This window comes from Benincasa hispida, chromosome 1 (assembly GCF_027475165.1).
Source record: "Benincasa hispida cultivar pf3 chromosome 1, pf3_genome.v1.1, whole genome shotgun sequence".
Lineage (NCBI taxonomy): Eukaryota > Viridiplantae > Streptophyta > Magnoliopsida > Cucurbitales > Cucurbitaceae > Benincasa > Benincasa hispida.
Genome location: NC_143478.1, coordinates 36499105 through 36643283, shown reverse-complemented (window position 1 = coordinate 36643283; position 144179 = coordinate 36499105). Strand labels below are relative to the sequence as shown.

Genomic DNA, 144179 nt, shown 5'->3' with positions numbered 1-144179 from the left:
CCGTTCCATGACAGGATACTCACCCCAAAATAGTTTGAAGTTGGCCAGAAATTTTTGCCGTCTGATTCTCATCTCAAGCTTATGCTAGGTAAGCTTCGCTTTCGTTGGCTTGGTCATTTCGGAGTTACTAAATTTTATCCTTATGGTGCAGTGGAGGTGACCAACAATGAGACAGGAAAGATGTTCAAAGTAGATGGTGTTGGATTGTATGTCTTAAAACTCACAATTTGTAAAGTTAAACATTTTCTATTATCAATAAAAATGTTATTCAATATTTATTCAATAAAGTTGTTATTGAATTTGTAAATTGCACTTTTAAAGACTAAATTCAATAAACTAAGATTCGTGGCTATTATATGAATACTTGAACTATGTGGAGACATAAAAATGAATCAAGTTTGAATGAATAGCTAAAAACGGTCTATAGTATACGAATAAAGTTGGGTGTCTTATTCTGGTAACACTATCGGATGCGGCCACTCTGTAGTTGTTACAATTTGTTGTAAGGTGCTACAAACGAAGTAATCCTGATTTGTTCATGTATTAATATGAGAAGTGGGGGCATCCTATGCGATGAGTTTGCATAAGATCGGACCAAAAAATAAGTCAATCTTACTTTATAATGATATTTACTGTTTAGGGTTCACTATTTCGCTTAAATGACCTAGGTAACTCGATCTTAATCCTGAGCTGATTATGAACTCCTGTTTATTCAGGATTATTCTTAGATTTGCATAGGTGAGGGTTGGCTCAATAACGCCGGCTTAATAAGTCTCCCATTTCAGGGGTAAGACTGGGTAGATAGCTGGGGACATAGGGTGTAAGGAATTCATGTCTACCCAATTTAGGGATAAAAGGAAGGTTGTTAATTTAAGTGTTGAATCTAGGTCTTGACAAGGAGCCCCACCCTCTCATCGGCTGGAGAGGGATTTGGTTTAGTGATTGGATCACAAACTAATTGTTCATTTAGAGGATAAGTGGAACTTAAGGAGCAAGATGTAACTTTGGGGGTAAAACAACATTTGACCCTGCCGTTATTACGAATAACTTGTAAATGATCGATTTACTGATTATGGTTAAATTAGGTAGACACAAATATATCTACAGTGAGAAGAGTGCAACTATCGAGCTATAGTGGTGTAACTTGGTAGTTAACGAATATTGATTCATTCGGTTTAAAATGTTTTAGTCAATTAATCTCAAATTGTTGGAGTTCATGATTTGTAGGTCCATAAGATCCATCTACTAACTTTTAAAATATGAACACCTTGAATCAGTAAATTGAGTGAATTTGAAATGATTTCAATTTGAAGCATTCAAATTGAACTTAGGGTTTCAATTTGAAATGTTTAAATTATAAATTAGGGTTTGAATTTGAATTGTTCAATTTCAAATTAAGATTTGTATATTATATTCGATATAATTAACATTTAATTTATCAAAATTAAACGAAATTGGAGAGTTTATAATATTTAAATATTGATTTAAATATTAATTACATGAATAGGATTCACGTATAAATTAGTTGTTTGATTAATTTAATATTTAATATTAAATTATTATTTAATTAATTAAAAATCAAATTAATTTCCAATTTTTTATTCAATTTGAGAAATTGAATTTTTATTTTTAAAATTAATTATTTTTTGGATTAAATAAAATCAAAATGGAAATTGGAAGATAGGATTGAGTTAGTTTATTTTTCCACAATTTTGGATTATGAGTTGTCACCTTCTCAATCCAAACATCTAGGCCATTAATTTATTGCAATTGAAGTGTCAATTGCAGTCCCCATTAGGGATAAAACTCTCTAGTTGACTTGAATTTGGGGGCTGGTTTTTCTGAAAATTGTTTTCAGCAGAAAACTTTTTCCCTCTCTTCAAACCCACTCCAATTCTTATCAAATTCACTTCAATCTTGAGTTCTACCACTCAAATTCAAGCCTGAGAATATTAGAGAAGATCTCTTGGTGGTTCATTGAATATTTGGAGCTGAGATTTCGTGAGGAGCAATTTTGATTGGAGGAATTCATCAAAGGTATGTGTTTTATGAAACCCTCTTATGATAAATATGTTTTGCATGCTTTTAAAACTCAAATTAAATGTAACTAGAAAGTTTATCGATTCTGAGTGCTTCCGTTGCGTGATTATACATTTTATCAAATGGGCATCAGTTGAAAGTTTTCCACAAGGGTGATTCCATCTAGTACTTTGAAAACACTTATAGGATGGAGCAATCCGTTTATGAGTGATTGTACCGACCATCGTTGAGCAATCGATGTTAAACATTTGTGCTTATTGGAGGTAATCAAGCGTCAAACATTTACTTACTTTCATAGTTTTAGTTTAGTTTTGTTTGTTTTTATTTTACTTGAGCTTGATCCTTTCTATCACTCTATATTCCTATGATTTTGAGGCCTAGAGTCGAACATGAGGGAGAATCAACAAGGAAATCAGACCACGCCGCAACCTATGAACTCTGAAAATTTTAGGGGAGTTCTCTGTTACCTTTTATTTTTATTCCCATGCTTTATCATTTTTGCACACTGAGGACACACAATTTCTAAAAGTTAGAGTTGGTTGGATGTTGTCTGTGATCTTACAAGAGTCCTTGAGCATCTGAGCTCGAACTATATGTATCTGAAATGCATGTTTTCTTAATTGCTTGTTTGTTTTATTAGGACAGTTGATGAGACACTTTCCTTGTGATTGCTTTTGCATGAGATAATATTTAAACAAAATAATCATGATTTTTATCCTTACTAAAAAAAAATCTTAACTCTCATACATGTTTAAGTCCTTTGTTCATCTACATTAGGTATTTTATGCTTAAAGTTGTATTATTTGACCTATATTTTTGTTACATCAAAAGACCTTGGTGATAGATGTTAAGTTATCAGAACACTCAATTTAGTGATACATGTATAGGGCTTTAACTAACCAACCTCCTTATTTATCTAGCTGGAAAACAATGATGAGAAAAAAAAATGAAAGAGAAGAAATAAGTATTTAGGAGAGGATTACTCCTCTTTCTTGAGGATGCAAGTAGCAAGAGACGACTATGACATTCGTAGTTTTCACTATATGAAAGTGCCCTTGAGGAATGAGTAAGCTATGTGCCTTTAAAAGACTTGCTTCCCGTAATTGGATGATTATTTATGTAACCCTTGTAAGCAAGCCAAAACGAAAATGGTATGTCCAAATGAGGTCTCTTCTCCCAAGAAATAAATAAGTATATAAAAAAGAAGAGGATAATGGAAGGATTGAAATAGGTTAAGTTTAGTCATGTCACTGCCACTTTGAGTCTAGAAACCCATCACGCAAGAAGAATGTGTGCGCATATTTAATTTTACACTTTTAAGTGCAATTTTCTACATCGGCAAAATTAATTTTGAATATTCATGTTAAAAGTCATTTTAAAAATGAAAAAAATAATTTTAACTATTTTAAAATTGTTGCTAAACACGCCTGTTCGCCTTGTGATTTTGATTCTAAATGTGCTTAAAATGATGGAGGAGAATTGTGATGAATGAATATGTTGGATGGAGATGGATGAAAGAATGGTTTCTCTATAGGTAAGAGAATCAGGGGATGCATTGGTAGTGGATGCGTACACACCTTGTGAATACATACAAGTTTTCTTAAGTCAAACTCAACTATAAATCTAACGTAAGTTTTCTGGTAAGTCCAGGGTCAAACGTATGGTCTCTAGAATGCTTCAAATGCAGACCTTGTTTTTGGATCTAATAAAAAATTTTCCTAATTAACTTGAGAAATGTTGGTTATTTACACGGAACTAATGACACGCATGCAAGAAGAAATAGGAGTCCAGAAGGAGAAAGGGATTTATGGATGAATAGTTCTAAGTGTAAGTAGTATGCATTGATTTCTTGTTTAGTTTAGCAAATATATATGAATGCAATGAAGATGAGATGAAGATGATAAATATGCTTGTTTACAATCTAAATATATGTTCTATGCATTGGAAATTCTATTCTATAGTTCATGCTAAGTTCAGCATCTCTCGATGTGAAAGCCACATGTAATCCTATCTCTAGGGTGCATACGTTGGTCATAAAGAACACAGGCAAAAGACGTAAGCAACTCTATCTCTAGAATTATGTCGCGCTCTGACTTAATGCGTTCAATAGTTAAATTTCTCTCTCGAGTGACTTAACTTATTAGTTACTTTAATCAACTGATCAGAGATACTTAAGCAACAAATTTCATACTCTCATTAAGCCAGACAATTTCACAAACACATACAATTTCAAAGGTAAATAGATGAAGATGTGATAAATGGTCAAATTTGAGATTGAATTAAAGATAACTAGTGTTTATATATAAAATCTAAGTTTAATGAAATGAAATAGTGAATAGAAATGAATGTGAAAAGTAAAAGTCAAGCCAGAGAGTCTAATCTCTTGTCCTTTTTGGCTTGTTTTTTATGCTTGCTACAATCAATGTGGTAGAGAAGTTGAAGAAGATATCTTTATCAAGCTTCTCTCCAACAATACCTCTTGATCAACGGTTAAATGGTATCTTCACCCCTATTACTTGCTTGCAAACGATAGATGCTATCTACTGGTGCTAAAAAGAAAAGTTTCTAACTGAATGGCTCTAAATTGTCTAACTTTGATTCTGAAGGTGGCTTTTCTATATATAGGCAAACCTCAACAACTTGGTGATTGGACTTGCATTAAATTCCATACCTTGGAGCAGTCGCCTGCCACTTCTCAAATATTCAGACGTCGCCAGTCAGATGCATATGCCTGCAAGTGGCGATTTGACAGAAAATGCACGAGTCAATGTGCCCTTCATGCGTCAAATATTCTCGGATGCATACCCCTTGCATTGGCCTTGGTTGCAACACTTAGTAAATTTCTTTGATTTCTGTATTGAGATGCAATAGTGAAGCAATTTTTTACGTAAAAAAGATACTTTTGTACGAGTTTACTATATGAATGAAATGTCATGTTTCATGATGAGTGCATTTATATCACTAAAGATCCTAACTATTCCAACTTTGAGAGAATAATAACTTGTATTTCTACAAGTTATCACACCCCCAAATTTTGAACAATTCTCGTCCTTGAGTATTCCTAAAATAATTTCTTAACATACTCTTATGATCTAAATGCCTTAGCTCCACCTCTCCATAATATGTTTCATTCAATGAGGTTCTATTCTTATATTTCCAACACCTAACTAAACATGTAAGTTATCAAACATTAATAATATCATTGAGGTATCACAGCTCGACGCAAGGCACAAAAGTAATAAAAGAGGGTATAAGAGGAATACTTAAAGTCAAACGCAAGAATCATAATGATATAAGTTTCATTCATTGATTAAGAAATTTACATAGAATTAAAAAAATGTGTAAATTCATAGAAAAGAAATTAAAATAAAATAAAAAGGCCAACACCCCCAAATTTAATTATGAGGCTGACGCATCATCCCTGCGTTCAAATGCAAGGTCTTCGTCCATGAATCTAAGGGGATTCCTTAAATGTTGAGGTAGAGGAGGAAGGGTAAACATTCCCATCAAGACCTGGTTGATGTACTGCATTATAAAGTCAAATTGGTCATGGCTCCTTTGCGTTTGTTAGCATAGATAATCCCTTTGAACAACATTTTAGTGTTGCAGTACTGCCAGTTGCAAATGAAGTACTTCCATGGATGCAGCCGGGGGTCTTATTTGATCTTGGTTGAATTGTTTGATTTCATCCATATTCCTTAAGTGTTTCATACGTCTCCTCAACTAGGTCGTCAGTGGCTTGAGTTTTTTTGGTTTCTATCCTAATTGGCTTATAGACGATCGTGGGAGGATTAAAGGAAGGAAGTAGGGGTGAGTGGAGAAGAGAAGGCTGAGGGCTTTGCGTTTTGCCATTTGATCCCTGTGTGTTTCATTTTAAGGCGTTGGATCAATTGGGTCATCAACAAGGGTTAAGGTTAAGGTTAAGGAAGGGAGAGATAAGTTGAGGTCCACGATATTGATGTCCTCGTACTCTAATGCCAACTCAGCTTCAGACTCTTGCTTTTCTTGTGAAGCTTCACTCTAGGCTCATTATTGAAAGGCTCGACGCATCTTCTTTACGCTGCACATTTTGAAGGTTGAGGTTTTGATGCCTTAGGTTTAAAAGGTAGAGTTGGTTGGTTAGACGAGCCTCGAAGCATACGCCTGATCAGTTTGATGTCCATTAAACCTTCAACTTCTTTAGAGTCATCATTCTAGAGGGATGCCCGTGCGTTCACACAACGCACATACTAGTCACGAAAAATAAAGTTGCCCGCATGGCTTCCCCTTGATTGCTTTGGTTTGCTCCACCATGATTTTGCTAATGTCGAGGGGGATGCGTTGCATGATGCAGTAGATGGCTAAGATTCGCTCTCTTGAAACAGTCTCATCATGCATTGTAGGCATGGTGTGATTCTTGATAAGATAGAGCCATAAGTTGACGTTTAGGAGAAGATTCCTGGGAGCCATCATCATGATGCCCGTTCGAGATATTTGCCACAAACTCCCATGCTTAACCACCACTCTTACCGCATCCTCTAGTTGGTCTGGATTTGGCTGCTCAAGGATGTGGTTACCCTCTGCGTTAGGGTTTCATCGAGCACTTCGTTGATGATTCTGGAAAAAAAATGAACGACTATGTCCTCCACCAATGCCGCATCTTTCTTCTCATCAAACTCACTTCCGTAGAAGGTGCGGACTAATTGGGGCCAAATTTTAGTTGGGCCTTCACAGAGCTGACACTAGCCCATTGCATCGATCGTGTCAGTGATGTACTCTGGCAATGTGTTGCGTTTAGGAAAGAAGCCCTTTTCGACATCAATGTTGTTAAACTATCATTTTCTTCCTTTGGTTTGTTTTGGTGATGTGGCTGCCACCTTCTTTCTGTTGGTAACCTCCTTATGCCTCCTTACCCCACGTGCCAACGTCTTTGCTTCTTCCTCAAACTCTCTTTGAAGAGTAGTCTTCTTTTGTCCTTGATGCACATGTCTGTATTCTTCTAGCCTGAGTTCCAACTCACTCGAGTTTGAAAAGCTACTTTCCTGCATTGCAACCACAGGTCTAGCTGTAATTTGATTTCTTCTTCTTCATCCTCTTCAATTATAAGACACCTTTTCTTTCATGACACCTGTTCTGATGGCCCTTCATTCACATCAGATATGCGTGGTGCAAATGTGTCAGAGCTTAATTCTCTCATTCTCTCTTCTTCTTCCATTTCCTTTTCCAACATTAGTGCATATCTATCAGCTCCGTCCATCTCTTCCTCCATTAGACTCGAGGCGCTTGCGACCCTTTTCCTGTCAGGCTCTACTTCAATCGATGCATCAACACCTTCTCAATGCATCATTTGGTCCATTTCAGCAATCTCCCTTTGGTCGAGATTGGCTAAAATTGGTCCGAAGACCTCTTACTCATCTCTGCGAGCTAGCTCATTGAGGTCAGGTTATGGGGTTGGTTCCAACACAGGACTATTGGAACTTGAGGGTTCATCAGATGGTAGTGGTGGTGTAGTAGGCGAGATGTTGGAAGGGATATGCGGCGAACCAGGTGAAGAGATAGAGGAAAGCTCAGCCATTTCGATGAGAAAGATAGTGGCCAATGGTTCAATGGCTAGGGGAACTACTGAATGCACGACATGCGATTGAGCGGTTCGAAGGTATTCAGGAATTGGGTCATGCGTCAAAATGTTTGATATGGTGGTTGGGATGGTTGGTGGAGGGGTTGGTTTCTTATAGTGATTTGCAGTAGTGGATTTGGTAGAGCCTTTGGACGTAGGCTGCTGTGTCGTTTTAGAAGGGGTTGAGGATTTAGGCATTTGGGCAAATGAATAGATGGAAGGTTGTGGTTTTGCGAGGGTTTTAGATGGTCGTTGGACAGGCTTCGCTAGAGCTTGTTGGGTGGATGGCCTCGGTTGGGTGGTAGGTTTGGGCTGATGGTGGTTTTTTGGTAGGAGAATGAAGTGGCTGATGGTTTGGATGAAACAATGGGCTTCGATGGAGAGGATGACGGGGGTGAGGGTGATGGTGAAACAGAGGAGGAGATGAAGAAGCTTACCAGTGAGTCATCGATAAAGCTTAGTGAGGCATTCTGACTGTCTGAAGCGTTCGGCATTGTGCTCTAATGAAAAGGCTTGAAAGTTTAGAGAGATGCTCGGTTTAGAGTGGTTGGACGATGAGAAAGCTCGAAAATGTTGAGAAGCTAGGGTTGATAGTCAGAAAGAAAGAAGAAGATGAAGTAGGTTATGAACCCCTTTTATAGCGAAATGCAAGGTAGACAGGAAATAGGGGATAAAGTTGACAGATGTCATTAGCGGGTGACGTTTGGGCTGCACATTAAATGCGAATCTGAAGAGATCACCTTGGGCCACCCAAACATTCAAGTGGTTCAGCTTTTTATAACTTGTTTTACTCTTCCAAAGCATGGGTTTGCATTGGCCTAATTCTAACGCCTCTACGCTAGAACCCCCCTCCCCCCTCCCCCCCAAAAGTTAGAAGTCCACAAGGTTAGTTTTTAAAAAATCATCCAAAAGCATGCAAGTTAAACTATCATGACACAAACTTAAAATCTCAATGCTAAACAAGAATTCAAATAGGTATCAGAAACAAATGCATTGTATCCATAACGTAAAAAAAGTAAAGCAGGAGAGAGGAAGCATCCCTAGAATATATGTCTGTATGCATGTAGGGTCACTTCAACGTGAGCATCAGGCAACCTCGCATAAGTTGATGAATGTCTCGTTGCGATATTTCCTTTAAAATATGGCTTTACCCTCTGCCCATTTACCTTGAAGGCATTAGTGCCACCCTCTTGAGTGAGCTCCACGGCTCTATAAGGAAAGATTGTTTTGATAATAAACAACCCTGACCACCTAGATTTAAACTTTCTTGGAAACAGTCACAAACACGAGTTAAAGAGTAAGACTTTTTTACCAATGAAGAATTTTTTCTTACCGATGCATTAGTCATGCCAACGCTTGGTATTTTCTTTATAAATCTTTACATTTTCGTATGTGTTCAACCACCACTCACCCAGTTCATAAAGCTACAACCTTCCATTTCCCCTGCAACATCTAAGTCTAAGTTCAGCTTTTTCCCTGCCCAAAATGCCTTGTGCTCCAATTCAAAGGTAAATGGCAGGCTTTTCCAAATACTAAGGTATAAGAAGACATACCTATAGGCATTTTGAATGTGGTCCTATATGCCCAAAGCGCTTCATCCAGCTTTTGTGCCTAGTCCCTTTTGTATGCGTCAACAACTTTTTCCAAAATCGATTTGATCTCTCAGCTAGAGACTTCTGCGTGCCCATTCGTAAGTAGGAGTTATGTAGTAGCCACTTTGTGCCTGACATTATATTTGGCAAGTAATTTAGAAATGATACGGTTAATAAAATGTGTATCTTCATCACTTACCAACGCACTTGGTGTCCCAAAACGCATTTAAATGTACTTGGTCAGAAATTTAGAAATAGTTGTCGCATCATTTCTCGCACAAGCCACTGCCTCGACCCGCTTAGACATATAACCCATGTCACACCCCGCTCTAGATTACCCTCTTAATCTGGATGGAGTGGTGACTGCAGCAGTTACCAACCCTTTTGCTAGCACTTATTACCTATTTAACTGGTTAAATTTTGCTCAAGCCTTGAATATGTACATTTCATCAAAATACGAACAAATTAACTCAGAACTTAACACATTTACATTACAGGGTTTTATAGCATTTCATACATGAATATTATAACTTAATGAGCCCCATCTAGGATACTAGTCCCTATCTGATAAACACATGTGTACTAACTAATACAAGTCTTCAATTATGCTTCCTTCAACCTGACTCTTTAAGTGGCAGAGCAATAGCAGAGAAATCTTTTGAGAACTGACCGCTACCTGAAAAGAAAACATTTGAAAACATGAGCTAAAAGCCCAGTGAGTGACTAACATTTAAGACATAATTTTCACACATAAATTTGATATTACGACTGAAAGCTTTAACTGAAAACATAAACTTGGCAACTTTATTCATGTCATCATCAACATCACATAGTACTTTTCTTAACTTTGCTAGACTATACCTTAGTCTATTTGTCTAGAGTGGCCCTTTTGCTCACTCCTTATCATTCTTTATCGCATTACTACTTAACTGGGAAGGAACCCTTTTTGTTCACTTCCTACAATCATAACTTGCATCCTTAGTTGAGAGAGAACCTTTACTCAATTTCTCAATTTCAATCCATAGTTAATGTGGAGTGATCTTGACACTACCAATAACAACTTTTCTTACATTCATGTGATTCTAGTTTAAGTACCGTCATACCTTGGGTACTACTGCTCGGCTACCTTCTCTGTGTACTTCAGTATCGAACTTCTTGGATACCTTCTCCGTGTACTTCAGTATCGAGCTATACACATTCTAAGACAAAGCTTCAGTACCTTCTCCGTGTACTTCAGTACTGAGCTATTCACATTCTAAGACAAAGCTTCAGTACCTTCTCCGTGTACTAGTACCAAGCTATTCACATTCTAAGACAAAGCTTCAATACCTTCTTCGTGTACTTCAGTACTGAGCTTCAGTACCTTCTCCGTGTACTTCAGTACTGAGCTACTCATACTCAACTTACATATTCTTATCTCTTATTGACTTAGTTGCCCAAAAACATTCTATACTAACACATCCTCATGGTCATTGTTTGGTAACTATTTGAGAATAGTTGTCATAATTAGCTTTCAGTAAACATGCATTGCTAAACATTCATAAGCATTAGCAATTTACTTAAAACATTTAAGGCATTTAGAGTCACTCACAGTCTTTGGCAATCCTCTTCATGTATATGCTTACTGTGCGTTGAACATTTAGCCAAATTCTTAGGCCTTAACTTGACTAGGCATCAACTTCATTACCGTGCGTCCATGCCTTGCGTTAGGCATTCAAGCCTCCTATGCGACCAAGTCTTCAGCTCATGCCTATTGCCCATCGCATAGAAACCTTTGCGCCCGTCTTGTGGCACATCAACACATGCCCCATGCGTTTGTCTGATTGTGCCCATCGTTCCGCTCATGCGCATGTCCTATGGCAAATCAACGCATGCCCCATGCATTCGTTTGGTTGCGCCCATAAACTCCAACGCAACCTTGCGCTTACGGCTTCAATATGCATTGCATAGTCTAATGCTTCTTAGCGCGTCCTTGCACCAATTCAACCTCCAACGCATGCGCTCAACATCATCGTCAAGCCCTTGAAGCTGCTTGCTTGTTCAACCCAAGCAGCTGCCTGCTTGCTCAAGATTCCAGATAATTTTCAATTTTAATAACTAATTTTTCAGGCCTTTTCTCAAGAAATTTCTTTCTACAAACATTCTCTAAAATGTCTTAGCAAGCTTAACTTAAAATTTCAGCTCAGGATTCCTCGTGGTTGTGTCGGAATCCTCAAATTATTAAGACTGGCCCAACTTACTCGAGAATTCGACCTCCAGCCGGATTCTTCATACTCCAGCTCGATTCTACTAGAATGTCCCTCCAATATTTCAACCTCAGCAACTAGACATACTCAGGGTTTGAATGGCTTTGGAATTACTTCATTTTCACGAGCGAACTTCTCCCAACCTCTGTTTGAAGTTGAGCTTCCCCTTTTTAAACTAATAGCTGTATGTTCTCCTTTTAACATCAAGCTGCCACCTCATTCTTAAAGGATAATATCAAACCTGAGTATGACAACTGGCTTAGCTGATCAATCACCAAGATGATCTTTCCCTCTTGGTTATCGATGCAAGGGAAAGCTCCCAAGCCAACGCTTGCAACCACATGGCCGCATACCTCCCCAATGCATCACCCAACCTGGCTAACGCATAGCTTACTTAGAGGCTATTGCATACCTTCTTTGGTCACATACTTCTAAGCCAATGCATGTCCTAGCCCACGCATAGCTGTCTTATCATATCAACCATGCGTTAAGCCTTCCTCGTTTCATAGCATAACTTTAACGTGCATCACATACTCCATTGTTGAGCTCATCGTCTAGTACTGCTGCCACGTAGCACCATCGCATAGTGTTGCCACATAGCACCATCGCATAGCGTTGCCGCATACCATCGGATAGCATTGCCGCATACCATCTGGTAGCATTGCTACATACCATTGGGTAGCATCTCCATATAGCATTTGGTAGCATCGTCGAATAGCATCGGGTAGCATCGTCGCATACCATGGGGTAGCATTGCTGCATACCATCGCATAACATTGTTCCTTTTACTACCTGATCAACCAGCGTGCGCAACTCCAATGCCTAACGCTTATGTCCACGCAACTTGAGGTTGCCATACGCTTTGCCAACCTCTCACGACATAGACTGTCGCATGCCTTATCAACGCATCATGCTTTTCAACTCATACGTTCATCCTTAGTACCAACAAATAGTTTTTCCTTGCCTTCAACACTTAGCCTCTACAAGCCTTGGTTGCTACACACGCAACCTTATGCGTCCACACTTCTCCATCAACACATTCTTACACTTTGCTTCCATACTTAGCTAGTTTTCACTTGTTATATTATCTAAAACTCACCCAACTAAGTATTTCTAATACTTAAAATTTTACTCCTCCATCTTCCTACTTTCTTTACCTCCTTTCATAATTTTACTTAACACGCTTGTTACTCACTTTTGTAGGAAAAATGGAGTACGGTGTTTATAACTCACTACTACTAAGATGTACTACTGGCCACAAGATGGAGGAAAAGGCCCATGAAGTTAATGCCCAAAACATCGAAAAGTTCAACTTCGAGTATTTTGTTGAGTGGCATTGCGTCCCTTGCTGAGGTGTTGTCCATGTGTTGGCATGGGTCACATTTAAGAACATATTCCTTTGTGTCTTTAAATAGAGTGGGCAAAAAATAACCACTTTGGAGGACTTTTGCAGCTGTCCTCTATACTCTGAAGTGAACTCCGTAAGAAGAATTATAACAATCAGATAAGATGCATTGTACTTCAACCTCGGGGACACACCAACGTATAATGGAATCTGTCTTTGCTTGTAGAGACACGGTTCATCCCAAAAGTAGAACTTGCAATCATGCACAAGTTGTTTCCTTTGCTGGGCTTTGAAGTCTTCTGAAAATTGACAATGTTGGCATACCATGACTTCTTATCTTCAACCTTGAGCAGGCGTTCATCAGGGAATGTGTCTTTAATTTCAGCCTGGCCCAACTGCATCTCTTTATTCTCCAATCTCGATAGGTAGTCAGCCACCTAATTTTCAGTACCTTTTCTATCTTTGGTTTCTAAATCAAATTCCTATAGCAGCAACTCTCAACAATGAGCTTGGGTTTCGCATCCTTTTTCTCCATAAAAAACTTTATAGCAAAGTGATTAATGTAAATGGTTTGCTGACACACCCACCAAGTAAGCTCTAAACTTCTCAATAGAAAACACTACCACTAATATTTCTTTTTCAGTAGTTGTGTGTTCTTGGGATTCTGTAACTGTCTTTGACGCATAGGAAATAGAATGTATCACGTTTCCCTTATTTTGACCTAACATAGCTCCAACAGCTACATTGCTTGTATCACACGTTAATATAAAGGGTTGCGTTCAGTCTAGTGCTATCAATACCGGCGTTATTGTTAACGCATACCTTAAAGTTTCAAATGCTCGGTGGCAATCTTCATTAAATATGTAAGGCCTATTCAACTCCAACAATGTGCTCAGTGGGCACAAAATTTAGGAAAATCCTTTTCCAAATCTTCTACAGAAGCCTGCATGGCCTAGAAAACTCCTCAGGGCCTTGACGTTCGCAGGCACGGGTAATTTTGCAATGACATCACTTTTGGCTTCATCCACCTCAACCCTGCTTTGGAAACCTTGTGCCCAAGAACCATGCCTTCTGCCACCATAAAGTGACACTTTTTCCAGTTAAGTATCAAGTTTGTTTTCTCGCATCTAGCAAGGATGACTTCTAGGTTGCTATGGCAGGAAAGGTAGGAATCTCCAAAAACTAAAAAGTCATCCATAAAAACTTTGATAGAGTGTTCAAAAAAGTCAGAAAATATATCCATCATGCATCTTTGAAATGTTCCAGGTGCGTTGCATAGCCCAAAGTGCTTGCATCAAAAGCAAATGTTCCAAAGGGACATGTAAAAGTAGTTTTCTCTTGGTCCTCAGGGTCGATTATGATTTGATTATAACAAGAATACTTGTCTAATAAACAATATAATTGTTTTTCGGCTAATCTAACAAGCATCTGATTAATAAAGAAAAGCGGGAAGTGGTATTTCTTTGCCGACACGTTCAACTTCCTATAGTCCATACAAGTACGCCACTTAATAACAGTTCTGGATGGGATTAATACGTTGTTATTGTTGACTACTACAATTTTGCCACCTTTCTTTGGCACGCATTGAACTGGACTCACCCAATTGCTGTAAAAAATATGGTAAATCACCCCTACATTGAGCCATTTAATGATATCCTTCTTTAACACTTCTTTCATTATGGGGTTGAGCCTGCGTTGAGGCTCAATCGATCCAGTCTTCCCGTCCTCTAATCTGATTTTATGCATACAATAAGTTGGGCTGATTCCTTGGATATCAACCAACGTCCATCCAATTTCTTGTGTATGCTTTTTCAATATCTGCAGAAGAAATTGTTCGTTAGATTGAGAAATTGTAGCTGAAATTATGATAGGTAAAATATTATTGTTTCCAAGAAAAACATATTTTAAGTGATTTGGAAGAGGTTTAAGCTTAACTGTTGGCGGCTCCTCCATATATAGAAGTGTTGATTTGGTCTGCCGCTCATCCAAACTTAACGGCTCGAACATCCGTGTATTTTGCTCAACACATGGACCTCACAGACTTGGTCCACTTTTTGTTCCTCTTCCTTGGGCAGTTGAATTGAATCAATAGGTTGACAGGGTTCTGTGTCATCTAGGAACTTCAATGCATTCAACACGTTGAGTTTGACTTCTTGATTGTCCGCACGCATCATGAGTTCCACCTTTTACACATAATCAAAACCTTTCCTGTGGCTCGGACATCCAAGAATGATGGGGACATCCATATCTCTAAAATAATATCTGTCGAAAATATGAACTTGTCAACCTTCACTAATACATCCTCAATTTTTCATTTTGGATACGTGATTGATCTATCAACAAGTTGAAGCATTACTGTGGTAGGTCTAGCTTCACCGATTCTAAGTTCCTTAAAAATAGAGAGGGGCATGAGATTGATACTGGCTTCTAAATCACACAAGGCGCGCTCCATGTCTATTCCACTTATCGAGCAAGGGACGGTGAAATTGCCTGGATCTCTCTGTTTTTCAAGAATTTTATTGTGGATCAATGCATCACATTCTTGTGTTAACGTCACAGTTTCAAGCTCACTAATCTTTCTCTTCTTTGTCAAAACATCCTTCAAGAACTCTACATAACTAGGCATTTGCTCCAATGCTTCAATGGGAGTATGCAATTGTTTATGAACCTCAATAAAGTATTTGAATTGTTTCTCGTCATTCTTTTTTTGCAGGTGACGGGGAAATGGTGCATTCAGATGCATCTTCAGTTCTCCTACATTAGAAGTGCTTGGTTGAGAATGATTGACACAGTCAGGTACTTTTTCTTGTTGCTCACTCTTAAATGTCGTAGTTGTTTGTATTGTGGTTTTAGATGTTGAAGGATTAAGGTGTTTTCTTGGGTTTCTCTTCTCTTCCATTAAAGGTCTACAACTGCCAATGGCACCACGTGACATTTCTTCTTGCCATTATTACTTCCTGGTGCTTCAGTATTACTAGGCAATACTCCATGCGCCGATTCTTTAGCTCGTTAGTAATTTGCCCAACTTACATCTCGAAGTTCCTGATTGATGACGCTTGGCTTTTAAACAACACATCATTTTGAACTATATATTATTTCAATAGGTTTTCAAGTGGAGATGATGAGCTCGATGCGTTGCCCCTTCTGTTAAAAGTTTGATGCTGAGGCTGCTGTTGTGTAGGTTGTAATCCAGGTGGTGACCCTTGCCTATGCTGCTGATGTGTTCCAGTATGATGTTGATCTTGCTGGTGACTTCCCAAGAAAAACTAGGATGGTTTTTCCATCTAGGATTATAAGTGTTTGAAAAAGGGTTATTCTTTATGAAGAAAATCGACTGTGGATTCTGTGGTAGTCATTGTAGGAGTGTGGCTGTCCACAACCCACACAGCTGGCCATGGTTTGTGTGAATGCGTCTACCTGTTGCACACTCTATGTTTTTGTTGCATTACTCGTTAGATTTTTTAACATGTTAATCATCGCAGTTACTTATGCTGACAGAGTGGCTATTGCGTTGTGTCAATAACACTCTGAGAATGCCTCCTACTGTTTGTTCTGGAGTCGTAGGCATCATCAACCCATTCCATGTTATGCTTGGCAATCCGATCTAAAATTTCCTTGGCTTCATTATATTATTTATCCCTAATGCTACCTACGACAACTGCATCTACTACCATTTGGGAAGGTCTGTTTAATCCTCCATAGAAAGTTTTCATTTGTACAGTCAGAGGTAGTCCATGACTAGGACAATTTTTGACCAACCGTTTAAATCTCTCCCATATAGTGCTAAGTGTTTCAAACTCTCTTTATTCGAAATTCATGATCTCTAGACGCCTCCTTGCATTTACAGTGGGAGGAAAATATTTCTGCATGAATGTGTCCACCAACTTATCCCATATTGTTATCTCACTTGGCTTTAAAGAGCCTGGCCATTGTTTGGAATCATCACAAAGTGAGTAGGGGAACAAAAATAGTCTGATAGCTTCTGGCGTAATTCTAGGAATCATGAATGAGTTGTAGGTTTCTAAGAAGCGTTCCATATGGGTGTGGGGATCCTCGCTGCAGGTACCTCCAAATTGCCCTATTGTTTGCAGCATCGATGGAATACACAAGCATGCAACAGAAGCAAACAAAATCAATAAGCACTCTAATTACATTTCATTTGAGTTCTAAAGCATGCATTTTTAGAAAATAACAAGTGGGTTTCATGTTACATACCACTTGATGAATTCTTCAAATTCCAAGTCGTTCTTCACTCCAATTCAGCTCTAAATCAATCGTGAACCATCAAGAGATCTTCTCTACTATTCTCAGCCTTGAATTTGAGTGGTGGAACTCAGATTTGAGTGAACTTTTAAAGGTATTTTATGGGTTTGAAGAGCAAGAAAATTAATTAGCAAAAACCAATTTTCAACTCACTCAATTAATTCATTTCTTCTTCAATTCAAGAACTTTTAATATTCCTCAGCATGCAACCACTGAAGCTCTTCATCAAGGTCAGCAATTAGTTAAGAATTGAAGTGGATTTAGGTGGGATTTGTGTGAATTTATGGGTAGGACACATCTTACTTGCTTCAAATGGGGAAAACCCCACTTTGAAGTTTTAATTTTAAAAATTCCCAATTTCTTTTAATTAATTCTGAAATTAATCAAAATTTGATTTAATTAATTCTCAATTAATCAAATCTAAAATTGCAAAATCCGATTTCTCAAGTTGAATTTAAAAATGGAAATTAATTTGATTTTTAATTAAATAATTAATTTAATATCAAATATCAAATTAATCACATTCTAAATTTAAACATGAATCCTATTCATGTAGTTGATATTTAAATCAACATTTAAATATTATTAACTCTCCAATTTCATCTAATTTCAACAAATTAAACAATAATTATGTTGAATAGAATTAAGTAAACCCTAATTTGATTTTGAACTAATTCAAACTCAAAAACCCTAATTTCATTTTGAACATTTTCAAATTAAAATTCAATTTGATATCATTTCAAATTCACTCAATTTAATAATTCAAGGTGTTCATGTTTTACGAGCTAGTAGAGGGACCTTATGGACCTACAGATCATGAGCTCCAATGATTAAGATTAATTGGCTAAACTCTTTAGACCGAATTAGTCAGTATTCATTAACTATCGAGTCACACCACTATAGCTCGATAATTGTACTCTTCTCACTATAGATATATTTGTGTCCACACGATATAACCATAACTAGTAAGTCAACCCTTCACAGGTTGTTCGTAATACTGACTAGGTCATTGTGCTGTTTTATCCTCGATATTATGTCTCGTTCTTTAAGTTCCTATCCCTAAATCGGGTAGGCATGAATTTCGTCTTGCACCCTATGTCCCCAGCTATCTACCCAGTCTTACCCTTGAAATGGGAGGCTTGAGCCGGCACTATTGAGCCAACCCTCACCTATGAAAATCTAAGGATAATCTCGAATAAACAGGAGTTCATAGTTAGCTCAAGATTAAGATCGAGTTACCTAGATCATCTAAGTGAAATAGTCAGAGTTAAATAGTAAACAACATTATAAAGTAATAGTGACTTATTTCTTGGTCCGATCTTATGTAAACTCATTGCATAGGACGTCCCTACTCCTTATGTTAATACATGAACGAATCTGGATCACTTCGTTTGTAGTATCTTTACAACAACTTGTAACAGCTACAGAGTAGGCCACATCCAATAGTGTTACCAGAATAAGGTACTCAACCTTAAACATGTACTATAGACCGTTTTGGCTATTTACTCGAACTTGATCCATCTTTGTGTCTCTACATAAAGTTCAAGTATTCATGTAATAGCCATGGATATTAGTTTATTGGATTTAGACTCTATGAATGCAATTAATAGATTCAATACCTTTATTGAAGAAATGTTAAATAACATCTTTTATTGATAATATAATATGTTTAACTTTTACAAACTGCGAGTTTTAGGATATAAAATCCAACAATACTCCCACTTGGACTAAAACTCCAGTGGATCAATATATATAAATATATACGATATTGAGTTATATTGAGAGAATAAAAAGTATAAATACAATAGACTAGGGCATTAAATACCCATATATTCTCCCACTTGCTCAAGTAATAAATATCTCATAGACCTAGTCCTACTAGGTGACCCTCGAACACTTTAGCCGAGAGGGCTTTCGTAAATGGATCAGCTAAATTGTCTTATGAGGCTATCTGTGTGACAATCACGTCTCTTTTATGTACAATCTCCCTAATGAGATGGTACTTTCGATTGAAGTGCTTTCCTCGTTTATGGATTCGAGGTTCCTTTGAATTTGCAACTGCTCCACAGTTGTCACAATAGAGGGTGACAGGCAGGTGTATATTAGAAACTACTTCCAGGTCAGTCAGGAATTTTATGAGTCATACTGCTTCTTTTACTGCTTCACTTGTAGCTACATCCTTAGCTTTCATTGTGGAGTCTGCAATACAACTTTGCTTGATGCTTCTCCACACAACAACTCCTCCATTCATAGTGAACACTGACCTCGAGGTTGATTTCCTAGAATCAATATCGGTTTGGAAGTCAGAATTAGTGTATTTAGTAAGGATCAGATCCTTAGTATCATACATGAGCATGTAATTTCTCATTCTCTTTAGTACCATACTTAAGAATGTTCTTATTGGCAGTCCAATGATCATATTCAGGATTGGACTGAAATGTAACGACCCAAATTTCTAGTTGTTTCTAGGACACTATTTTATAGATGTATAGACTTGGCAATACATTTTCTTGAAGAATAATTAAATAAAGAGATAAAATTTTTATTTCACTAAATAATGCTCAAATAAGTAAAGAAGAGAAAGCCTAAAAATACCATTTGGGGTACTCTTAACCCAACTTTAAAAATAAGTAACAATTAAATAAATCAATAAATGAATCAAGGAATACTTCATAAGATTTTAAAACGTATGACTTCTAAACCAGACATTAGTACATGAAACCTAAATACGGAAGCAATAATTCGTCCAAATGGCCAGGTCACGGATTTCTCTTGTCATGCACCAGTTTATCTTTACCCTTACCTTAAAAACATGAAAGGAAAAGGATGAGTATAAAAGTATACTTAGTAAGCGACCGACTACTGGGCCCACTCAGTGATCTGTTAGCCTTCCCATTGCACAAGTGCACAAGGGCATCGTAGGCGTAGGCATAGGCATTGACATAAGAAGCGAACTCGAAGGCATGCTTTCATAAGTAGTGACCCCAGAGGGCACAATCATAAACATAAGTGGTGGTCCCAAAAGGACACTGTACATAAGCATAGGGTGTGGGCCCGAAGGCTCAATACATGCGATGTGCATAGCTCAATGGCAACACTAACAGTCATTGTAATCTTATACAGACATAAGCATTCATCCAACATCATACATCTTGCAAAGGCTACATAACCGTTCACAATTCATCCATCCATATATAGACATATCAAGATATTTCATTCCAAATAGAACCAGTGGTAAGCATGCTTAAGTTCGAGGGCAAACCGTTAGTAAACAGCTTATTTTGGGTTTAGGCCCATGCAAAAGAAAACGAATACTTGAAACTCCCTCTTAAATTAGCAAAGGCTTGAGTCAAAGCCCCTGACACCAACCACAAACACACAGTTCAATTTGTGGGGCGAATCCCCAAAATCTAAACAAATTAATTCAACAATCCTCACATAACTTACCCCCAAACTTGCCAAAAAACCAATGAAGGCTTTGGTGGCTGCTACAGCGCCTTAGAACCTCCACTTTAGTCTCCTGATTCAACATTGGACCAAACGTCAAGCCAAGATTTCACTAAATAGCCAAGATCTTTCAAGAAACCTCAAAAGAACTAACAAAAACAACCAAGTTCTTACCCTACAGTACGTAAGCAGAGGCCACACGAGCAAGTCGACGTTGTAGGGACGACGACGCTAGGACACAGCTGAGGTCGGCTGTAGTCAGTGTGGCTCGCATCTTGACGGTGAGCAAATGACTGCGGTTTACGGAGGTAGTCGCGTAGCACATCTGGAACGGTGAACTCAACAGGGACGCATGGCATTGGGCGGCGACTGGACGAACGAGGCTTTAGGTTGTCGATGAACTCGGGTCAATGGCACCAGAAACCAACGAAACTGATGCGATGATGCGGCTTCGCGTGGCATGGAAGGAAGAAGAAGAAGAAGACCAACTGGAGAAGAAGACTCACGCGACTGGGAGAAGAAGAAGAAGATTTCCCTGTTTTTTTCTTTACTTCACGCATTCCGATGTCCTCTTTTTAAATAACCAAACCCTTAACCCTAATTCTTTTAGGAAAAGGCCAACAAAACAAAAAGAAGTAAAAATAAAATAAATAAATAAATATAACAACCCTAATTTCCCTTTTCCCAAAAAACTTAAACCACCAATAAATTATTTAATTTCCTAAACTTTGGCCTTGAATTAAAAGAAACGATTAATTGCATGAATTAATTTAAATCTTATCTAGATTCTGGGATGTTACATGAAATCTACTGACTATTCCAACGGTATAGCATATATCTGGATGAGTACACAGCATTTCATACATTAAACTCCCTACTGCTGATGCATATGGAATTCATTTCATATCCTCAACCTCTTGAGGTGACTTAGAACTTTGTTCCTTAGACAGATGAATTCCATGTCTGAAAGGCAACGTTCCTTTCTTAGAATTTTACATTTTATATCTAGACAATATCTTGTCTATATAAGATGCTTGAGATAACGCTAATATTCTATTCTTGCGATTCTGAACTATTTGGATCCCAAGAAGATACTGTGCTTCTCCAAAATCTTTCATTTGGAATCGCATAGCCAGCCATTTCTTAACATCAGCTAGAAATTCTACGTCATTCCCAATGACTAGAATATCATCAACATACAACACCAGAAAAGTGACAATTTTGTTAACGATTTTCTTGTAAACATAAGGTTCGTCAACGATTTTGTTTAAAACCATAAGATTTTATCGCAGTGTCAAATGTCATATTCCAGGATCTAGATGCTTGTTTCAACCCATAAATAGATCGATTAAAATTTGCAAACTTTTTGCTCTTGACCTTGTTCAATAAACCCTTATGGTTGAGACATATAGATACTCGCTTCAAGATAGCGATTCAAAAAGGCTGTCTTGACATCCATTTGCCATATTTCATAAGCATAAAATGTAGCTATGGACAAGAGTATTCTAATTTACTTTATCATGGCAACTGGAGAGAAGGTTTCTTCATAATCTACCCCCTCTCTTTGGATAATCCCTTTTGTCACAAATCTTGCTTTGTAGGTCTGTACCTTACCAGCTTGGTCTCATTTTGTCTTGTAGATCCATTTACAACCAATGGGTTTTACCCCTTTAGGTTGATCTATAGAATCCCAGACAAAATTGAAGTACATAGATTCCATTTCAAGGTCCATGACTTTAATCCATTGGTTTTTATCTACATCATTCATTGCTTGTTTGAAAGTCAATGGATCCTCTAAACCATCATCTGATATGATGACTTGAGTTTCAGTTAAACCCATGTACTAGTCAAGATGTTGCATAACCCTCCCACTACGACGAGGCATTCTCAACTCTTGAGAATGATGTGAAATACCAGTATCATCAACAACTCTTGTCCTGGAAGAGCTCTGAATGCAGTGTTCTCATCTCGTCCTCTCGCTCCCAAGTTGCTTCCTTAAACTGATGATTCTTCCACAGAACCTTTACCAGTGGCTCCTCCCTGTTGCGCAACACTTTCACCTCCCTGGCCACAATTTGTGCAGGATTCTCTTCGTAGCTTAAGTTTTCATTTAGTATCAAGGGCTCAAAGTCCACCACATGAGACGGGTCTGTTAAATACTTCCTAGCATGGAGACATGAAAAATATTATGAACTGCGGAGAGAGGTGCTGGTAAAGCCAAATGGTAAGCCCTAGGGGCGACTCGCTCTAAGATCTCAAATGGCCTTACAAAACGCGAACTTAGCTTACCCTTCTTTCGAAATCTTAAGACACCCTTCATTGGCGCCACTTTCAAGAACACTTTGTCACCTGCCTCGAACTCAAGGTCTTTATGCCTAACATTAGTGTAACTTTTCTGTCTACTCTGCGCTGCTAGCATTCGAGCCCTGATCTTCTGCATGGCTTCACTTGTTAACTCCACTAACTCAGTTCCCATCAGTTTCCTCCCCGCAATCTCACCCCAGCAAATAGAAGACCTGCAACCTCTACCATAAAGAGCTTTAAATGATGACATGTTAATGGTAGCCTGATAGCTATTATTATAAGCAAACTCTGCCAAATGCAAGTGGGAGTCCGAACTTCCTGAGAGCTCCAATGCACAAGTGCGCAACATGTCTTCCAACGTTTGATTCAAGCGTTCTGTTTGCCCATCTGTCTGGGGGTGGAAGGCTATACTAAAGTTTAATCGCATCCCTAAGGCTGTCTGGAGGCTCTTCCAAAAACTGGTGGTGAAACGAGGGTCCCTGTCGGACACAATGGACACTAGCACACCATGCAATTTTACTATCTCCTTCATATATAGCTGAATTCACTTACTTACCGCATAGTGAACTTCCCTAGAATAAAATGCGCCACCTTGGTGAGTCTGTCTATCACAACCCAAATAACTGAGAAGCCCTTCGCTGACCTGGGTAAACCCGTAATGAAATCCATGAACACGCTCTCCCACTTCTATTCTGGCACATCCAATTGCTATAGCAAGCCTGCTATCTTTTGCCTTAGGGCCTTCACTTATTGACAGACTAAACATCTGCTCACATAGTTAACTATCTCCTTTTTCATATTGGGCCACCAGTAATACCTTTTAAATCCTGGTACATTTTGGTACTACTTGGATGCATCGAGAATGGAATGTTGTGAGCTTCTATCAACAATTTCCCCTTCAGGCCATCATCTGCAGGTACGCATAACCGCCCCTGATACAGAAGGACCTGGTCCATCAATACGAAAAATTCACTGGCTTGGCCTGACCTTACCTGAAGACATTTCTGAAAAGGTCCGGATCACCCTGCTGTGCCACAATAATCCTTTGCCTCAAGATTGGTCATACTGTCAACTGGGCTAGCTGCGAAATGACTTCCCCCACTGCCACCGTAATCTTTACGTGCTTCAGATCCTTACACAACTAAGCCTGCCTAGTGATTAAGGCACCCGAATGAGTGGTCTTTCAACTAAGGGCATCAACCACCACATTTACCTTACCTGGGTGGTAGAGGATCTTGCAGTCGTAATTCTTTAACAACTCAAGCCACCTCCGCTACCTCAAGTTAAACTCTTTCTAGGTGAAGAAGTGTTTCAGACTCTTGTGGTCGGTGAAAACTTGGATCCTTTCCCCATACAAGCAGTGCCTCTAGATCTTCAGGGCAAACACCATCGCTGCCAGTTCCAGGTCGTGAGTAGGATAGTTTCGCTCATGGTTTTTCAATTGGTGGGAGGCATAGGCGACCACTCTACCATGCTATATAAGCACACAACCTAAACTCTTCTTAGAAGTATCACTATAGATCACGAAATTCCCGAAGCCATCTGGTATGGTGAGAACTGGTGCTGAAACCAACCTCTGCTTGAGGTCCTGAAAATTGTCCTCATAAGCTTTTCTCCAAAAAAAAAAAGCTCCCTTCCGGGTTAGCTGAGTCAACGGTGTGGCCATGCTAGAGAAATTCTCTACAAACCTACGATAGTACCCACCCAACCCCAGGAAATTGCGCACCTCGTTGACTGTTATAGGGTGGGGCCAATTTGTAACAGCCTTAATCTTAGCTGGATCCACTGAAACCCCATCCTTCGACACCACGTGCTCAAGAAAGAACACCTTTCATAGCCAGAACTCACATTAGAAAACCTTACATACAGTTTTTTTTCCCTCAGCGTTCCTAGGACTTTCTGAAGATGTTCCTCGTGTTCCACCTCTGTCTTGGAATAGACCAAGATGTCATCAATGAAAAAAATTACAAATGTGTCCACGAAATCCCTGAACACCCTGTTCATCAAATCAATGAATACCGTTGGAGCATTCGTCAGACTAAAAGACATTACAATGAACTCGTAATGTCCGTATCTGGATTGGAGCGCAGTCTTCAGGATATCACTATCCTTTATCCTCAGTTGGTGGTAACCTGACCATAGGTCAATCTTGGAAAATACGGTAGCACCCTGTGGCTGGTCAAACAGATCATCGATCCTAGGAAGCGGGTACTTGATCTTGATGGTGGATTCAACTCTCTATAGTCTATGCATAAGCGTAACAATCCATCCTTTTTCTTCACAAGCAACATTGATGCACCCCACGAAGAAACACTGGGTCATATGAACCCTTTATCAAGTAGTTCCTACAACTGGACCTTCAGTTCTTTCAATTCGGCCATAGCCATTCTGTATGAAGCTTTGGATATAGGAATAGTGCCCGACCGAAGCCGTTTTGGCAGTTCTTTTGGAAACACATCGGGATAATCTCTCACAACTGGCTCAGAGGTTAGAGCAATCTCGGTTTCTTTTGTGTCAACTACGCTAGCCAAGATACTCCAGACACCTTGGTTAATCAACCTCTTGGCCTTTACAGCTAAAATCACCTTGGGGAAAACTACCGTCTCGGCCCCCTTGAACTTAAAATTGGCTTCCCTAAGTGATTTAAAAGTCACCTTCTTACGAGAACAGTCTATGCTAGCATGGTTGGTAGCCAACCAATCCATGCCCAGAATTACATCAAAGTCACGCATGTCTAACACTATTAGAGTCACATCAATGTTGAGATTCGCTATTTCTAACTAACACGCTTTTATCTTTTCACTTGCTATCATAATTTCTTCTGACGGTGTAGATACCGATAAAACATAACCCAAGGGTTCTGCAATTAGCATAGCATGCTTTATGAACAACGATGAAATGAAAGAGTGAGATGAGCTAGAGTCAAATAATGCTAAGGCATAGTGCCCCAAGATTACGAACGTACCTGTCACTACTGTTCTCGAATGCTCAGCTTCCCGATGGCTGGTGACATAGACTCAACCCTGCTGCTGCTATTGGTTTGAACTACCCTGATGCAAACTCGGGGGCTGACCCCCTGCACTTTCAAAACCACTACTAGGGCTTTGGTCCACCATATGCCCTACCCACTTACATCTGAAACAAGTCCCCATGCCAATCAGACAGCATCCCTAATGACGCTTTCTGCACGACTTGCATACTGGTCTTTCCCTCAAAACTCCTCTTGAAGTAGTAGCTTGCCATTAGGCGTGCCCTAGCAACCTGTCTGTACTCTAAACCTTCTACGAAGGTCTCGGAGATTTCTGCTCAGCTTTCCTCTTTTTGGCTTAGGGCAGGTTCCTCCGTCAAGGAATTCAAGAACTCTATCCCTGAAGAACAACCCACATGTGCTGCCGCTCGGAATGCTGCGGCATAGGTGGGAGGCTCCAGAACTTGCACAATACCTCGCACCCCATCCTGAAGTCCTTGCATAAATCTTTTAGCCCTCTTTGCTTCAGTAGATACCAGATCAAGGGCGAAGCAAGACAGCCTATCAAACTCGTCTTCATACTCCTCTACTATCATGGTCCTTTGCTTTAGATTCATAAACTCGGCCTGCTTGTTGTACCTCACGTGAGTAGAGCAGTACTTCTCGTATAACCGCTCTTTGAATTGGTCCCTGATAACGGGCAGAAGTGCACGTTATTTTAGCACAAAGATGTAAAACAATATAGGTATGCGACGATTAAAATATACAAAATCATGTTCAAAAGCATTAAACTAAGAATATTGTAATCGCATACACCCATCGCATAAAAACAACTAATTTACTTATTTTGTGTAGGAAAAATGCGTTGGCACAAAGCAAAATGTGATCTAAGGAATTCTGCGATCGCGTGCATTAAAAGATTGTAACCGTAAAGCCCTGCGATCGTATGCACTCGCGAAGATTTGCTCAAGAAGGTGGTCATATAAAGACGGTGCATCAAGGTGAAAGCATAATAAATCATGATGGGACGGAAAGCTGATGACGATCGAATTCGAATTTAGTTGACAAGCCGTTAATGACACACTGTAGCAAGTATATTCAACGTTTCAGTGACCATTAATCGGCGCATCAGACAGAAGATTTAATGACATCCCATCATTGCAATCATTTGAGAGAAAACCTCTTCACCTTGAGCTTTATAAATACAGAAGGTCATCACCATTAACGGAGTTTGGAGTTCTGGTTCGAATTCTACACAATTCGCCATATACGTAGAAGATAAAATATAAATTAGTTAGTCGTTAGTCTGTAGTTGTTCACATACTTAGAGGTGGAGGCGAGTGAAGAGAAGAAGATGCCTAGAGATCACACTTGGATCGCTCGAAAGACTGCTGGGAGGTGCTACAATCGGAGGGAGGGCCGACACTTGTGAAAGCAAGGATATTCTTCTGGACAGAGTAGAGTAAAAACACAGTGTAAAAGCCTCGGGAAGCAAGACATTGCTACCGAGCTTCTTATCCTTACTTTCTATTGTTGTTTTGTATTCTGACTTTATTTATAAAATGTAATTTACATCTCCATATCTATTCAATCTCTTCACATTTCGCATGAGTAGCTAAATTTCCAAATGGGTTGAGAAGCACTTGGCTAGCATGACCTAAGATCTTCACTTTATGCGATCATCTTGTCTTATGTATGCGTCCTTCACCCTCTAGAGATACTTGAGAGAGTAGTCTAAAGAAAGAACCTAGACTTGAGAGAGTTAGGTTAGAATCTAGGCTTGAAAGAATCAGATTAGAACTGCATAAGCAAGAGATAGAAACTTAGAGATAAGTTATGTTTGCTATTATGCATCGCATGCACCCTAGAAATAGGACATGATAGTATGCGGTCACTTTGTGTATGTGTGTAGCATTCATCATCGCATAGACAAGAATAGAGGCTTAGACATAAGTCCTATCGACACTATCGTATACATCGCATGCGTCCTAGAAGTAGGAACTATGGCATTTGCATTGAGAGATGACATGCTATTGTATGTGTGTAGCATGATCGCAGAACTTGAACGCAATCTTAGAAGGTGTTAGCTAAATCCCTTCTCAACCTGTTCCCCGCATACTCATTGTAACTTTTGTTGTCATCAACTCATTACTCAATTCTGCCGCATAGAATTTATACCTAAATAAAACACCAACCAAACTCATTTATTTTTGCCACTGCAAAGGAATCAAATTTTACTAATGCATAGTATCTCAGTAGTCCGTGTGTTCGACCCTGGACTTACTAAGAAACCTAGTAGGATTTATACTTGGATTTTACTAGAAAAACTTGCATGTGCAACGCATAATTCACCACCACAATTTCTTACAATTATTTTATCACATTCACAACGTATCAGTCCCACGTGGCTTGTCCTCTACTGGCTTCTATCATTCTTTCAACTGAGCATCACCAACACTTGGCATTATCGATGAGAACAAAAGCGGCACACTGCAACTTTTGCTCCTCTAGACACCTCATGTACTAAAAAATCCCTTCCACTGTGGACAACCACAACTCTGCATTTGTGGGGTCTTTTAGGGACCTGTTAAACATCGGGGGATCATATTTCTTGAAGTCTCATAGATATCCAGCCTCCAAGGAAAGGCCTGCCATAGTCTGGTTCGAGGCCCTATCTTGATTCTGAAGTTGTGGTATCGGATCAACGAGGATGGCGCCTGCTGCGACTGTGCGTGCTGAGCTATCTGCTCGGCCACTATATCCCTTAGCTACCTTACTACGGCCTATGTGACGACATTCCCAATAGCTACAACCATGGTCGTATACTCTACTGGAATTTCTGAGGACGACGGTCCTGGCAGGGGCACAGTCGAAGTTCGAGGCCCGCTTCTTGGCCTAACTCTTTGCTAGGTTGTCTCGAAAGGGTGACGAGGTGACGGGTCCCACACTTCTTGGCTCTGCACCTCAGATTCTTGGATGTCAAGGTCCTGCTCCCCAACTACTTTCTTACCTCGACTGCCCCTTCCTCTAGTTCGTGGTGCCATACCTGATAACCACACGTAACGCTTTAATAAACGCTGGTAGGGTAAACCATCAAACGACTGCACAACAGGTAAGACTACATATATATTTCCCTAAAGAATTTTAAACAACATACCTGGCGATGACGAGAGATACATTTGTGGCCATAGGAAACAGTTTGGACTCATGATGTAAGTCAGTCTACAAAACCTGGAACTTAGGCTCTGATACCAATTGTAACGACCCAAATTACTAGTATGTTTCTAGGACACTACATTATGCATGCATAGGCTTGGCAATACATTTTCTCGAAGAATAATTAAATAAAAGAGATCCATTTCATTAAATAATGCTCAAATAAGTAGAGAAAAGAAAACCTAAAAATACTGTTCGGGGTACCCTTAACCCAACTTTAAAAATAAATAACAATTAAATAAATCAATAAATGAAATCAAGGAATACTTCATAAGATTTTAAAATGTCCGACTCCTAAACCAGACACTAGTACATGAAACCTAAGTGCAGAAACAATAATTCGTCCAAATAGCCAGATCACGGATCTCTCTTGTCATGCGTCGATTTATCTTTACCCTTACCTGAAAAACATGAAAGGAAAAGGATGAGTATAAAAGTATACTCAGTAAGCGACCGACTACTGGGCCCACTCAGTGATCTGTTAGCCTTCCCATTGGGACACAAGTGCACAAGGGCATCGTACGTAGGCATAGGCATTGACATAAGGAGTGAACTCGAAGGCATGCTTTCATAAGTAGTGACCCTAGAGGGCACAATCATAAACATAAGTGGTGGTCCCAAAAGGACACTGTACATAAGCATAGGGTGTGGGCCCGAAGGCTCACAACATGCGATGTGCATAGCTCAATGGCAACATTAACAGTCATTGTAATCTTATGCAGACATAAGCATTCATCTAACATCATACATCATGCTAAGACTACATAACCGTTCACAATTCATCCATCCATATATAGACATATCAAGATATTTCATTCCAAATAGAACCAGTGGTAAGCATGCTTAAGTTCGAGGGCAAATTGTTAGTAAACCGCTTACCTTGGGTTTAGGCCCACGCAAAAGAAAACGAATAGCTGAAACTCCCTCCTAAATATGCAAAGGCTTGAGTCAAAGCCCCTGACACCAACCTCAAACACACAGTTCAATTTGTGGGGCAAATCCGCAAAATCTAAACAAATTAATTCAACAATCCATGTCTGAAAGGCAACATTCTTTTCTTGGAACTTTGCATTTTATATCTAGAAAATATCTTGTCTATATAAGATGCTTGAGATAATACTAATGTTTTGTTCTTTCAATTCTGAACTATTTGGATCCCAAGAAGATATTGTGCTTCTCCCAAATATTTTATTTGGAATTGCGTAGCCAGCCATCTCTTAACGTCAACTAGAAATTCTACTTCATTCCCAATGACTAGAATAACATCAACATACAACACCAGAAAAGTGACAGTTTTGTTAACGATTTTCTTGTAAACATAAGGTTCGTCAACGATTTTGTTTAAAACCATAAGATTTTATCGCAGTTTCAAATCTCATATTCTAGGATCTAGATGCTTGTTTCAACCCATAAATAGATCGATTAAAATTTGCAAACCTTTTGCTCTTGACCCTGTTCAATAAACCCTTATGGTTGAGACATATAGATACTCGCTTCAAGATAGCGATTCAAAAAGGCTGTCTTGACATCCATTTGCCATATTTCATAAGCATAAAATGTAGCTATGGACAAGAGTATTCTAATTTACTTTATCATGGCAACTGGAGAGAAGGTTTCTTCATAATCTACCCCCTCTCTTTGGGTAATCCCTTTTGTCACAAATCTTGCTTTGTAGGTTTGTAACTTAACCAACTTGGTCTCGTTTTTTCTTGTAGATTCATTTGTAACCGATGGGTTTTATCCTTTTAGGTTGATCTACAAGATCTCAGGTAGAATTGAAATACATAGATCCATTTCAAGGTCCATGACTTTAATCCATTGGTTTTTATCTACATCATTCATTGCTTGTTTGGAAGTCAATGGATCCTCTAAGCCATCATCTGGTATGATGACTTGAATTTCAGTTAAACCCATGTACCGATCAGGTTGTTGCACAACTCTCCCACTATGACGAGGCATTCTTAACACAACTCTCCCACTATGACGAGGCATTCTTAACTCTTGAGAATGATGTGAAATACCAGTATCATCAACAACTCTTGTTGATGGACCTGCTCTGTCAACAACTCTTGTTGATATATTTGTTGTTTCTCTTGACATTTCTTCTATTACTAGTTTATTGCGAGGTTGATGATTCTTCATGTGTTCTTCCTCCAGGAAGGTTGCATTTGTCAATACGAATACCTAGTCTTCCTGAGGATTATAAAAGAAACCACCTTTCGTTTCTTTTAGGTAGCCTACAAATAGGCAAACTTTTGAACGACATTCTAACTTTTTAGGATTTTTCACCAGCACATGTGCTTGACAACCCCAAATTCTGAAGTAATGTAAATTTCTTTTACGTCCTCTCCAGAGCTCATAAGGTGTTTCAGAAACACTTTTCGAGGAAACCATATTCAGAATATACACTACAGTCTTAACTGCATAACCCCAAAAAGAACTTGGTAACCGGGCATAACTCATCATGGAACGAGCCATGTCCAATAAGGTTTTGTTTCTCCTTTCTACCACACAATTTTGCTGAGGTGTGCTAGGGGCTGTGAGTTGAGACTGGATTCCATGTTCTATCAAATAGTTATGGAATTCCATGTCCATATATTCACCACCTCGATCTGATCGATGTGTTTTAAGATATTTACTTAATTGATTTTCAACCTGAGCCTTATATTCTTTGAACTTTTGAAATGTTTTAGCCTTTTGGTGTATTAGGTAAATAGGCCCATACCTAGAATAGTCATCGATAAAGCTAATGAAATAATTCATACCCTCCTCTAGCTCTAACATTCATCGGACCACAAAGGTCAGAATGTACGATCTCTAAGGGTTCTTTGGCTCTAAGACCTTTTCCAGAAAAAAAATCTTTTAGTCATCTTACCCTTAGGATAGCATTCACATGGCAGTAGTAATGAACTGTCTTCTAACTTATTTAGATGTCCGTTCTTAACCAGTCTCTCAATCCTATTGAGATTTATGTGACCCAGTCTCAAGTGCCAAAGATAGAAATTTGGAAAGACTTTCCTTTTCTTATGAGTCTTAGCAGTTTTAAACATCTCTATGTTCAAAAGGACCTTTATCTCAGTTGGTTTTAACAAATATAAGTTATTTTCCAATTTTGCAGAACAAATATTGTTATTTCTTGAATTGATGAACACTTCATCATTTTCGAAAGAAACTCTATAATTTTGTTCTAGCAAACAAGAGACAGATATTAGATTCCTTTTCATAGAATGAATGTAATAAGCATTTTTAAGATAAATGTATCTATCTTCTAAAAATAACTTCATATCTCCCACTGCTTTAGTTGAAACAACCTCTCTGGTCCCTACCTTAAAGATTCTTTCACCTTTTGTCTTGTTTCTTGAGATAGAGTACAGACATGATTAGCGGCACCTGAATCAATTATCGAGGTCTTATTGTTTTCCATTAGACATGCTTCGATAACAAGTAAATCATATTCATCTTGTTTTTCGAAGTTTGCATTCTCATCTATATAGTTCAAAACATGAGATGAATTGGGAGATCGAGGAAAATCCTCTATTAAAACGCTTTTAGAACCATTAACCGCAAGTAATTTATATGTCGTTTCGATTTTACCGTTAACTAATTCGGAAGCAAGTATTCTAGAAGATTTCGACATGCTGAAAATTTAAAAAAAATTCTAATTAGCAAATTGCAACTAAATCCAAAATCAAATTTTTGGCAAAACAAGTAATAATGTGTCACACCCCCTCCTTAGCCTTAGCCCGCAAGACTTGGAAGGGAGCGTGAGGGTACACCAGTAGTATTCCAAGACAACATTTAAATTTAACATCTCCCCTTTATCTATTAAAGATTTCAACATGTTTATGACACTCTATCTAACTTTCATACACATAGTTCAATTTTCTATATTCTTTATTACATGATCTGATTTGTGCCCTGAGAATTTACCAAGTCTTGGTGTGTTGGTGGTTAGTAGACTACTTCCTGAACACTCTGTTTTGCTATTGGGGGGGGGGGGATATAAGAAAAAATTTGGAAGAGTGTGAGCTACTAAGCCCAGTGAGTGGTGCTTTTAAAATAATGATCAACGCATAAAACTAAGTAAACACTCACCGTAAGCAAGTTTTCCACTAAAATCACCTTGAGAATACCTCCTTGAGAATTCCTCCACATCAATGGAAATTCCTCAATTAATACTTTTTATATCCATAAATAATGTCAAAATAGCCAAAATATCATTATATAATAAAAATACCAGCTTATCCTACTCCAATTTAGCCAAAATCCTAAAATTAGCCTCTTTAGAGGTTATTTGGACCATGGTAGGCAGCTGGGCATTAAGCGATGCGTCGCACGGAGGGAGGTAGCTGCGCTGAGATAGCACGCCGGATGCGTCGAGCGAGGCGCGCGGACGGGCGGACGTAGCGCTGCAAGGCGTGCACGCAGGGTGTGGGTTGGCTGTGCGTCTGGCAGACTTCAATGTCTCACCAACGCAACCTTTGTTTCTTTTGATCTCCAATCAACTTAGCAGCCTAATAACTCAAACGTAACTCTCTAAATATGCTCTCAACACAAGATTTAGGTGATGGTATGAATAAATTCCTCTTGCCCAACCCCTCTATTTATAGCCATTCCAAACTCACCCCATGGTGACAACTTAACTCCCATTTGTCTCACTTTGGAGCTGTCTACACTTAGCCTACCCAGCCTAGCCTTGAGTTGTTCTCATTTCAGCTTTCTAGCCAAAATCTCCTTTTTTGCATGAAATCTCTTTCATACACCTCCTGCTTGGGGTGATAAAACTTCAATTGCATGAAATCTCCTTTGTCCACCTCCTACTAGAACTTTGTGTGATCCTCCTTTTGCCACCTAAATCACTTAAATACTTAACATATTTCTCTACTTAAATTGTTTAGGACTTAAGCTTGTATACCATTGGCATCTTCCCTTGAAGTTTTCCATCAATTAGCCTTACCTTTTATCCTTAATGCATAACAACTCACCTTTCCTTCATCAAAGTCCTACTTAGCCATCGCATGTGTCGGCCATCATCAACGCATAGGGTGGCCGCTCACCTTCGACGCATGGCTTGCTAGGTGTGCTTGCTTAGCCTATTAATCATGAACGCACGGTGCTGACCATCGACACATGGGCATGTTGCCTAGGCGCTTGCGCGCTTGGCCGCATAAGCGCGCTCGGCCACATAGGCACTCTTGGCCGCGTGGGCGTGCCTCGCTGCATGGCCGTGCGCTTAGCATAGCGCATCAACGCATGGCTGCTTGACAGCGCTTCGACGCATATGATGGCTTGCCCGCTTGCTCGTTTGACGCATAGGCAGGGTGCTCGGTATACACCATTGATGCATGGGCTGCGCGCTTGACACACGGCCTGTGTGCTTGTCCTTGACGCATGGGCTGCGCGTCTAGCATGCTCACTTGGATGCATGCTTCCTGCCTGTGCCCGCATGGCTCATGTATGCCTTTGCGTTGGTTGTATGCAACCCTTAGCCATTTTTCAAATCTTCTTGCTTCTATCTTCCATGCATTCTTGCATGCAACATGTTTTAGGCCCTTCTTAGGCGTTTGGACTTTTGGTCACCTTTTTGGATAATTTTAATGTTTTCCACCCTTTGTTCCAATATTCTTACTTAGGATTTTTCTTCTTTATTTAACCTCTCACTTTAGATTTAGTGTTAGGGTCTTACATAATGTACCCATAACCATTATTTATTTGCAACGATACTATAGTGAGTTAGAATACATGCGACCGAGGGGCAGTCAGATACTCCTTTACTAAAGCAAACAATTTTGACCAAATACTATCTCTAGAATAACTCTTATTCCTATAGTCGTTTAGTTACCATTTTCGGTTTGAAATTACTAACACTTTAGTAATTTTGTAAGTGTAACCTTCCATTTTCAGACATCAGAGGTCGGCCCCAACTATGCTACCGTAATGGAGAGTCAAGGTTGGGAATGGACCTAAGAAATCCTATCCATTTCTGGAGTTTAAGTTGTTCCAAATCCTATGTTACAACCCCTGAGGGGATAACCGTTGTTATACGACTAGCAAGGGCCGCCTAAAGCAAACCAGCAAGCACAACATAGGAATCTCACGTTCTAAACTAACGGAAGAGACCGCAGGATATGTTGACACATATCCTTCACCCACTTACTATGAACTACTTCCCCTGTTTACCTTGTTCTTGACCACTACAAAACACTTTTCGAATGGAGAAATCGAGGTATAATCGACACGAAGCATTGTATGAATCTCACGGTGTGAATTTTGTAGGGATGTGGAAGTTGAAATCAAATGTATCATATACTTGATTTTTATATTTGAATGATTTCCTTTATTTACCGAAATCTGGATTTATGCAAATACTTTTTGAATGGAACAGTCGAGGTATAATCGATAGTTGCACTCTCCTCACTGTAGATATATTTGTTTCCACGCGATATAATCATAACTAGTAAGTCGACCCTTCACAGGTTGTTCGTAATACCGACTAGGTCAATGTGCTATTTTACCCTCGATATTATGTCTCATTCCTTAAGTTTCAGTTGATCCTCTAATGAACAATTGGTTTATGATCCAATCACTAAACCAGATCCTTCTCGAGCCAGTGAGAGGGTGGGGCCTCTTGTTCAAGACCTAGATTCGGTACTTAGAGAACAACCTTTCTCCTATCCCTAAATTGGGTAGGCATGAATTTCGTCTTGCACTCTATATCCCCAGCTATCTACCCAGTTTTACCCTTGAAATGGGAGGCTTATTGAGCCGGCGCTGTTGATCCAACCCTCACCTATGTAAATCTAAGGATAATCCCAAATAAACAGGAGTTTATAGTTATCTCAGGATTAAGATCAAGTTACCTAGATCATCTAAGCGAAATAGTTAGTCTTAAACAGTAAACAACGTTATAAAGTAAGAGTGACTTATTTCTTGGTCCGATCTTATGAAAACTCATTGCATAGGACGTCCACACTCCTTATGTCAATACATGAACAAATTTGGATCACTTCATTTGTAGTATCTTTCCAATTTGTAACAGTTACAGAGTATGCTGCATTCAATAGTGTTACTAGAATAAGGTACCAAACCTTAATCATGTACTATAGACCGTTTTGGTTATTTACTTGAACTTGATCCATCTTTATGTCTCTACATAAAGTTCAAGTATTCATGTAATATCCATGGATCTTAGTTTATTGGATTTAGACTCTATGAATGTAATTAATAGATTCAATACCTTTATTGAAAAAATGTCAAATAACATCTTTTATTGATAATAGAATATTTTGACTTTTACAAACTGCGAGTTTTAGGACATAAAACCCAACAAGCATTTGGAGGATAACTTATTTCATTCTGAACCTCGTCCCATCAAGTTTTGGGTAGATGATCCCTGGCGAAAAGTCATATAGTACTGGTGACGCATACTCACGCATTGGATGCGTACTATTGTTCGCCATTAGGATCAAATTTAGAGCAACATTTGCTAGCTGTTGAGTCAAGTTCTGATTCATCTGGTCATATGTCATCTATTATTGTTGTCTCTATTGTTATCGCCTTAACCTTCAATGGAGATTCAATATGTTTCTTCGTCTAAAGGGTCTTTCAATTTCAGGGTCGTATATAAGTTTAGGAGTACTCTCCTTACTCATAAAACATTCACAAGTTCAGGCTTAACTTGTAATACTCCTTTGATGAAAGTTTCTTCAAAAGATACAAAAGCCAAATGGTTAGCTTAATTGTTTGAATCCCCAACAATGACGCCAAAAAAAACTTGTTCGCCTCGTGATTTTGATTCTAAACATGCTTAAAATGATGGAGGAGAATGGTGATAAATGAATATGATGGATGGAGATGGTTGAAAGAGTGATTTCTTTCTAGGTAAAAGAATCAAGGGATGCATTGGTAGTGGATGCGTGCACACCTTGTGAATCCATACAAGTTCTCTCAAGTCAGACCCAAGTATAAATCTAATCCAATTTCTTAGTCAATCCAGGGTCCAACGCAGGGATTCTAGAATGCTTCTAACGCAGACCTTGTTTTTGGATCTAATATAGATTTTTTCTAATTAGCTTGAGAAATGTTGGTTATTTTCACTGAGCTAATGACACACATGCAAGAAGAAATAGGAGTTTAGAAGGAGAAAGGGATTTATGGATGAATTGTTCTAAGTGTAAATGGTATGCATTGATTTCCTGGTAAATTTAGCAAGCCTATGTGAGCGCAATGAAGATGAGATGAAGATGATACAGATGCTTGTTTACAATCTAAATGTATATGCTATGTGTTGGAAATTCTATTCTCTAGTTCATGCTAAGTTTAGCATCTCTCGATGCGAAAGCCACATGTAATCCTATCTCTAGGGTGCATACATTAGTCATAAAGAACAGACAAAAGACATGAGCAACTCTATCTCTAGACTTATTTCATGCCCTGACTTAATGCGTTCAATAGTTAAATTACTCTCTATGACCTAACTACTTAGTTACTTTAATCAACTTATTAGGGAGACTTAAACAAAAAATTTCATGCTCTCATTAAGTCAGATAATTTCATAAACACATAAAATTTTGAAGGTAAACAGATGGAGAAGTGATAAATGGTCAAATTTAAGATTGAATTAAAGATAACCAGTATTTATACAAACAATCTCAGCTTAATGAAATGAAATAGTGAATGGAAGTGAAGTGTGAAAAGTAGAAATCAAGCCAGAGAGTTCAATCTATTATCCTCTTTGGCTTGTTTTTTTATGCTTGCTAGAACCAACATGGTAGATGAGTTGAAAAAGATATCTCTCTCAAGTTTCTCTCCAACGACACCTCTTGATCAACGGTTAAATGGTATCTTCCTCCCTATTACTTGCTTGGCTGGCTCTAAATTGTCTAACTCTGATTCTGAAGGTGGCTTCTCCTTATAGGCAAATCTCGACAATTTGGTGATTGGACATGCATTAAATTTCATACCTTGGAGTAGCTACCTGCCACTTCTGAAATGTTCAAACGCCGCTAGTCAGATGTCCATGTTTGCAAGTGGTGATTTGACAAGAAATGCACGAGCCAATATACCCTTCATGCGTCGAATATTCTCGAACGCATACCCCTTGCATTGACCTTGGCTGCAATACTTAGTAAATTTCTTTGATTCATGTGTTGAAATGCGTTAATGAAGTAGTTTTTTACTTAAAAAAGATATTTTTTTTATGAGTTTACTACATGAATGAAATTTCATGCGTTTTCTTTCATGATGAGTGCATTTATATCACTAAAGATCCTAATTATTCCAACTTTGAGAGAACAATAACTTGTATTTCTACAAGTTATCAATGCTCCTTGCTATTTGTGGTGCATTTGGTGCGCAAAGTTGGTAATAACTATTTTGTTTTTCTTTTCTCCTTTACTTTTTGTTTCACTATTCAACAAAACACTTACTTCCCAAATTTTTACTCATTTGAGATGTGAATTCAATAAATAAAAATAAAGAACAATGATTAGGTGTAGCCTAGGCTAAGATGCACCTAATCCCCTATATTTCCCCTTTCCCATACACACACAAAAAAAAAAAAAAAAAAAACATTTTTAATCAATTTTTTTAAAAAATAAAAAATTGCCACGTGACATTTTTTATTGGGTACAGGTTTGTGCAAATGCAATAGATGGGTGCAACCCGACTTCACCTAAGTATTATTCAGAAATAAATATCACGATTTTTTTTATGTAACTATTGTACTTGATGTAGATAAAATATTATTATTTATATAATTAACAATTCTACAACATACTTTAACGGTCATGGAATGTATGAGTTGAACATGATCAAGAAGGTTTTCATCTGTGGTCTATTTACATGTCCACAAAATAAATATAAACATGGCTAATAATGAGTCAATTTCATGCATATATATACAATATATATATATATATATATATATATTATTCATTAAGATGGTCAAGCTAATCAATCCGACCAAATAGACACAAATAATACCTCTTCCTAGAATGCGGTGAGACTGTCAAAAAGTTGTCGGTCTTCTAGATGTCTTAGGTTTATAAGGATGATCTGATCATCTTCGGATAATCCCTCGATGTCAAATTACTATAAAATACGACTATTAAATACCATAAAGTGATAATTTTAAACTTGTATTTAAAAACATTTTCACTTTGCCAGTTGGATTTTTTTTCTTCAAGTATATAGGATCGATCGAGTTGGTCGTTAGAATTAGTCGTTGGAGATGAACGAAGGAGTTGGTGGTTGAAGTTGTGTGCCTGAGGTAATCACCAAAGGTGGTTTTTCATCGAAGGTGGCCACCGAAGATAAACATCGGTGTTGGTCGTCAAAGGTAATTGCATTGGAGTTGATCATCGAAGACAGTTTTCATTGGAGTCTCAAGTTGGCCGTACAAATGTGATCATCAGAGTTGGTTGTTAGAGGGTGGTATGGTAGTTATTGACGGTATCCAATGAGTAGAATCATTGAAAAAGAGATAGTTGAAGTGAATTAAGGTGAGTGAGTAAAAATAAACTAGTTGGTTGGCGAATTGTTAATTTTAACAAACGTCAATCATTTCCTCGTGATCCTAAAGATGAAATCCAATATCTCCACTAATCTTTATGCTTATCAAATCCATTGCCAAGTTACCAACTACTTCCCCTTTTCACTTTCCACGAAGGACCATGAAAATGGATGAAGACGACGAAAAAATTCCACCTTTCCAGCCACCACTACCACCAAATACAAAAGAGAGAGACCAAAAAACCAGAAAAATGGTGGAAAATTCTTTCGACACTTCAAAGAACAACCACCGGATTTCTCTTTTCTAATACTTTTTTTTGGGAACACATCTCAATTTCAGTATACCCAGTAAAGAATTCGATGCAAAAAGGGGAAACGATGAAGATTTTCAGTAGCTTCCTTCTTTGTTTATTCTCTGTAATAACTGTAACTTCAGCAGCCACTCCAATCGTAAACCCCATCTGCCCAATGGACCTCAACTATGTCCTCAGAATCCCTTGGAATGCGACTGCTTGCCGGAACCCTTTCTTCCAGACCACTGCCAAATCCGCCATGAATGATACCTCCAAAATCCCTTGTTGTCAAACCCTTTTGTCCTTGTTTGGAATTGCTTTGGCCCAACACCTCAAAGAGACTTCTCTTTTCAACCTCCCAGACCTCGAAACCTCCAATTCCTGCCTTCGCGATTACCAATCGAAGCTCTCCTCGCTCTCCCTTCCCGGCGACCTTGTTACCCATTGCTTTAATCCTTTGCAATTTGTGATCTCTGCTAATGTCTGTGCTGGGATTCAAACGACTCGAGATTGGGTCTCGAAAGTTGGCCAGAACTCGCCGCTCGATTCTGGTTGTCGGTCGGAACTTGTTGGTCCTGGCTGTGATGCTTGTCTCGCTGCTGGTTTGAAAGTTCAAGCTATTTTGACTGGAATTGATGGTAATAAATCTCATTCTATGGATTGCTTTTACTTTGCTGTTCTTTATGCTGCTGGTATTGTGAATGAATCTGGCCCTGAAGGCGACAGTGCGTTAGATTGCATACTTAATTTGCCATTGAGTATTGAAAAGGATTCCAAAAGTAACCATTCTGCTCTAGTTTATGGCCTTACTGCTGCTGCTGTTGGAATTTTGGTCCTTTTTGTTCTGTTAGGAATAGGATTTTGGTTTTACAAATGGAAAAAATTGGCTGATAAGTCTAGTTTAGAGTTTGATGTTGAGCTGGATGAACAAGGGTCTAGGCCACATGCCAGGCCAAACACTGGATCAATTTGGTTCAAGATTCAGGAGCTTGAGAAAGCAACTGATAACTTTTCTTCAAAAAACTTCATCGGGAGAGGTGGGTTTGGTTTGGTTTACAAAGGGACATTACCTGATGGAAGTATGGTGGCAGTCAAGAAAGTAATTGAATCAGATTTTCAAGGCAATGCAGAGTTCTGCAATGAGGTTGAAATAATCAGTAATCTGAAGCACAGGAATCTTGTTCCACTTAGAGGTTGTTGTGTGATCGATGGGGATGGTGGTCATGATGAGGGAGCAAGTGAGCGATACCTTGTTTATGATTACATGCCAAATGGAAATCTTGATGACTATTTGTTCCCTATACTATTTGATCAAGTTGGAACTGTAAAAAAATCATTGACATGGCCTCAAAGGAAGAATATTATCTTGGATGTGGCAAAAGGCTTAGCTTATCTGCACTACGGAGTGAAACCTGCCATATATCACAGAGATATCAAGGCGACGAACATATTGCTAGATGCAGACATGAGAGCAAGAGTGGCAGATTTCGGGCTCGCCAAACAGAGCAGGGAAGGACAGTCTCATCTAACAACTCGAGTTGCAGGAACTCATGGGTATTTAGCACCTGAATACGCACTTTATGGACAACTAACAGAGAAGAGTGATGTTTATAGCTTTGGAGTAGTTGTTTTGGAGATCATGTGTGGGAGAAAAGCTCTTGATTTCTCTTTGTCGTCATCTCCGCGTGCATTCTTGATCACAGATTGGGCTTGGTCCTTGGTGAAAGCTGGAAAAATAGGAGAAACTTTAGATCCTGCTCTAATGAAAGATGGAGATTCTTCTAATTCAAATCCAAAAGCGATAATGGAGAGGTTCATTGCTGTTGGAATTTTATGTTCTCATGTGATGGTGGCTTTGAGGCCCACCATTATGGAAGCTCTGAAAATGTTGGAAGGTGACGTTGAAGTTCCCCAGATTTCTGATCGGCCAGTGCCTTATGGCCATCCTTCATTTGTTGGTGACGGCAGCAACTTCAGTATATCACCAACATTAAGCGGACTTGAATTGCATAACGGTGACATGCTCAGATGAACAAGAAGACCAATCACATTCAGTATCAAACTCAGAAGATATCTTGATTTTTTGGTTAGGCGAAAATGCTTCAAGAGTTTGTTATATCTCTTATGTAGCAACTCAAATGAAGGCTGCCATTCGCTGCCATTCGAGATTATCCAATGCAGTCTGGATGTCGTTTTCTGAGCCTGCGATGAAATGATATCTACTACAGAATGGGAGTCTTGGAGAGGGAGGTTTAACTGGAGAATCTGAGAAGTTGAAACTGGTGAGACCAAAAACCTCCAACCTCCATCATAATCAGTTAACCAAACATTTGATCATTGAGAGCTTTAGAATTGGAATTAATTAGGATTAGCAGATGCTTTGGAATTAAAATTTTCTCTTGTAATGTAAATTTTACTCGAGTCTGTAAAGATGTCATCAAGTATAGCTTTAGTTCTTATATCTCACTGATTTATAGCAAGTATAAAGATGTACATTTTTCTTGTCCATCTCTTTTTTCTTCTATAGAAACTTTTCTATCCTTTTTGTTGAACAAACAAATTTTTCATTTCACAAATAAATCAATGGCAGGAGAAACAGACTTTGGCATCCTTTTGCAATAGTAAAAGGAAATTTGAATGTGGAGTTCATCATGATATATAATTTCCCACTCACAATCCTGATGGGAGTATGCAGGTTTTCAATGAAACTGTGATGGAAATGTAACCGAGAAGCTTGCTGTAGTGTCTTCACTCTAAACAGCAACTGAATATCTCTTCAATATGTCGGTTGTTTTCTTAGTTTCGTCTGAGTAACAGGTGGTCTCTATAGTTTATAGAGGCAATAGAAGCAATTAGGGGGTGTATATTAGGGTGTGTTTGGTCCAAGGAGTTGAGAAGTAGGAGTTGCGAACTCCGCTCCTTGTGTGATTCAAAAGAGTTTGTGGATCCTACTACTGCCTTATCAATTCTTTACACTGTAGCTTCAAAGAGTTCATGACTCCCTAAACTTCATAATTCTTTAGAGTAGTCCCAAATACCTCTTGAGAGACGTTGAGATATCGAGAGGAGGGACCAAAAAGGTGTTGGGGGAGTTTAGGAGTTGGTGGAATTTTAATACTTGTTTTGATGTTGATCATTCGACCTTTTGTAATCATGACATTGACCTTATTCTTTAACATGGGAGTCTTTGTCGTAGTTGCTAGTGTTTGACTTTTAAAAGTTTGGGAACAACCATAATGGACGACCATTTTCAAGGGATGATTTGAGATCTTCTCAAATTTATGAACTGAAGCTCCTTTTTGCAACTCATATCTAATTATTGATTATTTATTCTTTTTTTATTCCTTTTTTTTAAAGGACAGACTTTACTTTTGAGTGAGCTGTTCTGAGTCCTTTGGAATTTCGTATGAATTGCCATTAATTTTGGTGCGCCAGCAAAGAATGAAGCTCCACCATCAAGGAAAGCAAAAAGAACTTTAAGACTTTCAACAATATGCACTATCAATTGGCATTTGCAAATGAGAAATTTGAGCAGTAGTTCTCATCTAATATAACTTGTAAACAACCAAAACCTTCCAAAGCCTCAATAACAATTATGGAATCAACCTAAATTTGGATTAAGATGTTGATCTAATATCTCAAAGGCAAGAAAACTTGTTCCTTGCCTGAGATCCAAATCATTCTGTAAAGCCTTTTTCCATGTAACCCAAAATATATAGAATTGCAAAATACAAGCACTTAGTTGTGTTTGACTTGACTTTGAAAGTGTAGACGTGTGTTGACTTGGAATAGCTTCTAGATTCATATAATGATCAGAAGAGGTACACTATTCAAGCACTTCTAACATAAATGAAGAATTTCCATAATTTCAGTCACATTTTGGTAATATGAAATATTGCTAGCAGCATAACAATAAGTTTCCTAATGGGAATAATGAGAAGAAAATTCTTCCTAAACTTCACTAAATTACAAAATCAGCTGTTACTATACATGTCTTTATCAAAATTGCCAACTTTTTTCAATAAGTTATTAATATTCAAAATATTAGAGAAGGTGGGGAAAACGGATAAAATAACTCTTCCATGAAATCTTCACTGCAATATCAGCCTACAGAGGCATGTGTCCATCTGGCTTCCAAGTTATTTCTAAGAAGGCTACCTTATGGTAGAAGTAGGAGATGTTGAATTGAGAAGCAGAATCCTCCCATTAGTCTAATTTAGTAGAACTTAAATGATCTCATTATAACTCTGCCTTTGATTCTACATCTTCATTAATAGGCTTCTTACTTGCAGGATTGTCGGCTTGATCTGGCAATAAAACAGGTGTTTGAGGGTTGACATCACCTAATATTTTAGCTGTGAATATTCTGGCCTCCAAATCAAGATCTGGCCATTCGGGAACAATTCTTCTAGCACCCTGATAAATGCAACTAATTTTAATAAATGGCAAAGATGAAAAAGCATACAATATAAACGTTATTATGCTTCTAAAGATAGAAAATGATATGAAGAAACAACAGTCGGACCTGAAGCTTCGGTTCTTTGGTCATGGGGTTGTTACAGAGATCAATGGTTTTCGCCTTGGATTTTGTGGCATTACCACACCACGACTCACACCAGAGCCATTCTTGTGGTAGAGAGAAAATGGGCACAGTGTGCTGAGCGTAGTTGGGAAGATCCTGAAAAGAACGCAGAATATAACTAGAAATAAATACCATGAACATTATCTCCATTTACCATATGGAAGTGCACCATAGAATGGGGACAAAATAAAATATCAGGTGATGTAAATTTTACTTGACAAACATTATCTCAATGCTAATGAAGTATCACTTGATATGCTATTACTAATGAGGCGATAAACGATGTAAAATTTACTTGCCTGATCCAAATTGGATAAACTATTTGGATCCTTGCTTAGAGATTCATAGAAAACTCTTAGATTATCTCCAGCTGCCGTTTCTCGGAATTTCTTTAAATCAACAACATATAATGCACTGTAGGAAACGGAAAGAAAAACATTAATGCATCATATTATTAGTTACTGCAAGGTATTTGATAATTTCCAGAGATAGGGGAAGTGGTGTTCAAAAACAGATGGAGATTTGACTTTTTACTTCGTTAAAGACTACATCCACAGACTTTTTACACATTCTTTTTCTGAAGAAACAGACTTTTTACAGTCAATTACGGAATTCTAGTTGACTCTACTGAACAACCAATGAAATATAGGAGACAATATAAGATTTCTTGATGGCATTTTTCTCGGAGGAATGAGAACTTTACGACCCATTATGAAGTTGGAATTTGAAATATCAGTGGAATTAATGAATGAGCATGCATCTCAATGGAGTTCAATCAATACATTACAGCAGTCTCTACCTTATATGGTATGGTTTCCCACGTAGGTGTTCTTTCCAGAAGCCCTGTCCATTAAAGGAAATAGTGAGGACAGGGTGATATTGAAAAATACTTATTGATAACAATTAACAGGGAAGGAGATTGATATGTACTTGTCTCCAAAACCTATATCCATCCATATCCTTATTATTGTCACAAAAGGGCGTATATGCTAGTGGTTTTCCCTTGATATCCATGTCATAGAGTTCCCCCATATCTGTCCGGACAATCTGATCAGCATCAACAAAAATGACCTGCAGGTAACAAACGAACAATTTCTTTTAGATGAGTAAATAAACATGCAACAGATGATCAAGTTATGAATAAGTTAAGCTAACATTTTGATATTCGTTTCTTTTTAAAAATAAGCTACGAGAAATCATGGAAGTTTGGAGCATAATGGACATGGTACCTTTTCCAACGAAAGAGGGAAGATAACATCAAGAAATAGAATCTTATATGCCCAAATAATCCTCTGTTTTTCTTTCTGCTTATGCAGCCACGTAGGCCATTTGTAAGTAATTAGTTCAAAATCAAAACCATATTCTTCAGCCATGAGTGGAATTACATCCTGCTTAAGTCACCAGAGAGCGCAGGTATTAGGTATCTAAACAAAATGTTCTTCAGAAAACAAAAACAAAAACCAAAACAAAAACAGAAAAAAAAAGAAAGAAAGAAAGAAAGGGAGCATGAGTGGCTATGTTAACCTTAAACTGAGGGGATAGATAATTCTTTATAAACCAGAATTTCACAGGCCGACGTGTATTCTTTAGGACACTCAAGATCATGATTTTGAGAAAGCGTTCATATCTGCCAAGAAATATCATTAGAAAGTGGACCATTTTACAGATTCATAGACTGCATAAAGTAATATCCATTGACAAAGTTCACTGCCAAAAAGAAATTATCTATATATATATATATATTTTTTTTTTAACAAGAAACAAGCCACTTCATTAAGATTATGAAAGCTGATACAAGTGAAAGAAAGGAAACAAATGATAAAGCAAAGCACTAAAACATAACATAACATGATCTATATTTTTTTAAAGATGATAATAATAGCTACCTCATATATTCATGCACATTACAAGCATCTATATGTTCAAATTGCATATTAATTTTAATTTGTCTCTGTGATTAGAAATTGTGGTGCAACGACTCGATTATTGCAAATTTCCATTGTTGATTTGTCCTGCTGAATTTTTCAGAACATCATTAACACAAAGCACTAGAAAGAAACTATTTGTTAGAACTCAAAGTGAATGGAGACAGACTAGGGGACCAGGTCAGGTCACTTAAAAATCATGGGTACTTCACTATGTTGGCGATATCCATAAGACACGTAAAAACCTTTACTATTATGTGAGATACTATTATAGTCACTCAACCAAGCTTGTATCAACTTGACTCTAAGAAACAAACAAACAAATCTTTAAGAAAGCTTGAAGCCAGCACTGGATAATGAATACGTATAAGTTCCTTTTGTGCTCGGCTCTTTTCTTCTGTATTGTCTGTTTATAATCTTTCAATGAACTTAAGGAAAGAAGGAAATCATTCTGCAATTCTATGTTATAATTATATCTTCTATCGATACTGGTCAATGTATATGAAGTTCAATGTTGGGTATAGACCACTACAGAAATGTAACTTGCACTACCGAAAGAAACTGATCATATAGTAACGTTACACTTACAGGTGTCCAGATGCAATGGAGAAAATGTTTATTGTCTTTCCATGGCGCCCTCCTTTTCCTTGCTCCTACAGAGAATGAGTAAAGATTAGAATTAAAGAACATCTAAAATAGGAGCATAAACAAGAATTTCCCCGCATACGGTGTTTTGTTGATTCTACCTGTTAAATGCATAGCTAGATCAAATAAAACACCAAGTATCATCTGAATCGTAGCCTTTTGGCCAAGTTATCCTCGAAACAGCAATCCATTGATATGATGAAATAGGATACAAAAGAAGCTCGTAATTATTGTTCTTTGCCTATGAGGAAAATCTGAACTCATTTGAGGAGCCAAATTTTGTTTATGTAAATTTTATTTGTAAGTGTAATCACCAAATGAGTAACTTTTATGTTTTAATGCTAAATCACTACTAAACCCAAAAACTTAGAGTTGAGACAGTAGGTGGTATATTTAACCATATTCTTCATATTCGTGCTACTAGTAGCTTGAAAAATAGCACGATGTCCAATGAATGATCATTACTATTATAAAATTGAAGAGTGGATTAATGAGGGAAACTAGAACTTGATGTTCACAACGGCCTTCTTGATTATAAAATTGAAGAGTGGATTTCATTCCAGTATTCAATTCAAAATTATGCATCGAATCAGCCATTTGATTTTCTTTTAAAGATGGGTTTTGGAAAGTTCAGGCCCTATTTTTATCTTTATTCTTCTAGATCTCCACATGTTTTACATCAGAGAATTTCCTCCCCAAGGCTATTTGCGGAAGAAAATAAAAAGATCTTCCAAGAAAAAAAAACCCATTGGATTTTTTAAAATGAGGCTAGAAGACCTGGAAGATGTTCAAAATTTGCTGGATTTTTTGGCATCATTGGTGGGATCTTTCAAAGTATTTTGTGATAATAGTTTCATTTTAATTAAATGCCAGTTGGCGTTTTCCTTTTCTTCACACAAACCTTTGGTAATATGGGTGGTAGCTATCCATCTTTGTACTAAATTTTCATGAATCAAATGTCATGTCGTATCTAAAAAATTAAATGAATGAAAGGCCAAATATCACCATTTAAAGTTAAGGAATTGGTCTGATGCAAAATACAATCAATCATATTTTTAGAACAAAATTTCCATAACAAGACTGCCATATGCTTTAGAACACCAGAGACTACAGTTCTTATAAATGTAATATTCACAATAATGAGATTAAATATAAGAGTAGAATCCAGGAGGGGAAAGATGAGAAGAGAACAATTTTTCATATGAAAACAAAATTTTGATTCAAGTGGATTGGCTTGGAGAAAAGGTTGTAACACTGCTAAACGACCATTAGAATAATTTACCGAATCAGAAATGTAAGAACTACAAACAGATCCGCCTGATTATCAATAATAATAATTTTTAAAAAGCCTACAAGGGGAAGATTAGGCATCCCTTCCAAGAAAGAGATATTCTATTGGCACTAAACAAAAAATAGATATAAAAAATAGAGAGGGATCCAAAAATAAAGGTTCATCTAAAACTTTACATCTAGGAAGCACACACACAGATATCAATACGATAGGGTACGACGATACGTCAATTTTTAAAAAAATTAAGATACAGATAAGTCGGTTATATATATATATATATATATATATATGATATTGTCCAATTAATTGTTATAATACTATTTTGAAGTTAAATTAAAGTAGATTTGAGAAGAGTGAAAAAATATTAAGATAAAATTTAAAAACCCAATGGCATCGTAACTGGCGCCAACGAGGCCAAATGATGGTTTGAAGATAGGTGTAGGGCTGACAGCAGAGAGAAGTAGAAAATGAAGATTGAAGAATGAATTTGAAGATAAAGGGAGAGGGGGCTGTGAATCGTGATTCAGATAGTGAGAGAAGAACGAAGATTTAAATGCCTTTAGGGTTTTTTCCTTATACTTCTTTCTGCATTTTTGTTTTTTATTTCCAATTTTTTTTGTTTGGGACTGCCAAATTTAAGTAGACTTTTAAATAAAATGGGTTGTAGCCTTGTAGGTTGGGCTTTTAAGTGGATGGTATTAAATATGAAAAAAAAAAAAAAAAAAAAAGACCCAAAGTATCCACTTCACGTTTCTGTAAGGGGTTACTGTATCTGAAAATTTGAAAAAAAGAAATCAAATACTTCAAATCACGTCTTAAACACGTATCTAGACGTATCGATATCAGATATTTATATGATACAGATTCTTTACACAATTAGAAGTATTTGTGCTTCTTAGTTCTACATCAATAGCTCCAAGGGTATTATTAAAATGTATGGCCAAAGTCTGAATCATAATTTACATCAATACAAGAAGATGGCAAAGAGATAAGTTGAGAACTCACCACAGACGTGCTTTTAGTCTTTTTTGATTGATCATTGCTTCCAATTAAACCAGAGGCCCATTTCAAAAAATTAGAGTTCCAATTATTATGCCCTTCCTGCAAAAAAGAATAATAATAATAATAAGTTAATTAATTAAAGAGAAAAAGAGCCACAATTCCACCAACGAATCTATCATGCACCAGAAATGTAATTCACCAACATTGGAATAAAAAAGGTTAAATAAGATATAGTTTTTAAGCTTGTGTCTAATAGTTTCTTGAACGTAGAAATTATCTACCAAATCCTTGAACATTCAATTTTGTGTCTAATAGGTCTATGAAAAATTCAAATTTCTAAAAAGACTAATTAATCTGAATTTTATATCTAAAAGAACCCTAAATTTTTTTCAATTTTGCATCTCGTGGGTCAATAAATTAAAAATAAAAAATAAAAAAAAAAATCCGAAATAAGTTAAAGATCTATCGACATAAAATTGAAAATTCAAAGATTTATTGGCCACAAATTTGAAATTTGAAGAGACCTATTACCCACTTTTTAAAGTTTAGGGACCTATTGAATACAAAATCGAAATTTGAAATTTGAAATTTTTTTTTTTTTGGGTGAAAAATAAATATGAAAGTTCAATGATCTACTAGATACTCTTTAAAGTTTAACAAAAAAAAATAGACACACACCTAAATGTCAAGGACTAAACTTGTAAATTAACTGATAAAAGACGAGATTAATTCTTAATAATGATCACCCACTTTCTTATTCCCCAGCAAGTCATCACCACCATCAGGAACCAACAACTTTTCGTGCTCTTTTCCCTTTTTCTTCTCTACCTCCATGTGAACAACTTTACCCCGCAGATCATCAATAATGATACGTTTTGACAATGTTTTCTCCCGACTTTTACCCCCACCTTGCTTCAGAAGATAAAGTTCAGAACTTCTACCAGGAGCAAGTTGCAGGTACCAAACTCCAGGAGAAACTTTCATTTGCCAATAACCCAGATTTGCCATTACAAGAGTATCAACCAAATGTGGTGTGCTCTTTGTACCAAGAATTAACTGGAGTCCTCGGGGAGGTTCTTGATTATTCTCTGAACAATGGCCTGAAAATGAAGTAGTACATGTCGCAATACAGTCACTGAACCTTGTTTTTTAAGATTTCGTTACATCTATGTTCCACCTTATATGTAAATATGATGCACTGCTTACCAGTAAGAACAAGAGCTTCAAGTTCAAACACCGCTTGCAACGTCCTTGTGTCCCCAATATTCTCGAGTAAAATATTGTCCAGATCATGACTGAAATTTGCAACGTGATGCAAGAAACATACGAAGTTGAAATCAAACGGGATATGGTATTGTTCAAAGAAAACAAACCATTCGAACTTATATGATTACAAATCGAGAATATATGGTTAGTGGATAAACATACACAGCAATAACAGGCTCAACAAGCCATGGCTCTGGAACATCAAGATTCATCGTTAACGTCTTGGACAATGGCATATTTGCAAAGAATGCTTTAGGCCCATTTATGGTTGCATCCGTACTGCTGAAATCATCCTGAAATTGTCATGAACAACTCAGACACCATTTATGGGGAAAAACTTAATTTCATATAAACCAAAGGCCTTCATGAATAATTACCAGTGAAGGCAGAACATAGCGGTAGTAATTCTTCAGAGGTAGATCAACAAGCGAACTCTGCCATGGAGAAGACATGACAAGGTTAATTCCTCAAGAAATTAATAATTATCAAAGAATTATCATTTGAATTTGATAGAATAGGCACGCTCGACACCCTTGGGATGTTAATGTACAAGGTTTAGAACATCTTACCATTGGATTTAATATGATCCTCATGCTAGGTTGTATGTATTTTGACAGAACACGAAGAATTGATGATAGCTTCTGGCCAGATGGACTTAGTGGATCAATAACAGCATCAATATGGATGCTAGAACTTTCATAATCTACTACAACGGCACTGTATAAAGTAAAAATAAAGAGAAGGGTGAGGGAGGCCAAAGAATTGGAATTTTGAAGTGTACCGCACGGCCACTGATGACAATTTTTTTTTCTTAATGAAACGGAAACTAGACTTTTCATTGAAGTAATGAAATGAGTCTAATACTCAAATTAGAAGAAAGTTAATCACAATGCTGAGATTTTCAATAAATTTTGATATATCATTACAAGGATTACTATTCTGTATTAATACTGATGAAGTTCAAAGGAAAGAATAATTTATACATTAAGATTGAAATCTTTACCTATATTCTGCATTCAAAACCTCAAAGCGTGCACTTTCGAAACTTCGCTCCCGCTGAGCCATTGAGGATGAAACAAACATAATAACATCACTGAGGAAGTTGCTGCAGTAGTGTGGGATATCATGAACAGTTAATACAAATCAAACGGGTAAACACTAAATACTACAAGTACTAAAAATATGACCAATGAATTGCATGTGGAATAATATGAAATCCTAAATGTTGCTGGGCTTTTTTTTTTTGGGTTCTTTTTCTTATATGAAGCAAACCACTTTCAGTGAAAAAAAAAATGAAAGAATAACAGGACATACAAAAAACTAAGCCCACAAAAAAGGACCCCACTAAAAAAAGATGGAACCAATCAAGCAAAACAATGCCTATAGGATAGTTACAAAAATACTTTGGAGTCAAAGCATAGAGAGAAATATGGAAACTAATAAGGGTAGGGCACAAACATTGCTAGACTCTCTATCCAACCCTTTAAACACTCACAGAAAGGCGGATGGAAACGCTCCAAACAATCCCCAAAGATTCCATATGATAGCATACACATCTGCCAAACATAAGGAACAAAACTTCTCACGGAAAGGCAGATGGAGGAGGAACTCCCTGATCACATCTCTGGTGCCCATATGATGGGCAAGCATCAAACCAAACGTTTGGAAGAACAAGTTCCAAATGGAAGGCACAAACTTGCATGTCCAAAGAATGTGATTTAGGTCTTCCTGTGCCTTCCGATAGAAAATACAATAAAATGGGCCCACTAACAACGCATCCTCCTCGAGAGTGGATCCCAAGTGTCGCACGTCCTGTAAAGCTTATCAAATAAAGAATCTCGCCTTCTTAGGAATCTTAATTCTCTAGAGGACAGAGAAAACAAACTCGCCAGACGGAGAGGGATCACCTAGAGAGTTAGGATCTCAGACAGACAAATTCCTTCCCCCCACACCTAGGGGGACAAAGAGCAAAGAGGCTTATTTATTTTATACCCTTGTATATACTTCCATTTTTCCAGTGAAAGCTCATTTTCTTACAACAAAATATATGTGCATGTGTATAGATATATGTGTATGTATGTATATGTATATGTGTGTATGTACATACGTGTGTGTGCATTGATATATGTGCATGTATATACATGTGTGTGTGTATAAATGTGTGTATGTATAAATAAAATAATAATAATATAAGGCCTTGTTTGATGATGACTCAATTTTATTTTTAAGTTTTTGAAAACCATGTTGGTCTCCTCACATTTTTTTACTAGAGTTTCCAAAATTTCCAAAATGAAAATTTTATAGTATTTCTAGTTTTCAAAACTTGACTTAAATTTTGAGAGCATTTTTTGAAAGTAGATAAAAAAAATTTTAAAAAATTAAAAAAGGAAAAAAACACTATTAGGTGGAATTAGTAGTGTTTATAAGCTCAAATTTTGAAAATCGGATGGGGCTTACATTAAATGTGTAAAGTACAAAAGATAAGGAACGAAACAGAGTTAACTATGTCAAAATCACTCGAGGATAGTTAAAAATTGTACTACTTTTGATCAACGAACAGTTATTTATTATTTCCATACATGCATTTTATGATATCTCTAGCAGTAGTTTAAACTTTCAATATTGCCTTATCCACTTAATACCTCGTAATTTCTCCATTTATTAAGCACAAAAAGAATAAAAAATGAAAAGAAACTTAAAGAACTTTTTTTTTTTTTTTTTGCTTCCTTTAGGGGGAAAACCAAGCTGTGAAATACTTGGGGGAAACATATATACAAAAAATAATATAAATATATTCCTAACTGAGGATGCAATGATTAAAAATCAAGATAATAAAGAGTGTTACGTTATAAAATAGTTATGTGGGGAAAAATGGAAACAAGGGGACAAATTAGATGGTACATCCATTATTTCCTACCACAGGCCATCCTCTAAGAAAGGTGAGCTAGTAGGAGCCATGCTAGCATTCCCATGTTAATTTCTCTCCATGGCAGATATCACGAAAATAAAAGAGCAAAGAGATTGAAGGTAGATAGCCATTGAGGTTTGAGGAAAGGAAAAACAAGTTTCAATCAAGTTTAAACAAATTCAATAAAAGAGAAATAAGATCACCACCACCACCCCCCCACAAAAAAATAAATAAATAAATAAATAAAAGAACCAAAAAAGTACTTAAACCTGTAAAAAACAAAGGCATATTATTTCATGGCTCTTTTTTTTACAATAAATACATAAATAAGGGGCAAGCACTGAGGAAGTGGGGAAGTAAACCTTGTTAATCTGTCAGGATCAAAGTCATCCCATTTCACTTCTTCAATAATTTCCACAATATGTTTTATTCTCCGCTTAAACTCTACTGCTTCCAGTAGATGTAAGTCGTGACTCAAAAATGAGCTCTCATCAGTAACAGGTGTAACCTATGAGTGAATGAAATGTAAATTAAAAATGTTCTACAATATGAAGCCATATATTTCTGGAAAATCATAGTCAAATTTACAAAACTTAAAACCAAAGGTGAAAAGGACTCACTCTTCCATTGGTGATAACTGCATTAACAATAGATTCAAGGCCAAGCTGCCCCGACAAAAGATGTTCCACCTGAAAACCATTATGCATGCAAAATATAACATAATACTATAGAGCAGAGTGAAGATTTTGAGATGGAGCAAATAAGTTGATAGGAAATACATAGATTAAACACACAAGGTAAGCACGGACATGGATACAGGACACTAGTCACATTACACGAACACAGCGACACACCAATTTCTAAAAATGAAACATACGGACACATACATATTGGGGACACTTTTTTAGGTAGAATTAAAAAAAAAAAACAAAATACTTTTTTTTTTACTAATTATTAAAAGTAATTATAAAAAATGTGTGTTAAAAAAAGAGGCTAAAATATAGAGAGTACCCTTAAACTTTGTAGTTTGAGTAAAAAATACCTAACTTTTGAAGTTTCAGAATTGCCCTTAAACCTTCGAAAGGAGTTCAAAAATACCTTTACCGTATTTGATGGTAACTGTTAGTTTTTTTTTTTTTTTCAGAAATACTCTAAACTTTCAAAAGTTTCAAAAATACCCTCAAATTTAAAAAAACAAAAAATAAAATCAAAATCCAAAAACAAAAAACAAAAAACAAAAAACAAAAAATACTCTTACTCTTAGTATATAAACAAAAATTGTCGATACCTTATCTAAAAAATATCCTTGAACTTTCAAAAGTTTCATTAATACTCTTAGCCTTTAAAAAAATAAAAAATTAAAATGCTCCTATCGCTAGTATAGTGATCAATTTCTTTTAAATTTTCTTGAGTTCAAAACAAATCAATTTCAAAAAAAATTATATAAATATCAATTGGAAAAACTACCCTTTTGGTCCCTGAGTTTTTAAGAATGTGTGCATTTAGCCCTTCATGTTTCAAATTGGCCATTTTAGTCCCCAAGTTTTTAAGAATAGGTTTAAAAGGTACCTCTACTAAAGACTTCACTAAATTGAAACAAAAAAAAAATGACTAGATAGGTGACAAGGCTTGATGACTAAGAAAATTTTATATTTTAATATTTCTCTCTCCTCTCTCCCTCTCCTCCTCCCTCTCTCTCTCGTTCTCTCTCCTCTCCTCCCCTCTCTTCTCTCTTAATCATGAGAGAGAGAGTGGGAAAGAAAAACCTCTCTTTTCATCCTAATAATTGGCTCTATGGGAGTGTTAATGAAAAAAAAAAAAACCCTCAACATCCTCACATTTTTCATTGAGCCTATCAAAACCATCCAACAAGCCCCCAAATAAATCCCAATTAAAACCCCTAGATTCACCCTTCTATTTAACAATCCAAAGTCAATTAAAACCCCCTAAACTCCTCCCCTCTTTGGTTCAATTCTTCATCTGTCTTCTTTGAAAACTTATTTTCTTCTAATTCCTTTGCTTCATACTTTACACTTTCCGATCTCTTCCCCATCATTTTCTTGCTCTCCTTTGATACAATTCTTTTGGCTTTCTTTAGCTTCCTCCACAAATAAGTTATTGCCAATGGAGAATCGAATAGTCGACATTAAATCACAATTTCCAATTTCTCATCTGGGGTTTCTTTCTTTTCATCAAAATACTAACAATGAAGAGCTTTGAAAAATAAGCTAACTTTGGGTTTGGTGATGAGTAATCTTCATAAAGATGTAAACTTTTGTGTTGGGAGAGAGACAACACCTAAACAACAACAATGACAAAGATGAGATTGTTGGAAATAAAAAACCAGAAAATGGTGTTGTTGAAGAGAGATAAAAAAGAGAGGGTCTCTAATGTGGTAGGATTAGAGTAAATTAGGATATCTTCATTAAATCCTCAATTGGTTAGGATTAGGATTAGTTTTCTTGATTGATTAGGATTATAATTAGTTCCTTTGGTTTATTAGGTTAGGATTAGTTTCTTTAATTAATTAGGATTAGGAATAGTTTGCTTTCCAATTCCTTATAAATAGAGAGATTATCTTCTTGTATGGGCAACTTTTGATTCATAATATAGACTTTGATTTTATTATCGGAGATTTCTCTCCTTTTATCTCTTAGGCTACATCAATTTGGTATTAGAGCAACCGTCTGGGCCAAAGTTGACTGCCGCCGTTGGAAGACCGGGAAACTCTTGGCAACGTCGATCGCAAGAGGGAGCTTTGTGAGCTATACTCGTTGTTGAACAGTCCACATCTATATAGGGGGAACCCTTCAAATTATAGGAAAGAAAGAAGATACTGATTTTTTTTTCAAGATTTTGCAAGAATGGACTATTACCGATCAAGGAAAACGCTAAAGAAAAAGTATAGAAGCTGATATAGGCAAGAAGGTCAAATTTACTCCCAAAAGCAGTGTTGGGATTCTGACTCAAGTGATTCAGAAGAAGAATTCCGATATAATAACTTTGCTCGTGCTCAATTTTCTCAAAGAACCTATCATTACCCACATTTGAAATTTGATTATAGTAATTCTAGCGATTTCAATGAAGATTCTAATGTTGTTTGGAACTGAATAACACGGCGACATTATCAATAAAGAGCAAGATGATCCAATCAAACTGGTTTCTCAAGAAATCGACATAAGAATTGGGAGTTAGATGATTCAGAAAATGATTCAGAGTGTGAAAGAAATTATTATGACCAACATCAAAGAACACCAATAAATCATTCCAACACCAATACGGAGGCCGAAACATTTTCAAGAAAACATAAATATTCAAATACAAGCATCTATCAAGAAGACTTTCAGAAGGGAATGGATGAAATTTGGGGTCTTTTGAAAAAAATTCAAGAAAGGCATAATTATAATCTTCAAGATTTTTCAAGAAATCATCCAGAATTACATTTACTCACTCAAGAAGAACAAGAACTCATCCAAATGGGCTGTGAAATTGTGCAAAAAACAAATAGAGTAGAAAAAATTTAAAAAAATAAATAATTGAAGATGAGTTGAATAAGGCAAGTAGAAAGATCGAAGAGGAGCTTGCGTTGGAAGAAGAAAAAATCAATGGAACTAACACAGAGTTTGCTCAATTCGAACCATATGATGAGGAACAATTAATCGATGAAATCAACGATGAAGTTGTTGAAGAAGATGAAGCCACTGCAAAGAATGTGTCTATTTGGTTAAATCAATTAACCGAGGCACACAACCAACTACAACTACCTCCACCACGAGAGAATAAAGCAAAAATTAGTCTTGGCCACCAAGAAGGACAACAAGAGAATCAACAACACCAATGGTATACAAGAAATGTCCAAGATCTACCAAGAATCATTCAAGAACAACCAAGATCAAGGTTATATTTGAGGAAATATTGGGAGTATGTGAATTCTTCAAGTGTGGATGAAAATGATACTCATGGGCAACCTAATTTGAAGATAATTGAAAATCATTTTCCTCGATTCTTTGAAAAGTCTGTATACATTTTAGCAACAAAGGATTTTTTGAACAACTTAATTCTTGGGTTCATTGTTGATAGTATTGGTGGAAATAATTTTCCCTTTCAAGAATCAAATATCCAATATATTGACGTGGGTCGTGAAAATTGGTTGTTATTGATGCCTGGTGTTCATAGATGTGTCCGTTTGAGTGTCTTACTTTTTTATTTTTACCTTCATTTTCGTTTTAAAACTTGAGCACAGGTTTTTTTTTAAGGAGGGATAGAATGATGTGGTAAGATTATAGTAAGTTAGGATATCTTGGTTAAATCCTTAATTGGTTAGGATTAGGATTAGTTTTCTTAATTGATTAGGATTATGATTAGTTCCCTTAATTTATTAGGATTGGGATTAGGATTAGGTTCTTTAATTAATTAGGATTAGGATTAGTTTGCTTTTCAATTCTCTATAAATAGAGAGATTATCTTCTTGTATGGACAACTTTTTGATTCATAATAAAGAATTTGATTTTATTATTAGAGATTTCTCTCTTTTTATTTCTTAGGCTACATCAGTCTTTTTTCTCTCTCCCACGATTAAGAGAGAACAAAAGGAGGGGAGGAGAGGGAGAGACTAGAGTGGAGAGGGTGAGATTTGAACTCGTGCGCTCATGGTTATTAAATATAAAATTTTCCAAGTCATCAAGCCGCATCACCCATCTAGTCAAGTTTTTTGTTTAAATTTATTGGAGTTTTAATAGAGGGACCTTTTAAACATATTCTTAAAAACTTGGGGACTAAAATGGCCAATCTGGAATATGAGGGACTAAATGCACACATTCTTAAAAACCAGGGACTAAAAGGGTAATTTTCCCATATCAATTTTTTCAATATAGATACTCTCATTTTTCTCCCATTTGTGCAATTCTTGCAACAATTTTTTCAACAACAAAATACAAACCAAAACTTCAAAGTTAAAGCATAAAATCCCACAAAATTCTAAAATCAAGATCTCCCCTTAAAGCTTACAATTTAACACACACCCAACTACAAACGTACTATCTTGTAACAACATTCAAGGGGAGTTAAGAGGTTATTGAAGAAGAGAGGAGAAAAAAGAGGGAAAGTAGAGAAGTATCAGGTCATAGATTGAAATGGGAGACGGAAAAGAAATAGGAGAGGGAGGTTTTGGAGTGTAGATAAACAATAAGAGGATTTTAAACTATTTTTTGAAAGGTAAAGGTACTAAAGCACCTTTTGAAAGTTTAAAGGTATTTTTGCAATGAGGTATTACAGTTTCGGTTCGTATACTTATAGTAAGGGTATAACTTTTTTAAAAAAGTTTTAAGGATATTTTTTTAACTTTTGAAAGGTTTGGAGTACTTTTTAAAAAAAAAAACACTATTGATTTTCATCCAAAACTAACAGTAAGGATATTTTTTTTTTAACTCTTTTTTGAAAGATTAAGGGTCTTTTTGAAACTTATGAAAGTTCAGAAAAATTTTTAACACAAAGAAAATACAAAGTTCAAAGACATTTTTTATAATTTAGCCAAAAGAACAATTATCATAGAAAATTTGTGAATGAAGATTCAAATGATGCATAAAACCCTAGTCATATGGATATATGTGGTGTTTTGAACTTGAAAAGTCTGCCTTGTGGAGAAATGTGATTAAAAGCAAGTACGGGGAGGATTTTGTAAGGGAAGGGCTTGCTTATAAAAAAATGAAAAGGTTTCCTTGGTCCTTGGAAGGACATAGCCAAAGCTTTCTCCTTTTTCTAGAATAATTGTAGTTTTAAAGTGGGCCGTTGTGAGGGTATGCTGCTTTGGGATGATAAATGGCTGATCAGCCTTTGAAGATCCTCTTCCCCAATATTTTCACAATATCAAAGGCCAAGACTATTAGTGTTAAAGATATGTGGTCTAGTAACGGGTGGGACTTGAGGCTGAGAGGAGGGCTTTTTGACAAAGACGACTCCCAAGCTTGAGTATCTCCTAACATTTGTGTGATGTGGTGCAAAAGTGATGTCTATCATCCACCTGCTTTTTCATTGTGACTTCTCTGCTGATATGTGGAATTTCTTTAGACAATTTTTGGCCTTCAGAGTTGTAAGCCGAGTTCCCTCCGATTGTGACTGGTTGGTTCAGAGTGTTTTGGAACTGTGTTGCTAGGGCTATCCAATGGCTCCTTTGGAAAGAGAGAATGTGCAGGTCTTCCTAGATCAGTCGTTTCTTCCCTCTTTTTTTTTTGTTCAGTTTATGGCGTAGTTGTAGTGGTCAACGCAAGTCATTTTGTAACTACACTTTAGACATCATTCACTTAGAGTGGAAGGTCTGTTATTAATCTTGTTTCTTATAAAGATAAAAATAAAATTTTAATTAAAAAGAGAAAAATGAAAAAAAAAAAGAAAAAGAAGGGAAAAAAAATCCTTCCTTTACAAAAGGAGAAGCCCGATCCCCTTCGGAAGCTTTTGCATTTTAATAATATTCTTTTTTTTAAAAGGAAATAAGACTTTTCATTGAATTACATTAAATTAATGAAAAGAGACTGATGCTCAAAATATAAAGAAACGAAACAAAACAAAACTTGCCAAGTACACTCGGGATAATAATATAATATAGCGAACAAAACAAAATAACTAAGCTGGTAAAATAAATGCATTCCAGTTTAAGCATAAGTCTTGAACAGAATAGTCTCCAAGAGGTTTGAAAAGAGAACACAAAGATGAAGCTTAAACTCAGGCAGCTTCACAACCATCAAACCAAGGTAAAGGCTTGTCTTGAAAAATACGTTGGTTACTTTCAAACCAAATTTCAGAGAGAATAGCTTTCACTGCATTAGACCATAAAATCTGGGACTGAGGCTTCAGGGAAGGACCAACCAGAATCTAAATAACATTATTCTTGAACACATCACAGACCACCCACTGAAGTTTAAACACCGAGAACAACTTCCACCTACATGCCTTGGAAAAAGGGCACTCAAAGAAAAGATGTTCAAGCCCTTCTTTATCCCGCCAAACAAAGAGGACAAATTGAGAGAGACAAACAGTGAGATGGAAGCTTCTTTTGAAGAGTATAAGAACAGTTGAGCACACCAAAAATCATAACCCAAATAATGATGTTAACTCGTCTAGAGTATTTAGATTTCCACAAGATTTTATAGAGACGTTTGTCCATTGGAGAAAAGGCAGCCAAATGCTTATAAGAGGTTAACAGAAAACAGTCCTGAAGACTCCAACCTCCAACTACGTGAATCAGGAAGTCAACCACTCTTTGTCCTCTAATGAACCCAATAAATGCTGAAAATCCACCCCTTCATCATCCTTCAATAACCCTCTAAAAGAGATATACTAGAAAGATTAACTGCATCTCATTGGTCTAAGACCAAACCATTGGGATTGGAAGCAACTCTAAAGAGGCATGGAAAATGTGAACCTAAAGTAGAATAATCTAGCCAAGAATCATGCCAAAAAGAAATCCTGCTGCCCAAGTTCAAACAAAGCAAGAGATTCTACTTTCCGTTTGAATAATATCCCATTAAAAACCCACAAAAATACTTGCTTATTAAAAGGTTTCTCATTTTTTATTTTTTGGATAAGAGACTATTTCATTGATTGAATGAAATACAAAGATGTACAAAAGGAACCCTGATGAAGAGTTAGATTCTTGGAGTAATCTTGGAGAAAGAGTTTTATTCAAAAGTTATGAAAAATGATAACAAGCTCCCTTTAAATAGGCCCAAGAGGAAAGGGCTTGGTCACACCTAACTACTTAATTAATTAACTAATCCTAAACCCCTTTAAGTAGACCCAAAGGGGAAGGGTAGTTTCACACGTAATAAAAAACTAATAAAATGAAACTAATCAAGACAAATGATAAAAAAATACAATCAACTAAACAATTGGAAATTTTCCAAAATATCCCTACATCAGGCCCTATCAAAGGAAGTACAAAAGATGTTTAAAATTTGAAATGAGAAAGGAGAGAGAAACCATGGCTCTCAATCGCTTGTGTATCTTAACACTGAAAGAAAACGTTGAATAAAGCATATTCTAAAACATCCCTAGAAGATTTGGCTTTTTCTTGAAATAATCTTGCAAAGACCTTCCACAAAATCGCCGAAACAATATTTTCCCAAATATGTTCTTTGTTGGGCTTGAAAACATGACCAATAAGCATCAAATTGCGAGAGTCATTGTGGGGACCATGAACCATTGAAAGGCTTCAATCAATTCCGATCAAATATCTGCTATAAAGGGGCAGTTGAGAAAGCGTTTTAGGTTGTTTTAGGTTATTTTAAGATCCCATTTGAGGAGATGTTTTAGGTTGTTCCTGTTTCCAGACCAGAGGAAGTTATGGAAGAGCTTCTCAATGTTTTAGGGTTCTCACTTAAAAATTTAAAAAAAAAAAATGTAACCCCAATGCTTTCAATAGATTTCTGTACATATAGCATGATTAATTCTAAATATTAGTCATTTATCTTAGTTATTTCTTTTGATTTTCTTTCCTTTTCTAATGAGTTCCCTTAGTTCAAATTCCTTTCTCTTATAACTATCCATTATTGGATCTTTTTCATATATGATAATAAAAAATCTCTCTCCATAAATAACACCTTTCCTTCCCCCACAATTATACTTTCCCTCCCTCCCTTCTTTTCCTCCACAACCCTCTTTTATTTGATCTTCCCTTCAACGAACTTCACCCCTGCTTTACCACAGAATGCCTTTGACCAACCAATGTCATTGCTGACTGCCTTTGACCAACCAACACGGTTGCCGACAGCCTTTCTCAAACACAGTCGCAGATTACTTGATAGGTTTGAGTTTTAAATGTATCTATGTGCGTCTATGCGTGTCTATCACGTGTCTATCACGTGTCCAATTTTTTTTTAACAAAAAGGAAATCTAAAAAAAAGGAATGTATTTTCACATAGACAAATGTTTGGAGCTGTATCCAAAACGTGTCAAACATGAACACTTTTATAAGAAAAACAGAACAGGGAGCACTTATTTAGAAAAGTAGTTTATTTTATCAAAAAGCTCTGACTGCAAAAGTTCTGTTTTATTTTATTTTGAGAGAGAAAGAGAGAAGTATCAATTTGAGTCAGTAACATTTTTTTAAAGAAGAAACTCTGATTCAGGAAATAACCGCACAATTTACCAAAAGTTGGTATACCCGATTCAAATACGTTTTTATTTCTGAGTTTGATTCAAGAACATTCTTTTAAGAAGAAAACATTGATGCACCAACTAACCACACACTTAAACAAAAATTGCTATATCTGGCTCAAATACTTTCTTCATTTGATTTAGGAACATTCTTTTAAGAAAAAAACTTTGATTAAGGAACTAACCACACAATTTAACAAAAAGTAGTGTACCTGGCTGAAATACTTTCTCAGTTCATCAAAGAAGGAGTCAGAGAGAGCTATTCTGTATGCATTAGGTGGTAACTCATTAGCTTCAGCAAGCTCACAGGCTTTCTCAATAAACTCTTGAAGGCTATCAACTGCTACTGAAGATTCAGGGATGAACTTTTGACTATATATAGAGCACAGCTGATCTAGAAAATCTAATACTTTCTTTTTGTGGCTGCAAGAATAGGCAAAAAGAAAAATAATTAGTGTTAGACAGCTAACATAAGCATATGCACTGCATAGCCCCAGACACCACCCCAGGAAAAGGAAAAGTGAACCATCACAACAGAAAATTGAACAAACCTGTGCAATGATGCACTAATCTCAAACACCTTCGCTAGAAGTAAACTGGATTCACTGGTATGGTTGCTAGTAGTAAAAAGGAACCCGACACGAGCGCTTTTAGATCCACTCATCTACATCCCAATATTAAAATTTTAATAAAGAGTAAATTTTTCAATTGATAACATCTGTGACAATAAACTAAAGTTCAAGAAAATTCATCACGCAGGTAACAAATGCAATAACCAGATAGTGTAGGCCTTCTTTCAGCAACTTTATTCCTTTCTTTGAAGCAGCATCAATGACCAAGAGATGGGTCACAGGTTTCAAATCGTCCATAGCTGGTAAATAGAAATGGAATCTCATGAATTGGTGTTCTCAAAGTTAAACACTCTAAAATTTAGGGTATGCTTTGTTTATAAGAAACAAGATTTGTCGATAGAAAAAGGAGAACATAATTCTTACTTCCAGGAGAATGCAAATAGTTGAAGTCATTCAATAAAGACTCCCCTCCATGAGTGGATGCAAACATAGAAACAATACGTGGTTTCCCCTCAGCAACAATCTACGTAACAATTGGACATAATGATGCAATAAGATCAATGAAATAGATAAAACACACAAGCTACTTTTTTCCTTTTTTTTTGGAAAAAAAAAACAATCTTGTTGATGTATCAAATTGCATAAAAGCTTCTCGATCAATCAGCACAAAAAAAAGATCCAACAATCATACAGCATTTTGTCGATAGCTAACCTGTGGATTATATCGACTAAGGCCACTTTCTGATAAGAATTTTTCAAGCACGTCAGTGCGAGAAGATATATGTCCATAATAAACTTGTTCCTGTATCCGAGGAAGCTCTTCGTTCATGGCATTTATCAGAGACTCCTGATCAACATAGATTCCAAAACATTATGTACAGAGGAGAGGTAAGAGTTAGCAAATCAAGCCAAAGAGTATTCACTTGTAATCAAATCATATCATCTAGAAGCAAATAAAGTTAACCAACTTGCAGAAAGTGATGGTTATGGACTTGGTATGAGATGATCATAAAATGTTCGACAAACACTAAAAGAACTGAAAGAAAACAGCAATGCCCAATAAAACAATACCAACCTTGTATGGTCAAAATATTTGATCTACAAGGTAAAATATAGTAAAAGTTTAAAAATTACCTCGCTAGAATCAAATACAAGTCCATTCATCAAGAGGGAACACTCCGATTTAGATAAGCCAAGAGAAAAAGTAAATATGGAGCTTTCCTCAGCCAGAACTTTGAAGGTTTGCTCCTTCTCCAGCTTTAGTAGCACGTCTTGAGGAGGAGATTTTGACTTCGATCTATGAAAACAGAAAGAAGTTCATTATTCTTTATTATTGGTAATAAATAGATTGACATTAGTAACCATAAGAAAAAAATACAATACGTAATATTAACTTTAACATCCATTAATATTCAACATATTCAGGGAACTTACAGAAGTGTTTCCACAAAAGCTCCTTCAACATGATGTATTTCAGGAGCATCATCAGCTAAACCATCTGCTTCAAGCCGTAATTTGTTTACCTAATTTAATTCAGTATGTTCAGCAAAATAACCTGTCTGAAGCCTTCAAAGCAGTATGTAATCCAGTATAGCGAAAATGTACCAAAGCATTGGAAGTCAAGCTACAATAACTAGTCTCCCACGTTTATTAGCAAGGAACTTATATGAATCAAAGACAAATATATATAACAATCTACAAGGATATGTATAAAAAAAAATTTAAAAAAAGGAAGAAAGAAAGAAAAAGAGAAAGAAGAAGAAAAAGAAGAAGCCCAGAAGTCCACAACTAGCTACAGGAATGGCTATAATCCAAAAGAATTACATCAAGCTAAGCAGTACAAAAAGTCCGACTAAAAGAAGCCATAAAGATGCATTAAACCATACCACTTCCCAGACTTTCTCCAACAACTTCTCCAACTCTCCAGAAATTCCACTGTGCCTCTTGAGCCACACCTCCCCATAAAAATGTACAAAAACAAGCTTGCCACAAGCATAATGGCCCCCTTTGGAAAGTGTAACTTGAGAGAAACCAGAGGGTATTCAAAGAGAAGAGTTCAAGCAATCATTTCAAATAAAGCGAGCTTCTTTGATAGAGAGAAATCTCATACGAAGGGCCAAGGAAAAAATTTTAGGAATCTTTCTGCAAGGCAAGTATCCTATATCACCTCTCCAATCATGGAGCCAAAAAAAATTGTTATCCCCCTATCTAAGAATGGACAGTGCTATGGTGGAACAATTGAGAGAGTTTTGACATGTCTCAAGTGTTAGGTTTGAGAATTTGAAAGGGTTTTGAAATTTGTATACATGTACTCCTCACGTTAATAAATCTACATTTATTGAGGATTCTACTGGCCGAATGAACTTCATACTGATGAATCTACATTTAGAAATTGAAATTCTAGCCTGACTAAAGACTTCTAAGGTATAACTTAGAAGTGAGTATATAATGAAACAAGCTGGTCCAGGCCAGAGAATCGGACAAATTTCTGAAGAAAGCAAAGTAGCAATTAGTCCGACTTCAGACTTCCTAGAGATGAAAGGTCTAACCAAGAAATGTAACTTTCCCCTCGCAAATGGCCCTTGAAAGAAGGTACTGCAATGCATTGACTAAACTTTTAGATAAAAGTAAACATATCATTAGGTACAACAAAAGAATGAATCCCCCCCCCCCCCCCCCCCCAAGTTGAGTGTATAATTAGCTGATTAAGAAGATGCTAACCAACAAGACGGAACAATGTGAAGAAAGGTGCAGAACATACATTACTCAAAAACTGAAAGGCCGTCTGAATTCCTTGGTTCTCCTTTAAATAAATGAACAGCTGTATCATCTGCAAAAACAGACATTCATCATAATACGGAGTATCCTTTCAAGTTCTTCAAACCAACAAAGTACTAAATTGTTAATAGTTGGACAGTGTGATTATTGATTAGGAGAAATCTAGAAATATTGTTGATATTGTAAATCATGGATATAAATTGGGAACCAGTAAAAGATAGAATAAAACAAAAATAAGTTACCAAACTGGACGTATCTGACTCGGATTTAGCTAACCCATCATCATTGCTTTCAGTATGCTTGATAAATTTGGAAGAGAACAGTAATACCCCAAATCTAATAGGAAAATTGTTCTCGTAAAATGACAGGATCGTGTCAATTGTCTGCATGTTTGGATTTTATTATTAAAGAGAAGTAAATGATTAGCAGCAACATCTTTGTAAAGAAGGAAATGGTTCAGGAAAAACAAAGACCTGTAGACCGCAAACTGTTCCAGGATCAAGAACATAAATGGCATGAAACAGGTTTTTGCGGATGTAACGAAGTTGTCCAGGGAAGACTGGCATCAAAATCTACAGGAATTAAAATCTGTACTTAGAGAATGAAAAATGAAATAAAACTAACCGACCACCAAAGCATTGAAAATGAAAATGTGATACATTACTAAATTACCTCATTGATGTTGCTCCTCCATCGCTTATACATAGCATCTTCTTCCAAGTTGTTGAGGAAATGCACATGAGAAGAACGAAAGTCCACACGGAGCAAGTCGGAATCAGCTGGGGGTAGACTTGACAGAAGTTTCCGAATAGTTTGATGAGGAATCTGATTGTCGGCAACATCAATTCTTTAGCAAACAAAATGGGACTTCAACTAAATTAAAACACTTTTAACCTTAGGTGTTTCAACGCTTAAAAATTGAGTAATGAAAACATAAGTATAAATAATCCATCTTCAATCAGGAAATTAAAAGATAAAAAATTCATTGGTATTTGGATAATGAATTAGTACAATAACACTGGGATATCAACATTGGTATTTAGATAATGCATTAGCTATATCTTTGATTAGAATAGGATCTTTTCATTCGATAAAAAGAAAAAAATAGTGAACTAACTCTTGATATTTATCAATAAATGATGATGGATAAAGGATTGAAAGTGCACATCACAAGATTCTTTCTTTCTCTCTCCTTCTATTTCTTCTTCTTCTCCTTCTTTTTTTTTTTTTCTTTTTTCTTTTTTTCTTTCCCTTTTTTCTTCTTTTTTTTTTTTTTTTTTTTTTGCCTTCTTTGACAACAGGAATGGAAAATAGCACTCAAAACTCTTCAAATCAGACCCTTCCTCAAACACTCACCCACCTTTCAAGTTTATGCCACATATCTTTTTACAAATGTAGGGGAAAAAAGTTGTGGAGTTACCAAAAGGGTGTCCAACTAGTCATCAAAACAGTGAAAATTACATGAAAGAGAGACTTTGGATGACTTCCAAGAAAAAATTTGAGAAATTTGCAATCTACACCTTCAAACTTTAAGAGTTATATCAATTTAAACTCTGAATTTTGGTACGAATATTAGTTAACACCCTTCTTCAGACTTAGTTTGAAAAATATTATGCAAAACATATAATTGTTACAATTGAACTTCTAAATTATTACAAGTGAATCAATTTAGACCCTTTCGTAAAATTATAAATAAAAATCGTCCATACATCTAATTCTAATACATGTATAGAGTTCTTCAAATGTTGGATTGATCAAATGAATGATTAGAATTGATGCATAGACAATTTCAAAAAAAATATTAATTGAGAGTCTTAATTGTTGTTAATGAAAGTTCAGGAGTTTGAATGATAAAATTATAAGTCACACGATATTCATCCAAGCAGAATGAATGAAGGGTGTAAATTTATGCACTTATGAAAGATACAATTATTAGTTCCGAGTTTAAATTGATACAACCCCAAGAGGTGTGAATTGATATTTTTCCCCAAAAAAAAAAAAAATTAACCTTCTCTGAACCTTCAAAGAGGAATTGGAGTGAGCATATCACATAAATGAAACAAAAAGGAGCAAGAAGAGAACTCAGCCAAATGATACGTTTGATGATCATATTATAGTGTCTTTCAATTGGAGTGGAGCCAGAAATTTTCATGAAGGTTAATTTTAGTTTCTAACTTTTATATTTATAATTTTTCAATCCTAAAAATTGATTGAGAGAGATATTAAAGCAAAAGCTTCAAAATCTAAAATCTCTCTAAAATTTCTTTAGGGCAGATTCTTCACTCCTGTTCTGTATTTCCGAGGAAGTCAAATTCCTTGATCTTGCTCTGTAATCCATTTTATTTCTAATTATATATCTATTCTCTAATAAAATATACAGAGAACATTAAGTTTTCATCGTTTAAATGCTGAAATATGATTCCTTGTAATCACAAAGAGAATAAAATTCTTTACCTTCAGTTTTGTAAATTGATCTGCCAACCATAGGTCCTGATGGATCATGTCAATCAACCTATAAAAGAGTGGCAGCAGAGTTAAGAGATCCCACCAGCGTAAGCTAAAAACAATGAAAAAATCTCATTCTCGTTTCAAAAAAAAAAAAAAAAAAAAAACTAAAAAATTGGTGAACAATGGATGGAACCTAACTAATGATCACAACAGGATAGGATGACAGTATCTCTGTGTAAAATGTAAACAGTATTCCCTACTAAACAGATACATGTATGTGCATGATCCACTAAATTTAAAATAATGAGCGATCGTTAACCCTATTCAAATTGTAAGAATCTGGAACTACAGATAACCAAAAATGTCATTGCATAGTCTAGAATGTTTACAAGTGAAAGAAAGAGAAATATCAAGGGGAGCATAAGCATTACAGATAGAGGTCAACATCTTCAATATTGATTAAAGCACCATTGAGAGCCATTAAGGACTTGCCAGGTGGAATCATGCGTTGATTAGCAGTGATTTCATCTTTAACTGAATCGTTGAGCTGCGAGACAATCAACATAAAAACCAGTAATATTGATGGCACAGATATTTGACGCCATAAGGTTAATTCATGCAGGGGTACCTTATAGAGCATTTACCTTCATGCGAGATAATGAAGAAACAATGCTAGGAAAGTTTTGACTTATTTCCTGCATTGACTGCAAAGGATCAGAGGCCTGCACTATTCTCTGTGCAGTTTGATGTCCCAAATCTACCAAAAGAAAGCAATTAATTAGGCTTTGAAACACGGACACCAAGAGGGTATCAAATAGTAAACTTCAAAGTTCAATTACCCTTTAGTTCCCACACATTAAGCGTGTCTGAAACAGTTGATGACAGTAGATAATCCCTAAAAGCCATGATCTCAGATGTTAACTCTGGTTTCCGTTCCTACATTGAGCATATAGATCTTTTCAACCTTAGTTGCATAAGCCATAAGGTCTACCTGGCTAAAATGAACCACAGGTAGTCTAACAACACTACTAGATTAACTTATGTGGAAGCAGATTTAAGATGTACTGTTTTGTTTTTCTTTCTATTTCTGCTTTTTCTGGACAAGTAACTTCATATTTAAGAGATGATATACACGCTTTTATTATGAGAGAAGAACAGTAAACTACAAAAAAGAAAAGGAAAAAAAAAGCCCGCAGCAGCTACTGCTCCTACGGCCAAAGAACAGACCAAATAGTCCCCGTGAAAATACATTCCAGGAGGTATCATGGGGCATAATTTTTTCTTCCAACGAACTGCACTGGTACATTTCCTTTCCCCTTTTTTTTCTTTTTTCTTTTTTTTCCCCTTATAAGAAACTTGATAAATAACTTCATAAAAATGGGAAAACCAAGGGCAATGGAAATTATGTATTAAGATTCTATATTAAGTTGTTCCAAGTCTACATAGTGAAGGAAGACACTAAAGCTACAATTGTTCCATAAATCTTATTGGCAACTAAATAAGATAGCAAACAAAATAGTAATTTAGCAAATCAATAAATATCTAAGCAATTAGATATTTAAGAAATAAAATAATATATTTTAAAGAAGGAAAAATCTAGAAAGATGGAGAAATAAAAATTATAAATAACATAATTAAATAAATAGTAAATAAAATTGTAATAAATAATAATAATAATAAAACAAAAATATAATATCATGCATATGTCAGCAAGTAAAAGGTAAATAAAATAAATAATACAATTTATACATATACATATGTCGGTTAAAATAATAATAATAAATAAATAAATAACAAGAGGAGAGAGAGTCGGTTGTGCCTCCTATAAATAGGAGACTAGAGAATCCACTAAGGCATGGAACAAAATTGAGGAACTTTTTTGGCATCTCCAATAGACATGCTCTCCCATTTTCTCTTGTTTTAATAACTTTCTTTAATTTTAAGAACTCAGTTAATAAATAGGAATATAGCCTTAGTAGTTAATTTAATATATTTTCTCCCACTTTCTCTTGCTTTTACTTATGAAATTGAAATAATTTAACAACAATCTTTAATTTTAATAACTCAGTTGATATATATATATATATATGTGTGTGTGTGTGTGTGTATATATATGTATATATATAATTAGTAATTAATCTTTGAGCAAGCTTCCTCCTTATTCATTGGTTATTGTTTATTTGACAAAAATGTAAGTTGATACTTCAATACTAACGAATGTTTTATAAGACTTCAATAATCTACCTATGTTTTTAGGTTATTTGTAACCTAGACCAAATCAATAATATTAAAATAATAAAACACCATAAGCTACATACATTAAATTAATCCAAAACAAAGTATGAAGTTTCACTACTACTATTATATACTACTATTACTATTACTATTATTATTATTGTTGTTGTTATTATTATTATTATTATTATTATTACTCCTCTTACTACACCTACTATTATTACTAATACTATGTTAAATATTCTATCACTATACTAATAATACTATTGTTACTATTATTTCTATTATTACTATTACTATTGGTATTAATAATGCTCTTTATTATTATTATTACTACTACTTCTACTCCAACTACTATTACCGTTACTAACACCAATATCACAATTATTACTTTTATATTATACTACTATTAATAATAATATTAATATTAATAATTCTATTATTATTACTATCATTAATTATAATAATAATAGTATTAACAATATTATTATTATTACTATTATTATATTATCATCATCATCATTATTAAAGAATAAATTGTAATTTACTAATTCCCTCCAGACTTAATAATCATAATTCATTAAGTTCCTTAATCCAATAGTCTTAAAACTAGTTTTAATCATAAGTGTTCTTTGTGGAATCTATAGGATCAAACCATAAGGAATAAATAGGATCGCAATCAAGGTAAGTAGCTTATCTCACACTCTCTTTAAGTGTTTTATGGTAGCGTGCCTTTGATATGTTTGTATTATTGTGTTGTTATTGTTACATTGTATTACATGTTTAAAACACGTTTCTCTACAAGGGATCCCATGCATTATGTTTGTTCATGATTATGTTAAGATCAAGTTTTAATTGGATATAGGTTATGCTTCCAGGGCTAGCAGGACATGTATGATTGCACCTATCTAGACCCAATCTTACGTTATGTTTATGTTAAGGCTAGCAGGGTATGTATAGTCGCACCCCTCTATTCCAATCTTATGTTTAAGTTAATAGGTTGATGTTGGATGCGACTCCAACCCTACTGACTGCATGACCTGCTAATCATTAGATGGGTTAGTTTCCGCTTAAGTCCACATCTTCCTATTAGGACAGAGGAACTTATGTTGGAAGCGTATCCGATTACCTCATGTTATGATAAATTTATATTTTTGGTCCCATCATATGTTTTCATGACATGTTGCATGTGATTGTGCAGTCACTACCTTAAGTGAGAGCTACTTACTGGATATAGTATATACTCATCCTATTTTACAGACTTTGTAGGTAAGAATACAATATAGGTGGCATGATTGGACGTCGCTCAAGGGGTCAACCATCAAACTTACTGTTTTGGGCATATATGCATTTTGTTCCATTCGCTAACGTTTTATGGATCCCGGTGTTTTGTAAAAGGAACCTTTTAAGTTTTTACTACTTAATAAAAGTTTAAATGTGTTCCTTTAAAAAAAATTTACCAAAACTTATCTCATGATAGAAAAGTCTAGGTATGTATGTCGTAATGGTCAGACCTTGATATGTAGGGGTCAGATCATTACAAAATTGGAGGGAAGTTGCCTAATGGTTTAGTGGGAATGATGGAGGAAAATTTTAAGGTTAGTGGTAGAAATTAGCCTATTAGTGGTTAGGTTTTATTTTTCATATAAATGATTGTAATATTTCCACTTCAATAAACACATAACTCAAATGAAGCACTTGATCCTCTTTGCAATATTTTTCTCTTGTTTCTATCTTTCATTCTCTTCGTTTCTTATTTTTCATTACATGGTATCAGGGCATTCAAGTTTTTTGTTGTGTTTAGAATTTAAATATTCGATAAAGATGAACAGTGGAAACAATATTCGTGTAGACAAGCTTGCCGATGATAATTATTGCTATTGGAGGCTATGTATGGAAGCCTTTCTATAAGGACAAGAATTTTGGGATCTTGTTTCCAGTGATGATTCAATTCTAGAAGATACTCTGGAGAATGTTAAGGCACAGGAAAAGTGGAAGGTAAATGTGGCAAAGCTTTATTTGCTTTGTGAAGTTCTAATAGAAATGAGTATATTGAGCATGTTCATGATGAGAATTCTCTAAAGATAGTGTGAAGACATTGGTTGTTCCTGCAAAAAAGCACAACGAGATTGCAGTATTTGGAAAACGAACTTGCTAGAACAACTCAAGGTGATTTTTCAGTTTCAGAATTTTTTTTCTGAAAATTAAGACTTTGCGTTTTGATACTTTAGATTTGGACAAAGAGGAACCTATTAGTGATGGTTGTTTGTATTGTTATCTTATTTGTAGACAATTTATGCTGTTTATTTCTTCAATACAAAGTTGGGTAAATCAACCTTTCATCGTTAAGTTGGAAAATTTGCTCTTAGATCAAGAAGCATTGATGAAACAAATGCTTGATAATAACAAGTAGCCTCATTCTGAAGTCTTCGGGAGATGCAAAGAAGTCCAGCCTCATTTCGAAGTGGAAGCCAATTTTTATGCAAAAGGCAATGGAAAGATTAATTATTCTTCCAAGCATTCTTCAAATGACAACAAGGATTTCAAGATTGAAAGGCAATCCAAGGGAAATTTGAAGGGATGATTTAGGTGCGACAAGCCGGGGCACATCAAAAGTGATTGTCGGATGTTTTGCATACTAATGTTTCTATAGATTAAAATACAAATTGGATCGCTCTTGGATTGCAGCAGCACAAAGGAGGTTTAGAGAAATGGTTTCGCTCGAGCTTCAAAAATGGCTTGCTGCTGGTGTTCTCAAGTGTGGTAGAGACTAGGTCTGCCTAGATCCTAATGAAGTCAATGAAATCTCTATGGCCTATTCTCAGCAAAACATTAGGAAGTTGGTGAAAGATGAGTTCATTGTCAGGAAGCCAACAAAGATTCACTCTCATTCCCATGCTTGTCGAATGAAGGAGGCTAAGAGGAAAGGATGTCACTTCGGATACGGTAAGCGTAAGGGTACCAGAGAAGCTAGATTGCCCACCAAGATTCTCTAGATGAGGAGGATGTGTGTTCTGAGGAGATTACTCCACAAGTATAGGGAGTCCAAGAAGATTGACAAACATATGTACCATGACATGTACATGAAGGTGAAGGGTAATGTTTTCAAGAACAAACGTGTGCTAATGGAGACCATCCACAAATCAAATGCTGAGAAGGCAAGAGAGATGACAACATCATATCAATTTAAGTCAAAGAGAGCAAAGAACAAGGCTAGCAAGGAAAGAAAGGAACGGTTGACCTAGGAGAAAAGCCAATTGCCGCTGCTGCCTCAATTGTTGCATCTAAAGCCACTCAGGTATCCAAAAAAGAAAAGAAGTGAACTTCTGATCGTTCGTAGATCCTCGTTACTATACTGGTTTTGACCACTTTTGTCGTTTTTCTTGTCTTGGACAATTTTTCTTGTTATCGAAATCCCAGACAATACAGATTGGATTGTTGGTTCTGATTGTTCTCATCATGCAACTGGAAATATTTCTCTTCTCTTTATTGTATGTACTCACCAAAGAGGAAGAGTAATTATGATGAATGATAATTTCTTACATCCTGTTATTGAAGAAGAGCAAGTTAATGTTGAGAATGGTTCATCATGTGTTAGTGGTGTCTCTTGAAGATGTTTATCATGTTCTAGATTTAAAGAAGGATTTGGTTTCAATTTCTGAGATTGCTGACTCTAGGAGGTACGTTCATTTGGCCCAAATGTTGGAAAATTATTTTTTTTATTAAGAAATTTGAAGGTGATGTTTTGCCCGCTGGGAAGGGAAAAGATTTCCTCTATGTTTTGTCTACAAGTGATGCATATGTTGAAAAGACAGGTCATAATAACGATGCAACACTTTGGCACATGTAGGTCACCAGTTGTAAAGAATTTCTATGAAGAAGCTTCTAGATGGTTTCCCTCTCTTTAGACAAATACACTATGATGTGATTTATCCTGGTTGTCAATTTGGTAAGTCACATCGTCTTCCAGTTCCAAATTCAAATAATAGATCTATTGGTCTAATGTCATTACTTCATTCCGAAGTGATGGAACCAACTAGAACACCTAACTATTGTGGTTATAGTTATGTTATGGCCATTGTGAACATTTTTTCTCGGTTCACTGGGATGTATATTTTGGAAGTTAAAAAAAAGTGAGACTGTCCCCAAGTTTATCCAATTCATGGAGCAAGTGGAGAAGGAATTTATGTTGCCAATAAAGTGTCTTTGAACAGATAATGAGAGAGAATATATGTCTGATCAGTTTTAGAGTTACTGCAAAGAGCATGACATTCAACGCCAAATGACGTATCCTGACACTCTATATCAAAATGGAGTTGCTAATCATAAATTAGAATATCTTACTTCCATGAGCTTGTCTTAGCTACATGAAAAGAACCTTCCAAAGGAGCTTTAGGCAACAACTATTTAGTCAATTTATCACATCATAGATCACTTACCTCCATGAGCAAAGGCAGTGAGGTACTAATCATCAGAAACCCAATGAAAAGATGGAGATGTATGGATCCAAAGATGAGAAGTTTTTATTTCTCATGATGTGGTATTTCACGAAGTTTCGTCATGTCAAATAGATGCAAGTTCAAAAAAAGATGTAGTTGACTTGTCGGCTTTTTTTACTGATGACGCATCAAATGAAAAAGGAATTAATATAAGTCCTGAAGAAAATTTTGAGGTATATGAAGACACAGAGATTGTTATTCGTAGGTCTCCTAGACCGAGAACACGACCCAGTTATTTATTTGACTATGAGGTACTAAAAAATAACCAGTTGTTTTTAATGGGTGATTTTTGTGAAGATGAATCCTAGTCCTTTCATGAAGTTAGAGGAGCTTTTGAATGAGAAGGAGCAATTCAGAATTACACTTGGTGTTTTTTTTATTCAAATGGAAACAAACCTTTTCATTGAATTAATGAAATGAGACTAATGCTCAAGAAACAAAATAGGAATCATAATAACAGACTAATCAACATATGAAATTCAAGCGCAGTGCAAGAACTTAGCAAGAAAAACTTACTAAATTGCTAACTAATTGATAGAAGAACAAATAAATACATTCCAATTTAAGCTAATATCTTGAATAGAATAGTCTGCAAAGAGTTTGGAAAGAGAGCACCATGAAGAAGCTTTGACAAGAACAATCTCATAACAGTCAAACCAAGGAAATGACTTGTCTTGAAAAATGCATTGATTTCGTTCTAACCAAATTTTTGAAAGATAGCTTTAACAAAAATAACCCACGACCGATGAAAATGAGCTTTTAAGGGCAGGCCTACTAAGAGTTGAATCACATTTTGCTTGTAGTCATTGCACAAAATCCAATGGAGATTAAACAGTTAGTATAACTGTCTCCAAAATTCTTTAAGAGAATTGACAATCAAAGAAGATATGCTGGCAATCATCACTATCCAAAGTGAGTGATTTGGCAGCTTTCTTTGAACAATTGAGTGTTCCTAAAAACATAACCCAAATGATGTTAACACTCCTTGGACAACTTGATTCCATAAAGCTTTGTGTAGCTTATTATTTGTGGGAGAGGACAAAGCCACATGTCTAAACAAAGACTTAACAGACATCAAACCTGAAGCTTCCTGAACCCATTTCTAGAGTCATGCCTTTCTACTACTCTTTGGCCTTCTTTTTATCCTCCGTGCAATATTTTTCTCTTATTTCCATCTTTCATTCTTTTTGTTTGTTATTTTTCATTACGAAGTTATAACTGCAAAAGAATTCCTGGCATTGTAACACCACCAAGGGAGGTAAGCTATGCACGGTTACAAAAACAATCAAAAGAAATAGGCACCTGGTACGTTCAATATTTCAGTTTGAAAGAAAGCTAAAATCCTTGATACTATGGAATCCATAAGAAGTTAGATGAGAATAGCTCCAAGAGGCATTTATAAATATTATAATAAGAACACTAAAAGCTAGATCTTGTATGGATGTTCATGAACCAGCTCGCATGTGCTCTTAATCCCAATCTTATGAGAGCTACTCTCTTCGAGATATAAACTTAAATTGGGCTGCCTTTATCTTTGCTTAATAGGTTTTTTTTTAGAACTCAAGGACACAGATGTACAACCTATAGAACAGATCAGATATGTACAACCTATAGAACATATCCAGTTCAAGTAAGGTCGTTATCTTTGCTTAATAGGTTCTTGCTGTGACTTTTTTTATCATTTTATTCAGATTGTTTTTTGTTCTAATTATTTTTATATTGTTACCATTTTTCCTTATTTCACTCCCTTTTAGGAATTTAACGTTAGTCTCCTTTCATTTCATCAATGAAAAATGTTGTCTCTTGTCCAAAAATGAAGAAAAGAACACTAACAGTGAAACCCCACTTCAATTTTAAAAATGAGCTGAATAATTGTAGAAAATGTGCTCAATAGACAATAAATAATGAAAGAAAATGTAACCACTAATATAAGTTTAATGACCGTTGAAGCAAATTGCAAACCATCCAAACCATTGCTTGATATAATATAACATAGCAATCTTAAACAAATGAAAACTATTTTTTTATAATTTTATAAAGAAAATACTAGTAATTTGAAGGAAAACACACCAAAATCTTGGAAAATATGAAGCCTCTAACTTCTTGGCTGAGGTCTTCAGTCCGAGGATCTTCCAAAGTGACACCTGCAATCCATAAGGCTATTTGAAGGCATCTTAACCCAGAAAAATCATTTTTAACAAATTAGCCAGTGATGGAATAAAGTAGAATGTTTGACCCCACCCAACTAAATCACAGTCAAGCCTAGTGTTTTGAAAGGCGCGGCCAGGCGCGCGCCTAGGCGCAAGGCGCAACGGTGGCAGGCGAGGCGCACGACGAAAGGTGCACCTATCTTTTTTTTTTTTACTAAATACATATTAAATATAAATACGCATTTAGTTAAACCAAAGCAAATAAGATTGTGTTTTAATATAATATATATATATATAATTTTTTAAACCTAATTTGGCATCATAATGATACATACGAACAACGGCAGCCTTATTCCTTCTTCTTCACGATTTCATCTCCAAGAAGTCAGTAAGTCTTTTCTTCTTCTTCTTCCCCTTTCTCTTCTTCTTCTTTCTTCACAAAATCTTCTTCTTCTTCTTCCTTGATCCTTCATTCACAGTTGCTTTCAAGAGAAAAAAATAAAAAAAATCAGAACTTCTATTCTCCTCCTCCTCTTCTTCTTCTTCCTTCATTCACTGTCTCTTCAAAAAATAAAAATAAAAATAATCAGAACTGTCCCTCCTCCTCCTTCCTCTTCTTCCTCTTCTTCTTCTTCTTCCTCCTTCCAAACTGTAGTTCAAAAAAAAATTCAGAACTGTCTCTTCTCCTTCCAAATGAAATTAGAAAAAAGAGTTCTGTTTTATCTTTAAGAAAAAAAGAGAGTATGACGTGCATGTGTCCAGCCCTGTTTTTTCTTCAAAAAAAGAGAAAAAAGTCCTGCTTTTTTTTGCTGCCAGCCACCAATACTTTGCTACCACATTGGTATCTTTGTTTTTCATCAAAAAAACAAAGAAAGGCTTCAAAACAGAGAAGAAAACTTTACAAAACAGCAGCCGTCATCAAAATTCTGGTACATCCTGACTCCCAAATCCCAAATCCTCACTTTTGTGATCAATTTCTTAAGGTAGTTACCAATCAATTTATGTTTCTAATAATTAGATGGCTGAGGACGATTTAAGAAAGGATCCGGCATGGAAATATGCAAAATTGCAAAATGATCAAGATGTAAATACATTAGTGTGTGGATTTTGTTCAAAAGTAACAAAAGGAGGAGTTTTTAGAATGAAACAACACCAATACTTTGCTACCACATTGGTATCTTTGTTTTTCATCAAAAAAACAAAGAAAGGCTTCAAAACAGAGAAGAAAACTTTACAAAACAGCAGCCGTCATCAAAATTCTGGTACATCCTGACTCCCAAATCCCAAATCCTCACTTTTGTGATCAATTTCTTAAGGTAGTTACCAATCAATTTATGTTTCTAATAATTAGATGGCTGAGGACGATTTAAGAAAGGATCCGGCATGGAAATATGCAAAATTGCAAAATGATCAAGATGTAAATACATTAGTGTGTGGATTTTGTTCAAAAGTAACAAAAGGAGGAGTTTTTAGAATGAAACAACACCTTATTAGTGGTTATAGAAATACCACAACCTGTAGAAAATGTCTGGATCACGTGAGATTAAAGATCAAAGAAATTTGTTTGTGGACATTGATGAGGAAAACTATGGTATTGACGACGAGGACGAAGATGAAGTGTGCATAAGTAATTCAAATAAAAGAGTGGCACCAGCTTCAAAGAAGCCAAGACAAAAAGGTCTAATGGATGCATATTTTACACCAAACTCGGAAAATGTGGCGCAAGATAGAAAGAATGACAAAGGAAAGGGAAAACAGACTACGATGAATGAGGCATACAAAAAGGAAATGAGGGGGCACACCATCCAAAGGATTGCTCGAAGGTTTTATGACGCGAGAATATCTCTCAATGCCTGCAATTATGAAAGTTTTGCCCCTATGATTGAAGCAATTGGGCAATTTGGTCCTGGATTGAAACCACCATCATATCATGAGTTGAGAGTATCGTGTTTGAAAAAGGAATTAGAAGCCACAAATGAGTTGATGAAGAACCATAAGCAGAGTGGGTCAAGGTTGAATGTACTATTATGGCTGGTGTATGGACAGATAGAAGATATAGAACATTAATTAACTTTTTAGTTAATAGTCCTAAAGACATCATGTTTATTGAGTCTATCGATATTTCATCTTATGTGAAGGATGGAAAGAAAATGTTTGAGTTACTCGAAAATTTTGTAGAACGCATTGGAGAAGCCAATGTCACACAAGTTGTTACAGATAGTGCCTCAACAAATGTTATGGCAGGTAAGAATGCAAAGTACCAACTCTTTCTTAAAAATTCGTTAGTCTTACGCTTGTTCTTATACATTTAAGAAGCCTAAATATGTTCTTATTTTACTTTGTTAATAGGGAGATTGTTAGAAACAAAATGACCCCAATTAATTTGGTCTCCATGTGCTGTTCATTGCTTGGATTTGATGTTGGAGGGTATATACAAGATCCCACATATTCGTAAAACACTGAAAAAAGGCATGGAGGTTAGCAATTTCATTCACGTTCGTCCCGGATTATTAAACATGATGAGGTAGTTTACTAATCAAAAGGAGTTAGTTGGACCAGCTAAGACTCACTTTGCTACAGCTTGCATAACAATATCAAGTTTACATCGTCAGAAAATCAATTTGAGAAAGATGTTTACTTCGGATGAGTGGAAAAATAGCAAATGGAGCAAAGAACAACAAGGAAAATGGGTTGTTCAAACAATTTTGTTGACAACTTCGTATTTGCTCTTAAAGTATCCAACCCTTTATTGCGAGTACTTAGGTTGGTGGATGGCGAGAAGAAGCCTCCTATGGGATACATTTATGAGGCTATGGATAGAGCTAAGGAGGCCATTGCCAAAGCCTTCAATGGTAAGGAAGAAAAGTACAAAGATATTTTTACAATAATTGATCAACGATGGAAGCTTCAGTTGCATCGTCCTTTGCATGCAGCAAAATATTATTTAAACCTAGAATTCTATTATTCAAATCCAAATATTCAAGTTGATGATGAAATTGTTAATGGGTTGTATTCATGTATAACAAAGATGGTTGCTTCCTTGGACATTCAAGACAAAATACTTGGAGAGCTAACAAAATACAAGAAATTTGAAGGACTATTTAGAAGGTCTTTAGCAATAAGACATAGGGACAAAATATCTCCAGGTAAACTCAACTTTAAGTCTTTGATTAAAGTATATTGAATATCATTTCGAATTGAAAGCTACTAATATAGTTTTGATCTATAATAGAATGGTAGGAAGATTTCAGACAATCAACTCCAAACTTGCAAAAGTTTGCTATGAGAATTTTAGGTCTCGCTTGTAGTGCCTCTGGATGTGAACGTAATTGGAGCATTTTTTAACAGGTTAGGTATCTTTTATTATTTGTAGTGCCTCTAGATGTGAATGTAATTGAAGTTGACAATGAGATTTTTATTGTGTATACTTGCAGCTTCATAGTAAGAAAAGGAATAGACTTGCTCAAAGTCGTCTGAATGACTTGGTATTCATAAAATATAATAGAGCACTGAAGCGATATAATATTCGGGACATCATCGACCCTATCTCTATAAAAGAGATGGATGATAGTAATAAGTGGCTGATTGGAAGAATGGATGACGATTCAAAGGAGGATGATGATCTTGTTTTCGACGACGATTCTTTAACATGGAGCAATGTTTCAACAGTTATTGGAGCAAAAGAACTTACCTATTATTCTAGAGCCAGTACCTCAAGAACTAAGTATAAGACTAACGCTTTATGTTCATCTTCATCTTCCGCACAACCACGGTCCCAACCCACCCCCACACCAGTTAATTTGGATGACTCTGAGACCGACGAAGAAGATACAGATGGTTATAAATCGAATGATGGAGAGAATAAGGATGAAGACCTATTTAGTGAAGATGAGTTCGATATTTAGGATTTTAGAATTGTATTTGTGATTTTTTTTGTGTCGTTTCACTTACTTGGTGTTGAATGGCAATGACTAATATTTAAATCTTATCTATCTTTTATTTTTTTTTTATATTCTTCTTTAAGTCACATTTCTATTCATCTATGTTTTGGTTGTGTAAATATATATATGTACATATATATATATACGTATATATATATATATATATATATATATATATATATATATATATATATATATATATATATTTATATTTAGTGCGCCTCACAAAAAAAAAAGCCTGCGCCTTTATGTGTGCCTTGTGTCTAGGCTCCAGAGGGTCATTGCGCCTTAGTGCGCCTTAGGCATTTTAAAATACCTGCCTACATAATCAAGCTATATCCCTTTTTCCCAACTAGTATGAGACCTCACGTTAATAAGATAGAATGCAATTTATTTTTAATGAGAAACATTGGTTAAAGAAAAGAGAAAAAACAGAGAACTTCATTAAAAAAACTGGAGACAAACAAAATAACATAGGGGACAAAGGAATAAGGCATCCCTTTTCCGAAGAGAAGGATTACAAAAAGACCTTCCAATCTAAGATAATGGAGTCTATGGAGTAATCACAAAAAAAAAAAAAAAAAAAAAAAAAAAAAAAAAAAAAAACTATGCTGAGCACTCCAGGTAGAGGCAGTGAGCTATACAGAATGTCAATATCATAAAAGAAAGCGACTTTTTATCTGAAAAAATTATAGAATTTCTTTCCTTCCAAAGAACCCAAGGAATAGCTCTTCCTCAATTCTTCCACAGCACTTTAGCTTTATCTTTAAAAGGCAAAGGCCACCCTGAAAGAACCTCCATCAGCCACCTATCCAGCACCATGTGTTTGTTTCATTGATAAGATGAAATAATACAAATTATGGGAGAAACCAATCTCAAGCAGGAGCTACAAAAAGAGCCTCAAATTGGCCAAAGTAAGATGAATTTTTACACTAACCTGGTTAGTTTCAGCCTTATGAATGACTAAAACCTTCATTTCAGCCTTATGGAAGACAAAAATCCCAAAAAAAAGGTGAATATCTAACTGCCAACTAACTGGTTTTTCTGCAGAAGTTGAATAGATTCGACAAATGTCCAAATTGGGAAATGTCATGAGGTTCTAGAGATAAAGAGATTTTCAAGAGGAAATCAACTATTCAGTTGAGAGCCATACTTGTTTTTTTTATTTGAACAACTGCTTTAATTGAGAAAAAATGAAAGAATACAGCAGCAAAAGACACTGCCCACCAAAAACACCCTCACTAAAGGAAAAGCGTTCAGCTAAGTAAAACGTTGCCTATAGAATAGTTACAAAAAAGCTTCAAAACCGAAGCCCAAAGGGACACATGAAATCTCACTAAAGACCACACCTCACCAGAGTCCCTGTCCCTACCTCTTAACACTCTATCATTCCTCTCCCCCCAAATATCCCAAACAATACCACACACCCCAGCCAGCCATAAAAAACGGCCTTTCTCTTTGAAAGGCAGATGGAGAAGGAACTCCTTGATCGTCGCATGGAAGTCTTTCTACCCAACAAAGCAAACATTGAACTTCGATAAGAAAAGACTCCACAAAGTCCTCGCATAGTAATAGTTCCAAAGGAGATGATCTAGGTCTTCCTCTGTCATCCGACAAAGAATACAGCAAAAAGGCCCCATAAGCAGTTCTTCTCCTAACAAGTCTATCAAAAGTGTTCACACGACCAAGACTTGCCAGATAAAAAACCTGACTTTCTTAGAAATCTTAATCCTCCAAATCACATCGAACACAAACACTCCAATGGGAGAGGGATCCAGTAGCAAGCGGATTTACAAGAAAACCCTTCACTAGGATTCGGATTCCAGATGCGAATATCCCTTCTCCCCTCCAATAAAGAAAGAAGAAAGGCAACCTCCGTCGTTTCCTATTGTTCAAATAACGACGGAACCCGAATGAAAAGGACACAAAGCTCTAAGTTTAGATTAGGAAATCAAAGATCGGGTGATATTTTAAGGAAGATACATGATAAAGATGCGGAAAGACAGAAGAAAGAGCACTATCCCCCACCCATTGATCCTCCCAAAAATACGTATCTCTGTCGTCCCCCACAACACACCAAACAAAGTTATAAAAAGAAGGGAACTCAAAAGAAATGTCTTTCCACGAGTTTCGATGTGTGCCTTTAACCCCTTTCGCCACCCATTCAAAAGGATGATTGCCATGCTTACTCGCAATGATCCTACGCCACAAAGCCTTGGGTTCAAGGGTGAAGCGCCAAAGTCACTTAGCCAATAAAGCTTTGTTGTGAATCCTTAAGTTACAAATCTCCAGCCACCCCCCCCCCCAAATTCACAGGCCTCTCAATCGTCTCCCAACGGATGAGATGAGAGCCTTTTCCTTCATCCAACCCATCCCAAAGGAAATCCCTTATGAATTTTTCAAGACTCTTACAAACCAGACTAGGGACTCTAAAGAGGGAAAAGTAATACACAGGAATACCACTTAAAACCGATCTTATCAACGTTAACCTCCCAACTTTGGAGAAGAAATTTTTCTTCCACTTCGCCAGCCTCCTTCGAATCTTCTCATAAATGGGATCCCAAAACGCCGTGGTCCTCAGATTACCTCCCAAGGGGAGACCAAGGTAGGAAGAAGGGAAAGAATCTACCTTACACCCAAACTCCTCCACCCAACTCTCAATCTTAGCTTGGTCATTGTTGATCCCCAAAATATGGCACTTACTTCTGTTAATTTTTAGGCCAGACATAGCTTCAAAAAAGCCCACCATGTGATTAAGAATGAAAAAAGAATCCTTGTTTCCAGAACAAAACAAGATCATATCATCTGCAAACTAGAGATGCGGTAGGGCCACCTCGTCCAAACCAACCCTAATGGACTCAATGATATTTCCTTCCAGCCCCTTGGATCGACCCTTTTGGAGTACCATTGACTAAGATGAAATACTGCTGATTCCTGATGCATCCCCACATCCACATTCTCCATCTAAACCCAAATCCCTTCTTCTTCATACGAGCATCCTCGATGGCCTCGTTGGTTATAAGAGCTTGATCCAAGATCTGCCTTCTAGCCAGGAAAGCTCCTGAATGCTTGTAATTCTTGTTTTATTGTGAAACAGAAATATATACTGAAAAATTATGTAAATCCTAAACTTCAAACACTATAATACCCAAAAAAAAAAAAAAAAAAAAAAGTATTTACAGATTTGAGATTTCAAACCTTCATCTGTAGTTTTATTCACAGTTAGTAAGGAGTTCTGGTTCATAATAAATCAAAGCATGTCAAAAGAACATAATTCAAAGATACCATTTGCCAGCTTCATTGAAGCTGGAATAAACTCAGAATAAACTGGGAAACTGAACTGACCTTTCTTTATCGCACTATCATCCATAGCCTTATATTCCATGTTCTTAAGAGCCAATTCTACCCCATAACCACCCAAATTCAAGGAACCTCTTGCACCAACAGCTCCACAGGAATTAATTTTTACTTCACACCCAGAAGGAATTACAGGTCGAACAACATATTTAATTTTTCCCTGAAAATTTAATCAAACAGCATATACAGTGTATAGATATTAAACAAAAAAATTGTAAAAAGTAGTGCTGTGACAATTAGCTATATCATCAATAGAGTTAGCAACATTTCACATAATAAACTAGATTGCAAATAAACACACAGTAGTTCTGGAATCAAAATCAGATCTACCCTCATAGTTCCAATAACAAAATATAACCTTAAGTTTAGTTAATACAATGAGATTTTTTTTTTAATGAATCTCCCTAAGTGTCTAGACTAGCTTACGCGCACCCCAACTCTTCTCACAGGGTGGCCCTACTATATTTAGTTGTGAAGGTAAATAGTAGACTATTAAATCCTATGTAGGTGGCCATCGTGGCTTGAAAAAAAGTTGTTTTCTCTAATCCCATTATTATTTACCTGGCCATTAGAAAATGAGAATAATGAGCATAATACTTTCAATGAAATAAAGAGTCGGTGTTTGGAATTTCATACATGTAATTCCTTTGGCACGAGGGATTGGGGGGGGGCCCCCCCCCCCCGGAGCGTAATTTCATATTTTCTATGAAAAGACGATTCCATGTTCCTTTAAAAAAAAATTATAAAAGAAAAGAATAATGAACATGAAACAAACAATCGGAAAACAGGCATGAACCTCTTTGGCAGCTTTGACAAGGATGACATGAAATTGCTTAAAGCAATCAGTTCCAAGGGCTCCATAAAGGATGGCTACTCTACTTCCAGAAGATGAACCAAAATGAATGTGGTCAAAGTCATACAAATCAGGTGGCTGTATAGAATCCCCAACACTGACAGCAAAAAAATAAAATAATAATAATAATTAAAAAAATACCATATCAAGGAAAAGATAATGTAGAAAATAGTAAAGTCGTTTAAATATGTTTCCGGTCAGGAAGGAGGCAACAAATGAAAATGAAATAATTATCCAGATTACGAATCTATAATCAAATTCACCTGTTCCATCCACCAATAGCCAATTAAAATTCCTTCATGAAATCATAATGAGAAACTGGCCTTCCAGTTAGGGACTTTGATTAGGTGAAAACTTTTCATACGTACTTTCAAATTTCTTGGTGGACTTTTTCATCAAAATAGTTTTAAAGATAAGTAGATAACAATGGGTTGTTTCAACTTGCTTCTTTCCATATAATCTGGCACAAAGACAAAGCCACAACCATAGAATCCATTACTAGAAACTGGGTTCACTTATAGTATTACTATTCTTGTGAAATGGTCAGGTTGAGTTGGCTACTATGTCCTAGAAATGGTTTGTCCCAGTTGAATATTAATACTGGGTTCAATTATAGGATTACTATTCTTGTGAAATATCTACAAGAACTCCTCCACCTAAGGTTAGGTTGGTTAATATTACTAACCTTTCAGCAGGATTCTGAAGCCAAGTCAGCAATTCTGGAACATCAAAAAATAGGGACGCACCAGTATCCACCCAACAACATTTTCCGGCAGGAGTTTTTGGCTTGAGTCCAACAACTGAAGTATCTGACATTTTTCTTTTAATGTTTTCATTTCCTTCACCAACAGTGTTGGAGTTATTTTCTTCAGGTAGAGGAAAGGAGGAAAGCGATTCATCGGCTAACTGTTGGTAAAGAACCAATCTAGGGGATGCTGATCTTAGAACGAGAGAGAATTCATATAATGAGGCCAGGGGTTCACTTAGAAGAAAACGTCCATGCTTTAAAATTTTCTTCAGACAAGCTTTAGCCGTAGAAGCATCAGCATCATTTCCTTCCTCACGGAGCCAGACCTCAATAAACTCCCAGTAAAGGTCCTTTCTTTCTTTAGCAAGTAATTCACTGTACTCAAAAAGAATATAGAAGTCACTACATTGTGTAAAACCAAAAACTTCATTCACAGTTAAGATGAATATTGTAATTATTGGCTGACAATAATTATCTAATTCCACATTAGCAGTGAAACTTTCTGGCATTTTTTATTCAAAGCCTTAATGAAATATAAAGTAAAATACAACAAGCCATCTTTCAGATAAGACCACAATAAAATTATGAACATGTCCACTTTGAAAACAAACAAATGCCACCAACGAAATGAAAAGTATTGCTCATACACACGCATTGCACTCAATGACCATTATTTTCACGACCCTGAATGAGAAAATTGGATCTCACTAAACAACAAATCCGAAAATGGTTAAAAGTTGCCGCTACCAAATAATAAACCACCTCTCTCGATATCTCCAAAACATTAACAACAAATGGTGCTGGATTTCATCTACATAACTCAATTTTCTTCAACTAGAATTTCTCATTAAAATTTCATTACAGTAGCTTCAAATCAACGATTACAAAAACAAGAAAGGGAGAATGAAAGCAAAAGTACCCAGCTTCTAGGAGAACTGAAGTGCCGGACCACTTGGCTTGAACCGCAACCTGCACGTTCTTGGGTTTTCGAATCTCACCAAAAACTCCACTACCTCCATAGATTGCCAAAAACAATACAACGATCAGAGGTCGACACGCGGATCTAAAACAGCTCGTCCCCATTAACAAATCAAAACCAATCACGATGTTCACTTCAATTGTTGAAATACACAGCTTCCACCATTGATGGGTTCGAAAAAAACTAGGTGATGAATCAGAGACCGAAGGTTGCCGAGTGTATGAAGTTTCGAAAGTGAGCCTCTCAAGCTCGGCGACGATGGAGAAGACTCCGCAGTGGAAGGAAAAACCGCATGGCCAGTCAAAGGCATTGTTGTCATTTTGAATACTATTTGAGGGTGTTTTCGTCATTTTAATTGCCGTGTCAGATTTGCCAACGTGGCACTCCATTATTGGATAGTTCTCGACGAAGAAAGTTAACCAGATTTGAATTGTAAAACGAATCGGCCCACCACCATCCAAAGAAGCCCAAATAGATTATCAGCCGAAAAGTCGGGCCCATCAAACACGTCGCCCAGCCCACAATGTTAATTTCTCGAATTTTTTTCTTTTTTGTTCAATATGAGGGAGATTCTCTTCACTTTTCTTAGTATTTTTTTTTTCATTTTCTTTTTTCTTTTTTGTTCAATTGAAAATAGCTTTTTTAGTACAAAAGTAGCTAATTTTTTTTAGTGCACGAAAAAATAGCTAAATTACCATATAGGAAATGATCACTTCAAGGTTTCAGAATTTTCAGACAAAAAATAAATTAATAAAGAATTTACAAAATTTAACTTGATCGAAAATTAGATATTTTTAATATCTAAATATACCCGGTACCCCTAACAATTCATAGATACTCCCACTTAAAACATTTGTGGTATGTTTTTGTTTGGATGCTCATGGTTTGGTAGGATTTCAAATGATTTGAAATTAATCTCATTGGTTAGAATGATTTTAAATTTTAGGTCACGCTTACCAAATCATAATGAAAAGTAGTATAATCATAATGAAATTCTATTGATGGCCCAATCATAATAAGTCTAAATAACAAACGTAATTAAGTTGATTTTGAAATTATTTACTTAGAATTATGAATTTGTCACATTTATTGTTACCATTACCATTATAATTACTATTAATTCTAATTTGTCATACTTATGGTTACTATTACGGTTATCTTTACTGTTATTGCTAGGTCTAGCGGTAATAATAAAGGTAATAGTAACAATAAAAGTGACTATAAATATGGCAGTTTCATAATCTAATATTGTAATAGTAACAATAACTATAACGGTAACGATAACAGCTAGCATATCTCACATAAATTTTAAACATAATCAGATTAAGCACCCTCAATATCTCAATCTGACTACGTTCTTTGATTACAAAATTTGAAGTGGACCTCACATTTTATTACAATTACGAATATACAAGTAAACGATATCAAACGTAATCAAATGGGGTTTACTTTTTATATTACCAATGATTTATTATGTTTACGGGTGGGTAAATGTGACCTTAATGTAAAAATATTTTCTTACTTATTTCATAAAAAGATATCTTACTCAATTCATGCGTTTTTTTTTTAAAATAAACAAAATTCATGAGTTTTTTTTTTTTTTAAGAAAGACAAAATTCATCAGATTTAAGATCTTATTTAATATTGTCTGTCTTTTAGTTTTTTTTATTAATAAACCAAAATCGAATGTCTATATTAGCAAATATTGTACATTATTTCCTTAGTGATTTTCAGGGGTGCATTTAAGATCAATATTCAGAGTTTAAGAAAAAATAGCTAAAGTAGACCAAATTTACTCAAGGAAATTAAAACCGAACCAAACATTGAAAAGAGGGAGAAAAAAGACTAGGAGTATGCCCAAAAAGAGTAGTGTCACTGTGACATGGCATTAGTCACAATAGACATTGAATTATTGGGATTAGTGCCCTAAATCTCATGGGTCTCGTAGTTTGTATTTTACAAATAACAAATTATTTATTTAATAAAATAAGAAGTATTTTATTTGGCATTTAGATTGCATTAACTCAATCCAATAAACTGTGATCATAGCTTATTTAATGTAACTTAAACAGTATGTGGTAGATATACAAGTGGATCGTATTCAAGTAATAACCTAAAAGATCTGTAATATAAGGATAAGGTTGGGTGTCTTATCCTGGTAACATTGCGTATGTGGCCCACTTTGTAAATGTTATAAACGATTCGATTCAAATCTTTCATGTGGAGACATGCAAGTTGGGTATTCTACACAAAGAGTTTGTCTAAGACCGGACCACAAAATGTTTAATCTCTTTTTATAACACCGTTAATTGAAGAGACTAACATTTCATAGGATCACCTGGGTAACTCAATCTTAATCCTAAGTGAGTTATGGACTTTTATCTATGAGTGCAATATTTTAATTTGTATAGGCAAGAGTGGCCCATGTCGTCGACTCAATAAGCCTACCATTTTGGGGATTTATCCAAGTAATGAGTTAGGAATATAACTCCACAGGATGGAGTTCACTCATTCCCGCTTTCAGGAAAAGTAGATGAATTGCTCTTTTAAGTGCTGACTCTAGGTCTTGAACAAGAGGCCCCTCCCTCTCATTAGCCCGAGAGGGATTTGTTTATGGTAGGACCATAAATAGATTATTCTTTAGCGAATCAATGGAAGTTAAGGAGAAAAAAGTAATTATAGGGGTAAAAACAGTAATTTTGACCTAGTTGTAATTACAAGCAATTTGTGAAGTTGACTTACTAATGGCTGGTTGTGTCTGTGGACACAGAAATATATCTACAGTATGAAGAGCGCACTTTTGTGGGTCTTTAATAGAGTGACCCATAGTTAGTGAATGTTGATTATATTAATTAAATAGTTTAATTGATTCAATTTCGAATCATTGGAGCTTCTAATATGTAACGCCCTGAATTTTTATTATTAATGTAATTTCAGTAATTTTTATTAATAGAGAAAATTTCTGAAATTTTGGACTTTAAGTGTAATTGCAGGAATTTAATTATTGACGTTGGAAATTATTTATGTTGGAAATGAGTGGCAAGAGTTAATTCTTTTCTAAAGGAAGGGAATTTAAAGAATTTATGTAGATTAAGAAAAGAACAAAATAAAATAAAATAAAATATATTTTATTTTATTTTTATTTTTTCTTTTCCTTCTCTCCCAACTGCATCGCCCATTCGCTCACGCCGGATCTTGCCAATCGGTCGACATCGCACCGCTACCGATCAACACCTCAGACCCAGCCGCGCATCCATCTGAAGTAGTGCATCGTGCCTCCCCGAGGTCGTCCGCGCCGGATTTAAAGATTCGACTACACCTTCAACAGTCGCCTGATGCCGCCCAGCCCTGTTTGGTTGAGGCCGAGCCGCTCGTCCAAGACCTCTGCCACTGCTTGTCGCTGCTTTCTCCGTCTGACCAGCCGTCGATTCAATTTTCGCCACGCGCCGCCCAGCCCCTACTACCGTCGTGGTTGCCGTTAGATCTGTTTTGGGTAAGACTTTAGTTTTAGGTGTTTTCCTTAAAGTTTAGGGTGTTGTTTTGTTTTGAAATCATATTGGTTAAAATCCATTATGATTGGACTTTCAAAAGCAAGATTCAGAAGATTGTGGGATGTTGCTCATCGAGGAAGAGATCGATTTTCGACAAAAATTGTTAAGTTTGGGTGAGTAGTTGAGCTGGGTGTCTTTTGGTTTAAAAGTACTTATAGAAAAAAATTAAGTTGTTAATTTTGGACTCAAATTATGTTCAGGTTGGCCTTTTGGTTTGAGTTTTGGAATTTGTTTTAGAGTCGAGCCAGGAATTCAGTAAGTTAAATTTGGGGACATTTGGTTTAACTTGGTTAATTGGATTTAAACCCCAAAGATGAATTTAAAATTTTGGATTTATTATTTTTGGACTAGGGGTGCTAAATTAATATTTGTAATGTATGTTATAGGGTGGATTCAAAGTCTTCCAAGAGTTGTAAGAAGGTTAATTACTTGGATTAATTTGTTACCAAATTTGAGGTAAGTAATCTTACTACTAGAACTGCTCACAGGCCAGACACTAGATGTATGCTAGCGTGACAGATTAATATTATGACAAAACGATAGTATGATAGATTAATAATTTAGTATAACCCATGTATGTTCTTGTATGAGGATCTGAAAGATTAATTGTGCACATAGATACTTGAATGCTAGCATGAGATGATATTTGATTCCATGATGTTGTATTTAATCTGAGGATATTGAGGCGTATATGTATGTTGTAGAGACATGATGTTGTGGTGTATATGCATGTTATAGAACCATATTGTGATACTTGTGATGTTGAGATTGTGATAGTGTCCTCGCTGATTAGTTAGATGCCCTCTAGATGTTGTGTTTCCTTTGAGATTCACTAGAGGTGATGTTATCCTTCGGGATTCACCAGAGGTTGTGTTTCCTTCGGGATTCACCATAGGTTGGGTCTCCTTCGGGATTCACCAGAGATTGTGTTTCCTTCAAAATTCACCAAAGGTTGTGTTTCCTTCGGGATTCACTAGAGGTGGTGGTTTCCTTCGGGATCCACCAGAGGTTGTGTTTCCTTCGAGATTCACTAGAGGTAGTGCTTTCCTTCAGGATTCACAAGAGGTTGTGGATCCTATGGGACTTACTAGAGGTAGTGGGCATACTAGGATAAAAATCAGTTTTTCATGTATATATGTGTCCCACGAGGACTAGAGAAGTTTATATGTTTCCATCAGAGGTAGGCATCTAGATGACATAGATACCTATCCTGACCCCAGTAGTGAAGTTACTTACTGAGTATTTTATACTCATCCTTTCTCATGTTGTTGTTTTCAGGTAAAGGTAGAGATGCACCGATGATTGACAAGCGGAATCCATGATCGAGCCACTGGGACCAATTTTATGCTTCCGCTCATGATATTTAGATTTTTTTTTCATATTTTTCAACTTTCAGTTTTGATGTTTGAAACTTACTATCAAGATTTGTTTTAAGACCTATTTATTAGCATCTATGATTTATGGGTACACTATTATTTGTTTTTAATATTTGAATTTAATGAACGTCTTTTGAATTTACATTATTTATTTAGCATTTATTTCCCTATTAAAAGGTGTCGTTTTAAGTTCCATGCATGCATGTATTTAGTAACGGCCTAACTCGAGTCCTAAAGGGTCGGGTCGTTACAGTTGGTATTAGAGCCCATGTTTTGGGTTCTGAAGACTGACTTACCATGTAAGTCTAGGTAGTCCCGTAATGGATTCCTCATCATCGCCAGGTATGTCCTACTAATGAAAGTTTTAAGTATAAATATGAGATTAGTGATGTAATGTTTCTGTAGCAGTTTTCTGAGAAAGACCCAGAGGTAGAAAGCTAAATTATGAGTTTATGACAGGACATGACACCTAAACTTAGAGCAAGAAAGACTGCTAGAAGAGGGGTTCAAGACCCCCAAGTGCAACATTCACGAGTTCAGGATCCTCCCTTTCCATGGGTGCAGGATGAAGGAGCCAACGGTAGCCAGACTGTCCCGACAGCTCCGAATCCACCTATGACCCAAGTTGATGAGAAGGCAATGGAAGTAAGAATTAGTGAAGTCGTTGCATCCTCCCTAATGGAAAGACTGCAGGAGTTGATCCGTAACACGATGGCAGGATAGACTGCCCAGATCTAGGCTCAGAAAGAACAGATGCCACCTGAGTAGTTGCAGTAGACCTGGCCGCAGAATAAAGACATGCAGAGCCTGTCTCTTGAGGCTAAGCATTTGAGGGATTTCAGGAAGTTTAACCCCCACTCATTTGATGGATCGTTGGGGAATCCCACTAAAGCAAAGATATGGTTGTCATCAATTGAGACGATTTTCCATTATATGAGGTGCTCAGAAGAGCACAAGTTCCAATATGCAGTTTTCATGTTGACTGGCAACATAGAGATTTTGTGGCATTCAACAAAGAAAATGATTGATACTGGCAGGGAACTTACAACCTAAGAGCAATTCAAGGAGCGTTTTTATGAGAAGTATTTTTTGGCCAACACCTGGTACAACAAGCAGACAGAGTTCTTGAACATGAAACAAAGAGTTATGTCGATAGAGGAATATGAGCAGGAATTTGATAAGTTGTCCCACTTTGCTCCTGAGCTAGTAGCCACTGAGGCAACAAGGACAAAGAGGTTCATCCCGAGTCTAAGGAGAGGACTGTGAGGTATGGTACATGCCTTGGACCTCAAGATGTATGCTGCAGCAATGCGGGCCACCGTGAGGATTGATGCTGACTCCCAGGCAGGAAAAGGAGTACAAAAAATTGCTCAGGATTGGGACCTCTGTAGGTTAGAAAAGGAAGGCTAAGCCAAGGGCTCCTGAGCATCAGCAAAGGAACCAGAACACAGTTAATGCTCCACGTTAGTGGGGGCAGTAGAACTCATAAGTTGTGACTGTCAACGAAGATAAGTCGATCTGTACTACTTGTGGTAGGCGTCACTGGGGACGTTGCTTAGACGGCTCTGGGGTTTGTTTTCGATGTGGTCAGAAGGGGCATATGTCAGAGAAATGCTCAAGGAAGAACATGTCTGAACCTAAGGGTCAGCTCGTAAGCTCGTTTTAGGGAGGCCCGAGTCTTCAGCAGTAGCAAGGTAGAGTGTTTTCTACCACTCGGCATGAAGCCGAGAAGTCAGGCATAGTTGTGAAGGTACGCTTCCTATTTCGGGGCACCATGCTTTAATTTTGTTTCATTTTGGCTCATCGCACTCGTTTATATCCTCCATATTTGTAAGGCATGCCATGTTAGAGTCAGAACCTTTGCTCTTTGCACTGTCTATTTTCACTTCATCGGAGATATCATGTTAGTTACTAAAAATATAAAGGCATGTCAGGTAGAGATAGCAAATCATGCATTAGATGTAACCTTCATAATTCTAAATATGCGTGACTTTGATGTGATACACGACATGGATTGGTTAGCTGCTAATCATGCCAGCATAGATTGCTTTTGTAAGGAGGCCATCTTAACCCTCCTACAGGAGCTAGTTTTAAGTTTAAAGGGGTTGGGATCGTGGTTCTACCCAAAGTGATTTCAGCATTGAAGGCCAGTAGACTGTTTGACCAAGGATCCTGGGGCTTTATGGCTAGTGTGGTTAACACTAGAGAGGCTAAAGTTGCATTGACTTCAGAACCAGTAGTAAGAGATTTTCCAGACGTTTTTCTAGAGAATCTTCCCAGACTATCCCACAGCGAGAGATAGATTTTGTTATTAAGTTGGAGCCAGGCACAACCTCAATTTCGAAAGCTCCATATAAGATGGCACCAACAGAGTTTAGGGAACTTAAGGTCCAGTTGCAGGAGTTGTTGGACAAGGGTTTTATACGCCCTAGTATGTCACCATGGGGTGCACCCGTTTTGTTTGTGAAAAAGAATGATGGATCGTTACATCTGTGCATTGATTACAAAGAGCTGAACAAGGTGACCGTAAAAAATAAATATTCACTCCCCAGGATTAATGAATTGTTTGACAAGTTGCAGGGAGCTACGGTGTTCTCAAAGATTGATCTCCGATTAGGATACCATCAGCTGAGAATAAAGGACAGTGACATACCCAAGACAACTTTTTGTTCGAGGTATGGGCATTATGAGTTCATAGTGATGTCGTTCGGTCTGACGAATGCCTCAACAGTGTTCATGGATCTAATGAATAGGGTGTTCAAGGAATTTCTCAATACCTTTGTGATTGTTTTTATTGATGACATCTTGGTGTATTCCAAGACAGAGGTCGAACATGAGGAGCATTTGCAAAAAGTTTTGGAGGCATTGAGGGCCAATAAGTTGTATGTTAATTTTTCTAAATGTGAGTTTTGGTTGAGGCAGGTATCATTTCTAGGGCATGTAGTATCGAAGGAATAAGTCTCTGTAGATTCTGCAAAGATTGAGGCAGTTACGAGTTGAGCTCGTCAAATCAAAATCAGTGAGGTGTGCAGTTTCCTGGGGTTAACAGGCTACTATAGACGATTTGTAAAGGACTTATCTCTCATAGCCGCACCATTGACTCAGTTGACCCAGAAGGGAGCCCCTTTCGTTTGGAATGAAGCTTGTGAGAGCAGTTTCCAAGATTTCAAGTAGAGGTTGGTTTTAGCCCCATTTCTTATAGTACCAGATGGATAAGGTGGTTTTGTCATTTATAGTGATGCGTCCAAGAATGGGTTGGGATACGTATTGATGCAACAAGGCAGAGTAGTTACTTACACTTCACGTCAGTTAAAGAAGCGTGAACAGAATTATCCTACACACGAATTAGAATTAGCAACAGTGGTTTTCGCTCTCAAGATCTAGAGGCACTACTTATATGGAGAGAAGATTCAGATTTTCATCGACCACAAGAGTTTAAAGTACTTTTTCACTCAGAAGAAGTTGAACACGAGGCAAAAAATGTGGTCAGAGCTGGTGAAGGATTATAACTGTGAAGTTTTTTACCACCTAGTGGCAGATGCCCTAAGTAGAAAGGTGGCTCATTCAGCAGCCCTCATTACTAAACAGACTCATTTGTGCAAAAGGCTAGAGCAGGCAGAGATTGCAGTGGCAGAGGGGAAGGTCACGACACGGTTAGCGCAGTTGTTAGTGCAACTGAGTCTAAGGCAGAGAATTATTGATGCGCAGCGATGTGACCCTTATCTGGAGGAGAGAGTTCGTAAGGTGGAGTCAAATTAGGATGGAGAATTCTCGGTATCAGCAGAAGGTGGTCTCCTCTATCAAGGAAATTTGTTCATGCCAGCAGATAATAATGTTAAGAATGAGTTATTGTCAGAGGCTCATAGTTCCTTATTTTCGATTCATCCCGACAGCACTAAGATTTATCATGACTTGAAACGTTATTAATGGTGGAATGATTGGAAAAGAGAGATTGTGGAGTTTGTCAGTAAGTGCTTGGTGTGCCAGAAGGTGAAAGCCCCGAGACAGAAGCCAGGGGGCTTATTACAGCCATTGAGCGCCATAATGGAAGTGAGAGCATGTGTCTATAGACTTCATTGTGTGGTTGCCACGTACAGTCAAATGTTTCACTGTGATTTGGGTTATGGTAGACATACTTACTAAATTAGCACATTTCATACCTGGAAAGTCCACCTTTTCAGTAAATAAGTAGGCACAAATATACATGAAGGAGGTAGTGAGATTGCACGGAGTGCCTGTGTCCATTGTGTCGGACAGAGACCCTCGTTTCACGTCTAACTTCTGGAAGATTCTTCAAGCAGTTTTGAGGACCCGGTTGGATTTCAGTACAACTTTTCACCCACAGACTGATGGGCAGACAGAGCGATTGAATCAGATATTGGAAAATATGTTACATGCCTATGCCATAGAGTTTTTAGGAAGCTGGGATGCTCAATTGCATTTATTGGAGTTTGCTTATAATAACAGTTACCAATCCACTATTGGGATGTCACAATTTAAGGCCCTATATGGAAAGAATTGTAGGTCTTCTGTGTGTTGGGATGAGGTAGGAAAGAGGAAATTGCTAGGACCTGAACTAGTGCAGACCACGAATGAGGCAATACAAAAGATCAAGGCTCGTATGCAAACAGCTTGAAGCAGACAGAAGAGCTATGTCGATGTGAGACGTAAGGACCTGAAATTTGAGACTGGTGATAAAACGTTCTTAAAAGTGGTGCCTATAAAAGGTATTTTGAGGTTTAGTAGGAAAGGGAAGTTGGGTTCAAGATTCATTGGACCTTTCGAGGTCTTGGAACGAATTGGCCCCGTAGCTTACCGATTGGCATTGCCTCCAGCACTGTCTTCACTTCATAATGTCTTCCATGTTTTGATGCTGAGAAAGTATGTGATAGACCCGTCCCATGTAGTTGACTTTGAGCCTTTGCAGTTGAATGACAACTTGAGCTACAAGGAGAAACCTGTAGAGATTCTCGCAGAGAGGTAAAAACATTGGTCGCATGGAGATTGCATTTGTGAAAGTCCTGTGGCAGAATCACCAATTCAAGGAGGCTACCTAGGAGCGAGAGGATGAGATGAGGGCCTAGTGCCTGGAGCTTTTTCAAGAATGAACTTTTAAGGACGAAAGTTGTTTGAGGAGGGAAGAATGTAACACCCCGAATTTTTATTATTAATGTAATTTCAGTAATTATTTATTAATTTAAGGCATTTTTGGAATGTTGGACTTTAAGTGTAATTGTGGGAATTTAATTATTGACGTTAGAAATTATTTATGTTAGAAATGAATGGTAGAAGTTAATTCTTTTTTAAAGGAAGGGAATTTAAAGAATTTATATGGATTAAGAAAAGAATAAATTTTATTTTATTTTTATTCTTTCATTTCCTTTTCTATTTCTTTTTCTTTTTCTCCCTCCCTTCCCTTCTTCTTCCTCATGCAGATACCCCCCTCTCCCCCCAATTTTTCCCCTTCCTGTTCATGTGCCCTAACAGCCGCCTTAACTCCTGTCGCCAGCCACAAACCTCGCCCTAGCGTCGTTCGTCTCTTCTAGCTGCATCGCCTGTTCGCTCGTGTCGGATCTCACCAGCCGGTCGACGTCGTATCGCACCCAATCGACGCCTCAGACCCAGCGGCGCATCCATCCGAAGTAGTGTGCCGCTCACCCTCGTGAGCCGTCGCACCTCCCCGAGGTCACCTGCGTCGGATCTGAAGGTTCGACCGCACCTTCAGCAGCTGCCCGACGCCGTCTAGTTTTGTTTTGTTGAGGCCGAGCTGCTCGTCCAAGACCTCCGCCGTTGCTCGCTGCCACTTCTCCCTCCGGCCAGCCGTCGGTTCGATCTTCACCGCGCGCCGCCCAACCTTTACCGTTGTCGTGGTTACCATCAGATCTTTTTTGGGTAAGACTTTAGTTTTAGGTGTTTTCCTTGAAGTTTTGGATGTTGTTTTGTTTTGAAATCATGTTGGTTAAAATCCATTATGATTGGACTTTCATAAGCGAGATTCAGAAAATTGTGGGACATTGCTCATCGAGGAAGAAACCAATTTTCGACAGAAATGGTTAAGTTTGAGTGAGTAGTTGGGTTGGGTGTCTTTTGGGTTAAAAGTACTTATGAAAAAAAATTAAATTATTAATTTTTTACTCAAATTATGTTCAGGTTAGCCTTTTGGTTTGAGTTTTGGAATTTATTTTAGGGTCAAGCCAGAACTTCGGTAAGTTAAATTTAGGGATATAGAGTTTAATTTGGCTAATTGGATTTAAACCCCAAAGATGAGTTTAAAACTTTGGATTTATTATTTTTGGACTAAGGGTGCTAAATTAATATTTGTAATGTATGTTATAGGGTAGATTCAAAATCTTCCAAGAATTGTAAGAAGGTTAATTACTTGGATTAATTTATGACCAAATTTGAGGTAAGTAATCTTACTACTGAAACTGCCCATGGGTCAGACACTAGATGTATAGATTAATATTATGACAGAACGGTAGCATGATAGACTGATAGTTTAGTATAACCCATGTATGTTCTTGTATGAGGATCTGAAAAATTAATTGTGCACATAGATACTTGAATGCTAGCATGAGATGATATTTGATTCCATGAGGTTGTATTTGATTTAAGGATATTAAGGCGTATATGTATGTTGTAGAGCTATGATGTTGAGGTGTATATGCATGTTATAAAACCATGTTATGATACTTGTGATATTGAGATTGTGATAGTGTCCTCATTGATTAGTTAGATGCCCACTAGATGTTGTGTTTCCTTCGAGATTCACTAGAGGTGGTGTTATCCTTCGGGATTCACCATAGGTTGTGTTTCCTTCGGGATTCACCAGAGATTGTGTCTCCTTCGAGATTCACTAGAGGTGGTATTATCCTTTGGGATTCACCAGAGGTTGTGTTTCCTTCGGGATTCACCAGAGGTTGTGTTTCCTTTGGGATCCACCAAAGGTTGTGTTTCCTTTGGGATTCACCAGAGGTTGTGGATCCTACGAGACTTACTGAAGGTAGTGGGCATATTTAACTACAGTAGAATAAAAATAAGTTTTTATGTATGTATGTGTCCCATAAGAACTAGAGAAGTTTATATGTTTCCACCAGAGGTAGGCATCTAGAGGACATAGATACCTAGCTTGACCCCAATAGTGGGGTTACTTACTGAGTATTTTATACTCATCCTTTCACATGTTGTTGTTTTCAGGTAAAGGTAGAGATACACTGACGATTGACAAGTGGAATCCGTGATCGAGCCACTGGGACTAGTTTTATTCTTCCGTTCATGATATTTAGATTTCTTTTCATGTTTTTCAACTTTCAGTTTTGATGTTTGAAACTTACTATTAAGATTTGTTTTCAAACGTATTTATTATCATTTATGATTTATGGGTACCCTATTGTTTGTTTTTAATATTTTAATTTAATGAAGGTCTTTTGAATTTACCTTATTTATTTAGCATTTATTTCCCTATAAAAGGGTATCATTTTAAGTTCGATGCATGCATGTGTTTAGTAACGGCCTAACTTGAGTCCTAGGGGGGTCGTATTGTTACATAATATGTAGGTCCATTAGATCCCCTACTAGCTCATTAAGGTTAAAATAAGGATCAATTAATTTTTGGAATAATTTGAATGGTTCAAATTATTAAAGGAAATTTTATATTAATGTGATTAATATAAAGTATAATATAAAGATCGTGAGGTGCGCCTATTCGAGTTGTGGGTTAGAGCAGCTCAGCTGTTTTCCTTTGTTTTCCTGTTGTTTTTTGTTTTAATAATTAAATTAATATAATTTGATGGTATCGATTTAGTTAATCCTAAATAGGGTGCCACATTTTGGTATATTATTGTTGCTAATATAGTTTAATGTGCATGAGATGTATGTTTAAATTGTGTTGCTTATATATTGCATATGGTATGTCATATAGTTTAAAATCTCATCATAGGTTAAGCAAGATCATGCATCGTATTTAAATATAATTGTTATAATTAAATTTTAGGTTAATTCCTAAAGTATATACATGCATGATATCTTCTATATAAGTTGCATGATTATAAAATAGTTTGTATACTATGATGTTTTAATGTTTGATCAAAAGCATGTATGCTATATAATTTTTATTAATTATAATATAAATGTTATATTATGTATATCAATGAAAATCAATGATGCATTGAGTATGATATTGCCTAGATAAATATAATAGGTGTATTTATTATGTCAATCAAATGCATGTTATAGGTTCTAAATCATTAAAATATTAAAGTTATATGTTTAAAGAATTAGCAATGCCACGAGACAGGATCGAAATGCCAAAATACATTTTTCTTTCTCTTTTATATCTTAGATTCTTCTTAATTTTACATTCTAATATTGGTTTTGTCTATAGAAGCTATGTTAGGCTAAATTCTCATCGTTCTAAGGTTCGATGGATTTTAGGATTTTTGCTAAACACTTTTATGGATATTTAATTTAATTTACATGAATACTTTCTAGCATAATTGTTCCTAATGCTTTTGATGGTTTTATCAATGTTTTAATGATATCATGAATTAGAATTTTGCTTTAATGAGAGGGTCCTTAATTAGATTTAGCATGTTAGACTTTCGTTTGAACACATTAGAGTAGTCGGATAACAGAGATTGTTGATGAAGATTCTTAATATTTTACTTAATTATCTAGTTTCAAGCGATTAGTAATTAGTAAATAAGTGAGAGAAAAGATTATTTTCGAGTGATTCAATCAAGGTAAAAGACTTCTAGATTTAGGTATTGTAGTAATTGATTCAAGAAGTAAAACATTTGAGTTTAGTATGTAATTCCTTTGATGAAGCTTATTCCTTAGAATGTCTCTTTGTTGATATTCTCCATACTTTATCACTTTTAGTGCTTTCTTAGTTTAGATTTATTTTCATCACAAGTAGGTCCCCTAAATAAAATTGAAATAATCTCTAAATAGCTAAAAGGTTATCAATCCAATTTCCTAAGAACGATACTCGGCCAAGACCATTTTAACTATACTATTACTTGATATGTACACTTGTTTTACACCAAGATGTTGGCAATCAAAAGAATCTCTCTTATCTAAAAATCTTAGGTCTAAACACTTCCCTCATAGGAATTTTTTGTATGCAGGTATTGGTAAATCGTCTATCTTAATTTGGGTGAGGCATCTTATGGTTATGGGGCAAGGAGTTGACTATTTAAAAAAGAAGAAGAAGGGTGGGTAATGGTACCACTATCGAAATTTATGTAGATCAATGGGTGCCTCAAGAGAGAACATTCAAAATTCTCTCATATCCACGACTTTTGTTAAACCATTATGTCGGTAGCCTGATTAGTAACAACAATAGAAATGACCAAAAGATTGTGGATCTTTTCTTGAAGGAGGATGAAGAGTTAATCCAAGCATTCATTTAGCTCACACTCCTTCCATGAATCACTTTTTTCAGTACTATGATCGTAAATGGCTACACTTTATTAAAAATGGATACAAGTTAGCTTAAGATCTTGCTAGCGAGGCTTCTAGATCTACGAAACATCAAAGTAGAGATATGTAAGGCCTACAATGGAATATAAACATCCTCTAAAAAACAAAAATCTTTCAATGGCATGCTTGTATTAGAGTCGTTCTTGCTAAGTTAAATATTTATCACGGGGAAATTTGTGATTCAGGTTGTTACCATCTCCACAAAAGTGCTCTTGAAATGGAGCTTCATGTTATCTGTGATTGTAAACAAATGAGGAAATTTTGGAGAAGTTGGTTCCTATTCTTTCATATATTAACACAAAATATGCTAACTTTGCTTCTTCTTCTTCTTCTTCTTCTTCTTCTTTTTTAGAGGGTCTCAAATGCTTTAAGTTCGATGGAAATGGATAAGCATTCTACTCAGAGAAGTTTGAATTTGTTTCAGGCCCAAATGCCCTCTCTTTCGATTATTGATGATGTTCACATCAACTGCTGAAAGCACCTAAAAGGACTCTGATAAGCTTAATTTTGATGCTTCCTCCACCATTGGATAGGTGGAATTCGGAGCTGTTGTTCGTAATTCTAATGGTGAACCTTTGATATCGACACAAAAAGCTTTAGAATTCATCTACACCGCTGAGCTTACTTAGGTTGCTGTTCTACTGAATGGTATCATTACACTTGAAGAAGCAGAGATTTATCCTTTATGGGTTGAAACAAATTCAATGATTCTTTGATACTTAGTTGAAGGCCATAACTATTTCAACAATGAAGTCCAAGTGTTTGTTGGTGACATTAGAGCTTTTCGCCGATGAGGCATTATTTCAGGCTTCTATTTTTGTCAAAAAATCTGTAATATCGTTGCTCACATTCTGACATGTAATGCACGATAACCAAAGCTTCTGGTGTCTGACTTGAAGATCACCCCTTCGATGATGATGTAGGTTCTAATTTTTTTATATATTGTTAGTTTTTTTTCTTCTTTGTATTACTAAAAAAAATCACAAATTGTGTACTAAAATAAATTTCATGATTAATTGTTTTCTTTTTCTAAAAATATATTTGAAATATTTTTTCCCTAAGCGTCTAAGTCAAAACTAAGATCAAATGACAATTTCACTGCTGAAGACCTAGCACCATAACACTAGTGGATGATATAAAAGACAGTAGCCTCATCAGGCAACATTGTCATAACACATTATTAGCAAGGATGCATGGAGATGGCTATAGCCTAGATTACAATTAAGCATTACTTTATTTAAAAGTATAAATTCACTCAACATGTTATCCTCAATTAATTGCTGATCTTTGGAGTAATTTGGCTAAAAACTATCAAATTAAAATATCCATCAATATATTGGTTGTGCAACATCAATATTTAAGTTTAATAAATATCTTTGATATCCCATATCAATATTAAGGATGACAACAGGGCGGGGTGGGGCTGAGGATACGTTTCCCATATTTGTCCCTTGCCCCATTCCCATTTTGGGGGGTCGAGGTTGGGGAATCTTTACTCAGGGAACGAGTTCCATGGGAAAAATTCTTTTAAAATATTGTTATACACTTAATTGGTGGCCCTGAATGAAGATATATTTTATAATGGTAATAACTTTATTTTTAAGATATATTTTATATTTTATTAACTAAGGCCTCTTTAGTAACATTTGATTTTTGGTTTTTTAACTTTAAAAAATTAAGTCTATTAATAACTTGTACTTCTATAAGTTATTGTCTCTTGAAATTAGAATACTTAGAAGTATTTGATAAGAAAAACATTCAAGTTATAGGAAAATAGAGCAAAATTATTTTCCATGCATTCATTAAGTTCGAAAGAGAGCTCAAGTAAAAATCAAGTTGTTAATGTATTTCATATGTAGGAATATAAGCGAAAAGCAAGGAAAGGATACATGTGTCGAGACCAAAGGAAGACCATGCGATTAGCAGTTCATGAAGCAAGGAAATTCAAGGACAAGGCATGCGGCAAAGCAACCCAAGCAACAAACATGAGAACAAAATGTATCTACGGGACCACCGACAACTATAACAATGAATGCGCAAAAGTTAGCTGACGCGTACCACTGTCTGGTGTGGCAGAAGTGTCTCCATGCTCAACACTATATATACACCATTGCGCAAAGAAGAAAGCAACAATTTAATAGGGGATTCGAAGAAGAATTAATCAGTCTTCCAGAAGAATAGTTTCTCTGGAATTCGAGAGAATTTCCGTATAACCTTCTTTCCCATTCTTAAGGCTACCTTCTTTGGAGAGTTATTGCCATTAGCGCCAGAGAAGACTACTTAAAAGAGGAAACTCTCCCTTGTCCACTGCAGAGCACAAAACAACCACCGTATCAGATCGATGGAAGCAATATACAGTTGCCAATGATCATCATCGTCTTTCCCTTTCGTTCATCTTTTATTATATCTTTATCATTTTCTGTATTTCTATCTTTACACACTCTTAATCTATCTTTTAATAGACTTATTTTTATATTAATATATATCATGACTTCATCACCTTCTTCTTCCATTTTTTTGTCTTTCTATCCATCAGAAGCTAAATTCTAAGTGAGTTGGAATGAGTTAATCCTCATTCCAGCGAGCTTAATGATTAAGTGAATGTTCAGTCAGGTAATGGAACTTTAAATCTAAATCTTGATTTCTTTTATTCAATAGAATCATGAGATAACAATCAACTATTCGTGAGAGAAAGTGATTGTGAAATTCATTAACCCGAATAAGTGATGTGTTTAGAGATAAACTCCTCTTTATGTTCCATTCCAAATAATCTAAGCATGCATCATGGAAACATGATTTATATGGTTAACTCATCGAGAGGTGGAGTCATAAAGGTATGCAAAATGAACACGAGTCTATCATTAAGTTCAACGGTTGGGGATTGCTTATTCCAACTCTGCTCTTTCATTTGCTTTCTTTCCTAATCAACTTTTGTGCTATGCGTTCACTATCACACATCTACCACTACACATTCATCACTACATCTTCCATCGTTTATTTGCATTTCTCTATTTTATACTTTACACAACATCACCTACACCACCTTAATTTGATACACTTCTCCCTGCAGTTCATAATAGAAAATCATTAACTAAATTCATTTGTCATTTAATCAAGATCCTCACGTTCGACCTCGGTCTTCACTGAGACTACTTCCTAATTAGTTTATATTTGGACTTTTAGGAGAACATTTGTGTGAAGTATTATAAATTATTATCACATTATTAAGCATGATTGAGCATACAACACCTATGAACACTCATTCCACACAACATAAAATAACAGATATGATAGCTTATGAAAAAAGCTATAATAGACCTTTGATAATCTTTTTCTGACAACTCATGTTATTAAAAGTCTAAGACCTTTTATAGCATTTATGTAAGACCATAATAAATGTTATAATAGAGTAAGAAGATATAGCATATATACATTTCCATGAAAATATTTCATGTAAGAAGATATAGCATATATACATTTCCATGAAAATATTTCATAGTGTTAGTTATGAAGGCTATCTTTAATGTATAATAACTTCTTAATATTTACCATGTGGTAACTTTCTATTAATGTTACCTTTAACATATAATAACTTTTTCTTGATGTTATTATATATATATATATAACTTCATCCTACAATAAACTTATATATCAAAATTTCATAATCTACTTATATCACAAGTACTTATTTTAGCTAAGTACACACACGAAATACTTGATAATGCATCGAATATCATGGCTTCTTTTCATAATTGTAATTTCGTAATTCATTTATATATTAAAAATAAATAAACATTCCAATAATAAGGCTACGTTTACCAAACTATAATAAAAATTGGTGTAATCGGAATGAGATTTCATTGAAGGAGGGATCGTAATAGGTCAAAATCACAAACGCTATTGGATTGCTTTTGTTCGCGTTTATCTAAAATTATGAATCTATCGCATTTTACTATTACTGTTATCCTTATTACTGTTTGACCCTAACAATGACGGTAACCGTAGTAATAACAATAACACTAACGGTAAAGGTAACAATAAAGAGGGTTGAGACAAGGCGATCCTCTCTTCCCTTTCCTATTTCTTTTGTTTACAGATGTCCATAATAGAATTGTGGAGAAAAATGTGGGTCGCAAGATCTTGAACCCTTTTGAAGTGGGGGAGGATAAGATTGCACTCTCTCACCTCCAATTTGCTAATGACACTCTCTTCTTTTGTTCTGGCAAGGAGGATTCATTCTTGATCTTGAACCATATTCTTGTCTTCTTTGAAGAGATATTAGGGCTAAGGATTAATAGAGGCAAATACAGTTTAGTGGGCCTTCATTGTGATGTTAAGAAGCTTAATAGATGGGCGGCACTTGTGGGGTGTGCAATTGGCCACCTTCCCTCTTCCTATCTTGGTCTGCCTCTTGGTTGTTGTTCACCTCGTGATTTAAGTCTCAAAGTGTTTTGAATGAAAATAGAGAATGGTGATATGTGGATAAGATGAATGAAGATGTATGATAGATTAACTTCTCTCTAAGTGAGAAAGATAAGCGATCTGTTGGGGTGAATGCAAGCACACTTGTAATGCGTACAAGCTTTCCTAAATCAGATTCAAGTATAAATCTAACTCAGATTTCCTGATAAGTTCAGGGTTGAACACAAGAATTTTAAGAGATTCTAACGCAGACTTTGCATTATCTCAATTGTAGAGTTCCTAATTAATGTAAGTGAATATTATTTAGATTCATCTTCAATGCACTCATACAGGAAGATATGAGAGTTTAGATGACAAAAAAGGGAAAGTTATGCTTGAATGGTGCTGAGTGATGGCGATATGCGTTGATTCCAAGTGGAATGAACAAGCCAATGTAAATACAATGAAGATGATACATGTGCTTGTTTACAAACTGAATGTATGTGTTACGCGTCAGAATTTTGTTCCTTAGATCATATTAGTTCAACATTTCTCAATGTGAATGCCACATGTATTCCTATCTTTAGGGTGCATGTGTCGGTCACAAAAACAGACAAAAACGCAAGTAATTTTATCTCTAAACCTACTATGTGCTATAACTTGAGGTGTTCTATAGTTGTTCCTTCGAATGGTTTAACTATTTAATAACTTCAATCAACTAATCAGGATGATTAATGCATGGAGTTCAAGCATTCAACAACCACATACAAATTTGAATGTAAATAGATGAACAAATGATGAGTGATTAAAGGTAAGATTAAATTAAAGATAGCAAATGTTTTTACAGCAATCTCAAATGAATTGAATGGAATGATAAATGAAAGTAAGGCATAAAAAGAAAGAAGTCAAGCCACGGTATTCAATCTTTTGTCCTATTTGGCTCGATTTTAATGCTTGTTTCAACGAACTTGGTGAAGAAGTGATGAAGAATCCTCTCTCGAGCTTAAATCCAACAGCTCATCTTTTATCAACGATGAAAGTGATCTTTCCTCCTATCTCCTCAGGGGGAGAAGGCTCGTTTTTTGTGGTTTGTGGGGGTGTGCGCTATTTTGTGGGTGTAGTGGGATGAGTGGAACAATAGAATTTTTAAAGGAGGGGAGAGGGATCCTTGTGAATTTTAGTCCTTTGTGCATTATCATGTTGCTATTTGGGCTTTAAATCTGAAGGCCTTTTTTTAAGTATTCTATAGGTGTTATTTTTCTTAGTTGGATCCTCTTCCTTTAGAGGGTTCTCCCTTTTGTGGGCTAGTTTTTGTTGCCGTTGTATTCTTTCATTTTTTTCTCTCTCAATGAAAGTGGTTTTTCTTATAAAAAAAAAAAAAAAGGATAAAAGGTAGGAGTATTAGTGGCAGTTGATATGTCAATGTCAAAGGACTTAGGAAGAACAATGTTGGAAAGAACATCAGGTTGTTTAGCCTCCAAAGTAACTATATTAAATGGAAAATTTTGTTCATGAAAAATTACATCCCTAGAGATGAAGAATCGACTATTTTCAATATCAAATAGCTTGTATCCTTTCATCCCAATTAGATAACCCATAAACATAGTAGGTAAAGAACTTGGAGCAAATTTGAATCGACCATTGGGTAAAGTTGATGCAAAACATAGACATCCAAAGGTTCTTAACAATGAATACTCAGCTATTTGACCAAGTAAAAGTTCATAGGGAATCTTCCAATTGATGACAGGAGAAGGAATATGGTTCATAAGATGAATGAAGGTTAAAACACATTCATTCCAAAATTGTAAAGGAACTCAAGGAAAGAATAAGGCCCTAGCAACATTCAAAATGTGTTGATGTTTTCTTCCAATAGAGTTTTGTTCTGGTCTACCCACACATGAATATTGATGAATAATTCCTTTTTAAAGAAAAAACCATTATCAAACTGAAAGTTTTTTTTTATCCTTTTACCATACTGAGTCTCCAAATACTCAAAAAATTGGGGTATAATACGTAGAAGATTATATTTATTGTTCAATATAAACACCCAAGTATATATACTTTGATCAACCAAAGAGAGAAAAATTATGACCAACATGTGAATGTGTAGATATGAGACCCCAAATACTAGCATGTAGTAGATCAAAAATAGCAATAGATACATGGTTATGTGAATTAAAAGATAACCTATTTGCTTAGCCAAAGGACATATTTCACATGGATAAGCATTATTCAACAAAAAAAAATCAAACAATAACATGTTTTTCAAAGCAGATAGACGATGTGGAAGGTCCAAGTCTAGAGTGCCAAACATTATGCGAAATTCTTGAAACAACAGTAACAAAAGAAGTCTTCAAAGAGTTGCCAAAACTTCATAAGGATGTTCAAGAATGTATAAACCATCATGTAATCTACCTCTGTCAATCGTCTTCAAAGTGCACTTTTCCTGAATATCACAATAATCAATCGAAAAACTTACAGAAAGAGTATCATCAGACAATAAGGCACTAATAGATAGCAAGTTATACTGAAACTCAGGAACAAATAGTACATGATCCAGTGCTATGGTTCCAAATAGAGTGACTAATCCAACAAAATTCACTAGAATTCGAGTGCTATTGGGCAAAACAACAGAGCTAGCAACAAGCTTCAATTTGGTAAACACATGTTATAGAAAACATATATGTGTGGTTGCTCCAGAATCAATAATCCAATCATCATGAGAAACATAAAAAGAACAAATACCTACTACATGTGTAATAGTATCAGAATCGACCTTCTCAACAAGTTTAGATTGAAGCATAGTGAGAATGTTATGGCATTGAGCAAGAGTATCTGATAACTTGTAGAAATAAAAGTTATTCTGTCTCTTTTATCTAAAATAATTAGGAAAAAACATTGAAAATGCGACAACTTAATGGAAAATTCATAGAGATAATAACATCATGGGATCACACACACATAAAAAGCCTTTGCTTACAAAGAGTTGTAAATCATGCATTGTTTAATGCAAGAAGTCTGTTTATGTGATCAGGTGGAAAGTCTTAATGCCAAAATGAAGATCACATAGTTAACCAATTTAGTGGATTCTTGCAATGGAAAGTGACACGACACGGGCAGTGGAAGTCAAATAAAAAAAATGGTTGGTAGTTGAGAAGAAAACTTCACGGCAGAACCAATGAACTTCTAATGTGCAGCAAGTGGCACATTAAGGTATGACATTTAATGCGCCTTATCAGCAAAATCATTAGTGAGAGAAAAGAAGTTGCCTCTGGACCCCTATAAATACTCCATAAAATTCCATGCAAAAAAAAAAAAAAAAAAAAAAGAAAAAAAGAAAGAAAAGAAAAGAAAAAAGAAAAAGAAAGGGAGGAGAGAAGAGAGAACCAAGAAATTGGAAGAAACTCTGTCAAAATCTACTTCTCTTTAGAACCATTTATGAACCTTAAGTGAGAGCTTAGGTTTTCCTTGGAAACAAAAGATGAGCATCGTCGTCAACACAATCTAAGCGAAGCAGTCATTGAAAAGCCAGAGGAAGCAAGAGATTGCATACCACGATTCGACCTTCTTTCTCCATTTTTCATTTATCTTAGTTGTATTTATATTGTGTAACATTGTGAAACATCTTTTACCAATATGAATGTATATTTAGCTCATCATTTATCCATCCTTGTTATTGTCTTCATGAGCAACTAAATCACTTATGGGTTGAGAAGCATTTAACGAACATGAACTAAGTCAAAACATAAAGTTATGCATTCAACTTATTTTATACATGCTTATTGAATACTTGAACAAATTGAAAGATTATTCTGAGTAGATTAAACCTAGGTTTGGAAGAACTAAGGGTTTAGATTTCATAAACAAGAAGAAGGATCCTTTAGAAATAAAGAAATATCTCTTGCAATAAACATTCATCGCATGCATCCTAGAGATAGGATATTATGGCTTTGTTCACTAAAAATTGTAGGTTATAATTTCGAGTGATCTACTTGATTGCATTATTTATGCATTTACTTAGGAATGTGAGTGAATATTCTTCTCAACCTTTATCCATTCGAATTTAACACTCATCGCACAGACTATCTCACATAAATTGTATTGTCCGTCGTATTGTCATTTAACCAACCTTAGTGTTAGAATAGCATAAAACCAACTCATCACTCATTTAGCAATTTAGACGCGTCAAGATCAAAATAGTAATTTTCAATGTATACTTACAAAAGAATCCCTGAGTTCAACCCTTGACTCACCAGGACTCTAGCTAAACTTATACTTGGGTTCAACTAGATAAAACAGTGCATTATAAACTGATATTTAGCATTCATTTCATCGCATAGTAAAAACGTATAAAGTTTTTATGCCATTTTTGGAGATTGTGGTAACTAAGTGCGCTAAGATTATTGTTTTGATTTTCGTAGGTCTCGATTTTTGGAAGTATTGTATCTTTGGTTGTGAAAAGGATAAAAACATTTTAAGAGCGAGGGATCTATGCCTGAGCTTATATTCGACTCGGAGACCGAGAGGACTTTTTGTAGAAGACAAATGGCAAATAGAAAAAGATGATAGAGGAATAGAGCTTAAAGGATGACGGATCAGCGAGATCATCCTGAAGAGCCACAGGCAGTGATCAATAATAATATGAATGCTCTCACCAACCCGATTCTTTTGGAAAATGATTGCAATAGGCCCATTAGGGACTATGCGTCACCCAACTTGATTTCTCACCATGAATCATGCAACCAACTTTAGATGGAACTAGGTTTGAAATGAATCCTATAATGCGTCAATGATTATGACGGCTGGTCAGTTTGGGGGAAGGAAAGGTGAAGATCCTCATACTTATTTGAGGAGTTTCATTAAAATTGCAATACATTTGTATTCCCCAACTTCTCTCCAGAAGAAGTTCGGCTCCTATTGTTTCCAATTTCATTATGTGATGATGCCAAAAGGTGGGCATACTCACTTGAACCTAGTGAAATCACATTGTGGGAACAAGTAATAGAAAAGTTTATGAAAAAATACTTCCCACCAACGTAAAACGCGAAGAGAATAAGGGCAATTACAAACTTTTAGCAAAAAGATAATGACACACTCAGTGATGCGTGGGCAAGATTTAGGAGGTTAGTAAGAGACTGCCCGCATAACGAACTCCATGACTGCCTACATATGAGAGATTTTCTATTATGGTTTGAATTCAGTATTGCAAACAGATGTAAACGCCATCGCAGCATGCATAATGTTGGACAAAACATACATTAAAGCTAAAACATCCTTAATCAAATCTTGTAGAATCATGAAGAATGGAAAGAAAATGAACATGGCTCAAGGTCCAACGAAAAAAGACAAAATGATGATGCCATAGCATCGCTTCAAACACAGGTGAACACGATGACTAACCTATTATAGGTGATGACCATGACCAAATCCAGCACAAGAAATGGGCAAGTGAACACAGTTACTCAGATGACTAATGGAAACTATGTTCTATGTGAAGAACCTCACTCATTTGGGGAATGCTCGCATAACCTGAAATCCATCTACTTCATAAAAAACAACCTTTTTTCAAACACATACAATTCTGGTTGGCGAAACTACCCCAACTTTTCATGGGGAGGAAATCAGCAACCACAAGCCAACTCTCACAACACCCCTAGAGATGGACCACATGGGTTCCATTAAAGACAAAATAGGCATTAACAAGTAGCAAGCTCATCTCGACCACTAACCACATCTACTTTGGTATTTTTTTGAAGGAATATATACAAAAGAATGAAGCGGTTCTCCAAAACCAAGTAAAGTTGATTCGCAATCTTGAGATCCAAATGGGACAAATCGTAGGAGAGTTGAAGAAAAAACCACAAGGTTCACTTCCAAGCACTAGCGAGGTTCCTTGTAATGCGGGGAGTTCAGGAAAAGAATAATGTCAAGCAGTGACATTGAGAAGTGGACACATTACGATAGAAGTCTTGAAGGAAAAATGAAGCAAAACTATAAAGAAAGCACAAAAATATTCTTATGATGAAAACATTGATATTCAACCATCGCACGAAGTTCAAGAGGAACACAGAGGCACATTTGTAACAAGTTCTACATCAAAGGCATCGAATGAGGTACAACTGCCTCCTTTCTCACAGAAATTGAGAAAGAAAAACGATGAATGCCAATTTCAATGCTTTCTAGGAGTGTTAAAGCAACTACACATTAACATTCCATTCATAGAGGCATTAGAGAAAATGCTAACGTATGCCAAATTCCTAAAGGATATTATATCCAAAAAGAGGAAAATGAAAAATTACGAAACAGTGGCATTGATGCAAGATTGCAACGCCATTATTCCCCCGAAGATGCAAGATCTAGGGTGTTTCACAATTCCCTGCTCCATTGGCGGAATTTACATAGGACATGACTTATGCAATATGGGAGCAAGTATTAATCTCATACTCTTGTCAATTTTCAAACAACAGGAAATTGGAGAGCTCACGCCTACCATAGTTACTCGACAATTAGTGGATTGCTCTTTGGTGCATCCAGAAGGAAGCTCGAAGATGTGCTTGTCAAAGTAGACAAATTCATTCTGCCAGCAGACTTCATCATATTAGCTTACAAAGTAGACAAAAACATGCCCATCATTTTGGGAAGACCTTTCCTATCTACGGGAAGAACCCAAATTAGCGTGCATAAAGGAGAAATTACGATGTAAGTCAACGAACAAAAGTTGAAATTTAACATCTTGAAAATGATGAGCTTCCCTAATGACGTCGAAGCATGCAGGACAGTTAAGTTGAAAGAAGAATGGCCTTGTAGGCTTGAACTTGAAATTGATAAAGAGATTGAATTGGAATATGAGTCGATCACAACAATTGAATCTTGTAATGCGGTGAAAGGGATACATAAGATTTTGAACCACTGAGTCGAGAAGGCAAAATCAAGCCTTTGCTTGAACAGTCACCAGTTCTGGAATTAAAAGCTTTTCCTACCCACTTAAAATACGCGTTCCCTGGTCAGGATGGCACCTTATCAGTCATTATCTCAACTAAACTTCCAGAGGATAAAGGGTATCAGTTCATCCTATTGCATGCACAAAATAAGACTTGATGAAGGAAAATGAGGATCTATTGAGCATCAGCATAGACTAAACCTTGTGATGAAGGTTAAAAAAGAGATCATCAAATGATTAGACATAGGAATTACTTTTCCAATTTTAGACAGCACATGGGTTAGTCCTGTACAATGTGTTCCAAAAAAGGGGAGGAATGAATGTAGTCACCAACCAGAACAACGAGCTAATTTCGATGCGTACAATCACAGGTTAGAGAATATGCCTGGACTATAGGAAGTTTAATGCAGCGACAAAAAAAGGACCACTTTTCCTTGCCATTCATTGATCAAATATTGGACAGATTAGGAGGGAATGATTTCTTCTATTTCCTAGATGGCTATGCTGCATGTAATCAAATCATGATCGCACTAGAAGATCAAGAAAAGACAACTTTCACATGCCTCATGGGACATTCGCCTTCCGGCACATGCCCTTTGGGCTGTGTAACGTGTCTAGCACCTTTCAAAGGTGCATGATAGCCATCTTTTCTGACTATCTTGAAGATTCAGTGGAAATATTTATGGTGACTTCTTGGTTTATGGCAAGACGTATGAAATATATCTAGCAAACCTCAAAAATATTTTGAAAATGTGCGAAGACACCAACCTAATCCTCGAGAATATAGTGAAAATGCTATGGCATTGAGCAAGAGTATTTGATAACTTGTAGAAATACAAGTTATTCTATCTCTTTTATCTAAAAAAATTAAGAAAAAGTGCTGAAAAATGCAACAGTTTAATGAGAAATTCATAGAGATAATAACATCATGCGATCACACACACACAAAGCCTTTGCTTATAAAGAGTTGTAAATTATGCTTTGTTTGGTGCAGAAAGTCTGTTTATGCGATCAGGTGTAAAGTCTTAATGCCACGAAGACCGCTTAGTTAACCAATTCAGTGGATTCTTACGATGGAAAGTGACGCGACATGGACAGTGAAAGTCAAATAAAAAAAATGGTTGGTAGCTGATAAGAAAGCTTCACGACAGAACTAATGAACTTCTGATGTGTAGTAGGCGGCATATTAGGGTATGGGATTTAATGTGCCTTATCAACACAATCATTAGTGAGAGAAAAGAAGCTGCCTTTGGATGCCTATAAATACTCCACAAGAATGCCATGCAAAAAAAAAAGAAAGAGAGGAGAGAAGAGAGAACTAAGAAATTGGAAGAGACTCTATCAAAATCCTTTCTTCTCTTTCGAACAATTCGCAAACCTTAAGTGAGAGCTTAGGTTTTCCTTGGAAGCAGAAGAGGATCATCGTCTTTAACACAATTTAAGTGAAGCAGTCATTGAAAAGCCAGAGGAAGCAAGAGATTGCATACCACGATTCGACCTTCTTTCTCCATTTTTCATTTATCTTAGTTGTATTTATATTGTGTAACATTGAGAAACATCTTTTACCAATATGAATGTATATTTAGCTCATCATTTATCCATCCTTGTTATTGTCTTCATGAGCAACTAAATCACTTATGGGTTGAAAAGCATTTAGCGAACATGAACTAAGTCAAAACATAAAGTTATGCGTTCAACTTATTTTATGCATGCTTATTGAATACTTGAACAAATCAAAAGTTTATTCTGAGTAGATTAAACCTAGGTTTGGAAGGACTAAGGATTTAAATTTTATAAAACAAGATAAGAGCTCGTTTAGAAATAAAGAAACATATCTCTTGCAATAAACACTCATGCATGCATCCTAGAGATATGATATTGTGGCGTACTGAAAGGTGTAGGTTATAATTTCGAGTGATCTACTTAAACATATGATTTATACATTTATTAGGAATGTTAGTAAATATTCTTCTCAACCCTACTTCTATCCATTCGAATTTAACACTCATTGCACAAATTGTCTCACATAGATTGTATTGTCCATTGCATTTCTCATTTAACCAACCTTAGCGTTAGAATAGCATAAAACCAACTCATCACTCATTTAGTAATTTAGACGCGTCAAGATTGAAACAGTAATTTTCAACGCATACTTACAAAGCAATCCTTGAGTTCGATCCTGGACTCACCAAGACTCTAGTTGAACTTACACTTGGGTTCGACTAGATAAAATAATGCATTATAAATCAACATTTAGCATTCATTTCATCGCATAGTAAAAATGCATCAGTATCATTATTCAATGTATTGCTAGATACAGAAGCTCCTTGAAGAGATTCAGTAGTAGTGTTTGCAGCAACATAATTATTAGTAGGAGCTTTATGAACTTGATTATTTGGACAAGCTTGACCTTTGTATCTATAACCAGGTGGATATCCATGAAGCTTGTAGCATTTATCAATCGTATTGCCAGAAAGATGATGTAGGTACAAACTGGTCTATTTTTGTTCTATCGTGTTGGATTAGAAGAAACACCCTGTTGTGACTATGAAATATTATCAAACTTATGAACCGCAAACGTTAGAGACGAAGTATTTTGAGTATAAGTAGGTTGATATTGTTCTGGTTGAATAATTAATGAAAAAGCTTTGTTTATGGTAGGAGGTGGATCCATAAGCAAGAACTGAGAGCGAGCATGACCAAAATCATCACTCAGTCTCATTAAGAAGCACAATAAATACTCAAATTGAACAAATTTTTCAATAGATTTAGCACCACCACATATTCATCTTCCACAAGTGCAACCTGATCAATAGGATATATATTCATCCCAAAGTCTTTTAACTTTTGTGTAATATATCATGACTGATTCTTGTTCTTGTTTGAAAGTGGACAAAGCGCGTTTAAGATGAAAAATGTGTGGTCCATTATACTTTTGGAATTGATCTTAACAAATCGCTCGAGCCAAATCAGAAACAAAATACATGAAGAAATTCCTATGGAATAGAGTTCAAAATCTAAGTAATAACAACATTATTGTTCCGAATCCACAAAGAAAGTAAATCATTTGTAGGTAGAACAATCAATCCATCGATAAAATCACGCTTGTTCCAAATTGACAAAGCAAGGATCATTGATCAGCTCCATGTAACATAATTGTAGAACAATCAATCCATCGATAAAATCGCGCTTGTTCCAAATTGACAAAGCAAGGATCATTGATCGGCTCCATGTAACATAATTATCATGAGTGAGAGGCTTGGTCAGAAGAACAAGATTTGAAGTACCATCGTGATGAAGAGTATAGGGGTTATTCGAAGAAGCAAGAAAATAGTACTGTTTGTGATGAAGAATTGAAGAATCAATCGGTTGAATCAAAGTCGACAAAGTTGAAATAGCCGCTAGAAAGACAGGCAGAAGAGAGAGATTAAATTGAAGTGATTGGTGGAAGAGATGAAGTGGATGAGTCCATGGCGTTCACACGCGAGAGGGAGGAAAAATTAAAGCTGATACCATAATAGATTTATGTAAATGAGAGGAAAAATGCCTCACTTTCATTAATTTCCATCAAAGTGTATATATACATCAGTGATAATTGTAAATAACGTAAAATGAACAATAACATAATAGTGTTATAATTAATAAAAAGCCTTTGCCATGAAGGGTTGAAACTGCCATTTGTTTTAGAACATAAAACCACAACAAATTTTTTTTAGAACAAAACATGGAAGGAAGTAGTGTTGTAGAGAAGAGAAATAGAGAGAAATTTAGCGATTAGGGCAAGAAGAGAAATATGAAAAGAAGACATGGGAAGGACTTCTGAAGCCAAACTATTGAAATAACCCCATGTTTGAAGCCAAGAGATTAGAAGTGGGAAAAAAATCAAAATGTAAAGAAGCCACAAAACAACTCACCACTTTGTTGTAAAGAAGAACCGTGTAGACTTGCGAACAAAACAGGTTGGATGAAGTGCACATGCTTCACATGCTTCACAAAACAGGTTGGCGAACGAAATCGTACGATTGTAGCGGTCGATGGACAAAGCTGCACAAGCTTCACGATTGTAATTGCTAAACTGTGGGGAAGTGGAGTTGAAACTAATGGAAGAGATATAAGTGCAGAATGAGAGGGGGGCTGAGGGAAAAGGGGGGTTTACAACAATATCAATCCTCAATTGTTAGCGCACACTTCTTTTTTTCCAAAAGTAATTGAGCTTTCCGCTTTGATTTCTTCTTTTTCTTTTTCGTTTCACCCCCTCTTTTTATAGCACATTTAATAAAAAGCTATAATCAAAAGTTATTAAAGAGGGCTGTGCAACCTCTAAATTTCTTAGTTTATTATCACTTTTTTCCAATATTTTAAAAAACCATTCTAAATTTTGAAAACTATAAAAATAGTTCTTAAAAACTATTTTTATTTTTGAAATTTAGCTAAAAATTAATTCTTTTATTTTAAAAAAACGTAAATTATGGTAAGAAATAAATATATATATATATATATTTAATTTACAGAAATCCAAAACCAAATTGTTATCTATGACCTAAATGATAGCTATTCAGTGATTAGGCATATCATGCTTTTATATATACATTTATACAATTTTCATCCATAAAATCGAAAGGATACCTAATTCAAGTCAATTTTTTTCCACATAAAAAAAATCTAATGCAAGTCATAATAACTTGCTTAATTCATTCAATGTGGTAAAAAGAAATGTAGCCATAAAAAAAATTATAACACTAATATTTAGTCACCACTATGTGCGTCTATATCATTTTAAAAGAATTGATCAAATTTTTAGTTTACACAAATACTTTAAAAACACATAATAGACCCTTAAACTTTCAATTTCCCAATTAGATTCATAAATTAAAATTTAAAAAAAAAAAAGTAAAACAAGTCAACAATATTAAGCTGGAAGTTGATAGATGTATTAGACGCTAAATTTTGGAAGTATCTCTCAAAATCTTACAAACCACAAAATTGAAATTTAAGAATGTTAGGGACTTTTTAAAGAATATAAGAAAAACTCGGGATCAAATAATATATTTAGCTCAAAAGATTATAACACAAAATTTCACCAACTCCTAGACCGTTAATTTTCCTTTAACTTATCATGAAGACTATACAGTATACATTATTCAACTTTCAAACAAGTGAAGGGTTAATCTCCCTAAAACTTACCATGTCAGGGAAAGTTTCACTCGAAGCATCAATTTCCATCTCGTTTTTTTTTTATCAATCACCAGAAATCTCCACAAGAACAAGAACCCCCTTTAAAGTGATGGAACCGAGTCACATCTCTAACAACTACTTCCCGCCTATATATCTCTGATATGAACACCATTGCGGTGTGGCAGTCCCCACAAATTCTCAAGTTCTTCGTCACCCGGAGAATGGTTTCAGCAGAAGTATTGAGAATCCCGAATGCAACAGCGAGCTTCTCACTGTGTGCAATGAGGTTGAATTCTTTCTCTTCCTCGCTGATGTCATGCAACACATAGCTTGTATCAGGAACATAGCCAGCTGCTTTCATCTTCTCTGGCAATGCCTCCAAGAACATGTAGATTTCCTTGGCTTGAGGGTGGGACGTATCGCCACCGAGAAACATATGTGTTTTGCCATCGATCTCGATCCAACTGTAACCTGGACTTTTCATTGTCCCCTGAAGTTTCAGAATTGCTCTCACTTTGTCAACTTCCTGCCACCTTCCAGCTTCAGCATACATGTTTGAAAGCAGGACGTAGTTGCCAGTGTTTTCTGGTTCTAGGACAAAAAGCCTTCTTGCTGCAGTTTCTGCCATTTCCAGATTGCGGTATTTTCGGCAGGCGGCTAATAGTGAACCCCAAATGCTTGGTCCTGCTGCCATTGGCATTTCGTCTATAAGTTTGCTTGCTTCAGCTAATCTCCCTGCTCGACCTAAGAGATCGACAACACAAGCATAATGCTCAGCTCTGGGATTGATCGAATATCTGGTGCTCATGTAGTTGAAGTACTTTAAACCGACATCAACAAGACCTGAATGGCTGCAACCAGATAACAATCCTGTGAATGTAATGTCGTCCGGCTGAATGCCTGCTTGGATCATCTCCCGAAAGGTTGACACTGCTTCAAGCCCATGTCCATAGGAAGCATAAGCAGTTATCATGGTATTCCAAGCAACCAAATTCTTTTCACTTCTATTAAGCCTATCGAAACAGTTGCGAGCATCGGCTAAGCTTCCACATTTTGCATACATTGCAGTAAGGGCAATCAGCACAGAAGCATTTGAATTCAATCCCATCCGACAAGCTAACTCATGAATCTGCCTTCCGCGTTCGAGTGCCGATGATTGTGCACAAGCTGGGAGGACACTCATTATAGTCACCCAGTTGGGTCTTATTCCTGAATCTTCTTTCATCATTTCATCAAACAAATTTAATGCTTGCTGCGCCAAGCCGCTCTGTGAGTATCCAGAAATCATAGTCGTCCAAGAGACAATATTCCTCCATGGCATTCTCTCGAAAATCGCCATTGCAGCATCAATACACCCACTCTTCATATAACTAGCAAGTAAAGCATTCCAAGCCGAAACATCTCTAACAGTCATATTATCAAACACCTTACCCGCATCATTTATTTCACCACATTTTCCATACATATCAATCAAAGAAGTAGCCACATACAAATCAAACTGCAACCCAATTCTCAAAACTATTCCATGAACACATTTCCCCATCCAAACACTCAATAAATCCACAGAAGACTTGAGAACAAAAGGGAAAGTAAAGTAATCCCCTGTAAAGCCCCAGGAATGCATAGAAAAATAAGTGGCAGCAGTTCTTTCCGCAAACCCATATCGTGAATAGGCTCGAATCATTGAATTAAACAAGAGAGAGGAAGGCTCACTAATCCGATTGAAGACCGAAATAGAGGAATCAATATCACCGGAACTGGCATAAAACGCAACCATCTTGGAGCCAACCAGCCCGGTGGGCTGAAGGCCACGGAGAAGCATGTGGGCGTGAACTTGGTGGCCCAATCTCAACAAGTTTAGGCCAGTAAGGAACTGGAAAACGGGGGCATAAGATGGAATCGGAGGTGGGTCCAGCGCAAAGAGCGGGCGCAGGAGGTTGCGGAGAGTCGCAGAGAGAGAACGGCGAGAGATTGAGCATTTGAATGGTGAGTATGATGGTGGAGGGATGTCGATGCGAGGGGAACCAGAATAAGAATGGAGGATTCGAAAGAGAAGGTGATTAGGATTTGGGATGGAGATCGATAGCCGAATGCCATTGTGCATTTTGTGCATTGACAGTCGTCAGGTTTTTCTTTGGTGGCCTTCGCATCGCAAGGGAGAGGAATGGAGGGAAAAGATTACTTTGTATTTTCTTTCTCCTCATGAGGAATACTGTGTGCATCGAGAGCTATATTAGGTTTTACACACTAAAAACCTGTGCAATGGCTTTTGTCGATAGATGGGCAAACCACTTCATACTTAATAGATCAATGGAAGTAAAAAAAATGATCCCATTTAATTACTTTGATGTTATTTACTTATATTTTGCATTTGTATTGACACATAGGTCCCACATTCAAATTTGTAATAAAATAACGCAATCTAATTGATGAATAAGGAATACTCAATCTGATTGCACCTGAAAATTACGTCTTATTGTTACGGTTACGGTTACCGTTATAGTTATTGCTACGGCTACTATTATTGTTATTATTACAACTGAAAAATTATCAATTTTGACATCTTTATTGTTATCTTTACCGTTACCGTTACCGCTTAACCCTTAGAGGTAGAGATAGAGATAACGGTAATAGTAAATTTGACAAAATTCATAATTTTAAGTAAATGCGATCAAAATCAATCTAATTACGTTTACGATTCAAGCTCATTACAATTGACCCATCAATGAAATTTTAGTACGACCACACCAATTTTCATTACGGTTTGGTAAACGTGGCCTTAAGTATGAGTGATTACCTGATTTTTGCTACACATGTGGCGGCCCTTGGGTGTAAGCAGTAGGTGTTGGAGATGATGTCCTGAACTCTCGTTGGGTCCTGTAGTTTGTAAACACTATATTGAACAAACGTTTGTGATGTAATAATATATGATATTTTCTTCACTATTGTCTATGGAACATTGGATGTTTTATTTGCTTTACCACAAACCAATAAACTAAGATCACTGGTTGTCGTTGTAACTTAACCATGTATGTGGAGACATACAGGTGAATCATGTCTTAAGTAATAACCAACATTGTCTGTAGTATATGGATATAGGAGGGAAACCTTATATTGGTAATGCTACGGATTCGGCCCGCTTTGTAGAATAGTTTTAAGTGTTGTGACTTGCTACAGATGGTCTGATCCTGATCATTCATGTGGAGACATGTGAGCGAGGACGTCTTATACAAAGAAGTTTGTATAAAACCGGACCATGAAGTGTTATAGTCTCGTTATATAATGTCGTTCATGATAGAGATTTCACTTCACTAGGATGACCATAGGTAACATGACCTCAATCTTGAGTGAGTTGGGAACTCTTGCCTTTGAAGGCGGTCCTTTGATTTACATGGGTGTGAGTGACCAAATTGCCGATTTAAACCTACCACTTTGGGGATTCGTCTGATTTGGGAGCTGGGAACTCAGCTACACAAGATGAAATTCACTCCTTCCCCGACGCAGGGGTAAGTAAATAGATTACTCACTTAAGGGTTGATTCCAGGGCTTGAATGATGTGGCGCCACACATCTTCTCATGGCCTGAGAGGTGTCCACACATAGTAGGACTATGTTGTATTGTTCATTAGAGGGATCAGTGGTACTTAAAGAGTTAGATGTAACTACAGGGGCAAAATGGTAAATTGGCCTAGCCGTACTTACGAGCATCTATGAAGGGTTATCGTACTATTGATTGATTATATCCGATGGATACATAAATATATCTGTGGTGAGAAGAGTGCAGGTGCCGATCTTTAGTGGAATGCCTGGCAGTTAACGGATGGTGGATCTCGTGGCTAAAGAGTTTAGTCAACTATTCACGTGTCGTTGGAGCTTCAAGCCACAGGCCCATAAGGTCCCCTTGGTAGTTCAATGTATTCAAGTTGAGAATCAGTTTTTGGTCCAGTTTGAAGTGTTCAAATTGACAAGAGAGAGTTCGATTATATATGATATGATTGAACTGGTCAATTATATATGATATAGTTGACATGATGTATGAGATACATTAATTGGAGGAAAAGGATATAAATATGATTTATATCTAGTGGAGGAGAAAAAGACTATGGTTCATATGTTGCATATGATGTGATATTAAACCATAGGTTATAAATATAATATAATTATATTTATTTTTAATTAAACAATTATAGGATCATTGTTGGCGGTTTTTTCTCCGTAACTGAATGAGATAATGGGAGGTTGCAATCAGTTTTCGTAACTGAAAAATAAAATGAAAATAGTTTTCATTTTGCAAAGACATTAGATAATCGTTCACCGATTAGTACATTGCCCATCGCCTAGGAAACCGAGTGAATACACGATAGCTCAAAGTTTATTAAACAATTTTGTACACGCGTGCTTTTCCTAAATGATCGTGTACACGTGTGCCTTTCCTAAACGATCACATATTATTACCTAAACGATCGTTTAGCTTTTTCTAAGCGATCGTGTGCCCGAGCGTTTCACTAAACGATCAACCCCAGTTTACTACATGATCGTGTACCTTTACCTAAACGATCAAGCATCCGTCTATATGATAGACTTTCGATATCTCCTACTTACTTGGTCGTGGTAAACGATCGTTCCTTCCTCATTCCCTCTACTAAATCCAACAGAGCCCACATCTCCTGGATTCTTACTCCGAGAATACTGAGGTTTCCGAGTGGTTGTATCCTCTATTGTTTCCTTGTTCGTGAAGAGTCCGTTTGTGGTAGACGACAACGAGATTTGGTGGACGATAGGCTTAACAATCTCAGCGACAACGAGATTAGCTAGATTGACGAGAGCAAGATTTAAAGAGAAGAAGAGTTCTTCAACTAGTATGTATCTCGTCCCTTTGTTGTTTATGTTTCAAAGCATGCCATAACATTTGTTGTTAAATGCATAACTAGTATGTTTAATTGTGAATGCGGTATTTCTGTCACAATGAGTTTGGAACGATCTTGCTTCCGCTCAGAGGTACTCTTTTATAAGAGTTCCTTCAGTAGGGTGTTCAAATGACCCGACAACCCAAACATCTCGGACTATCTAACCCAAATTATAAGAGTTAGGTTGGGTTAGTTTTAATTTTGGGTTGGTTCTAGTCTCAGGTTGCATTTTTTAAAAAATCGAGTTGACCTAACCCAACCTGAATTTTATATATATATATATATATATATATGTATGTATGTATGTATGTATGTATGTATGTATGTATGTATGTATGTATGTATGTATGTATGTATAAATAAATAACTCTTAGGGTTCTTACGTTCTCTATCTTGTGCTGCTCACGCTCAGTCTTCATTCCTCTACCCAACCTCATTCACACTTCGTTCATCTCCTCAACCTAACCTTAGTCCCTCTCTATCTTTCCCTCTTTCAATTTTGTCCCTAGCTCTCCCTCTTTCGTCCATCTTCAAATCTCCCTCTTTCGACCATTCGTGATCATCAAACTACGTTTCAACCGTCTATCTTCTTCAACTTCATTTCCAATCAACTAACTAACCTCAAGCTTCAGTCATTCGTTCCTTATACTTTGCCTCAGACTTCGTTCTGGTTTTGTTTCGGTTGTTCGTCTTCTTCAAATTCAGTTCATGTTCGTAAGCTTCTGTTCGTCACTTTATCTTCTTCACAACCCGAAAAATCCAACCCAACCCAACCTAAATTTAAGGGTTGGGTTCGAAACCCTATTTGGGGCATTCAAGTAGCCAACTCGACCAACCCGAATTTTTGAGTTGGTCTAAAAATTTTTCCTAACCCAACCCGCATACATCCCTAATGAGTATAGACTGAATGAATTATTTGGACGATAAAGGGGTTGTGTCGTGGGCAATGATAGGAGCTCAGACACTTAGGGTATTTGTTTCAAGGATTGGGTTTGAATAGTAAACACTATTCAAATTCATGGGTTACACTTTTTTTTTGGGTAATTGCAATTGATTGCATTTTTAAGAATAATAACCAAGTGTGTAACATCATTTAAAAAAATTGCAAATATAGCCAAGTTTATCAGCGATAGACTTCTATCGTTGATAGACTCTTACCAGTGATATGGTCTATCACTGATAGACTCCTACCAATAATATGGTCTATAACTGATAGACTATTTAAATATTTAGGAAGTTTGTCGGCCAACTTTCAGATACAACCTCTGGTGACCACCACCGACCAACTTCAACCACCATCTTCGATGACCGTTGTCAACCAACCTCCAGTCGCACTTCCAACGACCTTGACTGAACTCCGACAGTCATTAGCTAACTTTGGAAAACATTAATAAACATACTTTTAGTATATAACAAACCAAACAAACTTATCTATAAAAATACTTCTAAGAAAGAGTTGTCAAACACATGTGTGTTTTTATTTTAAGGAGTTATTTTTTTCTTTTTTTCTTTTTTTTTATATCAATAGTGTTTAAATAAAAATGAATTTTTGAAAAACAGTTTTTCTAAGTCATTTCAAACAGATGCTTATTTAAATTACAAAAATATTTTTTAAAATATATTTTCTCTTCCTTTTAGTTCTTTTTTCGGTTGGAGTTTTTTCTTTTTAATTATTATTATTTATTATATTTTCTTTTTTAATTCCCTTTCTTCCCTTCTTTGTATATATTCCTCTATTTTAGGTGATTTCATTTATTTTCTTCGATTTCCTCGCTATAAATCGATCACTACAAAAAACATCCCTTATATGTTTCTTCTTCTTCTTATTATTATTATACATTTTTTAATAAAAATTAAATAGTAAAGAGGGCTAAAAAGTAAATTGTACTAGATTTTTGTGCAAAACAATAGCCCATTAGATTGTAATTTATAATTAAGTATATTTATTTAGACTATATGGATAGAAAACCCTAATTTAAATTAGTTAAAGTGGAAAAAAGTCTATATAACAATTTTATTTCAAAACCTAGTAAAATAAAAATATTAAAATATTAAAATAATGAATTAAATAAGATTATAATTTTGGTCAAATCTCTATTTCAAAATTACAAAAAAAAAAAAAAAAAACAAATATTCTTCTAAATTTTTTTAGATTATTTTAAACTTAACTATATTAAAATAATTAAGATAACTATATTAAAATAATTAAGATGACAATTTTAAACTAATGTAAAATCTAACCACTGATAAAATTTAAGAAAATATTAACTACACTTTAAACACTGTTTTCTTAAACTCAGACTACCAAATGCCCCTAGGGTTTTATAGAACCGGAATCAGAATCTTGGAACAAAGGAGATGATTCTACTGGAACTCAAATTCAGATCCTCATCCAAATCATGAAATGGAAATTAATTATGAAAGATTCATTTGATAGGGTTATTCAACTAGGGTTTTACCAAGGGAGAAGGGGAAGATGATAATTAATTATTTTAAGGGCTAACAAGAGAACTAACATTTTTCAAACTTTCATTTTGAAAAATAGCAAGATGTATTTAGGTTAGTAAAAATAGCAAAATAAATTTGAATTTAATTAATTACTAATTATTAAATTAAAAAAATATCCCGAATAGTATCTACGATTAGTTTATTCCAAACATACATATATTTTAAAATCATAACAACCTAGATTTTATTGATATTTAAAATATATTTTATTTAAAGAAAATATGATTTGGTTCAACCTTCTAAGAACTAAGTTACAATCAAACCTCCTAAGAAACTAAAATATGATCTAAACATCTAAAATAAATGGCTTACATTTCTTCAAGATTAAAACACTAAAATCTCATTTGAACTCCAAAACTGAAGAAACCCCCAATTGCAAATTAAAATTGATTGACAGAAAAAAAAAATTATAGTGTAAACCTTAGGGATCTTGTTCCTCTGCCGATTGAGCTTTACAACACAACAAAAGTTGGTGAAAATGTGAGATTTGCTACAAAAGTTGGAGAATGGGATAGTTATTATAGAGAAATGAGAAGGGAAAAGAAACTCGAACAATCAATAGCAGTTTGACAATGGCGTGAAGATGGAGTTAGAGACATAGATTGAATAATATGGAATTTTAGAATCAGAAAAAATAAAAAATAAAAAATAAAAAAATAAGAAACAAGATGTAGATATGAGATTTTAAAAAGAGAGGTGAGATTCGATTTGTAGATGAAGATGTATGATTTTAACATTTTTTTAATAAGATTTTAAAAGAATTTTAGATTCAAAATATGGAGGGTTGCTTCAAATCTTTGAATATCAATATATAATTACATTGAAATTAAATATAATGTTGAGGGCATTTTAGGATAAAAGAAAGTCATCATCAGGTGTAAATGAATTCTTTCACCAAGATTTTGAAATTCTTTTTACCAAATTCACAAATGAAACATAAAAATATGTTGTTGCGGTCCAATTTTCCTTTTCTTTAATAGATATTCATTAAAATTGTTGTTAGAATGAGAAATTTTGGACCAATAAACAATTGTCATATCATTTCTTAAATTAATGACGAAATTACGAATCATCAAATTTAGGACTAATTACAAGCTGACATGTGCCTCAAATTGGAATTGAAGACATAAGTTGGTAGATTCTAATGATGCCACTTGTTTTCATCATGGCTTGGGAGTAGATAAAATAAATTTGGTTAAATTTGATATTATAATTTGAGCTAAGATTCAATTGAGTACATAAATAGGTTTAATTTGGTCCAAATACCAAATTAGGCTCAAATGAAATTGGCCCAAGAGTCAAATCCATGGACCAACCATGCTCAATCCCACAAAGCCCACCAAAGAACTCTATAAATAGAGGAGTTTTTTTTTTTTTAATTTGTAGGAGTCGAAAATTTTTACATTCTAAAGGACCCTAGAGAGAATTCTTCCAACAATTAGAAGACTCCCTAACTTTTAAAACCGACCGTACTTGAAGCCTGAAGTCCTTTGTAGATATCAACATTCTTCCAAGATTTCAACTTCAAGAACATCCCACTTCCTCAAATCAAAGCGTACGCATTCAACCGAGAGAGAATGAAAGGATCAAGAACTAGAGATCAAATCATATCACATCAAATCAACAACAACACAAGTTTAACTCCACGGAATACGTTTCTCTGGAAAATTTGTGCAAACAATTTGCATGCCCAATGGGAACATAATTTTAAATTTTGGATAAAATTTGGAATATGACCAAATTTTAATTTGAGGTTTTATCCACAATTTAATTTGAAGTAAAATCTCAACTTGAATAATTTGAATTTAGGATAAAAGTTGGGATAAAATTTGGTAATATGACCAAACTTTTGTTGGAGTTGATGCTCTAAAGTCTCGTGTCTTGTAGTTTGTAAACAGTATGTACGAACACTTGTGTTGTTAATATATAATATTTACTTCACATCTTGTATTTTGCTCGGTTAATTATTTTATTTGCTTTACCACAAACCAATAAACATAAAATCTCTGATTATCTGTATATGACTCAAGCATGTATGTGGTGACATACAAGTGGATCATGTCTTGAGTGATAACCAAAATGGTCTGTAGTATATGGATATAGGAGGGAAACCTTATCCTTAATGCTACGGACGCGACCCGCTTTGTGTAATGGTCACAAGTGTTGTGACTTGTCACAGATGTCTGATCTTGATCATTCATGTTAGGGACATGTGAGCGGGGACGTCCTATACAAAGAGTTTGTATAAGACCTAACCACGAACTTTTAACGTCTCGTTATATAACATCGTTCAAGATAGAGACTTCACTTCACTAGGATGACCATAGGTAACATGACCTCAATCCTGAGTGAGTTGAGAACTCCTACCATTGAGGGCGGTCCTTTGATTTGTGTAGGTGCGAGTGGCCAGGTCGCCGATTCAAACCTACCATTTTGAGGATTCGTCTGATTTGGGAGCTGAGAACTCAACTACACAAGATGGAATTCACTCCTTCCCCGAGAAAGGGGTAAGTAGATAGATGGCTTCCTTAATGGTTGATTCCGGGGCTTGAACGATGTGGCGCCACACACCTTCTCTTAGCCCAAGAGGTGTTCACACATAGTTGGACTATGTTATATTGTTCATTAGAGGAATCAGTGGTACTTAAGGAGTGAGATGTAACTATAGGGGCAAAACGATAAATTGACCCAACTGTACTTACGAGTATTTGTGAAGGGTCATCGTACTCATGATTGGTTATATCTGATGGACACAAAAATATATATGTGATAAGAAGAGTTCAGCTGTTGGTCTTTAGTGGAATCACTGATAGTTAACGGATGGTGGATCTTGTGGCTAAAGAGTTTAGTCTGCTATTCACGTTCCGTTGGAGCTTCGAGCCACAGGTCCATTAGGTCCCCTGGATAGCTTGGATAAAGTCGAGAACTAGTGTTTGTGTTAATTTAAAATGTTCAAATTGACAAGAGGAAGTTCAATTATATATGATATAATTGGACTGGTTAATTATATATGATATAATTGGCTAAATGTATGAGATACATTAATTATGGAGGAAATTAGATATAAATATGATTTATTCAAGTAGAGGAGAAAATACTATAGTAGATATGTGATATCAAACTAAAAGATATAAATATAATATGATTATATTTATTTATTAATTAATTGATTAATTATATGATAATTAACCAATTCTGGGTAGCGGGCAGCGCTGGTTATGGTAACCGGCAGGTTAAAAATGAAAAGATTTTTCATTTTTTGTATAATGCATTCATATTTTTCGGCCGCCCAAAAGAATGTGAAAATGATCGCCCAAGAGCCTATACGATAGTAGCGATACCACCTAAACGATCGTCTACTCACGATTTCTCTAAACGATCGTATACGTTTTTCTTAAATGATGGTTCAGCTTTTCATACACGATCGTGTAGCTCCTCTATACGATAAGCACTTCCGCTATATGATAGCACTATATTATCTCCCACTTGTTTATCGTCTACACGACTCGTTGACCTCCGTCCTCTACCAAACTCACGAAAGTCCACTCTTTGGGTTTTCACTCTGAGAATACCCGGGGTTCTTTAGTGGTGGTGTCATCCCCACTGCAGTGTTCGTGTTCGTATTGATCGTGCTGTTGCAGTCAACATTCCAGCGGGGGTTGGTAGATCTATTGGAGGGTTTCCGCTGCATTGGGTTTAGAAGTTCGAAGAGAGTCTTCAACTAGTATTGAACCCTTTTCCTATTATTTATTTTGTTCTGAGCATGCCGATAAGTAGATTTATATGCATAAATGTATGTATTGAATGTATATTCTTTGTATTTCGGTCACGGTGAGATCAAAGCGAACTGAACACGCTCATGGAACTCTCGGTATGAGATCCTTCAATTGGTATAAGAGACAGGTTTCTGATACTCCGATTTCATCTATTGCAACGAAATGAAATATACATTCATGGTGGGTGCATTTCTACGCTGTTTTAATTATTAAATCTGCTGTGGATGTGCCGGATTATTGGATGTTTTCGGGATGAATAGCCTCGATTTGTTCAAATCCTTTTACATTTACGGTAATTTGTAAAGGCCCCTACAGTTTTGGGCATTAATAATTGTTATTGAGTTAGTATTCAAAGTTTGTTTGAAGTTCTGAGTCGTTCATCGAAGTTCTGGGCAAGCGTTGCGGCTCTTCGAGGAAGGAAGCGATCTAGGGTTGATCGCATCGTGCAGAAGAAGTTCTACGAGATCGTTGTCCATTGCATCGTAAAGATGAAGGAGTACGCGATCGCGGTTGGATGCATCGGTTAAACGATGGGGAATGCGATCAAAAGTTGGTCGCATCGGGTTGATGATCGGGCACACGATCGCTGAGTATCGTTTAATGCGCGCGGACGCTAGACGATCGTTTAGGTCAGTAAGCTTCATCGCTTAGTAACTGACTAAACGATCACTTAGCATCGCAAGGTAAATCGTTTACCAAGTTGCATGCATATGTTAGACGATAAGACGCTCGCGTATCGTTTAAAGTGCGCGCGCTAGACGATCGTTTAGGTCAGCAAGCTTCATCGCTTAGTAGCTGACTAAACGTTCTCTTAATAACTCAAGGTAAATCGTTTACCTATTGTCGCGCTACACGATCGCATGGACGATTAGGCTTCGCAGCTTCATCGTCGTCTACGCAATCGTTTACTTTTTCTCCTATTGTCTAGTATGCACTGAACGATCGTCTACCTGCTGGAGTTTGCTACATGATGAAGACCCCCTGGCAGTTCAAGACCCAGTTTGGCTGTGAACTGGTTTGCTCGATGAAAAATGTAGTAGATAGGGTTTTTCATTCCGATTCTTAGTGTAAAGGCTCATTCCAGTCCATTAATTTTTTTGTTTATTATATGCGATGTATATTTTATATGTTATATAGTATGCACATATAATAAATCCCACCTTAGGTTATGCAATGATCATGCATCATCTCTTTATTGTAATTGTTATAATTTAGAGAAGCATGATTTTAATTATGTAAGAGCATGCTCATGCATCATATAATATAAGAGTTATATTTATGCATACATAAAAAGCATAGACATGCATCATCTTTATATTATAATTGTTATAGTATAAGGGTGAATGATAACATGTTTGCTTGGTTATTACGCGTTATATAAAAGTTATATATAGTATTGACCGGATATTGCGTGAAGCATGACACATAGGTTACTTTATAAATGTTATAAACACCTCGTTATGCTCAATGGTTTTAGTTGTTTCTTTTTAAAAGTTAAAGAGAAATTAGAACTAAAAGAAATAAGAAAGACATGCAAGCTCACTTGGGTTTAAATTCATGGTTTTAAAATGTTTAAAACTTGGATCACATAGACCGAAGATCACGGTTCTAATATGATTAAAAACCCTAAGGCTTTAATCTTTTAATCAGTTTAATAGGATTAAATTGGCTAATAAAAGGTTAAAGTGTAGCAAATCTATCTATAAGGGACCTTTTGTCTAAGGCGGGTTCTGTCTAGACTGGGGTATTTAAGTTGACGAAAATGTAACACCCCTACCTGGAAACTTACCTAGAAAGGTGAATTAGATAGATTTGATGCATGCATGCAAGTTAAGGACAGTCCATTGAAGTGTTTAAATGTGACGTACTTGAACTTGTTTAGATTTCATAGACAAACGTTGTTTATAGGCAGAGTTTAAAAAGACGACTTAGACTAAAATCAGTAGCCGGATTGTCTAGGTTAATGAACCCCTAGGTAGAACATTCAGTGGGAGGTACTTGAGGCATAAGATGCTTCACTTAAACCTTTCAATTTTCTCTTAAATAGTCCACACCTTGAGATCTATCCTCGGCCTCGCAGCACCTTTGGCGTGTCCTCTCAATGGATGGTGTTTGGTAGGTCAATATCAAGGTGGATGGAGAGAATGTTCATAGTAAGTAGGAGCGGAAAGTGCGACAGCATATCCCTTGGTCTCCCTCGTTAGGTTGAATAAAGTTACTGCACATTACCTCGAGGCACCCTGGGAGTGTCCCTCTAAAGGATCGTAGTTTTGTGCGTTTCTTTATTTGATCTCTTGTAAGAGGATAAGGTAACTTACTCTCTTTTCCTAATCTGTCTTTTTCCTATGGTAAACGCATTAGGGCGGGACTCTGGCACCGAAAACGAGGGGTTACACTTACGCGGAATAGTTAAAGTTTAACGATTCTGGACCGAAAAATGGTGGCTATTAGGTTCAGTTCCAAGAGTTGGTTCTACCTAATGGTTGACAATGTCTCATCCCAGTGAAGGGGTAACTTATCACCCCACCGATGGCGTTTGTCCTGACGCACTGGGGTATCATTGAAAAATAGAAGTCTATAACTTAGGGTATCTGTTTTGCAAAACTGATTGGTTTAAAAGTGGTTTAGCAAAGTCTAATAAAGTTTTGTTCGTATTTTCAGGAACATTTTCAAATGACAATAACCACCTTATCGTTGTTAAGCACCGAAAAACTTACTGGCGATAATTTTTCAACATGGAAACACATGACCACAACGATCCTAATCATCGAAGATCTCATGTTCGCTCTCATGGAGGCTTGTCTTCCCATTCCAGCTTCAAATTTCGCTCGAAATGTTTGGGAGGCATACGAGCGATGGATAAGGGCGAATGAGAAGGCCCAATCTTACATCTTTCAAGTCTTTCTGAAGTCTTGGCCAAGAAACATGAGCCTATGGTCTCAACGCGTGAGATCATGTAGTCCTTGCGGGGGATGTTTGGACAACCATCTGAACAGCTTATGCATGAGGCTCTTAAATACATATCCAACTCAAAAATGCAAGAAGGTATCTCTGTTCATGAACATGTGCTAAACATGATGGTCCATTTCAATGTGGCGGAGTTGAATGGGTCTACCATCGATGAGGGCAACCAGGTTAGCATAATCCTGCATTCATTGCTGGAAAGCTTCTTGCACTTTGTTGCAATGTGATTCTTAACAAAGTGAAGTATAAACTTACAACTCTCCTCAACGAGTTGTAGACGTACCAATCTTTACTAAAAAGTAAGGAGAAGTAGAAGGGTGAGGAAAATGTTGCTTCATCCTCCAGGACCTTCCATAGAGGTTCAACCTCAGGAACGAAGTTTGTACCTTCCTCTTCTAACTCTGCAAAGGGGACGAAGAAGGAGGGTGGTAAAGGAAAAGGGAAGGCACCTGCTAAACCACCGCCTGTCGCCTCAAGAAGGCGTCCACAAGTTGCTAAGGGAAAGTGTTTCCATTGCAACCAAAATGGACACTGGAAGAGGAACTGTCCTCGTATCTGAAGGAGAAGAAAGCAACCAAGGCTAAGACCAAGGCAGATAAAGATAAATGTCATTTACTTGTGCTTGAAACTTTTTTAGTGGAGAATGATGATTCTTCCTGGATAATTGATTTAGACGCCACTAACCATGTTTGTTCTTCTTTTCAAGGGATTAGATTTTGGCGACAGCTGGAGGCTGTTGAGATGACGATGCGAGTAGGCACTAGGCACGTCGTCTCAGCTATGGCAGTAGGATGACTCCAGTTAGCTTTACATAATAGGTTTCTTTTTTTAAATGATGTATATATTGTTCCTGAACTACAAAGGAACCTTATTTCTTTAAAGTGTTTATTGCAATGTAAATACACTTTCTTTTGATTTGAATAAAGCATTTATTCATAAAGATGCTGTATTTACACAACAAATTTGGAATCGAATTTATATGTGCTAAGGCCGTTAGCCATTAATTCCCTCCATAATACTAAAATGTTCAGAACTGTCGTAATTCAATCAAAACTTCGACGAATTTCTCCAAAATAAAATGTCCATCTTTGGCATCTACGTTTAGGGCACATTAATCTCAATAGGATTGAGAGATTGGTGAAGAATGGACTTCTAAGTGAGTTAGAAGAAAATTCTTTACCTGTATGCGAATCTTTCCTTGAGGGTAAGATGACTAAACGACCTTTTACTGGAAAAGGTTCTAGAGCCAAGAAGCCTATTGACTTAGTATATTCTGACCTTTGTGGTCCTATGAATGTGCGAGCCCAAGGTGGCTATGAGTATTTTATCAGTTTACTGATGATTACTCTAGGTACGGGTATGTTTATCTTATGCAACGGAAGTCTGAATCCTTTGAAAAGTTCAAAGAATTCAAGGCTGAAGTTGAAAACGCATTAGATAGACGGATTACAACACTTCAATCGGATCGAGGTGAAGAGTTTTTGGACTCGGAATTCTAGGACTATTTGATAGAACATGGAATCGTTTCCCAACTCTCAGCGTCGGGTACACCTCAGCAGAATGGTGTAGTGGAGAGGAGAAATAAGACTTTGTTAGACATGGTTCGCTCGATGATGAGTTACGCTTCCTTACCAGACTCGTTTTGGGGTTTCGCAGTGGAGACTACGATGTACATACTCAACTGTGTTCCCTCCAAGAGTGTTGTAAGAACACCTCTAGAGTGTTGGAACGGGCGGGATTGCCTTTCACATGTGCTTGAAGCTAATCCCAAGAAGTTGGAACCATGGTCAAGGTTGTGCCTCAAGGCTACCCCAGAGGTACACGAGGAGGTTATTTTTATGATCTTACGGAAAATAGGGTGTTTGTTTCAACAAACGCTACTTTCCTGGAGGAGTATCATATAAGGAAGTACAGTCCACGAAGCAAAGTCGTGTTGCGTGAGCTTTCCAATGAAACTACTGAAACTTTAATAAAAGTCTTTGAAGAGCCTGCTACATCAACAAAAGTTGTTGATGGGATTTCATCCAATAGGTTGATTCCATCTCAAGAGTTGAGGGAACCTCGTTGTGGTGGGAGGGTTGCAAACCCACCCGTTCGCTATCTGGGTTTCACGGAAATCCTTGCTATAGTAGGAGATGACGACGTTGAGGATCCGTTGTCTTATAAGAAGGCAATGGAGGATGTTAACTGGGATGAATAGATCAAGGCCATGGATCTCGAGATGGAGTCGATGTACTTCAACTCAGTATGGGATCTTGTAGATCAGCCTGATGGGGTTTGCCCTATAGGTTGGAAGTGGATCTACAAGTGCAAACGTGGTGCTGATGGGAAGGTATAGACCTTCAAGGCTCGACTTGTGGAAAAAGGGTTATACCCAGGTAGAGAGAGTCGACTATGAAGAGAATTTCTCTCCTGTTGCCATGTTAAAGTCAATCCGCATCCTCCTGTCCATTGTAACTTATTATAATTATGAGATCTGGCAAATGGACGTCAAGACGTCCTTTCTGAATGGCAATCTTAAGGAGACCATTTATATGGTGCAGCCCGAGGGATTCATAGCCCAAGGTCAAGAGTAAAAGGTTTGTAAACTAAATCGGTCCATTTATGGACTGAAACAGGCGTTTCGATCTTGGAACATACGATTTGATACTGCGATCAAGTCGTATGGCTTTGACCAAAACATTGATGAACCTTATGTCTACAAGAAGATCATCAATGCTTTAGTAGTCTTCTTAGTGTTGTATGTAAACGATATCCTACACATTGGAAATAATGTAGGTCTACTAACTGCAGTTAAGAACTTGCTAGCGGCCCAATTCCAAGTGAAAGATTTGGGAGAGGCTCAGTTTGTTCTAGATATACAGATATTTTAGGATCGTAAGAACAAAGTGCTAGCATTGTCTCAAGCATCGTACATTGACAAGATGTTGCTCAAGTACTCGATGTAGGACTCCGAGAGGGGCCTATTTCCGTTTCGGCATGGAGTCAATTTATCTAACGAAATGTGTCCTAAGATGCCTCAAGAGGTTTAAGAGATGAGATGGGTCCCATACGCGTCTGCTGTTGGCAGTTTGATGTACGTGATGCTCTATACTCGCCCAGACATGTGCTACGTTGTGAGCATAGTCAGTAGGTATCAGTCTAACCCAAGCCAGGGTCATTGGACCGCAATGAAGAACATTCTCAAGTATCTTCAGAGAATGAGGGACTACATACTCGTGTATGGTTCGAGGGATTTTATCCTTATAGGATACACAGATTCCGACTTTCAGACTGATAAGGACTCTCAAAAGTTCACATCAGGGTCAGTCTTTACTCTTAACGGAGGAGCTGTAGTGTGGCGAAGCACTAAGCAGGGGTGCATCGCCAACTCTATTATGGAGGCGGAGTACGTAGCGGCTTGGGAAGTTGCTAAGGAGGTCATCTGGCTCAAGAAGTTCTTGACAGACTTGGAAGTTGTTCCAGATATGCCTAGGCTCATTACCCTCTATTGTGATAATAGTGGGGCAGTGGCAAACTCCAAGGAGCCAAGGAGTCACCAACGCGGAAAACACATAGAGCGAAAGTATCATTTGATCTGTAAGATTGTGCATCGAGGAGACGTGATCGTCACGAAGATCACTTCGAAGCATAATGTTGTTGACCTATTTATGAACGTTCTCACGATACAGTGTTTGAGGGTCACCTACGGAGCATGGGTCTACAGGATCGCTCGCGGCTGGACTAGGGCAAGTGGCAGATTTTCTGGTAATGGGCTTTTATGCCCTAGTTTATTGTTTTGTACTAAGTTGTTTTGTACACCCCACATCGCTTTAGGACAAGTGGGAGATTATTGGGGTTGATGCCCTAAAGTCTTGTGTCTTGTAGTTTGTAAACAGTATGTACGAACACTTGTGTTGTTAATATATGATATTTACTTCACATCTTGTATTTTGCTCGGTTAATTGTTTTATTTGCTTTACCACAAACCAATAAACATAAAATCCCTGGTTATCTGTATATGACTCAAGCATGTATTTGGTGACATACAAGTGGATCATGTCTTGAGTGATAACTAAAATGGTCTGTAGTATATGGATATAGAAGGGAAACCTTATCCTGGTAACGCTACGGACGCGGCTCGCTTTGTGGAATGGCACAAATGTTGTGACTTGTCACAGATGGTCTGATCCTGATCATTTGTGTTGGAGACATGCGAGCGAGGGCATTCTATACAAAGAGTTTGTATAAGATATGACCACGAAGTGTTAACGTCTCGTTATATAACACCGTTCATGACAGAGACTCCACTTCACTAGGATGACCATAGGTAACATGACCTCAATCCTGAGTGAATTGGGAACTTCTGCCATTGAAGGCGGTCCTTTGATTTATATGGGTTCGAGTGGCCAGGTCGCGGATTCCCTGTTATTTATTTTGTTCTGAGCATGCCGATAAGTAGATTTATATGCATAACTGTATGTATGGAATGTATATTCTTTGTATTTCGGTCACGGTGAGATCGGAGCGATATGAACACGCTCATGGAACTCTCGGTATGAGATCCTTCAACTTTAATTTGAGATAAATATGAGGTTTATCCCTAATTTAATTTGAAGATAAATTCTAAACATTTACTTTAAATTTGGGATAAATTTTGAATTATGTCCAAATTTTAATTTATTTTGACCCCTTCCTTTTTTTTTTTTGGGGGGGGGGGGGCCCCCCCAACAAATTTGTGGTTTAAACCAATTTAATTTGTTTAGGATAAAGAATCTCAACTCGGATAATTTAAATCAAATCCGGCCAAATAACTACATCAATAAGATGAAATATAAGATTTTCAATTAGATTGAGTCATATTCTCCTAATTTGAAGAGGAATTTCAAGATTTGATTGACCAAAAGATTTGGTTCGAGGCGAAATATAACAAGGATTTAAATTGAGACTTCTTTATGAATTTGACCAATCCGTACTTCTGATTTTGAGCTGAGAAGATTTGTAGTTTTCCACCCCCTTCTTTTTCTTCTTTTTTGGTGAACTTTCTTTCATTCCTCTTCCTTGAAAGCATTTTCTTTCTTTCTTTCTTTTTTTCCTTCGATCTTTCCTTTTTTCTTCTACTTTTATTTTTCGATCCTTCTCGAGCTTCAATCACACCAAGTATGTTGTCCATCATCCATTTGGCTATACCAGTAGCAAACGGTCGTGTTCCTACAGACTTCTATAATGCTCGAACGCCAACTGGCTGATGTGGTTTCTAGTAGTGAGGCACAAATGCAGTTTTGTTGGTAACGACGTTAGACGAAACACCTTACGACGGTTGGCAATGAAGATGTCAGCGGCTGAAGGACCACAGGGGCGACGACAACATGGTGGCGACGATGCATGAAACACCATATGACTGCCGACGGCGAAGGCGTCAGCCGGTTGGACGACCATGAGGGCAGCAACAGTGTGAAGGAACTTTAAAACTAGATGACCTTTGAGCGGAAGCAGATCGTTCCAAACTCCATTGTGAAAGAATATAAACATTTACAATCATACAGAAACGATTATGCATTAAAGGTAAATTACAACATGCTTCGAAGTAAATACAAAAGATAAAAGAAACAATACCTTTAAAGAACCCTTTCTTCAAGTATTTTCCTCGTTTAGTGACGAACACAACGAACAACACGAACACAATGAACAACTAGAACTTCCTCGATCACCAGCGAGTAAAACTCGATCCTCGAACAAGACACCACCACAAGATTATCTTGGTATTCTCGGTGTAAGAATCTAGGTGTTGTGGGCTCTGTATGATTTTGTATGGAGGGAAGGAGGAAAGGAGGAGGAGTAGACGATCGAGTATTTGATAGAAGGATTGTATAGTAAATGGAGGTCTATTGCATAGACTCGACGCTCAATTGTTTAGAAACGAATACTATCGTATAGTAAAACTCGACGCGATCGTTTAGTCTCTCAATTAGTTATCTAAAAACTTGTTGTGCGTGGAATGAATAGAAAAACTATTTTTCATCTTTATCCCACAATTGCCTTTAACCGTCTAAAACCACCCACTAAGGTCGGTTATGAGAAAAAGAATTATCAATTATCACATAATTAGTAAATTATAAATAAATACAATAACTAACTTATCATATTATATTTATAACCTATAATTTTAATATTTTATCATATGCAACATATAAACCATAATTCTTTTTCTATTTTATGGCATTTAATATAATCATATTTATATAAATTCCTCCTATCAAATAATAATGTATCAAATACATCATATCAATTACATCATATATAATTGAATTAATTTAATTTTATCAAATATAATCAAACTCCCTCTTGTTAATTTGAATATTTCAAACTAACTTAAAAATTGATTCCCAATTTGAATTTATTGAGCTACCAAGGGGACCTTATGGACTTTTAGCTTGAAGCTCCAACAGTACGTGAATAACAAACTAAACTCTTTAATCACGATATCCACCATTCGTTACCTGTCGGGCACTCCACTGAAGACCAACAGCTGCATTCTTCGCACTACAAATATATTTCTCTACCCATTGGATATAACCAATCAACAGTATGATGACCCTTAACAGATCGCTCGTAAGTATAACTGAGCAATTTCTTTTTTGCCCCTATAGTTACATCTAACTTCTTAAGTACCACTGATTCCTCTAATGAACAATAGATCATAGTCCCACTATGACTAAACATTTCTCGGGCTAAGAGAAGATGTGGCACCACATTGTTCAAGACCTAGAATTAGCCCTTAAGGGAGCAATTTATCTACTTACTCCTATTTTGGGGAATGAGTGAATTCCGTCTTGTGTAGCTGAGTTCCCATCTCCCCAATTAACCGAATCCCCAAAATGGTAGGTTTATTGAGTGGTGATCTGGCCACTCTCACCCATACAAATCAAAGACCGCCCTTATAGGCAAGAGCTCACAACTCACTCATGATTAAGGTCATGTTACCTATGGTCATCCTAGTGAAATGAAAGTCTCAATTATGAACAACGTTATATAACGAGACTAAACATTTCGTGGTCTGGTCTTATACAAACTTCTTTGTATAGAGTATCTCCACTCGCATGTCTAATATACGAATGATCAGGATCATATGATTTGTAGCACTTTATAATATTTGTAACACCTACAAAGCGGGCCACACTCATAGTGTCACTAGGATAAGGTATCCCTCCTTTATCCATATACTACAGACCATTTAGTTTATCACTTAAAGCACGATCCACTTGTACGTCTCCACATACATGCTTAAGTTATTACGATAACCATGAATCTTAGTTTATTGGTTTGTGGTTAATGCAACTAAAGTATCTCATATTTCATAGACTGAGGTGAATAAGATATCATATATTATAAATCACAAAATTTTTGCGAACAAATGTTTATAAACTGCAGGATCCCATGAGAATTAGGGCATCAACCTCGATACAGTGTTGGATAAAACACCTCAGATATCGATCTGGGCAATAAACGACTAAGAGAGATGAAAGATGGAGAGAGAAAGATGGGGGGGGGGAGGGGGGGAGGGGAGACAACTTTGAGAAAGAAAAAGGGAGGTTAGGTTTTTATTTTTATATATATTTTTTTCTTTTTCTTTTCCTTTCTTTTTAGTTTTCTTTGCCCTTTTTTGTTCACGTTTTTTTCTTCTTGCTCTATTTTTTCTATCTTTTTTCTTTTCTTTTATTTTCTTTTTCGTTTCCTTTCTTTTTCAATTTTTCTCTTTTTTTTTTTTTTTTTTCACATTTTCCCCATTCTTTCTCTCTTTTTTCTTTTCTTTTTCTTTTTTCTTTCATTTTTTTCTTTTTCTTTTTAAATTTCATCTTCGTTTTTTTCTTTTCCTTATATATATATATATATCTTTTGGAATTATAATTTTTTTTTTACTTACTTGTCCCAACAGTTGTTTTTTCAGGAATTAGACCAACTTGCGTTCGAGGGAGTAACTTTTCTTTAGTTTGTCGATTTTCGCATATATTTGCAGATGTGGATTTTTTTTTTCTTTTGCAGTGGAAAATGAACTTGGAGGTGGTTCTGGCTTTCAACTTTAGTATCCCTTTGACTCTGTTCTCAGTATTCTATCGACTTTGATCTTGGTGTTTCGCTGACTTTGATTTAAATGTTCCATTGACCATGACCTCATTGTTTCGTTGACTTTGATCTTAGTGCATGACCTGAGCGTTTCGTGGGTTTTGATCTCAATGTTTCATTGGCCTCAATCTCAATGATCTATTGGCTTCAATCTTAGTATTTCATTGACGATGATTTTAGTGCACGACCTAAGCGTCTGTCAGTTTCGGCCTCAGTCTTTGACTTGAATGTTCCTTCATCTTTGATCTCAATGTTTTACCAACTTCTATCTTAGTGTTTTGTTGGCCTTGATCTTGGTGCTCTATTGGCTTCGATCTCAGTGTTCTGTTGACTTTAATCTTAGTGCGTGACCTGAGCGTTCCGTCGGTTTTGGCCTCAATTTTTTACTTGTACGTTCCATCAACTCTTATCTCAGTGTTCTACTGACTTTGATCTTTATATTCCGTTGGCCTTGATTTTGGTGCTCTGTTGGCTTCGACCTCAGTGTTCCATTGACTTTGATCTTAGTGCGCGACCTGAGTATTCTGTCGATTTTGGCCTCAGTCTTTGACTTGAGCGTTTCGTTGGCTTTGATCTTAATGTTCTACGGACATTGATCTCAGTGTTCTGTTGGCCTAGATCTTGATGCTCTATTGGCTTTCAGTGTTTTGTTGACTTTGATCGTACTGCGTGACTTAAGCATTTCGTCGGTTTCGTCCTCAGTCTTTGACTTAAGTGTTCCATCAGCTTTGATCTCAGTGTTCTATCGACTTTGATCTCAGTGTTTCGTTAGCTTGATCTTGGCACTCTGTTGGCTTCGATTCAGTGTTCCTTTGACTTTAATCTTAGTGCATGACCTAAGCATTCCATCAGTTTCGACCCAAGTCTTTAACTTGAGCGTTCCATCGACTTTTATGTGAATCGCCTCCTTGTGCAAACATGTGTTGGGATGGCAATATCACACGACACATGCTTTAGCAGCTGCGAACTTTAGCATCCTCCGGCCGCTCGGGCTCAAAGTATAATGAAGCTTGATGGAGTTTGCTTTCTATTTTTAAGCCTTACACATTTCCATCCTCATTTGAGACATACCATATTTTTTCTTTTCTTTTTTTCTTTTGAAGAAACATGGTTTACTTTACCGAGTGTATCTTGTGTGGATAGAAGTGTCTTGTAATTCTTGGAAATAGAGACCAACCTGTAAAAGACGAATTTAGTTTTCTTGTGGAGGAGCCACTGGGTGATCTCTTTGTTGATTCTTCACTAGATTTGGATAACGGACAATCCTTCTTGACTTATCAACAAAAGTACCCTTGACAAATAAAAGACTTGTGTGCATTTTAAGGTCTTCTATTCACGATGATGCCTCTAATTTTGACCAGGTGTTGACTCTTGGACGTCGTTTGATAAAAAATAAAACTTGTTGGAATACTGTAATAAAGATCCTAGGGGAGTTTAGTTTCACTGATTGTTATTGGGAGTCGTTGGAGTTTGTCGTTAGTCGAAATGAGAAAACCCTATATGACACTTGTTTGTTTGGTGTGGTGGTGGCTTCCCTATATACATATATTCGTAACAACGATGTCAATCAAGCCTTTTGCGAGGCTTGGTGTCCTTCTATTAACATTTCCCATACCACAGTAGGAGTAGTATCAATTTCTTTGTAGGACTTGCATTCCTTTGAAGGCTTTCCAATTAGGGGAAGCTTTTACAAGGAGGTTATTACCAGCCTTAAAGAATTAACTGGCTCATGAGAGAATGACAGATGCTTACCAAAGACTTGTAGGCACCGTTTCCAGACATACCATTCATAATCTGCTCATAGAAAAAGAACTGTGCAACATCTTCAAAGAATGATCATGCAATGTCATCCAAAAGTGATTCTTTAGTGACCATCAGCTCTTTGATTTCATTCTCGTTCCTAGGTACTCGAAAGTACGATAAACCTCCCGAAAGAAAACAGAAGAAAGCTTTTCGTTCTCAGTCTACTCATAATCCAAGTGGTATAGGGATTAAGTATCGTGAATGGACGAGTAGAGAAAATATGTTATTTACAGAGCTCGGGATATAGGACAACTTATGGAACAAGATTTACTTAGCGGCTTTTTTGTCCTGTTGGTTGTCTTTTTATATTTCCCCATAAGGGAGCCTACATTCAACCAGTAGTCTTTAGAATTTCCAATTTGATCGTCGGACATGTCTTTAGTCTTGTGGTCCCAGTTCTATCAAACATATATCATGGCGTAGGAGTGATAATCGAGGCTTCAATCTGATTGGACGTATGGACTTTTGCTTTCCTATGCACTATGTCTATGGTTGGTTAGCTCATTATTTTAACATTCATTATTCCATTTTTGCAGTATTTGGGGTAAAAAAATGGTCAACTTTTTCGGTGAAGGCAGAGCAATTTATATTGGGGAATCTTGAGAGCTAATTCATAGAAGCAAAAGCATCCGATGACACGTAAATATCTAGAGTAGGAATAAACATGATCACATGACTGATAACGAAGACCTAACGTTTAGCGAGTCTTCACAATTTTCCAGCATGCGATCATAATACGTATCATCCCAGCGGGAGAGCACCTCAATTATCAAGTCATATAGTCCTTACTAATTTGGCAGACAATTCAGATTTTATCAAGGCATCTCTAACGATACAGGAGGAATCCCACTTATTGCCGCTCCCCAGAGCATGCTATATCACTAAAGGATCTGCACGAGGAATTGAACATTTTCTTGAGTACTTTTTCCTGCCCATATGCTAGATCCTCACAATCAAGTTACTTCTCGCTTTCGATACTGGTGGTTAGCTAAACGTAGGAATTATTTTGAAGAAAATTAACATCACTTAGTGAGTAGTTTTATACCTCTTCCATCACAACCTAAATTACTTAAGAATAAAGGAAGCAACCAGGGTGACAAGCAAATTCTCCTAGTCAAAGAAGTCACACATACCACTTAGGAAGACGCCTTGGTCAATGAAGAAGAGAGTCATAGCAGTACCAGCAAACATCATTGAAAAAGAGAGTCGTAACAGTACCAATGAACATCCTTGAAAAAGATTCTCAAAGAAGGCAAAGATATCAAGAGATATATCTTTCGATGGAGCCACAAGTGCTTTAGAGATGCTTAGAGCTCCTAACTTATTGGTGTGTATTTCCTTTCCTTATGCTCCTCTTATTCTTTTCGTCTCAGCGTATGATTCATTTATTCATTTATATATTTCTTTAGTCACCCTTGAAACCTCATCTTCAAAACCTAGAGGGGCAACACAGTGATGAACCTTTAATGGGATTTTATGATTTCGATTCTGCCATCGAGAAGGCTGGTACTTTTCAAACGCCGCTAATGGAACTGATTAGGTAGGCTTCAAGAGCTCTTATCACTTCTGAAGACCTTCAAAGCGGCAAGAAGAAGACAGACAAAGGAAATTTCGAAGTTTTGGACCTTTCAATCAAAGGAGTTGGTTGCTCTAAAGTGCCCTCAGTATAGAAAGCCCCATGCATTGGAGAAACTTCGAATTCCTTAATGAATCTAGATGGTTACGACTCTGCCTATTTGTATTGGAAATCCTGAAGCACAGAAGGACACAATTGTGACTCCGTTCCCCCTTTTGCTACTAAAGAGCCTCTAGGGCAGGCCAAATACACTCATGGCTACTTTTGAGGTGTCCAATTTTTGTGCTGCCCACATAGTTTCTAATGTTCGACATCCTGCTGCTTTGGCCAATGTGGGAGACTATACACAAGAAAATAATGCATACTTCTTTTGATAAAGTTCTTTGTCTCGAAGATGAAGCTTGTCGGATATTTAAGGGAATCTCTGACATTTGTGGTGCTAATCTTCCAACTCTTAAGAAACTCA

The 144179-nt window shown here is 36.4% G+C and overlaps 3 protein-coding genes, 3 long non-coding RNA genes and 3 pseudogenes across 8 annotated transcripts; 6 read left to right on the top strand and 3 right to left on the bottom strand.

Annotated features, from left to right (window-relative positions):
- Positions 1-1826: 1826 nt before the first annotated feature.
- On the top strand, positions 1827-3189 carry LOC120090379 (uncharacterized). Of its 2 annotated transcripts, none has more exons than XR_016524233.1 (3): positions 1827-2037; positions 2174-2303; positions 2422-3189. It is a non-coding gene; the product is annotated as an uncharacterized LOC120090379 (long non-coding RNA). The 2 variants fall into 2 exon arrangements; XR_005485531.2 differs by having other exon boundaries at positions 1899-2037; positions 2416-2987.
- Positions 3190-3960: 771 nt separating this feature from the next.
- LOC150038415 (uncharacterized) lies at positions 3961-4803 on the top strand. Its single transcript, XR_016524234.1, has 3 exons — positions 3961-4095; positions 4477-4537; positions 4666-4803. It is a non-coding gene; the product is annotated as an uncharacterized LOC150038415 (long non-coding RNA).
- Positions 4804-22451: 17648 nt separating this feature from the next.
- On the bottom strand, positions 22452-25565 carry LOC150038414 (uncharacterized). The gene is made up of 6 exons (XM_090313090.1): positions 25191-25565; positions 24560-24661; positions 23651-23765; positions 23390-23574; positions 22819-23224; positions 22452-22678 (listed from the first exon to the last, which is right to left on the bottom strand). Exons 1-6 carry the CDS (start codon positions 25563-25565, stop codon positions 22452-22454), a joined length of 1410 nt encoding a protein of 469 aa, XP_090169216.1.
- Positions 25566-39560: 13995 nt separating this feature from the next.
- On the top strand, positions 39561-42330 carry LOC120088261 (Protein kinase superfamily protein). The gene has a single exon (XM_039045418.2). It carries the CDS (start codon positions 39701-39703, stop codon positions 41852-41854), a length of 2154 nt encoding a protein of 717 aa, XP_038901346.1. The 5' UTR covers positions 39561-39700; the 3' UTR covers positions 41855-42330.
- A 1314-nt stretch (positions 42331-43644) lies between these two features.
- On the bottom strand, positions 43645-87471 carry EBS1 (EMS-MUTAGENIZED BRI1 SUPPRESSOR 1). The gene is made up of 37 exons (XM_039026399.2): positions 87092-87471; positions 86110-86547; positions 85368-85521; positions 84560-84731; positions 77194-77267; positions 69229-69325; positions 69034-69146; positions 68821-68936; positions 68396-68453; positions 66614-66766; positions 66415-66513; positions 66184-66324; positions 65925-65993; positions 64598-64686; positions 64298-64460; positions 63876-64010; positions 63587-63686; positions 63368-63462; positions 63143-63255; positions 62804-63014; positions 54062-54130; positions 53804-53949; positions 51537-51638; positions 51103-51250; positions 50911-50967; positions 50696-50826; positions 50474-50562; positions 50018-50367; positions 49271-49366; positions 46918-46982; positions 45929-46031; positions 45634-45792; positions 45335-45475; positions 45204-45247; positions 44704-44818; positions 44348-44500; positions 43645-44238 (listed from the first exon to the last, which is right to left on the bottom strand). Exons 1-37 carry the CDS (start codon positions 87253-87255, stop codon positions 44062-44064), a joined length of 4899 nt encoding a protein of 1632 aa, XP_038882327.1. The 5' UTR covers positions 87256-87471; the 3' UTR covers positions 43645-44061.
- Positions 73252-73946, top strand: LOC120073581 (large ribosomal subunit protein eL19y pseudogene; annotated as a pseudogene).
- LOC150038413 (uncharacterized) lies at positions 78625-81216 on the top strand (annotated as a pseudogene).
- Positions 87472-90202: 2731 nt separating the features above from the next.
- Positions 90203-99519, top strand: LOC120068377 (uncharacterized). Its single transcript, XR_005479185.2, has 6 exons — positions 90203-90644; positions 90743-90815; positions 90903-90957; positions 91089-91158; positions 91981-93828; positions 99276-99519. It is a non-coding gene; the product is annotated as an uncharacterized LOC120068377 (long non-coding RNA).
- Positions 99520-117922: 18403 nt separating this feature from the next.
- On the bottom strand, positions 117923-120332 carry LOC120072025 (pentatricopeptide repeat-containing protein ELI1, chloroplastic pseudogene; annotated as a pseudogene). The gene has a single exon (XR_016528188.1). The product of XR_016528188.1 is annotated as a pentatricopeptide repeat-containing protein ELI1, chloroplastic pseudogene (transcript).
- Between the last annotated feature and the right edge of the window lie 23847 nt (positions 120333-144179).

Coding starts and splice junctions, on each gene's coding strand:
- LOC150038414 (XM_090313090.1), bottom strand. CDS start 25,565: ATGCGTGACTTTGATGTAATTCTGGGCATGGATTGGTTGGCTACCAAC. Junction 23,575..23,650: donor AATGTACCAGGATTTAAAAG/GTATTACTGGTG, acceptor CAATAAGTGAAG/GCCCTAAGGCAAAAGATAGC. Junction 22,679..22,818: donor CTTAAGATTTCGAAAGAAGG/GTAAGCTAAGTT, acceptor AGTATTTAACAG/ACCCGTCTCATGTGGTGGAC.
- LOC120088261 (XM_039045418.2), top strand. CDS start 39,701: ATGAAGACGACGAAAAAATTCCACCTTTCCAGCCACCACTACCACCAA.
- EBS1 (XM_039026399.2), bottom strand. CDS start 87,255: ATGGGGACGAGCTGTTTTAGATCCGCGTGTCGACCTCTGATCGTTGTA. Junction 66,514..66,613: donor GGAGGAGCAACATCAATGAG/GTAATTTAGTAA, acceptor TAATTCCTGTAG/ATTTTGATGCCAGTCTTCCC. Junction 50,563..50,695: donor GTTGAGCCTGTTATTGCTGT/GTATGTTTATCC, acceptor TGCAAATTTCAG/TCATGATCTGGACAATATTT.